This window comes from Thamnophis sirtalis, unplaced genomic scaffold (genome assembly GCF_051295495.1).
Source record: "Thamnophis sirtalis isolate CommonGarterSnake01/CBP01778 unplaced genomic scaffold, rThaSir2_p1.2 scaffold_9, whole genome shotgun sequence".
NCBI lineage: Eukaryota > Metazoa > Chordata > Lepidosauria > Squamata > Natricidae > Thamnophis > Thamnophis sirtalis.
In genome coordinates this window covers 46,823,987-46,968,165 of record NW_028261389.1, presented here as the reverse complement: position 1 = coordinate 46,968,165, position 144,179 = coordinate 46,823,987, and the positions used below count along the sequence as shown (strand labels likewise).

General features: G+C 39.3%; 1 protein-coding gene across 1 annotated transcript; it reads left to right on the top strand.

Moving 5' to 3' along the window:
- The first annotated feature begins 32,500 nt into the window (after positions 1-32,500).
- On the top strand, positions 32,501-99,695 carry IFNG (interferon gamma). The gene is made up of 5 exons (XM_087722552.1): positions 32,501-32,779; positions 33,367-33,492; positions 96,709-96,783; positions 97,239-97,424; positions 99,456-99,695. Exons 1-5 carry the CDS (start codon positions 32,501-32,503, stop codon positions 99,603-99,605), a joined length of 816 nt encoding a protein of 271 aa, XP_087578678.1. The 3' UTR covers positions 99,606-99,695.
- The last annotated feature ends 44,484 nt before the right edge of the window (positions 99,696-144,179 follow it).

The following is a 144,179-nucleotide window of genomic DNA, read 5'->3' as shown; positions in this document are numbered from 1 at the left end:
TAATTAATGGCTAGCTTTTAATCCATCCCTAGAATTGTCATAGTACCCCCAATTTCCTATTAGGTGTATTTACCTTTCAAGTAACTGTACTGTTAGTATCCTCTTTGTTGTATTTTACAAGAGATTATTGATGAAATATTGCAGTCTAAAAATACTCTTTCTCATTTATACATTATTGCTTTTCCATGGAATGGAATGTTCATTGGGGATTAAAAGAGAACAATTCAATAAGAGCAATCAGCATAAAATAAATAAACATTTTAGTTCCTAAATATTTCATTTCTAATTAAAATGACAAATCAATATGCCAATGTTTTTGTGCTGAAACAACTGAAAGTATATATATCAAGACCAGCATTGCAATTTTTGCAGGAAAGCTATCTAGTGTATGAGCTGATACTAAACAGTTTTGCTGCAAATACCAGTCTGTTTGTGTGTGTGTGCATGTGTGTGTGTGAAGTTATAATGTAAATGCTTAACTTCTAGGGGAGGGGAGGAATATAGTAGGAGGAATAGAGATGAGGTGGTGCAGTGGTTAGAGTGCAGTACTGCAGGCTACTTCAGCTAGCTGTAGTTTGGCAGTTCAAAATCTCACCAGCTCAAAGTTGACTCAGCCTTCCATCCTTCCGAGGTGGGTAAAATGAGGATCCAGATTGTTGGGGAAAATGTTAACTCTGTAAACTGCTTAGGGAGGGCTGTAAAAGAACTATGAAGTGATATATAAGGTTAGTGCTATTACTAAATGGTAATATACTATCTTTTTGGAATAATTTGGATTTAGATCCAGCTTTTAATTCCAATATTTTCAAACTTTTAAATTACCTGCTCCTTTCTGGCATGTTCCACAGATATAGTCATGTACTTGATCAGTCTCAAAAGTCTGTTCCCTACAGAGAGAACCACTTTCCCATCAGCTTTGTTGCAGAAACGCTGAAACAAAAACAAAACAGGAATTTGGAAGCATTCACATTCCTGAAAATTAATGTTGGTTTTCCTGAAGTACAACTCAAAACTGAACAGGTTTCATAAAATACCCTTGCCAAGATCTTTTGAAAAGCATCATAATGTTCAGTTCTATACTGTAGGTAAATGTTTTTTTAAAAAAAATGAAGTTACCAAACTGGCAGCCCTGCCTGCTTCTCTCTTTGGTATGGCATTCATTGGCTCCAAAGAGTTGTTTTTATTTTCAGAGTGTGTATTTTTAAAATTCTATTTATGTTCCAACTCAATCTTTACCTGGGCTGGATTTGTTTTTATTGCATGTCCAGTTTCAAACAATAGTTTGATTGCCAGTGAACGTATCAGGTCCTTACTTTTCTTTCATTATTCTCTTCCCATATATCAGCTTGTATAGTAGATGTCCTGATTTCTTAAATAAATTTCCTTTTATATCTAAATCAGGAAATTGGATTAAGTAATCCCTGGGACACTTTCCTAAATTAACAGCAGTTGGGAAACCTACAATTCATGGTATTGGAGTCAGAGGAAATTTAAGAAACAAGAACATTTCCTCTGCAGTTCAAGAGAAAGCACATAAGTGAAGGGATTTTACTTATTTAGAAAATGATTATGCAGCCCATATTCTTAAATAGCTCCAACCAGCTAACAAATAAAAATATCCATAAAAGCAACATTAAAAACATAATTGATGTAATATCACAATCACAATAAAATTAAAAGAGATGAAATAAATATAATTTACCCTTCTCTAGATGGCTAAACCTAAGATGATGGATAGCTTCATCTCCAATGACAATTGATTCGTATGTGCCCTGCTATAGGAAAAGTTGAGTTGATTATTGATGCCAACAAGTAATAGGATCACAAAATTTATACCACTATTGTAGATTTGAATAAGAGTAGATGGTTCTATGAATTGCATATTGAATCTGAATGGTGCATTAAATCTGAGAAAGACTTAATGCACCATTCAGATTCAATACACTCTGGATTGTATTAGGCAGTACTGAAACTATGTCAATATAAGGATAAAATAGTCCTCGTGGCTGTAGTATTATGTATGCTATATGCCTATGAAAGCAAATTTATGACATATGTATCAAATACGACACCAACATTCATCAACAGCCAACATCTATTCTCAAAAGCACATCTCATTCTCATGTGGTGTTTGAAGGCTGCATAGGCTGTATATGAATGGGGTCTGCCTTTGTACGACTTCTGGATCCTTGCAAAACCATTGTGATAATGGAGTATGCTTTTAAATAATTTTTGAATGCTGCAGAGACTGTGAAAGAACATTCTCTGAAGCCACTGCAAGAACAAAGGATTGTGTGACCTGGAGCTGAGTTAGGTAGGCCACAGAGGGCTATTAAGAGAAAGGGAACACTGCCTAAAGGTAAGTGAAATGCAGCAGATCCTGTGGATCACACACAATTGGATTGTGTTATTTTAAATAAATGAATATGAAAAGAATAGTTTCTCTTTTACTGGGGTGGGTGGTGGGTTCTGACATGCCAGTAAAGTCAAATTAGGCATTTTTCAAATTTTTGATACATCAAACCCAAAGGGTTGGCCATCACTAGTATATATTATATACACAATACATTTTGCTGTTGTTGTTTGGACAAACAATATTTCTTGATTGTGAAAATCTGTGCTACAGAGATCACATTGCAGTAGGTTACAACTCCCTCAAGTCCTTCAATAGGATATTGTGGTCAATGCTACTATGGCAACCAGAAGTCTCATCAGAATCATATTCCTCTTTTTTTAGTAAAGCTCATCCATCACTGACCGGGATTTCTGAAGACCAAAACCTGATTCTAAACCCAACATTCAAGATAGTGTATTTCATCTATGAGCTCCTGGAGCTGCAATGCTGCCATCTCTTTACCAAATTGGCTAGATATGGAATATTGGGCAATTCAACCAGGTCCAATGAATGCCTTTTAACAAGGGACTCACCAGAGACTCCTTTAACGTGGCAAGGAAGAGAAACTGTTATCAGTGGCAGGATAGAGTCCTTTGAGGCCCTTATAAGAAAAGCCACTGACTATTATGAATTATTACAGGCAAAAAATCCATGGCTGGTTACAAAAGTCCCAGCATATATGGCTGCATCATAGGGCTTGGCTTGATATTTGTGTTTGTCAATCTATAAAACAATAGCAGAATCTATTTTTTAATTTTCAACCTGAATTTCCAGCAAGTGCCCAACTAAATGTTTTCAACATTCTGAATGCCCCAACACTGGAAGTCTTTAAGAAGATGTTGGATAGCCATTTGTCTGAAATGGTATAGGGTTTTCTGCCCAGGCAGGGGGTTGGATTAGAAGACCTCCAAGGTCCCTTCCAACTCTGCTATTGTATTGTAACTTCTTATATTATTAAAACATACGTTACACTTAATTTCTAAACTGAAATATTGGACATATATAAGTATGCAGGATGTTGAATACTGACAGCTGTTGTAACTCACTTTTAATCTATATTGTTTTAATCTAAACTCAATACCCAGATGTCAAATAATAATTCTATTCCTGAGAGATAAATAACTCTTACAATGAACTACACTGGATAGATCAGCACCAAAGGAGCACCGTTTGAAAACCATTTTTTAAAACAATGGTATCTAGGAGATGGGCAGCATATACATTTAAGTAATAAACTGTGCATCATACCAAATTTAAAATCAAATGAAATGAATATGTGCCTGTGATATTTTTACCTTAAAGTATTGTATCACTAACAATTGAGGATTCCAAACATTTTCAGAGTAGAAGCAATGATGCTTAAATAGATCTGGTAAAGATACAGAAAGATCCTGTACTTACAACAAGCATAATCAGCCATTAACCGAGTTATATATCTTTCTGCTGGTTGGTCCTAGAAGCAAAAAAATTACATTCAATCAAAAATTACTATTCCAGAAATACAGGCTCCTCACCCAATTTCTGCTGAAAGCACCTAATATCCCAGAAACCTTTATAGCAGGAAAATACTGGCAAGGCTTTATGATATCACCAGCCCTTTATCCACTGACCAAGTGGCAGTTGTGGTTTAGCAATTGCAACCAATCAGGGTATAGAAGTGTATTCTATGCAGCCAGACCTTAACAGTGAATTCTAAACCAGATCTCTGCTTTCATTTGCTGATACAAAATGTGGAGAGTTTCAACTAATACAAGAAAACCCTGCTTTTCATAGCTGAATTGTGGAATTTGATGCAATTAGATGTGGTCACCAATTTATTTAATATTTAAATTGGAGACCTAGCCAAATCTCTGGCTTCTAGTATTAGGGGCTACCAATTTAAGCTTACCAGTTATGAAGAAATAGCTAGAAGTGAACTGTCATCCTTATGCTCTATGGCTCAGGTTCTCAAAAGCATTTGATTGCCTAGTGGACTAGATGGGCCTTCTGCTTAATATGCCTTTCTACATTTTTGATAATGTATTAGTATATAAGCCTGATATAAAATATATGTTTCCCAAGTTCCATCTTACTGTACTGAATTGTATCTCTTAAGCTGTGAAAATATCATCCACAAGTGGCTACTAACACAATGAAATCAGGATGCAGAATACTAAGTGATACAATACTAAGTCATATTATGGGGGAGAAAAGCATATGAGATATGGAAATTGCTTTTGTTACTAGTCCAGTGTCCTAGGTATTTATTTTGTTACCTTAACCAAAATGGTATATCAATTTATTTTAATAATTACAAGCAAAAAGACACGGAAAATTTTAGTGAAAACTGTGAATGACTAATATTCCATATTTAATCCAATTTCTCATGCATACTGTCTACTTTAATTTTCTGAACAAAATGAAAGCCTGATCCTATAAAGAAATATATAAATTAATGGACTAAAAGTTATTTGATTCAAGCAATCTGCATGCCAAACACTGAGAATATTTTACTGAGAATAGAACTGAATAAAAAGTTGACATATATATCTTTAGGCACAACATTTATTCTATTTTCCACATTTGTTATTCCAAATGTGGGCCAACACATGAGACCTGATGAACATCACTTTGCCAACATTGTGTGTCAGTAATTGCTGCTTTGAGTTCCTGTAAATCAGTGTCAGCATTGGTTACTTAAAGTCAAGCGTGGGTTTTAATTCTCAGAATTCTGACTGGGTGTATATCTGGGTGGAGAATTCTGGGAGTTGAAATCGACACATCTTCAAGTTTTCAAAGCTGAGAAACATTGTAAGTTTTGCTTATCTCTTCCATCAAAGAATCTAGCTATATTTTGAGACAGATTCTATTTCATTTGAATATGTGCTATTACTGTGGTTGATTTGGATAGGTTGGTGGACACCTTATGATTTAAAAAGGTAACAGTGAAAATTTGCAATTTCTGCAGAAAATATTATTAGAATATATTATTCTAAGAGCCTCAGGAGATTTTTTGTCTATAGAACAAAAGCAAGGTTGAAGCAAATGTTTCTTTACCAGGAAACTGGAGACTGATTTTGGACAGCTCCCATCTAATGCTACCTCCTCCTTCAAGCATGCACTCAAGTACAATATGCAAACTTAAAAGATCAATGTACCATATCTTATTGGTGATGACCAATATAGAATTCTATAATATAAAGCTTAGCTTTTTTAAAAGTAGAGCTATTTCTATCTACAGGTGAGAGATAGAATTTGATATGAGCAAAATATGTAAGAATGTATCGCAATAATAGCTTGAGGAGCCATAAAGAACTACAGTTAATTTGCATAATACATCCATTCTCAGCCTACAATTTACTTGATAACATGCTGGTCTGAAATCAGAACTTTTAGTTTTCCTGTTTGTTTATCTCATGCTCAGGATTTAAGTAATTTCAAATGTATCGTGCTATCTTTGCTGTACTCTGTTACACTTTTTCCTATCATTCTAAAATCTCCATGGCTGCATAAATTTTCAAGTATGAAAAGTTATATGGGAAGTTGTCTTCCTAAAGCCATGCCTTGGGATTTAACTAGATGGTGGAAAGCCAAGGATACTTTATTTGATAGTGCATACAATTATAAAATAAATGATTCACATAAATAGTCTTGGCCATTTGTGTTGAAGAACTCTAAAAACCACTGGGGACAAAAAGATCACAAGAAATCATCATTTTCTTTGAAAGAATTTTTCAAGATAAATAGTCTTTTATCAAACTGAATGAGAACTTGTAAGAAAAAGGCAGCATTTTACGACTAAAGAGAATATAAGTAATAGTTCTCATCTTGACAATTACCATGCTTAAGGACTATATTAAAATTGGGGGAGAATCTAAATCACTTGTTTCCTTTGTTCACAGAACTCATTTGTTTTTTTCTAAAATGTTCTACTCTATGTCATAAGTATTGCTAGGATAGTACACTTCCTAAGAAAATTGAATCAATATTTAACTTAAAAGAAAATTAAACATAACTTTGGTAGTGTTTTTATTCCCTCTGGAAGAAAGCAGTGACATGAGAAAATCAGGCTCCAAATCGCCTGCAGGGATTATTTTTATTCAGCAAGAGAAGACACAGCTGCGAATATGAAAACCTATAGTGAAATGTTCTTTGTCTTTCTCTTTAGTGATGCAGCTGTTTCACCAGTATTAAAAATATCAAAGTCCATTTCAAAGGTTGCTCACATCCAGAATAGCACTTGCAAAGGTCAGCTGAAGGACTGACTGTTTTTTAAATGGAATATGTAACCCATAATTAAACAGCAAATAATACAGTACATTAACTAAACCATGCAGGACTTTGTGAAATAACTTTGAGTTGAGAGATATAAATGTTTGGAGGCCAACAGAAATTTGAAGCCATGGATAACCAGGAAGCATATTTCTGCTCCTGCCATTCCATACTCTCAGAACAATAAAGGGCAATCAACATAATCAATTGTTTCTTGGTTTTCAGTTTCTCTTTTTGACTCCAGATTGACCTCTATTAAAAGGGTTTTAAGAAAGGAAAAGGAAAGCAAAGCTCCGTAAGATTTACCTACTCCTTTTTCTCCTAAGGGTCCTCCAACAGCTGTTCCACCAATTTGTAACAGAGGGAGAAGGAGAGATTAAGTGTCTATATAATATTTCAAAATGCACAGTGGAACCTCAACTTAGAGATTCTTCATTTAGCAGACTTTGGATGCAACTGGCAAAATATTTACATGGGTATGCCCACCAAAGACATGCCCTTTGCACCAAATTAGTGGAGTACTTAAACATTTAAAAACAAATTATTTTATTCATAGCTATTGACATAATTTGTGTAACATTGTCATTATGTAATTATATCATTTGCATCAACATGTCATTTATGCAATGGCATAATGATTATAGGTAGACAATGTAAATTAACACAAATGGTTGCATTGTTTTCATCATAGGGTTTTATATAAATAATGCAAATCACCATGATTTAATGAAAATTCAAGAAGAGCAGATAACTCCCTTTCCCAAATGATCCATTAAATTGACATTTTATTATGCCTGAAGACTCTTACTTTTCTTTTCCTCCTTCAGGTCCTTATCTGTTTATGTTCTGCCTTTTTATTGCTTTGCACACAACACTGGAAGTCATTTCAACTGAAGCAAGGGGTATAAATGTTCCAACTAATTAATTATAGATAAATGAAGTGCTACGTGTCACCATTTCTGAGAGAGTTTGGCCTAGAGAAGTTGGCTTAAGATACTTAGAGAAGGGATGCTCAGAGCCACTTTTCCTGGAACCTCCTTCTTCAAATAGAACTGTGCAGTGCCTTGTTTGATGTTAAACACTTTTTCTGTATTTTAAAAGTGAATTAGGATAGCAAATGTTTTATCCATACCGCTCTGAATGCAAATATCTAGGTAGTAGCGGCTTCCCACTGATAAAGAACAAGATTAGAGTTGACAGATAACAAAGATGTAGCAGCATGTAGGCATAATGAATGTGTACAATTCCTCCAGGCTCCATATCCTTGCCTCATTGGAAGAACTGCTCTGCAATTTATTGCAACAGTTTCTGAATGAAAATTTAGCTATACTTCTGCCTCGATTTTCCATGAACAGTCTTTCTTTTTCAAGTCAATTGTATTATTGTATTGTAAAATGCAAATAATTCATTATAGGATAAAGATAATAGCTGAGTACTATTTATACAATAGAAACTAGAAATCTTTAGCACTTTGATGATTCAGATAAATTAAACTTTTAAAGATGAGGGGAAAAGTTTGCATCTGTGTAAAATACGATTTCCAAAGTATCAGTGAACTAAGATTGCTTAAATTGTATAATTAATACTAAGCAAATTTGAGTTTAGTCCATGACTAATCTTGATGATGCTCATGTATCATTTTATGTCCTTAAGGATTACTTTAGTATTCCATTTCTATATTTGTCAAACATTTGCATGTACATTTGTCTGAGCCATTCTTTCCCCTGCCCAATAGCTTTGCTGTTTCTATATTATGTCTCTCTTTTAAAAAATCAATTAGCATTCAACAGGTTCTGAATTCATAAATGCCTCTTCCATTCAGATATAGGACCCAATTTCTCTTATTGGAAGGTTCCCCAATCTTCAGCACCGTTCTCATATTTCACTAGACTCCCTCAAACTGACTCTGAGGAATATATCAGCAAGAGAGTACTATCACTAACTGACTTCCCTAAAGCATACAACAATTGTACCCTTCTAAATAGAAGATCCTCCTCATGAGGATAAATGTGTCTTCCTTTCAGAGGGACAAAAGTTTTACTCAAAGCTATTGTTGAGTTTGTGAAATCCTTAAAGAGACTTCACAATTCAGTGCTGACCCACACTATATTATTTTCTATTAGTTTTGAGACAGATCATTTTCATATATTAATATTAGTGAGTTTGCCATTGTGACTTGCTTGCCAGTCCTTTCACACCAATAATATTGGAATCTATAATGTCTGATATTGGTTCATCCTACTCTCAACAAGGCGGTTTGGTGTTGATCTCAGACTGCCCAACTCTGGATTTACTCTTTTCAGTCTCCTGTTTACCAAATTTAAATTTAGATTGTCTAACTTTCTCTCATTTGCTTTTGGCTCACTTTGGTCATAGCACTTTTAACAAATCAATGTTTTCTTCTAATTCAGCACTCTTTGAAAATGGTCTCCTACATTACAGAAGGCAGGTGGTTGAACCATCCCTTGCTGATTATATGAAAATGATCTGTCTCAAAACTAATTGACCAAATTAGCAATTTACCATTCCCACAATAAAGAATGTCTGTTCCATAGATCAATAACCAAAGATATATTTGTAACATCTTTGTATATCATAAACACAGAAAAGTTAAAACACAGTTTCTAGTTTCTCTCATCTCTATCATCATTGTTTTTTTCTTTTCAAACACTCAAAACAGTTTGAATCTGTCCCTGAATGATTTTCACTTTTTCTAACTTTAAAATGCTGCAGCTATGCAGAGAATATCATGTGCCAATCAGTGCTTCTTATAAATGACTAATAAGATAATGCAAAACAAAACAACACCAGCTGTCTATTAGTGATCTGCCTCATCATCTATCACATCGCCAAAAATATCGAAACTCCCATATCCCCCACCATAGGCAAAAGAAAAGGGAAAGAAATGAATTGCTACCCATTCTCCCATCCATGTACAATACATATCGTATTCATTTGTATGACCTATTGTTTAAAAAAAAATCTGAAAGAACCTCCTTAACTGAAATAGTATTATTCTTTCTATTTTTATTTAAAGCCCATTGCAAGATATAAAATGGAAGGGATCCTCCATTACTGAAATTTGTTTGCATGGATCAAAGCTGTTTGCTAAGCTACATATTCTTTTAACCTGCCATTCTTTATATTTCTAAAAAATGAAATACCATTTCATCATGTCATCCTTTTCTCACTGAAACCAACATTCATTTCACACTTAAAGAATCTTCATCTACATTTCTACTATGGCCATCATAAATTGAATGCTTTCAGTTTGAACCTATTATAAATAGTAAAGTCATTTTGAACTATAACGAAACAGTGGATTAATGTGACTTAATGCTTTCTAGTCCTGAGATTCCAGATCTATATTGTCATTAAATCAGAATAATGATGTCCATTTTCTTCTTAATTGTCCACAAGGGTAACTATTGATGTTCAGAGATCAGAGGTGATCCTAAGATTATGGAAGCAGTTTAGATGAGTGTGAGATGGTCATTTCAAAGAAAAGTCCTATCATTGAACACTTCAAGGAATTAGGGCAAAACCATAAAACAAATATTATTTTAGGTCCTCAGATAATTTGATTTTAAATAAAAGTTTGTATTCAATTAACAGCCTTGATTATATTGAACAGAAGAAATGAAGAAAAAATGTCTTTGACATAGTATTTTCATAGCTAGAGGAAATATTTACCAAGAGAAGCATGCTATTTCCATGACTTGGTAGATTTATAGTAATTAATACATCATTTACCAGCTAGTTTACTCCAGTTCTAAGACCAATTATCCTTTGGGCAGATGCATATTTGTATAGCATCCTTAAGTGGCTCCTGCTCATACCAGCTCAATTTAAAAATCTTGTCCAGATTGAGGTGCTTTGGCAACAGCTAGTAAAATATTCAATCTAGGCTGCAAGCTACCATGATCTCCCACTGGACAATTCCTCTGCTGAGGGATATGCCTGTCTAACTTTCTATTCCAGAAATGCAAAGGGGTGGAACTCATACTGTGACACTGCCTATTATGCTGATTTTAACACATCATTCCACTCCCCACAGAACAACTCCTTGTCAGTGCAGTAACCTAGGAAAAATTGCTAAGCATTCTGTCTGTTTTCTTCTCTTCACCACTGGACCAATGTCATGCACACACAGTTTGGGGTTGTTAAGGTTTTGTGTTTATGTGGCTACCCATCATTTATAGATTTTATTTTATTTATAGATTTTCGATCTCGCTTTCTGAATTAGTACTTCAGAACATCAGATTACTGAAATAAACAGAATGGAACAGTAATAGCAACACAAATGTAGACATGTATGCCTTTTTCGAATGTAGAAATTGTGCTACATCATCTCAGTATGATTTGGATTTTCTCTCAAAAAGGAGGTCAGAGGAATTGGAAAGATGTGATATTGATAAAAATCTATATGCTTCCTCCAATCTGTCTACCACTGATTTGATATTCTCAGCATGCCTTTCCATTTTTTATAAAGTGTGAGAATGTTTATGCCATCATAAATCATGTTTGTCCCTGAAAAACAGGCTTTTGGAAATATGAGCTTGTGCCAAACAGCTTCACTTCTTAGACAGTCGACATTGATTGTGGCCAATTACACATCCAACTTCGATGAGAGATGGGTAGCTGTGAAAATTTGATTACTAAATAAATAAAATAAATATTCCTGCAGTTCAATCTGTATAGCAAGTCTTAATTTAGCCTTGATACACAAGACAGTCTCTCCTTCCTTAAATTTACCAACCCTCTTCTATTTTTTAAAATAAACTTTATTTTTCCTCCTGCATTGCATTATCAGCACAAGCAATCTTCTCAGGCAAAAGCTGAACAGATTTGACAACAGATGTGTGGAGGATACAGAGAGCTGCTCTTCCAGGGCGGGGGAGGCTGTGCAACCTGATAAACAGCCATAGAGATCCAGTCACCCACAGTGGAGGCAAGATGAAATATCAGCATGGAAATAGGAACAAAGAACAATTTTTAGTTGCTCTTGAGAGAAGCTGTTGTGTGTTGCATGATTATGACAGAGATACATAATCTGAACCTGAAATTTTCTGTCACAGGGTGACTTCAACTGAGAAAGCTGCTGCCTACTTTCCCATCTTTCAAACATGGTATGTTTTGATGTCGGGCAATTGGAAGATTATGGGAGTTTGGCCTTTCAGAATTTCCAATATCTGTATTCAGAAGCATATCTTCCTCAGCAGAGCACAGAATTGAAATTGCTGCTGTATAAATACCAAAAGAAAAAAAAAAGAGGGGGAGGGAGTAGATGCTGGCAGTTTGATGCTTTAATATTTATTTATATCTCCACACGGTAGCTCCACTAGAGATTTTATGCTCTATTTAACAAGATATACCTTTAGGATGTAATTAAAGCACACAGGGAAATACTTCTTGATAAATGAAAATGTGTGTGAGTTTTGAGAAAAATAAATAAATCCCCCCACAGTTTGTGAGCACCTTCCTATTAGCCATTGAGGACAATTTTCTTACACAAGTTTGATAGCTGAGCATTTTATATAATTTACAAAGAGATATATTGAAGCTTGTTAAGAAGGGACTTGTGTTGTCTCACAACATTTCTACTTTATAGGCACACCAAAGAATTGTAACCTGATGTACCTTGGAGTTTAGATAATTTAAAACATAAAATTTCAGTAAAGTATGGGTGTTGCTGATCTGTCATCTGCAAAAATAAATTCAACTGATTATCAAGAATGGTGTGTCACATTTTTAGTTGTCGCTACAATAGTCCACAATAATTGCCACTCCCCACTTCGTACATAATATTGTCTGCACAAATACTTCTTTTGGATTTAATAGAAGCACAGTAAAAAAATAAGAGTGCTGTGGTTCAACTGCTCATGAGAAGCTTATTTTCATAACATTATCTAAATTGAAGAAATAGTCTTTTAAATATATTTTTATTTATTTATTTACTTACTTTTTTGAGTAGGGTAAACTGCCTGATGGAAAAATGTCTCCACTATGATTTTATTATGTCCCAACTGTAAATTTTATTTCATTTTTCCCATCTCCAACAGTTTTTACTTCTACATTTCTTTCTTTTTTGTTTCTTTGCCTGGTCGTTATTATTAATACTTTTCATTTCTTTTGTGTTACTTTTTTTCCTGTTTTATTTTAAAATGTTTTAGTTTTCCTGTAAATATTCAAATTTTATGACACCTTTTTCTTTTTTTCTTTTTTTCTCTTGACTACAGAAATACTGCATCACCTTGCAGGAGTTTATTATAGCTGAGTTTATCCCAGAATGACATCTTCATTAGGTTCCTAGACTAAAAAGGCCTCAGATGTACCTGTGAGGTTTCTTGGGCTGAGATAGACAGATTGGCCCAGACTCTCCAAGGGAGCTTCTGTGCTGTGCTATTTCACAAAAAATGTGGGAACTGCTGGGACACATAAAACTCATCTTTTCAAAACACATAGCACACAATCTTTAGAACCCTCTTGGGTTTAGAAGTATAGGAGAAATTTTAAGATTTTGCTTGACCATCTGATATCTATTCTAACATATCTTAGTAACTTTAGAAGTAGTTTTTATTTGACTGGAGACTGTTAATTGCTGGCTGTAAAGGATCTGAAACATAGCAGCTAACTGAAGTAAAAGTATAGAAATAAAGTATAGAAATAAAAGAGAAGCATCTAAAAATCATTTGAAAATCCTGGCAATGTCACTTGAGCAAAAATCCAAAGGACAAGGCTCCAAACCAGAAAAGACCCCCCACTCCACCACCACCCGTCTTTATAAGGAATAGTACTACTTACTGCAGCATCTTACTGCAGCATCTTTTTATTTAAAAAAAATACTTTATTGCAAGGACATAAGTGGCTAGACATTTTACTTTTTTTAAAGTAATGTGTATGCAGGTGTTTTTACAAAACACAGTATGGCTTGCCTTGTTCCCAAATAAAGTATATAAAGAAAGAAAGAAAAGAGTCGCTCTGGACAGTGTGATGAATGGTATACACAGTACATATTTATTAATAAATAAAATAAAAGATCCAGAAAACTATTAAATCTGGGGCTTAAAATCACCCTGCATTGGCTGAAATCCTCTTTTCTGCATTAAACGATTCAATGTGCAGGAATCATACATTTTGATGCATTGGGCTTCTTGACAGGGATGTAACATGATTGAGTGTTGTGGCCCAGCAGGAGCCGTTGAAGCTGCCACCAGACTCCGACAGCGAAGGAGTCTTTGAATCGGCTCTGGAGGATATGGAGGACCCTGGACAGGGTTCCGACTCCGAGCAGGGTGCAGAGAGGCTGGTTGGCCACCAGGAGGCACCTGAGCCTTGTGGGGAGGAGACAAGGGAGAGTGAGCCGGAGGCCAGTAGTGAGTTGTTCCTGGATGCACGCCATCGAAGAGCTACTGGGCATCAGGAACAATTATGCAATTACAGGAGGTAATTGTACTCAGCTGGTGGTCATTAGACTCCTCTCCAGACTATAAAAAAGCCACTTGTACACATGCCTCTCTTTGCAGAAGTCAACACAGAATCGAACGTCGGAGAACTTTGTATGAGCTTGGCAGGCTGGATTGCTGCCAAGCCTTATCTGTGTTTATTGCTGCCCAAGCTTGTCTGTGCTGGGTTGCTGCCAAGGACCTGTTTGTCTGTTAATTAAATGCTGTAATTTATCTCTGGCTCGGAGTGTGCTTTGGTGTGGAATGAGGGGGGTTAGAACAGTTGAGTATCTAATTACATAGATTGCAGGTTCTCTTACAGACAACTCTACTTAGATGGAATATTAGCACATCTCCTTCTGATTTGAAGTTCACCTGAAATACCTTTTGTAGGTCATCTGGAACAGGAGATAGAAAGCCACCAAGAGTGAATAGTTTTGGGCAGAATCTAATAGAAGTATTTTTTGTGCTTCAGCTATCAGCTATATTATTTAAGGCTTTTATGAAATCATGACAAAAATGAATAGATATGTTATAGGTTCATCCACTTTATTATAAAGGTCATGTTCTCTCTCAATTCAGCTTCAGATGTCTTGGTTAATGAATACCTGCACTGGGTCAGAACTACCATTGTCCTCCTCAGATACTGATCTTCTGAAAGACCTCTTTGTTTTCTCATGTTCTTCCTCAACTCAATTACATTCCAAGAATTCTGTAATTTTTTTTTTAAACCTCTTTTTAAAAAAATCTAAATTTTAAAATATTGTTTTGTTCAAAGTATTTTGGATAACATGTTTAATAGGGAGAGCTCCAGTGAAGGATAGGGATTAAGGCATAAAACTAGGAAACCCAGATTCTAATCTTCCCTTAGGCACAGAAGCTGGCCAGGTGACTTTGGATCAATCATTCTATCTCAATCTTACTAGCAAATTAGAAAAAAAAAAAACCTACTAATCTGCATTGGACCAATTGATGGAGTCCAGTCCATAACCTTCAAGAAGGATGCAAGATTCATCCTGCAGTAAACTGATTTGGTTTAATGCTAATAATTAATAGAAAAGTTACAAGTGTTTTTTAAAGAAAACCCTAATTCTATGAAAGAAATGCACCAGAGCAACATATTTATTTGAAATAAGAAGAGTCACATTCACAGTAAGCGATAAAGACTGGATTGATAATGTAATTCAAACTGCAAGCTAGTGTTGTGGAAAAGTTTGAGTGACTGTAATATTATTCATTTAAAACTACAGTGAAATAGGTTACATATTGGCTATCAAGAGATCATTCAGTTCAACTGAGATTCCAGTATTAAATACTAGCAATTGACTTTTTTTCTTTCTTTCAAGAGCTAATTCAAATGTCTGTATGTTCCTATTCTTAGACAGGTAAAAAGGGTGAGATAGCCAATCCTTTAGTTTTCCTCTTCCATTTTTAATTAGAAATTCAAATAGTCTATCAATAATTTCAAAAATAAAATGAAATATAATTTATTTTGATGAGAAAAAAAATCAACTGATACCCTGATAGGGGAGAAATTATCCACATGTGCCATTTTTCTGAAGAGGAGCTTTATGTTTAGATTGGACCATGAATTTCTGTACATAAATGCTTGATACTTAGTTTTTGCAACTTAAAAGAATTAACAAAAAATTGATCTCTTTTGTTAGGTACTATATGTTTTTTTACCTCTTTCACTAGTAGAATATAATGAATTTTCTTTCTTCCAGAAGCTACTAAAGGTACATGAATCTTTTTAATAAGTCTGCTCTAAGAGATGGGGAAGGGCCTTGCTTCCTGAACATTGCTGTCTACTAACTGCATCACAGTTTTTGGATTAGTACATATTTATTCAACCAACAGATGGCATACCTAGAGGAAAACAGCAAGAGGTACCTCCTTGCCTTGTGGAGGTAAAATACAAAATATTACAATTCATGCACACAATTTCCCTGCTATTAGACCACCACTGTGAGATTTGTTCATTGCTCAAATCAAATTCCAGTAAATGTATATTTGAAACATTGAAACCATGCTAAGGTAACCTTTTATTTATATAGCAGACATGACTGTTGAAAGCAGAATCAGCAATAACAAGGGCCTTAGCCGGGTATAAAAAAGTGAAGATGGTGACATTGTCATGGGACTGAAGCCTTTGTTTATATGTGTCTCATGTTGATTATGCATGCCTCTACTGCATCAATGCTGAACTTTGAATTTGATCCATTTGGATATATTGCCCTAAGGACTAGGTTGGGACCTTGCACATTTTGATAAATTCTGATACGTGAAAGTATCTTTTTTTTTAATAGGGTCATCTGTTGACCCCCCCCCCCAAAAAAATAAAGTTAATGAAGCTGCAGATGCCTGGCTTTGCAGCTGCTACTGTTGTCCTTTCAGTGGCATAGCTCAGATGAAGAAGGGGGAGAGGAGAAGGAGGAGCACCAAGCCCACTTTACTCATTAGAGAGATTGCCCAACACCTGATTGGTTGGTTGTGAACCATATTAGGTATGTGTAAAAAATAGATCAGGAGTCTTGTCCAATCAATAGTAACTCTTTGCTGCCTGAACTATATTTAGCAACACAAAGAACAGCCGTTTAACCATGGGCAGGGCTGGGCAGGAAGCAGAGCCATATAAAAAAATCTCTCAGATACCAGATGATGCAAGATAGAAAGGCAAGGACACATGCAATTTACAGAAAATGTTCTTCAACTGTCCTTCTGCATAAGTTCATTTTTATGTCTATAATTATGCTTAGCATGTTTTGAAAGAAGAATAAAATACATTAATAAATAATTATTATAATAATGGTGTTATTTCTCAAAGCCATTACACACAAGAGCTACATCTGAAATAAGACTAAAATATTTACATCCAGTTTATTTATATAGCATTAATTTGTTCTATTGAATATACAAAAATGAGATATCTCATAATGAAAGAGATGATTCATAAAGAAAATTATAAACAATACATCATCTGCTTCTGTGACTCTGAAATGGCATCAGTCTCTACATTATTAGCAGAAAGGATTTGCAGAAAGACACTGCATGTCTTTTATCCAGAGATAAAATTCTGTACAGAAATTGCCAGAGTGATTTTGAAGTTTGTTTTCACTAATTTTTCTTTCCACTAAAATGTTTGTTTCAACTTCAGTTACAAATAGAACTAGGATTCAACTTTCACCAGCCACAGGCACAAACCATGGAGGCTGCTGTGGAAAAATAGCTTCCTGCGTATAATATATTACATGTGGTGGAAAGACATTTTCCCAAGCATTTTGCCAGAGATTTATTGAAGAAAGTTATTCCCAAAATTTATCTTGTGAAAAAATACTTATGTTTTACATATAATCCATTTTTATACTTAGCAAATAATAATCAAGGTAAAAGTTGGAGAGAACAGCCCAAGTCTCTGAAAAGTTTTTGACCTGTTCATTACTGGAAGTTAGGAGCAGAGCTGAATCGCGCCCAGCCGCCTTGTTTAGGATAACCTGCTCCCTCCTGAAAGGGAGGGACGCGGATGAACCTTTGCAAGGTAGAGCTGAGGAATTTGTCCAGTATTTAACAGATAAAGTCGCTCGGATTCAGACAGACCTGGACTCCAATTGCACGGTACCAGCCGAGGTACCGGGGGAAGGTCTTGAGCGGAGTTTATGGAATGAGTTTCAACTTGTCGCGCCTGAGGAAGTGGACAAGGCCATGGGAGCGGTGAGTGCCTCCAATTGTACACTGGACCCGTGCCCTTCCTGGCTGGTTTCGACCAGCAGGGAGGTGACACGTGGCTGGATCCAGATGATAATTAACACCTCTCTCCGGGAGGGATCCTTCCCGCTCCTCCTAAAGGATGCGGTGGTGAGACCCCTCCTGAAGAAACCGTCTCTGGACCCAGCCATTTTGAGCAACTATCGTCCGGTCTCCAACCTCCCCTTTGTAGGGAAGGTTGTTGAGAAAGTGGTGGCCTCTCAACTCCGACGGTCCTTGTATGAAACTGATTATCTGGATTCCTTTCAGTCCAGTTTCAGGCCTGGCTACAGCATGGAAACTGCTTTGGTCGCACTGATCGATGATCTCTGGCGAGCCAGGGATAGGGGTCAGTCCTCTATCCTAGTGCTCCTTGACCTCTCAGCGGCCTTTGATACCATCGACCATGGTATCCTTCTGCGACGGTTGCGAGAGGTGGGAGTGGGAGGCACCGTTCTTCGGTGGTTCTCCTCCTACCTCTCGGACAGGTCGCAGTCGGTGTTGGTCGGAGGACAGAGGTCGACCCCTAGGCCCCTCAATTATGGGGTGCCTCAGGGCATGGTCCTGTCCCCCCTTCATGTAGATTTAACATCTACATGAAGCCGCTGGGTGAGATCATACGGCGGCACGGGATTAAATACCACCAATACGCGGACGATACAAAATTGTATCTGTCCGCCCCGTGCCAACTCAGTGAAGCGGTAGAAGTGATGTGCCAGTGCCTGGAGGCTGTTAGGGTCTGGATGGGAACGAACAAGCTTGCACTCAATCCCAACAAGACTGAATGGCTATTGATGTTCCCTCCCAAAGATTGGCTAATTATTCCATCTCTCAGTCTGGGGGGTGAAATTATACACCCCTCAGAGAAGTTCGCAATTTGGGAGTCCTCCTGGACCCACAGCTGACTTTAGATCACCATTTGTCGGCTGCGACCAGGGGGGTCTTTGCCCAGGTCTGCCTGGTGCACCAATTGTGACCCAATCTGGACCGGGAGGCACTTCAGATAGTCACTCACACCCTCGTTACCTCAAGACTGGATTACTGTAATGCGCTCTACCTGGGACTGCCCTTGAAAAGTGTTCGAAGACTTCAGCTAGTCCAGAATGCAACTGCACGAGTGATTGTGGGTGCATCTTGGTACACCCACGTTACACCTATCCTCCGTGAGCTGCACTGGCTGCCCATCGGTCTCTGGATTCGCTTCAAGGTGCTAGTTGTTCCTTATAAAGCCCTGCATGGCATCGGACCTGGGTACCTGAGAGACCGCCTCCTGCCAATTACCTCCTAAAGACCGATTCGATCACACAGGCTCGGCCTTCTCCGGGTTCCATCTGCCAGCCAAAGTCGGCTGGCGACCCCCCAGGAGAGAGCCTTCTCTGTTGCTGCTCCGGACCTCTGGAACGAGCTCCCCATGGAGATCCGGACCCTTACTACCTTCCCGGCCTTCCGTAAAGCTACTAAGTCCTGGCTGTTCCGGCAGGCTGGGGGCTGTTGAAGTATCCAGCCCCGCTTCAATTGTGACTGTTGTGTATTTTAATATTGCTTGTATTATCTTATTTATCCCCTCCCCTGTTTTATTGTGAGCTGCCCGGAGTCCTTCGGGAGTGGGCGGCATACAAAACCAATAAACGAAACAAACGAAACGAAACGAGCTGCTATTTTCATAATTGAGCTAATAATTTGTGGGTGCAATTCAAGGTATTAGGTGTATTATCTTTGTATACACAGAGAAAAACAAAGACTGAATGGTATAATGTCTGTGGATTTCATAGATCAGCAATTTCATATATATTCCTCATATATTTTATCCGTATATGAGATCCTGCTCTAGATCGTTACCTGCCTAATGTTTGATGACACTCCTTGCCATCTACTGAAGAAATTGGGTTACACCAAAAGACCTATCTAGACAATACTAAAGATATTCAGATGCCAGGGCCCATAGGGACATATGCAATATAGCACTTTCATTTTTTTTCTTCAGAAGACATTTGCAATACACTTTTTTTCTGTGTCAGAAGCACCAAAGTGCTAATGTGGCAAAAGGATTTGCCAGTGACATTATCATTGTCTGGGGGGATGCCCAATTGGGACTCCTTTCATGAGCCTGTGAAGTTGCCCACCTAAATGGTACCCATTAATCTACTCACGGTTGCCGACTTTTCAACTGTGTGGTTGACAGGAGCTATGGTTTCTCCTTTAAGTGTAAAATATGGAGGAGAACCAAAAGAGCTAGGTCTCTTCCTTGTTCAAGCGTGGAACTACATGCAAATGTATGGTGATGAACTGGGTTATATTGATGGCTTTGGGGAAAAAAGCAGCTGATTGGATGGTGGGATTGCACAACGCTGATTCCCTGCTTTTGAGAGACTTTAATGGGTTTATGGCCGCTTTGAAGAAACGCTTTGATGATCCCCTCACAGAGCGAAGAGCCAGAATTAAGTTTACAACTCTTACCCAGGGGAAATGGCCAGTAGCTGATTATGTACAAGAATTTCAGGAGCTGTCAGCTTTTATGAGGGGGTGGTCTGAAGAAGCATTGCTGGACCATTTCGCTGATGGGTTAAACAAAGAGGTTTACCAGCATTGTGGGAACAGGAGACCTCCCCATAGATTGCAGCCCTAGTATGAAGCAGCCGCTAACGTAGAAATTGACCTGGCCAGGCTGAAGTACCAAGGGGAAGGTGAGGGTGAAGAATCCCCCCCCCTGCCAACCCCCCCCCCCAAGAGTCCCGAAAGGAGGGAAAGGTGGATTTGCAAGTAAGCCCAAACCCTTCATGTGTTTCCGCTGTGGGAAGGAGGGGCATCGTGCCATGAATTGCCGGGTCAAGATGAACCAAAAAACCCCACCCCCTCAGAAAGAGAAGAGGCTGGAAAAACCTCCCAGCAAGAGGAAAGAACCTGCCTTGCAAGGGGAGGAACCTTCCAGCGTTTCAACCCTATGGAAGGAGGAGAGGAAACCCCCAGCTCTTTGGAAGGAAGTGACTCTGATGATGACCGATGGGTAAGTTCCCATTCGGGACCCATGACTATTCCAGTTGAGCTTAGAGTGCCCTCTTCTGGTGCACGAGAGAAAATTCTAGCTCTTTTAGATTCCGGTTGTACATGATGCATTTTGAGCCCGGAAATTGTAGAGAAATTGGGATTGAAGCTAAAAACTCTTAAAATCCCGATCGCGTTTTGCCAATTGGATGGCTCTATTGTGGGAGGGAGCCCTGCTCACTTTGTTACTGAGCCTATTGAGATGTGGAGTGGAACCCACCAAGAGACAATAAGTTTTACCGTAGCTCCAGGAATGGACCGACCCCTTATCTTGGGATTGCCCTGGCTGCGTATGTGGAATCCTCACATAAATTGGAGGAAAGGGTGGTTGCGCATCCGATCTGCTACGCCCCCTGAAAGGGAGGAAGGGGTTCCAGAACTGAATAAGTCAGACCCCAACCTAGCAGCCAGAGGACAGGAAAAAATTGAAGAGGAGGAGAAAATACCAAAGGAATATTGGGACCTGAAAGATGTTTTCAGTGAAAAATCTTCAGATAAGTTGCCCTCACACAGACCCACCGATTGCAGCATTGACATTCTCCCTGGAGTAAAGCTCCCTAAGCCTCAGATTTACTCAATGACCCCTAGGGAAATGGACAAATTGAGAAAATTCATTGCCAAAAATTTGGAAAGGGGTTTCATTGAGCCAGCTAGACCCTGAGTGGCTGCTCCAGTCTTATTCAGAGAAAAGAAAGATGGTTCCTTCTATCTGTGTGTGAATTTAAAAAACCTGAACGGGGTATGTGTCCAAAATCTCTACCCTTTGCCATTAATGAAAGACATGCTGGCCCAGCCGGGTAAAGGACGGATTTTCACAAAGTTGGATCTATGAGAGGCCTACTATCGGGTCAGGATTAAAGAGGGGGATGAGTGGAAGACTGTGTTTAATTGCCCTCTTGGTTGCTTTCCATTTTGAGTTATGCCATTTGGGCTACTGTGTCCGTACATCTGGAACTGCCTAAATACCTCAACCGTGTTTACTGGTATTTCATGTCAATCTCCTGAAGCCTGAACGCACTTCTCTGTTGCGGGGTCCTTTGGCAGCTCCACCTGCCCCGCTCCTGATTGAGGGTGAACAGCATTTTGAGATTAAAGAAATTTTGGACTCTAGGAAACTTAGAAACCGTATTCAATATCTGGTGGCCTAGAAGCATTTCCCTTCCTCTCCTGCTGAATGGGTCGATAAGTCCCATGTGCGGGCTCCTCCACTTCTCTGTAAATTCTACTCTGCCTACCCGGACAAGCCTTGACTTCGATTGATTTCTCTTTTCTTTCCCCGTCCCTTTTTCTTCTATGTTATGTTGTTCGTCTGTTTGTCTGTGTTCTTTCGTTTCTGCAGGACTGATCGTCCTTTTTTCTGGAGGAGGGCCGAATGTCAGCCTCTGTTTTGCTGCTTGCTTTTTGGCTGCCATTGAAACGGGGAGGGAGGGCATGATATTTGAGTGAGGGAAATAATCTGTACTGGAGGACTGTTAATTGGGAGTTGTTCTCACCATTTGTTTGCACATGTGGAAGGAGGGGAGTTTCCTGCCAAGGCCAACTGTCTGGCATACCAACCTGATGTGATTTTTGAATATGTCTCCCACCTGACAGCTGTGGAGATATATGATTGGACTATGGACTGGGGTACGAAGGGGAGGTGAATGAATCATGTATTGATATCTAATGCTTTTGCACTCTTTTGCTCAGATCCAGCTTTGCTTAGCTTCTCATTACTTATAATCAGTAAAAGTACTCTTAATTCTGCAAAAATGGAGTTGAGTGGTTTCTTTCTTGGTTATTAAGTGAAGGAGCCGTGACACAAAGTGAATAATTTTGAACAACTATGAAAAGTTCTGAAAAGTTGTTGACTTTTGAAAAGAGTGATCATATATACTAAACCAGTTGATGGCTAACCTTTTTGGCACTGTGCCAAAAACGCACATGCCCGCACACCATTAATGCAAACTTGCCCCCTGTATGCCCTGCCCCCACACATGCACATGTGACCCTCCTGCACGCACCCTGCCCCCACACATGTGCATGCAGTGCCCCACATGCACCCTACAGGCCACGCATGCATGTGCTACCCTGCACATGCGCCCTGCCCCCACGCATGTGCACACATCTCCCACATACACCCCACGCGTATGTGTGGCTGAGACACAAAACTCAGCTGGCTGGTGGAAGGCACGCATGCATGCACAGCAGAACTGAGCAGGGGTGACAGCTCACGTGCCCACAGAAAGGGCTCTGCATGCCACCTGTGGCACACATGCCATAGATTTGCCATCACGGCACTAAGCTCTCTGGACTCCAAAGAAAATCTCTTAGAATGGACCCCTTAGTGGTGAGAATGCTCAGGCACCATACCCTGCACAGGACCTGCCAATTGGGGGAAAGCAACAAAAGATGAGAGTCACCTCTTCAACAAAATTGAAGGAGTGGGGCAAAGAGTGGGGCAAAAGAAATTCTAAGTCCCCAGAACAACTAACTGCTGCAGAACCCAAAGCAGCTTCTTTCCTTGACTTCTCACTTTGTATCTTCTGTCCTATTATGTTAATGGATCCCAGGCTGACTTCCATGGTGCCATTATATATCCACTTTGTGGAATGGAATAGAATGGAATAGACATCTGTACTTTTCTGACGTTACCATGAGTTTATAATAATAGATGGGAAATCTTCTAGATGTCCTGCAACAAAACTAAACTAAACCAAATGTTGATATGGTTAGTAAACCCTATATTCTTCTGCCTGGCCTTCTGACCTGCAGTATCTACAAGGCTAGAGCAAGAGAATAGGGTTTGACTGAAGTCTGACTGGAGGATGCTTATACTTTCTCTTCTATTTAATCAGAATATCACTGATCTTTCCAGCATGGGGAGGACTTGAAAATACATGATAAATAAGCAGTAACTATTGTAACATAAGCTCACTTCAAAAAGAAAATCACTTGTTTCATACCATTCTGAAGTGTTTCTGGGTCTGTCATGAAGGGAAGATTTTCCTCTACCTTTGGCACTTTGATCACTAAATGTTATGTTGTTTCCTGATTTTCCGTCCAGTACTCTTTGCAGCTTCCTATGGAACTCTTCAATGTCTACCATCATTTCAACAGTGTAGGGCCTTACACTTACATAACACTGATCTTCATTAGATTCTATTAATTTTAATGGATATGAGCCTATTTTTTTTGTTAGTTTTCAGTTGAGCACATATTTAGCAATGCCATGTTTAGTATTATTGGCATCTTTTTTCTTCCTACAGATTCATGCGCTTGAATTAAATGTCACATAATCAACTGATTTAAAGTAACCATTGCATACTACCTAAATTCTTAAATTATTTATTAATTTCCATTTTTGAAAAATTAATTTTTTCTTGTTACAGTCTTCTCAGAAATGTTTAAATACATTTAGGACAAAATGCCATCAATAGACTATTTTTGGCAATTTGTTACTTATGACCGTCAAACATGAGAGAAGAGTAGCCAATTGTTGTTGAACATGTGCATTGCCTCATTCAGCTTATCTTCCCCCACTCCTTTGCAGAAGTCAGTGACAACTGTTGACAAATTTTAGAAAGGACTAAATAATCCTTTCTCCATTTCCAAAAACAGGATTGGCCTTAGCTAATAGCATTTGAGAGCTATATTGATTTAGATGCACAAAGCAATGTCCAGAAATTATTTGGTCCAAGATAGAAGATGCAAGAAGAAACCAGATACCTGAACATTCAGTCCATGCTGCAATTATATACTCTGAAGGACCCATATCCAGGAAAACATGTACAGGATTGCACTATTGGGTTGTAGTCTTAAGCACACTTGCTTGAAAATAAGGCTTCTCAAAATCAGTAGAAAGTATATCTGCCTAGTTATGTGGTGCTGTTAGCATGCTTATCGCATTACATGATAAGACAAAATTGCTTTTCCTTCTAAATAATTACTTGTGAATGCAGGGCTGGCTACATTTATCTTATATTTTCTGAGAAGAATTCATTAAAAATGGGCAGGAGATAGAAACAGCTACAAAAACTGCTGCAAAAAACATGGATACCTTTGAGATGAAAAATTGGTTTTGGTTGGGACTGCTTCCTTGTGCAATTTCAGTCTGTTTTACTAAATAGACTATTTCCTTTTTGCCCTTGTTTTTCCTCCTCCTTTGTTGCTGTTTTTTTTTACAGGAAGGTGGAAAGGGCAAAACAACATATGTATATATTTATGTATATTTATGTGTCTCATTGTGTAAGGAAGAATGGCTGGTATATGCAGATGTAGGAAATTGAGTTTAGAGGTATGATACCTTATTTTGCAAATAACTTAATCAGTTATTATTTTATTTCATTCCAATTTTAGTTTTTTGGTCTGATCTGCCTTTTTGGAGAGTGCTTTTGAAAAGTATTTATGTGCACATTCATACAATATATGTACATATCCATGTGCCAGAGTCAAACACACATTTGCATATATTGGAGGAGGGGTTCCTTTGGGATCTGCAACCCCAGTTTGATATTGCAAAGAGACTTTGTTACGCTCCTGTTATGGGAGGAGTTGTCTTGAAGATAATACTATACTTCTTTTCATCCTCTCTTCTTCTTATTCTTCAAAGAATAAACATTGTAATTCAAGTAACAACCTAAGCACAAACACTTTCCTGCAATGGAGATGAGAAAATTCAATTCATGATTTCCTAGAAGAGCAGACTTGCTGTGAGCCCAGGGCCACATAACTGAACCAACAAGAAGAGGAACAAAAGGAAAAGCTCTAGAAAGAAACAGGGATGAATCTGCACTTTTGCTGTATTTTGCTCTCCTCTTCTTAAAATCATGTAAGATAACTTACATCTTATTTTCTACATATCAAGAAGATTTTCTATAAATTTACCTTAAGACAATATAATATTCATTTTATGGCAACAAAAAGTTCAGTCGCATTAGGGATACTACTGTTTACATGATAACAAGTAATATGTTTTCATATGAATTGTCTTATGCCACCTTGACAGATAACAGATGAATTATCACATGTATTTTTCTGGACTGGAAAATAAAGAGAAAAATCAAAGATCAAAAGACAAATATATTTTATGAATGAAAACATAGTATATGGCAGCGATGGCGAAATTTTTTTGGCTCGTATACCATGGGGGGGAGTGCAGGGGGGTTGTGCGCAGGCATGCCACACCCATAATGCAATGCGCAACCTACCTCCCTAGTGTGCATGCGCACATGAGAGGTGCTCCCCCCATTTTTTGCATGCTTTTTTTGCCCTCCCTAGGCTCCAGAGGCTTCATAGGAACCTGGAGAGGGCGAAAACAGCCTCCCCTGCCCCCCTGGAGGCCCTCCAGAGGCTTCTGGTTTGCTCGTAGGGCATGTTTAAGCCCTCCGGAGGCTTCAGGGAAGCCTCCTGAATGTCCCTGAAGCCTCCGGAGGGCTTAAACCAACCCTATGAGCAAATCGGAAATCCGTTCCTGAACTTCCAGTTTGCCCTTAGGGGCGGTTTTTTTGTGCTCCGGAGGCTTCAGGGATGTTCAGGAGGCTTTCCTGAAGCCTCCGGAGGATTAAAAATGACCCTACGAGCAAACCGGAAGTCACTTCCTGTTTGCTCATAGAGTTGGTTTAAGCCCTCCGGAGGCTTCAGGGGGCTTCAGGCTTTTAAAAAGGCTGAACTCAGCTGGCCAGTGCATGCATGCACGCTGACTAGCTGACAGGGCAACACCTTGCATGCCCTGAAAAATGGCTCCGCGTGCCACCTTATGTTTTTTATCTCTGGCTGATAAAAATACTTGATTTTCTACACCAGAGATGGGGGTGGGGTGGGGATTCAGCATCGTTTGAGCACTGTTTGAATATTGGAAGCATGTTGTTGGTGCTCTCACAAGAATGGCTACCAGAAAACTTTCTGTTCACATGTTGACTTCTGCAAATATGACCAGTCACAAAACGCTCACTTATGAGCAAATTGATGACATTTCTTACTATTACTTCCTCTAACTTTGTGTTTTTGTCATAGCTGGTATATAATTCCTAACAAAGCATGAGATGTCAGTCATATACTCTTCCTTTCTTGAGAATCTATAAAAGGTAAATGTAAAGGTTACCCTCGAACATATGTGCTAGTCATTTCCAACTCTAGGGGATGGTGCTCATCTCTGTTTCAAAGCCGAAGAGCCAGCACTGCCTGAAGACATCTCGATGGTCATGTGGCTGGCATGACTAAATGCTGAAGCACACAAAATGCTGTTACCTTCCCACCAAAGGTGGCCCCTATTTTTCTACTTGCATTTTTACATGCTTTCAAACTGCTAGGTTGGCAGAAGCTGGGATAAATAATGGGAGCTCACTCCATTATACAACGCTAGGGATTTGAACCACTGAACTGCCGACCTTCTGATCGATAAGCTCATCATCTTAACCACTGAACCACCATGTCACTATATCTATACAAATGGGTCAGATGCAGATACAGATAATGCCACAGACAGATGTTTTCCTTTGCTAATTTCCCATTTTTTTAAAAAAATTACATGATAGTGGAAATTTAGGCTGGTGTTTGCAGTACATGAGTGGCCACTATCACCAGGTTTCCTACACTAGGCAGTGTCTAGTTATGTTTAGTTATATATCCCTACGCTTCCAACCAAATCTGCCTGATAAGGCTCTTATGGAGGGCAGCAGCTGGAGCCTGGAAGTCATCGGGTAGGATGGTAGCATAATATCCAAAAGAAATCCATGTATAAAAGTCACTAGACAAATTAAAGGGTGTGAACTGAAAAAGTATTCCTGTCTTTCATCTTAGAGACCCTTTGCTATTCCTGTGAGTTGGTATTAAGGGACCGAAACCAGAGCTTCTCAAGGCTGCCTGCAGCTCTTCTCCTTCCTTGGATATCAAAGCAGTACAGTACCAGAGGGGGAAAAGCTGTGATACAGGAGACTTCTATTTTTAAAGCTTCATCTCTTCCAGGTTCTATAAAAGATTCAAGGACACTTTTAAATTTATTTCAACAACACACACTTACACACTACATTACAGCCCTTAGATTAGCTGTTATATCTATTTAAAAAGTCAGAACCCCCCCCCCCCAAAAAAACCTGAAGTAGAAGAATAAATGTTGATAAAGAACCTGCACGGCTTCTACATCAGAAAATCCTACCTCATCAATCTTTTGATACTCTTTGAGAATGCTACTGGTGAAAGTGATTCGATAACGACGATATATCTGAGCTCCAGAAAGCTTTAGGAAAAGCTTCTAATCTTCATTTCTCCTGACTTGTTTCTTGCAATCAGTTAAAATATTAACAGGCTAGAAAACATCATGCACAAATCATGTTACTTAGCCTCTTAATGAAACATCTGCAGGAAATAAACCAAATTAAGAGAACATCAAGAACTCAGCAGTTCCACCCTGACCTATCTATATGCTTTACATGGAAAGGCTTCTGAGATATGGATAAAGGTGTGGGGCCTCTTCTGAGTGATAATGATCAAAAGAACAGTAAGAAAAGGAAGTAATTGGTTGGCTCTCATCACTAAAGAGAATTAACTGAGACACCTGTCTCACTCTCCAAGATTTTGTATTGCTCATGTTTCAAAATACTTTGGAAGCAGGATGAAGCGATGAATTCAGAATTATTTTATACATTGCAAAGAGACCAAATTGACTGCTTTGATCGAAGAAGAAAATACAATTATTTTTGTTTCAAATTGGAAATGGTTTTTGGAATTTGTGCTTGAGGTAGAAAAAAATAAAACATTGATTTTGGGTTTTCAAAGTGGCCAATGTAGTCTTGTAAAGTTTACAGTCCCCTTGACTATTTGAATAAAAATGCTTCATTCAAATTCCTTTTTGTAATTGTTGTCCAATCAGTTGCTTTAAGATTAAGGTTCAATTATGAAACAGCAACTTTAAATGAAGAGGTTTCATAGCTCAATTCTCCACCATCTTTGGATAAGGAAAAATAAAACCCAAATGCCTCTCTGAAACTCCACAAAATATCTGACAGCCTAGAATTTTGATTAAGGCCTGGCACAGGAAAAGGCAACTTCTAACATTCATTTATTCATTTGTTTGTTCATTACATTTATGTGTTGCCCATCTTGTCCAAATTTTCTGGACTGTCTATTCTTAAACCAAGCAGTCCAGTACATATGAAAATGATGGTAGGTGATTTGCCCTGTAAGTGTAAGTGTGAAAGGCATTTTTTAATTTATATCAGCAGCACAACTACCAGAGGCAAGAGTTTAGTAATTATTCTTCTCATGTTGCATAGAACACATGAAGGCAATAGAACAAGTGGCAATAGCACATTTGAATAGGACAAGTGGCAAGCTATTATAAAGCAGAAGATTTATGGACAACAGCTATTCTACAGACTTCATTTTAAAATAAGTTATCTTTGCTGGGAAGAATAGCAGCAGTGAAAATGAATATTCTACCTAAATTTTTATTTCTTTTTCAAATGTTACCAATACTCAAAAAAGATGTGAGCTTGCTAGAATGGCAGAAGGGCATTAATAAATTTGTATGGGCAGGGAAGAAGCCGAGAGTAAAACTAAAAATAATGCAAGATGTGTGCGAAAGAGGAGGCTGGAAATTACTCAAATTAAAACTATACTATGAAGCAGTAGTTTTATCTGTAATTAGTGACTGGATTAACTTAACAGATGATAGAATACTTAATATTGAAGGGCACGATTTGGTATATGGTTGGCATGCTTATCTGCTATATAACAAAAAGGTGGACAAGAATTTCAAAAGTCATATTTTAAGGAATGCTCTACTGCGGGTCTGGAAAAAATATCAATACAAACTAAATGATAAGATACCCATATGAAATATAGTACAAAAACAGGATGTAACTACTTATAGACAGCTTCTTACCTTAGAAAGAGGTGTACTACAATTAAAACCCTTGGATGTACTAAAAGACGAAAAGGTAATTCAAACATGGTTTCAGTATGGGCAGTTACAGGCCAGATGGAAAATAGAACAAAAAATTGGCTTTATGCAAGTCGAGGATAATTTACTTAAACAAATTAGAGATCAAAGTCCAACGCATATAAAGAGATTATATAATGTATTAACAGAAATGGACTCGGAAACAGAATTAGTTAAAGACTGTATGATAAAATGGGCTCAAAATGTTGAAGAACCAATAATGTTGGATACTTGGGAAAAGATTTAGGCGAGAAATGTAAAATTTACACAAGCCCAAAATCTGAGAGAAAACTTTTATAAGATGTTTTATAGATGGCATTTAGATCCTTAAAAAATGGCTTCTATGTATCCAAATTTACAACCTAAATGCTGGAGATGTGATTGTGTGGACACTACATATTTTCACATATTGTGGACTTGCAAAAAGGTTAAAGCATTTTGGATAAAATATGGTGGATTATGCAAAATGTTCTTTAAAAAAGGATAAAGTTTACCCCTCAGTTATTTTTGTTAGGTATAATTACTGATTGTACAGTTGTAGAGACTAATCTGATTTTGCACTTAATAACAGCAGCTAGATTGTTGGTGGCGCAATACTGGAAGAAGGAAGATTTGCCTACTATTCAAGAATGGACATTGAAAGTAACAAATCTAGCCGAGATGGCCAAAATATCTGCATATCTTAAGGACCATTCAAACGAGAGATATAAACTGGAGTGGAAAAGATGGATTGACTATACTCAAAACAAATATGGGACTAAGAAATTCCAGATAGCTTATGATTAGAGACCAGGAATTATAAATTGTCTAGAGTTAGTCCAGCAAGGAGGAGCTAGAGCTCAATTGAAAGACGTTATTAACTATCTTTTTTGGTTTTCTTTTTAAATTGTACCTTAGATTCTCTTTGTTAAAGATTTATACCCTGTATTGGTTCTGGGAAGTCGGGGGGAGGGGGATGGTTGGGGGGGTTGGGGGGGAGAGGGGGAAACTAAATATTTGTAAAAGTTTGTTTTTTTTAAATGCTTAATTAAAAAAAAATTAGCAGACTTTATGTAGTACAACAGATTAGTACTGTTCTGACCGAGGCTTCACAAAATCATGAAGCAGACTCCTTGTCCCAACAAAACTCTTTTTATTAAGCTAATGTGAATTCCTTTAATTTACATTCAGCAAAGTCCTGGCAAACAGTCTTTCAAGGGTGAATTTACAACCACAGACCCTATCAGGCTTGGAGAGCTGCCAGGCTGATATCTTCACAACGCTGTACAAGAAAATAATTTGCAAGGAGTCTCTGAGAGTCACAAACAAATCTTCATAGTAATTAATCGAACAAATTGTCTCCTGCAAACTCCCCTTTCGCTCCTCTTTATTACCTATGGGAGGGACTATTCACCGTCCACCTGCACCTTTACTCGGCCCTTGTTCCTTAACTGTTCCTTCTCCTGGCAGCTCTGTGCATGCGCACATGGGGAACAAGCTCCATCTGTTCTTCTGCCCCACTGATCTCCGATTCCAAAGGCAGCTGATAACTGTCAGATGGCCCTGGCCCTCTCTGTGTGTCTGACACAGAGCACTCATCAGAGCCTTCCCCAGACTCCAGAACTGGCCCATGTTCCTCCCCAACCTTCTCACTGTCTGAGTCTGCTACCAGCTCCACTGGTGGGTCACAACAAGTGCATTCTTTTTCTTAGTAGACAGCTAAATCAGATACTTAGGCTTTCTATTGGAATGTAATTTCCTAACACACTTTTTTCTGATATTGAAAGATAAGCATCAATCTTTAGAAATTCTTCTGTAAATGACTTTATTGCTTTTATGTCTCTCTGCATGCTTATTCTGTTGCATAAACCTATTCCTATAAGAACCAGACTAGGGAAAGCTGTAGTAATTTATTTTCATTATCTGTCTTAAAGATAGATGACTGAAACTCCTTAGCAAAATTAGTTTCTAACATTGGGGAAGCAATGTTATTTAAAATTTCTTTACAATAGTGCAGTTAATAGGAAAGTATTGTTATTCTTTAAATGTATGTTACATCGATTATATAAAAATATCACCAGATGAAAATTTTACAAATTCATAATGGATCAAGTTTATGAGTTGGATTCTAAGTATTATTTCAATTAAGCTGACATTGAAAATTAAAGTAAATTTGCTTGGAAATAAATATGATAGTTTTAAGTGAAAATGTTTAAAATATGTTTAGTTTAAATTTTATTAATATGTTTGGCAAACTGAAAAAATAGAGGTTGTTGTAGTCTAGTGATTTCACATATTTTAATATATTGTTACTTTGTTAGTATTTCTATTTCAGAGCAGTAAATTGCAGTTCTGCATGAGATCACATTACTGTCCAATTTTACATTTCAATGGACATAGAAACCCATTAAGCAGAACTAAGACTATTGTTATACTTTTGCATTATTTTGAAATGACTTCAAAATAATTAATCTAAAACTCACTCAATAGAAGCTACAAAAATAGCAGTATAAAACCTCCTCACTGAATCCCCCAAATTCAACAACAGATTCAACACAGGGAAGTATATTGTCATATTTTTTGCTGCTGATCTTTGGAAGGCCAGTCTCTTAATTAAATACTGATCCCTTTGTTATATTTATATACCTACCCATAAACATACATCTGAACAAATGCAATAGCTTTGAATTTTTTTTATCAATCCATCCATATGGGCTGAACATAATGATGGTTGGAGAATTAGGTAGAATTGCAACTGCAAAGCCTACTCAGAAACATAGTATAATGCCTTCTCTTGCTGCTACTGAGCTAATTGTCGCTTTTCCTTACCATTCCAAGATGCAAGATAAAAGTAACCAATACATTCAGTCTATCCCAATAAAAATGCATGGTGTTCTGTCTGTTCTGGAAGTAAAACTCTCAGCAACCTTCCTCTTGACCAGTGTTTCATCAAGATGTAAAGGACCACAGGTAACCTTTGCTTTAGTGGCAGTGGAAGGAGAGGTAAGAAAACAATGGCAGTAACCAATCTGGAAACGAAGGGAAGAAAAGGGAAAAAAGTTAAAACTCTTTTTTAAAATGGGATCCAAAGAATTGGGAATATTGTAATCATATGTAATTGACTGAATCAACAAATTTGTTATTACATTATAAAAACCGATTAAATTGTATAGCACTGCATTGGGCAACTGTACAGACCTAGTTATATTGTGTATACAATGAAAATATAAATGATGTCCATGATTTTGATGTGACTTCACATGGACATCCAAATACACACACTAGAAGAAGAAATTATATGTTTTTCTTTATCACGTACAAATTCTCTGGCAAGCCCACATTTATCAATATATGACTAAAACTCTGATTCCTGTAACATTTAATTGGGCAAAATGGTTTCACCACAGGGCAAAGCATTTTGAAGCAAGTTATTCAAGTAGGCTAACTTACAGAATACATCTAAAACCCAGGAGCCAGGACTCCTGTGGAATTGCAATTTGGCAAATTTTATAAAACGTTTTATGACATAAACATTATTATAAATCAGCATGTGATATAATTCAAATTGTCACAAAACTTTTCCTGTGCAGATGTTTTACTGTGTTACACAGTTCAACACGGGCTACTTTCAAGGCAGATACAGAAGGTATCCCAGCTTTTCCTGTGAAGGCAAAATATTAGAAGCTTGGTCATTGTTGAAGGCATTGAGGAGTCAGGTAAGGAAATATCTCGGAAAGGATGACCCAAGAGATCACAGGTTGTCTAGTAATATCTTTAAAATTGCTCTAACAATACCTCTTCCAGGGATGTTGTAATTGACCTAGCAATAATTCTAGAGCAGAGGTATCAAACTCAAGGTCTGGGGGCCGGATCTGGCCCATGGGGTGCTTGGATCTGACCCACAAGGCCACCCTAGAAACAGCAAAGGTCTGGCTTGCGGTGCTTCTGCAAACGAAAATGGAGCTTGGGAGGGCAGCATGCACACACCCCCCGAGCTCCATTTTCAATGGCAGAGGGTTGCAAGAGGTCATCACAGCTGGAAACAGAGCTTGTGAGAGCCATGCACAGCCTGCTAATTTTTGCTGGCAGAGGGTTGCAGGAGGCCATCGCAGCTTAAAATGGATCTCAGGAGACCGTTTTTGCTGGCAGAGCACTTGGGCCACCATAGGCTTCCTCGACATGAGTAACATCAAGGTGGCCATGCCCACCCTGGCCTCACCCACCCCAGCCCCCCAAGGTCAAACACAACCCTGGTGCAAATTCAGTTTGACACCCCTGTTCTAGAATAAATGTAAGCACAATTTGTCAAATGTTTAGTAAGTGCACAGGTATGCCTTTGCCTAGAAAAATGCATTCATGGATGGAGTTCTGCTTTGGACATATCAGTTCACACACATATCAGTTCACACACATTCATATTAACTGATAATATTTATTTATTTATTTATTTATTTATTTATTTATTTATTTATTTATTTATTTATTTATTTATTTATTTATTTGTCTTGTATGCCGCCCACTCCCGAAGGACTCCGGGCGGCTCACAATAGACAAGGGAAAGGGGGATAAATAGACAAAGACAACACTTTAAAAAGAACGCAACATTCACAGTTTCCATGGGGCTGGATGTTTCACAAGGCCCCCGGCATGCTGGAGCAGCCAGGACTTGGTGGCTTTGTGGAAGGCCGGGAGGGTAGTAAGGGTCCGGATCTCCATGGGGAGGTCATTCCAGAGGGCTGGAGCTGCAACAGAGAAGGCTGTCCCCCGGGGAGTCGCCAGCCGACATTGGCTGGCGGATGGAATCCGGAGGAGACCTAACCTGTGAGATCTGATCGGTCTAAGGGAGGTAATCGGCAGGAGGCGGTCTCTCAGGTACCCAGGTCCGATGCCATGTAACGCCAGCACCTTGAAGTGGGTCCGGAGACTAATGGGTAACCAGTGCAGCTCACGGAGGATAGGTGTAACGTGGGTGTACCTGGTGCACCCACAATCGCTCGCGCGGCTGCATTCTGGACTAACTGAAGTCTTCGAACACTCTTCAAGGGCAGCCCCATGTAGAGCGCGTTACAGTAATTTCATATTACCTACAAACTGTGTTAATTGCAGATGTACTGATTAGAGTGGCACATAAATCCTAGTTCTGAATAATAAAGCAGTATTTCCATGTGAAATATAGTTCAAAAGAGCTTACAATCCACCACAAATAATGAAAGGAAGTCACATGATCACAGCTCAGTTCCTGTTCTTGGGGCAAGTCAAGGGGGCGGTGATGATGGAAGTGGCATTGCATCAATATATCACAAGCTCTACCCCTTTTATATGTGTATCATGACATCACACACATGTATGAAAAGGGTAGAATTTGCAGCAGGGCTTCTGCTAAGGGCTTCTTTCATCATTTTGATTAAAGCAATGCAACTTGCAAATATATCTGGTTCATGTGTCTATTTTACAATGACTGCTCTGACAATAGTTGTTTTACTCATTCATTAAACAATTTTTTCTGGCTTCTTCTGTGTTTCAAAGACAAATGATTGCTCCTTTGAGTAATTATAGATGACAAAATCTGATCTGAAATTATTGAATCAGCTAAGGTAAACCATGCACCTGGGTAATCCCAAGATAATATCACCTGTTCACTGGGGAAGGCTTTAAAATAATTTGTCTCATGTGTTTAAAATTTCCCCATTTCTTTTTTTTTTTACAAAACCAAATATAATTATCTCAGTGAATTCAATTCTTGTTACTTTAGTATATTAAACTGAATAGTTCATAAACAGTTTTTAGGATTAAGATTACATCTTCAATAAATAATGTAGTATACATCTCAAAGTAATATATGTACACATCAGCTATATGCTGTATTTTAAAATGAGAATCTTTAACTAGAACTATCTCACCAAAGTCATAAAATGAACCTAAAAAGTCAAGCAATGCAAGAGCCAATGAGTTCAGAAACTTATCAGATCAGTCCAATCTTCCTGGGACAGCCTATCTCCATCCTTGGGTAATCCACAGACATAGCTAGATCAATAATATAAAAAGTAGCAATTGCACCTTATAGTAAGCCCACCCTTTCAAAGAATAGTTGAGGCAAAATGTTGTAATCCACTTTGCTAATTAATTTCTATCTAGTGGCTTTTTACTGGAACCCCTTCACAGCCCAGTGCAGAAGGTCCCAGGAGGTTGGTGTGTTGCTCTATGGGGTGTTGCGTGTTGTAACGTAATTTTTAATGATAACATCATTTAAGAAAACTTCAAAAAATGAAAGCTATAAGTCTACATAGGTATACAGATCCTCCTGTATAATTTCTTAAAGTGAACCATACTACTAGTGTTGGCCATATGCATATTCTGTTTATTTTTATATATCAGCAACTGCCTGCTTTTTCTTATATGTGCTTTTTAAAATGTCATTTTTCTCAGATAGAATGGGATAATTATCAAGAACCATTAACTTTACTTAAAATATATCTAATACGTAAAAAGCAACCATGTTTTAATTTCATACTAGATTAAGGTGACCAGATTTTCAGATTGGTAAAAAGGGACACCTTTGACCGGGGCGGGGGGTGGGGGGGCTTGATTAAAAATTTTATACAGAGCAACAAAAATTTTCATATAACGCAAAAATAGTATTGTAATTTTTTTTATTTCAACATAACTACAATTTACAAATATAAATTGTAACTCTTGCCAAACATCAACATTTTGATCATGTGACCATGAGGATGCTGCAATGGTTGCTAAGTGTGAAAATGGACGCTAAGTGTGAAAACTGGTCATCAGTCACTTTTTTCAATGCCATTGTAACTTTGGTCACTATACTACCTTTCTTGCCACAGTTCTTAAGTGAATAACTGCAGCTGGTATTTTGTATTTTGGATAGAATCTTTTTTTAAATAGTCTAAGACAATTTAAAAAAAGAATCCACACAGAATAAAGCTATTTTAAAAAATCCTATGCACAATAAATAAAATATTATTTTAAAATACATTTAAAAAATAAAAGAAAAAAACCCAGCTCACTTACCAGCAGGCACAAGTCAATCCAGAATGATGTAGATGTTAATACAAAGAACTGATCAAATTAAAATGGTGAAATTAGTCAGGGAAATATTTTTCAAAGAAACTTTGCCACCATTTTTTCTTCCACACGAGCCGACCTCCAACCTCCATGCCCCTCCCCTCCGGAAAATCCAAGAAGTAAGACTCGCAGCCCCTCTAGCCAAGCATTTCCTGGAGCTCTATGGTACTTGATCATTTTTGCTTATAAAATGAGGTAAAAGGGGCGGGGGGGGTCCTTTTTCTTGCTTTAAAGTTTTAATATCTTCAGTGAAAGTACTGAGACAGAGAGAGGGATTAGACAGGGTGTCTTTTGTCTTGTCCTGGTTAGGATTTCTTAAGCAAATCCACTGGGCTTTCAACATGAAGCCAGAAAATCGGGACTTTTTTAAAATGGCCCGGGACACGGGACAAATTGTTATAAAGTGTGACCATCCTGCTGAAATCGGGACATCTGGTCACCTTATACTAGATGCTGCAAGTTTTAGTTGGCAGCCAGAGTGTGGATCGGTCAGACAAGATGTAAGCAGCTGCATCATCAATCAAGACTGATTTGCAAATAATAGTCTTGGCATCACTTTGATGTTAACTTTGAGAAAATACATGGCTTGGGAATTTCTCTGACAGCTGATTCCATAAAAGTTGCCTGAAGTGTCATGCATGGTTCAGGCTGAAGGTATTGCTGCCAACACCAATTTTTAAGCCAGGTATTTGTAATGATCTGACACAGTGCACTGAACTGATCTACTCTGAAAGCATGCAATATGCCTCAATAAAGAGACTGCTGGAAATCCAGATCCCATCCTAAATTCTTGGCTGGGATTCAAAAAGCTACATAATAAAGTGCACTAAAGAGTTGAACCACATAAGGGCAACAACTAAAGCTAAGCCTAAATCTTGTACTTTTTGGAAATCTCTGATATTTAAAGAGACTAATCAACTGTCAGATGCTTTATTAGTTCTTTACTGTCTTCTCTCCCTTCTTTTTCCCAACCATTGTGTCCTCTAGTGATAGAACATCTGTAGAATTATAAAGGTCCTGATTTGAAACTCAGGTATGGAGAAATATAGCCCTCCATCATTATCATAAAGGCCAAAGTTGTTTATCCTTTCAGGGAATGCCTACTAATTCCAGTTAAGTCAATTAAGAAACTAATTCATTTTTTTAAAAATCCTTGCTAGTCAAGAACAAATTCTTGAACCAAAATTTTCAAAATATCCAGGCTCCTGAACTCAAACTCTAATAGCTTGCTTACAAGTGGTAATTGCAGATGGTGGCTCAAAAGTTAACTTAATCAGTACTTACATTTTTAAATAAAAATCACAAAGTAATAAACCACAAAAGTTGTGCTGACTTCTGCTTTATTGACTATGTATTCGCACTATGAACAGAAAATCTAACCTATGTTATCAAAAATAAGATGATTGGCATTTGACATCATTAATGGTCAACATTTATTATATAACTATGTGTTCTGACACCCCCCCCCACCCCCCCGGCATGGCTCGTTAACAAACACAGGCAAATAACTTAAAAGGACTTTTCTTTATCAGTTTTCAGTTCAAACTGGCTTCGAGCCCAGAAATAACATAAACATAAATCTCTGATAAGAAATTCAAAACAAAACTCTTACAAGCAATATGCACTTCTTCCGAAGTCTTCACAGATCAGTTTACATGAAACACCAAAGCACTTGTCCAAGTGTAACAGGCATAAATCACGATTAATAATCAAACAATCTTTTACCAAACACGGAACACACAAAGGAACGTTGACTCCAGCGACTGGGGCGTGGCAGCATCCATCCTTTTATCTCCAAACTTGCCTCAAACCCGCCCCCAGCTGCATAATGAATCTTGATCCCGAAAGAACTCTCAGCAAAACTGCTGAGTCACAACACTATCCCCCACCGCAGGGCCCTTTCCCTGGGGTCCGATGGTTGGGATGACGTGTCCCCAAGATGGCCCGCACTCATTTCCCTTGGTGCCTTTTTCATGAATCCCAAACCTCTGGAGGCATAGCCCCCTTGAATCGGAGCTCTTTTGGTATCCGGTGGCCACCATGTTTCCTTCCGCCCTTCCCGGCGCCGACACCCCATCCAGGGACATCCACCCTCCACAAGCCTGACTCACCACCCCTCCTACCGTTGGAGGTTGATGGCAGCTCTACCGACTGTGGCCGAGCTTTCACTCCCTGTCTAGGGTCCTTCACCCTCTGCAAGGCTGACCCACCAACCCCCTTTCCATCAGAGGTTGACGACAGCTCTACCGACTTCGGCCGAGCCTTAACTCCCTGTCCAGGGTCCTCCACCCTCTGCAGGGCTGACCCACCAACCCCCTTTCCGTCGGAGGTTGACGGCAGCTGTACCGACTTCGGCTGAGCCTTAACTCCCTGTCCAGGGTCCTCCACCCCCTGCACGGCCAACCCACCAACCCCCTTTCCATCGGAGGTTGATGGCAACTCGACCGACTTCGGCCGAGCCTTAACACCCTGTCCAGGGTCCTCCACCTTCTGCAAGACCGACCCACCAGCCACCACGCTATCCGCTACCGCAGAGCCTTTCCCCCGGCTTTGATGTTCGGGGTGCAGCCCAGAAGGGTTGGTGATGGCCCCCCAGAACACGGTTTAAGACCCTGGCACCCCACTGGGAACCCAGAGACAAAGTCCAGTGCTGCGGGAACCGTAGTCGACAAAGACTGGAATCTCGGCGGAGTTCTCTTTGGAGACCTGGCCCAATAACACTGGGCACATGACTTCACGCATCTCCATACGTCATCTTTCAGATGGGGCCACCAAAATTGACGGGAGGCCAGGCGCAACATCCGAACAAACCCCCAATGTCTTGATGCAGACGCACAATGAATCTGCGAGAGCACCCATTGAAGGTCGTACTAACAAGGGTGTGGCCCACCGGGCAGCCGTGCCTGAGAGCAAACTTATCATGAATCCCACCTTTGTCCCGTCAGTGGGAAAGTCCTCTGCTCTCAAGCTAATAAACAGCTGGCATTGTCCCTGAAACGCATTAAACATTGCCAAACTTCCATCATATTTATCTGGCATGGCAATTGGGCTTTCTAGTTGAAAAACCTCTCCCTTTTTGTCTGTTTTTCTTTCTTTGAAAGAATGATTTTGCACAGGCAGCTCTTATTAATATTTCTACTACCTGACAATTATTTGCCTTTCTTCTCCCCCAACCCACAAGGATAAATGACTTGAATGCTATAAATGTATTTACTTCTACACAATTGAAGCAAACAGCTCTTTAGTTAAATGAAGTTGTTGCTAAGTGAAAAATTACACTACTGGGACTGTGCTTTCCTTTTTCCTACTTTCCTGCCTTTTGGGATGCTTACCTTGGTGCTGGGTCTGGGAGAATTACCAAGAAGGAGATTAATGTTTGTATATACTTTGATTAGAGAGGAAGGGATTAGAAGAGAGTAAGCAAGTACACAATTGGAAAAAATATGGTTGCATTTCTTACACTCTTCTAATCCTTTGCTCTCCAATCTGTCCGTGCAGTGACGTGCAGTGAGGTTTATGGCTGGTGAGGCAAGCGGGCAAAATCCGCCCTGCTGCCCCAGCGGGACACCTCTATGTCGGACATAGCGGCAGGGTGGCTTTTGCCTCTAGCGCCGGGGCGGCAGGGCGGCTTTTGCCCGCTTTCAAGAAGGATAATGGGTCAGCACAGGAAAGATTGCCGATAGAGGTTGTTTTACCCCTATTTACCCCTTCTTGTTTAAGCAAGCTCTTTATTCTGCAAAGAGGCGGGGAGGGGAAAGTATTCTGACTGATGGTGTCTAGGAAGAGTTTTCTCTGCTGTCATCCCCACTCCATCCTGTGGAATATTGTTCCCCCGGAAGTAAGGCAGGCACCCACTCCCCTGGCCTTCTGAAAAGGAGTTAAAACATGTCTCTGTGGCCTTGTGTGAGGAATCCACACAGCCATGGGACTGGTTGGTGTCCTGAGAACCCTCCCTTAACCTATTTAACTAATTTTTAATAGGGTTCAATCATTCTTGTCTCTCTTTAAATTTAAAATTGTTTAAATTTAAATTTGTTAACTTCTTATATACAGTTTTTATATTTTAATATTTTATTGTAAACTTCCACGAGTCCCTCTCTGAGGGATATGGGCAGTCAAAAAATGTGAAAAATCAAATAAACAAACATCACAGAAGAGAGAGATTGGAGAGGAAGGAATTATAAGACATGCACGCAAAGGAAAATGCAACCAGTTGTTTGCATAGTGTACTTGCACCTGAAGCACCAGGGCCTTGGTTTTTATGTGTAATCCTCATTGCGTGCCTGCTTATTCACTGGTAATCTCTTCTCCAATTGATTGTTTCTGCATGTGGTGGTGTGGAGAGAAAAAGAACACATCAGACTCTGGACAACATGTACTGACTAATCATGTGACTGAGGGACACTGTAAAAGTTGTAAATACATTTGTTGCATAGTTATTTTTTCAGCCCTGTCATAACTTTGAATGGTCACTGAATGAGGCAGTAAGAAAGTGAGGTCTACCTGTATACCAATGGTGCTCAATTTTGGCAACTTTAAGATGTATGGACCTTCAACTTCCAGGACTCCCCAGCCAGTATGATGGGAGCTGAAGACTACACATTTTCAGGATGACAAGGCTGAGAAACTGCTGTTTAGAAATGGTCTGCTTTGTTTGCAAATATTCCTTTCACACCAAATGGGAGATATATAATCAGTTGTAATAGAATGTGTGGATGACTGGGGGAAAGAGGGGAAGAGATTCTGCCTAAGACACCATCAGGCAAGAGAGACAGGAGCCCCAGTGGCTTAAAAGTCAGAAAAAGAAACTTAGAAAGGACCCACACTAATGGATCAAGCAGTTAATACAAATACAAGAAGTTTGTATTTTCAGACTTGCAAGATTTTGTTAATGTAGCCTTACAACAAAATAAAATTAGTTCATCTAATCGTGTTTCCTGTCCAATTTCCCTGGGAGAGCTGACATTGGTATAAATAAAATGCAGCAATCTGTAAGATTCCATTATTATAGCAATAGCAATAGCAATAGCAGTTAGACTTATATACCGCTTCATAGGGCTTTCAGCCCTCTCTAAGCGGTTTTACAGAGTCAGCTTATTGCCCCCAACAACAATCCAGGTCCTCATTTTACCCACCTCGGAAGGATGGAAGGCTGAGTCAACCCTGAGCCGGTGAGATTTGAACAGCCGAACTGCAGAACTGCAGTCAGCTGAAGTAGCCTGCAGTGCTGCATTTAACCACTGCGCCACCTCGGCTCTCTCAATACAATTTTAATCAAATTTCTAATCATTGAAATGAAATGCCTGCTTTTTAAGTAAGCTAAACATTTGTGATAGTGCATTGCTCAAAATGAAGTTTGCTATTGCTAGCAATGATCACATAAAAAAGCAGCCTTGCCAAAGTTACAAGAGCCAAATGCTGCTATGTGAGGAAGTAGTTAATTTTATCTTTGCCTTCAAGGAAAATGACTCCCAAAATATCACATTTGAACAAGTAATCTTTGGTCACTATATAAAACTTCTGGGCTCTAGGCCAAGATGTCAAGTTACAAGCAATTCATATCTAAAGCTCCCTTAAACCTTCTCAAACTCTTATGGTCCACATCCATAAGAATACAGTCCTGATTTCAGCCCTGATAAGAGAAGGCCAAATAGATTTATTACCCTGTAGAAATACATGTGGTTTGGTGGGCATCATTTTTTTCTTTGTTCCTAATTTTGTAAAGACAAATGGTTAGAGCAGAAATTCCCAACTTAGCAGCCTTTAACCAAAGTTTTAGGTTTATTAATACCTAAACAAATATTAATAAACAAATAAACAAAGACACATTGAACAAAACAAATAAAGCCTAAATAAGTCAGTTGCCTAAACTGGTGCCGGGACCCTTTTGGCTGAAAAATTTAAAACTAAGGCTTGTTGTAAATTACAATTTCCGGTTGCCATTCATCCAAAATGACAGCCATTGGCATGAGGACGGAAGACACAATCATTACCTCGATTTTTGCTTTTCTGTTTGTTTGAAAGGCTTATTATGTTGTACAAGCAAGCCAACACAAATATATAACATAAAGATGCAATTAGATAATTAGGCATTGTGCTACACTTTTGTTTGTGTCGCAGAAGGCTAGTTTAACTGAAATCATTTTCTCAAAAAATTAAAAATCAATTTTTGCAAGTTTGAGATTTTTCTGAAAAAATATACAAATAAGCTCATTTTTAAGTGGCATTGACGGAATAATCACATGCAGCCCTTCTCATTATCAGCTATCCTGCTGGTTTTGAAACACATGAGGTTTAACTAGGCCATGAAGAATGAATTAGTCACTTTAGTGCAGCGATGCAATGGCTCTCATGTGGTCTTGATACAGGTGCCTTCATCGGCTGCTGCTGGAAATAAAAAGCCATGAGAAATAATTTGTCTTAAAAAGAGAAGGATTTTCCACCATCTAGAGAAGGAACTGTACGCTGTTCTCTTTTTGCTCTAGAACTATATGTATTGCCGTGATAGATTAAAGAAATTATTTAAAACACAGTTTTAAAAAAATCAAATATTAGCTGTAGATTCACGATTTAATATTATCTGGACAATAGCTGTTTGGAGTACAAAACTGTAAGTCATCCACATAAGGACAAGTCGGGTATCATTCACAAAACATGTAAACAATTTTTAGAGGATGACTCTACATACAAAGGTATAAATAAAAACAAGTAGCTGGCAGAATGCTGAGAGTTTCTGCAGCTCAGAGTTCTGTAAATAAAACTGCTGAGCTAGAACGTATCACAAAAAGAAAGCGGCAACTGACACAAGTATGAAAACCCTCCACTGCTGGCTGTTCAGGAAGGTAAATCCTGCCCCAGGGTTTTGGAATGTTTCTTCTCCTTTAGATTTTCTCAGTTAAGCAGAATGCAACAGCGTTAGATGTCACTCATATTCTAAATGAAAAGTGAGCTGGATTAGCAAAAAGTCATCTTGTACCATTTAAGCAGCCTGCTGCAATTGTACTTTCTTTTCTATGTTGCCAATCTTTCATTTTCTGATGCTGCTTGCAGCTTTGTTTCTTTTCTGCAAGCCCAGCAACAGATCTTTCTAAACGTTAGAATTCAGTATACCACCATGTGGAACTGATTGTGTATTAAGGATGCATTGTTTTACCATGTTTGCTGTATTTGGAAGATGCAAATACTTATCCCAGTATACAATGGTTATTGTTATTAACCGATATTGGAGGATGAAATATATTTAAAAACACACAGAGAGGAAATATTTAGAAATGCATATTTAGAGAAAATATTCAGAATTGCATTTTAATATAGATATCCCTATGGATTAAACTCTGCATTCAACAGATATTCCTATGGATTAAATTATGCATTCAATGCAGAAACCACATGGGACAAACTCTCAGGCTCAAATACAGAGATGAAACTGTGAGATCCAACCAAGTAAAATCCTTTATTTGCTTATGCCTAATGGACAGACTCTTGCCGAACTAAAGTCATAACCTTCTAACCTACTATATATATCCTGAGAGATTCTAGGGAGTGATACCCTGAACCTCTTCCCATCTCCCACTTCCAGCTCGGGGCTGCACAGTTTCTTAATCCAGGTCTCTTTCTGAGAATGCTCTGAGTTGGTAGAGCTCCTACAGGTGCACATTTCATCACCTCAGCTAATAAATTTGTATTGTGTTTAATATTGTATAATGTATAATGTATTAACAACTGGTCCCTACCTGATTGATTCCAGACAGAAGGCAACTCCCTAAACTTCTTCATGACCTTTTTGCTTGCAGTTCACTGGTTTTTAAAAATCAATCTAGGATATGATAAAAAATGTGGTCACTAATTTTAAAGGAATGCAAACTTCAGACTAGCTGAGCTGATATGTACAAGTGAGGAATAAAAATTGTCAAAAAAAAAAAAGAATCTTAGATTTCCTAGTGCAAATCTCTTCCCTGAATTCAAATGAGAAAGCGAAGGAAGATATTACAAACAGATCCCACAACTTTAAAACCAGTTTAATCAGTAAGAATGATAAAATTGCTACACTGCAGCACATATAGTTCAGTTGTGCAGGAAATGTTCTCACCTTCAAGTGAACTTCACATCACAACTGCAGACTTCATCAATGTTCATGACAAACTGATATCAGAATAATAAAGTGCATGTAATGAATTATCAAATGCCATGATTAAACAGTTTCATCACAATATCTAATGCTAGTAGAGAAGTTGTGACATTGCATGAGGATGTCATCATATATGTGATGTCATTTGCCTCCCATTGTCCTCCTCCCCTCCTTGTATATCTATACCAGCATAAATGAAAAGCTAATATAGATTTGTTGAGAGGGAGAGAAAGCCTAAAAAACATGAGACAGAAAGTACATAGGATGAAAAAAGAGAAGGTAAATATGTGTTATAATGAATAACATTTTGCTACTTCCAGAAGGTAGCATTCAGTGCCAGAAATTTAGATATATCAGTTGTTAAAATATTATTGGAACTCCTACAATCTAAAATCAAATTGCAGAGGATTAAAGGTAATTTTGTCTGTTATAGGAGGATGGTTCAGAAATCTGTTTTTCCTATTATGAAATTCAATTTAGCTTATGTATAGTAGAGTGCAATACCAGTAGTTTTATGATATGTATATGAAATATTAATGTTAATAGCAGACATATTTTGACATACTAGTAAATCAAACATCTATTTATTATTACTATGGTTGGTTGCATAGTCAGCCAGATATTTGGACTGGAGTTGGCGTTATTTACCTACTAAGACTTTCTCAAAGACCTGGGATAGGCAGAACTTGTTTTATCAAGTTCTTTCCAAGAACTCCAAAATGTCATGATGTATCACTGTAATATATATGCTGATCAAAGCAGTGTGGCCTGATGAAAATTTTGTCAATGCACAGATTTTCTAAATGCCATCCAAATATATGACCCAGTGGGCCATGAGTGACTGGGACCACCATGGGCACTTTATGCCATAATCTTCATCTTCAATTTTCAGATCTTGATACTTTATGGTTTCTCCAATTCTTTGTCTTCTACTATCTCCTGGTATTGTCACATGAATCAACCACAGTTAAATCTGGTATATTATGAGTCAAGATTTTATCAGTTGTATTCAGAATCCCACAATATTGGACTTCCGGTGGGCAGGGCCTGACAGAGGATTGTTATCTCTAACAGCTCTGGAATCTTGGCGTCGTTAATCTGTCTAAACAGCAATCTATCAAGCTGTTTAGCAGTTTATTTATCCTCCCTTTGGGCTTAGAAGAGAGAGATGAGCAGCTATGCATCGGAAGTTTTCCAACTAGCTCTTTCAGTATTAACGCTGGGAGAAGAATGGGAAAGCACCGGCGGAAACATGGCAGCTCCATGCCAGGATTTATTCCGCCTTTTGTTGCAGAAAGAAGGTTTTCTCTCATCCTCAGCACAATGATTTATTATGGACCTCAAGCCGAGCTGAACCAATACTTGTGAACTTCTTAATTGTATGTATAAATCTTTAGCTCCATTGTAAAGAATTCCTTCTGCTGATTACTTGCTGAAAGCTCTATAAAAATGGCGCCGAGCTGTGTAGGAGGGCCGTGCATCGGGTAGAGCTTTTGCGAAGCCTAAAAGTGATTTACTATCAAGAAGAGATTTATTATCAAAACAAACAGCAATTGTTGTATAATTGGACTGCCTGGACTTTTTAACTGACTAAAGAAGATTAAGTTTGAGATGGCTTCTAAGCAAAAATTCCCTCCCCTCCTCCCCCCGCATCGAAAAGTGCCGGAATTTCACCAGCGCCTTCTGCTAAAATACAATCATCACTCCCTTCTACATCTGCAGGCGACCCCCTGACAAGGGAAATTCTGCAGAAGGAATTAATCGATGCGTTAAAAAATCATGCTGTTACAATGGAAATAAAATTTAAGGAAGAGATAGCTGCTTCTAACAAACAGATGTCTGAAAAACTTATGACATGTAACCAAATGATTAGAGGGGACTTGGTGACGGCTCTGAATTTAATAGTTGGTTATGTACAGGCCCTTGAAGAAAAGTTAGAAGAACTTAGTGATGCTAATACAAACTTGGCAATGAAATTGGAGGCGGTCCAGCAAAAGGTTAGTGATGCAGACAATGAAATCATAATGCTACAGTATAGGCAAATGGAATTGGCTTTAAGGATAAGGGGCCTCCCTGAAAATAGACAAGAGAACCTGAAACAGACTCTCTCTGAAGCCTTCGACCTGATGGCGGGAAGGTCAGGAGGGAATATTGACTGGCAAATCGAAAAGGTTTATCGTGTTAATTCCTCGCTGGCAAAAGAAAAACAATTACCAAGAGATATAGTGGTCTACTTCGCCACTAGAGATGTGAGAAATACAATATTACAGGAATCCTACAAAAATAAGCTTCAAATCCGGGGTCGGGAGGTGACTGTCTTGAAGGAGATACCCCCTAAAATGCTGAGATCTAGGAAAGACTATGCCTTTCTAGTGGAAGAGCTCAAAAATCACCAGATACAGTTTAGATGGGACGCACCAACCGGCATCGCATTCAGCTATCTTGGAAAAAGACATCGCCTCAATACAGTATGGAAAGCTCAAGATTTCTACACTAACGTACTGAAGGGCGGACAACCCTCTTCCTCTAGATCTAGACAAAGAGAACAAGAAGGATATGATGGAAAGCAAGCCACTCAAGTTTTAACAAGGGGGGATCAACTTGTTCTTTCAGAGGTACAAGAAGCTAAAGAACAAAGACAAGACCACGTGGTTACCAGACAAATGGAACAGGAATTAAGAAAGCAACGTACACAAGCCACCGTTCAGGAGCATTCAGGTGTTATATCAGAAACAGTGGGAGGAGCTAGGCCAAAGGTTAAATATCAAGAGATTCAGATGGCTATTAAAAAGTTTCACCTGTGCTCTATTGCCTCTTAGGCAGATGTGTTAACCATTGAGCTACAGAGCTCGACTCCTTATCAGCCATTTGTGACTTTAAATATATACCTTTCACCCTGGCCTGGCTGATAAGGAGTCGAGCTCTGTAGCTCAATGGTTAACACATCTGCCTAAGAGGCAATAGAGCACAGGTTCGATTCCCAGCAAGGGTATGGCTAGCTGATGAGAGCTAAATAGCTTGAAATAGATCTATTCTAGTCTCCCTTTATTTATTTATCAGCATAAATATAACACACACACACACACACACACACACACACACACACACACATATATATATATATATATATATATATATATATATATATATATATATATATATATATATATATATATATATATATATCCCTCTACCTACCTACCTACCTACCTACCTACCTACCTACCTACCTACTTGCTCGCTCTCCCTACCTACCTACCTACCTACTGTATTTCTCTCCCTCTCCCTCTCTCTCCTTCTATCTACCTACCTATTTTTTTAAAAAAAAATTGCCTCTTCAAAACCTTGGTGCATCTTATACTCCAGTGCGTCTTATACTCTGAAAAATACGGTAATATAATATGATATTAAAAATGAAATTAGGGATATATAGATATAGTCAAGATAGAGTTGTAATAATGTAATACATGTATTATATTACTATGCCTATACCATTATTATGCATATATGTATATATACATACATTTGTGCATCCGAGGGCAAGCAATTGCATACAAACACAGAAAAAGAGGAAGGAGTGTGTCTGTGTGTGTGTTTGTGTGTAACAAAAAAAGGAAAAGTAAGTTAGTTCACTAGCACTATTCACTCTCCCTCTATATATATTTCTGTTCTTATAAAGACTGGATGAACATTGTTGCATGTGTGTTTTAAGTGTGTCTATACACTGCTGCAACTGTTCTTCTTTCTTACCTCTATTTTTTTCCAGCATCTTATCAACTGCTCTGATGATGACTTTCTCAATTTCCCCATCATCCATATATTTTGTTATTCAATTTAAATTCAAAAACTGCTTATGAACTGATCTCTGAAACTGAATCCATCTCTCACCATGTGGGAAAGAAAACTACAAGGTGTCAGAAAAAGAGAAAAAAGAATATGCAACATAGATAAAAGAAGAGATCAGAAAAAAATGTGTGAATCTGTCCACTTCTGGATTTGGCTCACCTATAGATTGTGCCAAATCTTTTCATCACTTGCACACAATGAGGTCATCAAAAATTAATCCAATGGGAAGAGGGTCTTGCCAGGGGGGAAAAAACAATTGCCAAGCCTATTCTAGTGGAGAAATATTAACTTTTGATAAAAGGCTCCTCAGTGCAGGAATGACTCATCTTAGCCGATAAAGTACTACAAACACTAATGGTGTATTATAATTCATATTTTTATATGTTTATTTAATAAACATCCTGATTCTCATCTATTGAAACTGACTAAGGCATCCTTCCTTCTATTTATAGACATGACATTTTCCTGGTGTATAAATTACAATCTTTTGTCTCTTCACAAATGCATCTAGCTGAGCTATGCAGCAATTGACTGGATGAACATTGTTGCATGGAACTGCAACATTTTAAACCACAACCTCCCCGTCTTTAGCTGTAGCTATTTTGAAAATTTTAAAATAAAGTTTTATTTTATACACTTTTTTCAGCCTTACATGACAGGCAGTCATGAATTCAGCTTGTGAAAGTTCTCCTGTTACTATATATCCATGCTGGGAACAGATAGATTTTTGTACTTCTATCGGGTATGCAGATGTTAAAAATAGTGAATCTGTGCCAGAAAAGGACTGTGTTTATTTTTGCACCATATACACTTGTCCAAATTAGGTACAGAAAAAATGAATTGAATTCCAACCTAGCCAGTGACCCAGCAAAGAGGTTGTGATTCCATGGAAGGAACTAGTCTTCAATCTCTTTCCCCTTGGAATTCCCCAAACTACTGCTCTTCATGCTCCCAAAATTTGCCTTGCTCGAGTTTTTTAGGAAGAAAAGGGACTTGCAGGGCAGAGTCTAAATTAGAAAGATGACCTCCAGTCCCTTTCTGACCAAACTGGTATGACTCTGCAAATGTTCCCTTGGATCCCACCTGTATGAGAAAGAAAGCTCTATAACATTGTCTTTTGCCATGGATATTTAGCAAGCATTTTAGGTGATCTTTACTGAAACTGTAATGTGTGAAACCAATGGAAAGTTACATTTTCGTATCTGTGCAATATCTAGTGCACCTCTTAATCTACTTTAAATAGATACAATAGGGCAGGCCTCTGGAGCTGCATGTGGCTCTTTCCTCCCTCTGCTGCGGCTCCATCACCGGTCGGCGCCACAATTTTGAGAGGAGCTTCCGGTGAGGGGTGGAGAGAAACAGTGCACCAGGAGAAGACTCTATGGCAAGGAGAGGGTTTTCCAGTTGTCTCCACAATTGATACTGCTTTCAGTTATGACAGGTAGAGGAAAAAGCTGCGCTAGGAGGAGACTCTATGGTGGGGGAACTGAACTTCCGGTCAGCTCCAGAATTGAACAGGGGGCTTCTGGTTAGGACCTTTGTGGCTCCCTGTGTTTTCTTTTCTGTGGGAAACGGGTCCAAATGGCTCTTTGAGTGTTTAAGTTTGCCGACCCCTGCAATAGGGGATAAACCATTATCAGTGTATGATTTTCTTGCAAACTCTTATAAGTGATCACATAGGGATTCTACTGTATTTGTAAGATTTTTTTAAAAAAAATATTAATTTTACTTATAGGGGAGAAAACATAGTTGTTTTCTTCCTAATTATTTCTGTTATTTTCAAGTTATTTTGTTACTAATAATTTTTGGCTTAAAATTAGTAGCCCATTATCTGAACTTCCACTATCTTGAAATCATCTTTTGTTTTTTTAATCTAAGGTTGCATTTTACTACCATATTTTTCGGAGTATAAGATGCACCTTTTTGCCTCAAAAAAGAGGGTGAAAATCTAGATGTTTCTTATGCACTGAATACAGCATTTTTTGTCTCCTGAAACCCCACCCCCTTCACCAAAATGGCCATCCATAGCCTTTAGGAGGCTTCAAGAGTGCTCCTGGGGGCTGGGAAGGGCAAAAATGAGTGAAAAATGGGCCGGGTTTTGCTCAATTTTTCCCCCTCCCCAGCCCCCAGAAGCACTCTATAATCCTAAAGGCTATGCATGGCCTTTTTTTTGACAAAACATGGGGCCGTTTTCAATGAAAAACAGGCCACATTTCGGAGGTCTGCAGAGTGCCAAAATCTTTTTTTTTTAATTTGCCTCTTCAAAATCTTGGTGCGTCTTATACTCCAGTGCATCCTATACTATGAAAAATATGGTAATTCTCTAATAATATTTATCCCGTTACTACAGGAGCATAATAATGTGAGCTACAATTATTCTATGTTCCCAAGCTTCACACAAAATCATTTTTAGATCTATAGTCTGAATCTCTATATATTTATTTAAAAAATTACTTTCAACCATCCTGTTAAATTGTCCAGTAAAATCATACAAACTACCAATTTCAGGCTGTGGATTCAATGTGCAAATGAAGTTCTTATTAAGGCTTATTTAGTAAACATTATTGATTTTTGAGTATATATGATTCCATTTGCTTTTAGAGTCTAATCTGGTGGAATGCAATTTCACCAGATTGGACACTAATAGAATGAATTTCTAAAAGGAATCCCCAGGCACCGCATAAAAAATTTATTATAAATTAAGTTATTTAACTTTTAATTAACAGCCTAGCTGCTTGTAGTTCTGGGAATTAGACAACTTCTTAAATGCTTTTAATCATTTCTCTAATTTCAACCATTGATCTCTTGTTTTGGATTGGTTAATTGTGATGTGGTCTCAGATTCAAAAATAATATATGTTCTGCTGTTATGGCCACATGTAGTGTACCTGAATGAGATGGTTTTTTTCCCAGAAGAGCCATATTCAAAAAGACTTGCATCATAAATGTTTTAGAGTCACTTCACAAACACAAACGTTTTGCTAAGTTGAAAAAATATGTTTACTCTTCCTCAACTAACTGTTTGGATTACCAGATCCCTACAAAAGATCTTCTTAAAAGTGATTAAGGCACCAGGCTAGAAACCAAGAGCCTGTGAGTCCTAACTTAGACATGAAATCTGCCTGGTGACTCTAGACCAGTGGTTCTTTCCCAACCCTATAATTGTTACAATGAACAAAGAAATATTAGGTATGATTGTCACCTAGTTATTTAGAAACCTGCCGCTCAGGTTTCGAGAAGGAAAAACGGCCAAAAAGAAATGGAGCCGAAGTCTAGGAATTGCGGTGAAGCAAAGACTATGTAAGATCAATATAAGAGGGTTCTGGAGAAGCAGCTACCTGGAGGAGCTGCTCTCGGACGGTGCTGCTTCTCTCAGACGCCGACTCCTGCTCCGGTTGCCGCGGCCTCGGCCCCACTGCCATGGGGAGCCATTGGGCCTGTGCCGGTGCGCCTGTGCTCCGCCTGTGCTCCGCCTGTGCTCCGCCTGTGCTCCGCCTGTGCTCCGCTGTGCTCCGCCTGTGCTCCGCTGCCTCGGAGGGCCGGTGAGTCTATGCTGGTGTGTGTCTTGGGACTGGGTGGCCGGCCTCCTTTGCCACCGCCGCTGCTGTCCCGGGCATGCCCCCCTCTTCTTCTTCCACCGCGGCCTCTCTGCCTCTCTGCCACTACTGCTGCGGGGCTTCTCTGTCCGACACTCCAGCTGCTGCGGCCTCGGCTTTCTCAGACCCTGCGGCCAGCTTCCTCCACTGCCGCCGCTGCCATCCGCTGCTGTCCCGGGCATGCCTCTTCGGACGGCGCTGCCTGTTCCGACCGCCTCGCCCTCGGTGCCGCCATTTCGGGGAGCCGGTTTGCCCTGAGATCGAGTGATCGTCCTCCTCCGCCGCCGGCGCTCCTGGCTCCAGACGTGGCCTCTTCTTCTTCTTCTCCTCTGCTTCGACCTCCCGGACAACGCCGCCACGAGGGACTTTTTTGCTCACCGCTCTGGCTGTTGCAGCGGCCATGGAGATCTTTTGCCGTGCCGCTAGCTTTGCGTTTTGCCCTGTGACACACGGCCCTCACAGAAGGAGAGGACGGCGGACGAGGAGGACGGGGAGGGGAATCTGCCCCCCCCGCAACTGGTGCCAACCCCCCCAGCCACCTCAGACTTTCGGACTTTCTACATTCTTCCAAGCCCTGCAGGAGAGAAGAGCGAGAGCAAGGAACCCCTCCCTCCCAAACTACTGTCGGTCCCAGCCACTTCGAACTTGCGCTAATCGCCCTTGCGGATTTAAGAACTGCATTTTTAGCCTGTTTGCTGAGTGTATGAATGTATGAATGTGAGAGAGAATGTGCCCACTTTTTAACTTAATTAATTATTATATTATTGTATTGTATTTTAATGATTATTGTGGGGTGTGTATGAGGAGAGTGTCTGCTTGGTGTATATGATAGGACTGGGAGTGCGACCTGGAGCCCCCTCCAATGAGTGCAGAAGCAGAAGTGGATGGGGCCCAGATTCGCCTCCCGTCCTGGAGTGAATGTTGTGCGCAGCCTGCCAGGAAGAATGGGGGCCATGGGAGAGGGGGGAGGGTCTACAGGGATGGGGGAGGGTCAGAGCATTTCGGTTACGACCGGGAGGAGCAGATATGACAGGAGCTGTAGGGCTACACATTACCAGGGAAGAAGGACTCGCTACATCACAGCGATTCCTTGTTCCGGCCCCTCAGGCTCAACTCAAGGACCTGGTGGCAAAGGAGATCAGGGCCCTGGTCTCAGGTTGCTGTTGCTAAATGCCAGGTCTGTGGTAAATAAAGCTCCCCTTGTCCGGGACTTAATATTAGATGAGGAGGTAGACCTGGCATGTATAACTGAAACCTAGCTGGGCCAAGAGGGAGGAGTCCCCCTCTCAGAAACGTCCCCAGATGGGTTCCAGGTGCTCCACCAACCACAACACCAGAAAGGGGTGGGGGAGTAGCAGTTATCATCCGAAGGTCATTAGCTCCTCGCAGGATTCCTGCCCCAGAGATTGTTGGGTGTGAGTCTCTCCTCTTGAAGTTGGACCTAAGGGTTCAATTGGGCTTGCTCTTGACGTACCTACCTCCCAGCTGCGTCACAACAGCCCTGCCTGTGCTCCTAGAGGCAGTAGCCGGGTTGGCGGTGGAGTTCCCCAGACTAATGGTACTGGGGGACTTTAATCTGTCATCTCTGGGTGAACACTCTGATGGGCACAGGAGTTCATGGCTTCCATGACAACCATGGACTTGACCCAAGTAGTTCAGGTCCAACTCATAGAGCAGGACACACACTCGACCTTGTATTTCTCTCGGGGCAGTGGAGACGTGATCTTGAATTAAGGGGAATAGAGACCTCGCCCTTGTCATGGTCAGATCACTCCTTGCTGAGGCTTGACTTTAGGATGCTACTCCCTCATTGCAGGGAGGTGGAGCCGATTAAGTGGTTCCGCCCCAGGCACCTGATGGACCCGGAGGGATTTCAGAAGGAGCTTGGAGGGATACCTGACTCCCTTGTCCACAATCCGACAGAGTCCTTGGTTGCTGCCTGGAATATTGCGGTGGCTGAGGCACTGGACCGGATTGCGCCTTTGAGGCCTCTCCATGGCAGTGGATCCAGGAGGGCACCTTGGTTCACCGAGGAACTCCAGGAGATGAAGTGCCAAAAGAGACACCTAGGGCGACGCTGGAGGGCTAGTAACTCCGAATCTGACCGAGCACTATTAAGAGCCTTTATCAGGACTTATTTAGTGGCAATACGGGCGGCAAAATGTATACATTTTTCCGCTCTTATTGCATCCACGGAATCTCGCCCAGCCACCCTGTTTAGGGTGACCCGCTCCGTCCTGAAAGGTGAGGAGGCAGGGGAACCCCTGCAGGGAAGAGCTGAGGAGTTCGTTTCTGTCAGATAAAATCACTCAGATTCAGGCAGACCTGGACTCCACTTGGGCAGTACCAGCTGAGATGCTGAGGGAGAGTCTTAGTCAGATTTGCTGGGATGAGTTCGAGTTTGTCACCCCTGAGGAAGTGGACAAGGCCATGGGAGCGATGAGTGCCTCCACCTGTTTACTGGACCCATGCCCCTCCTGGCTGGTTTTGACCAGCAGAGAGGTAACACGAGGCTGGCTCCAGACAATTACGAACGCATCTTTGCAGGAGGGGTCTTTCCTGCAATCATTAAAGGAAGCAGTGGTGAGAACCCTCCTCAAGAAGCCTTCTCTGGACCCAGCTAGTCTTAAGAACTATCGTCCTGTCTCCAACCTTCCTTTTTTGGAGAAGGTTGTCGAGAAGGTGGTGGCCCTTCAACTCCGACGGACCTTGAACGAAGTGGATTATCTAGACTCCTTTCAGTCTGGTTTCAGGCCTGGGTACAGCACAGAAACCGCTTTGGTCGCACTGACCGATGATCTCTGGCGGGATAGGGATAGAGGACACTCCTCTATCCTGATGCTTCTTGACCTCTCAGCAGCCTTCGATACCATCAACCATGGTATCCTTCTGCGACGGCTGGAGGAGATGGGAGTGAGAGGCACCATTTTACGGTGGTTCTCCTCTTACCTCTCTGACAGGTCGCAGTCGGTGTTGGTCGGGGGGCAAAGGTCGACCCCAGGCCCCTTAAATGTGGTGTGCCACAGGGTTCGGTCTTGTCCCCCCTCCTATTTAATATCTACATGAAGCCGCTGGGCGAGATCATTCAACAGCACGGGGTTAAGTACCATCAATATGCAGACGATACACAACTGTATCTCTCTGCCCCATGCCAGCTCAGTGTAGCGGCGGATGTGATGTGCTGATGCCTGGAAGCTGTCAGGATCTGGATGGGGGTGAACAAACTTGTACTCAATCCCAACAAGACTGAGTGGCTGTGGATGCTGCCCCCAAAGGACAGCCTAGATAGTCCATCCTTAATCCTGGGGGATGAAAACTTACACCCCTCAGAGAGGGCCCGCAATTTGGGGGTCCTCCTGGATTTGCAGATGACACTGGAACACCATCTGTCAGCTGTGACCAGGGGGGCCTTTGCCCAGGTTTGCCTGGTGCATCAATTGTGGCCCTATTTGGATCGGGAGGCACTTCAAACGGTTACTCACGCCCTTGTCACCTCAAGCCTGGATTACTGCAACGCGCTCTAGATGGGGCTACACTTGAAAAGTGTTCGGAGACTACAGCTAGTCCAGAATGCAGCCGCGCGAGCAATATTGGGTTTACCGAGGTACACCCAGGTTACACCTGTCCTTCGCGAGCTGCACTGGCTACCAATTGGTCTCTGGATGCAATTCAAGGTGTTGGTCATTACCTTTAAAGCCCTACATGGCTTAGGGCCAGTGTACCTGTGAGACCGCCTACTGCCACATACCTCCCAGCGGCCGGTGAGATCACACAGATTGGGCTGCCTTCAGATGCCGTCAGCCAGACAATGTCGGCTGGCGGCTCCCCATAGGAGAACCTTCTCTGTGGCTGCTCCGACCGTTTGGAATGTGCTACCCCCAGAAATCCAGACCTTACCCATGCTCATGGCCTTCAGAAAAGCTGTTAAAACCTGGCTATTCCGGCAGGCCTGGGCTGTTGACCTCACTCCTGAGGTCCAGCCCCGATCAGAACAAATGCATGTGTTGCGATTTTAAATCTGTCTTTTTTTATTTCCTTTTTCTCTTCTTTTTGTAAGCCACCTTACAAATAAGCCACCTTAAATAAATAAACAAACAAACAAACAAACAAACAAACAAATAAATAAATAAATAAATAAATAAATAACCAACTTTGAAGAATTGATGCCCTTGAAATATAAAACCCGTACACACAACACTTGGACATAGTACCAAAAGTTCAACCTCAAAAAGTTAATAATAGAAGCATTGATAGACATATTGATATTGTGGATTACTTTGAAACTCATCATCTTGCAATGCAAAAATATTCTAGGGCAGGTTTGTGGACCAGCATTGGTCCACTGCATGCCAGAAATTGGGCTGCATGAACAAGCAAAGCCCCATCCTTGGGATGCAGGCAGTATGTGAAACCACCCCTGCTCTGGTCCATGGAAAATCCTCTCTCCATGGAACCAGTTCCTGGTCCTCAAAAACTGGGGTCCTCTGTTCTAGGGTCTATCATTGAAAATATGAATGTAATATTCCAATATTTATGCAGAAGTCAAATTCATGGAGTTCTGTGGTTTGGAAAAATAAGAAAGAGTCATATTGAAAAGTATCTGATCCAGCCAACTCCAGGATTTAAAATCCAGATTAGGCTACTGTTTGTGGCCCTTCTTACATGGGCACCAGCATGAGCTCTCCACTCAATCGCTCTGCCAGGTGCCATCTCTTTTTGCTTGATCATAGCCTATGTTTTTGTAACAGTGTTTTTATCATATTTGATGTGTGAGATGCTTAGTGATTCACTGAATGACAAGAAGTTTGTAAATATATTAAATAAAACATCAATTAAAAATAATAATAATAAACTCATAAAAGCAAAGATGATTAGTCACCCTATAAAACTCTTAGAGAATAAAAAGTTCATAAAATAAATCTGCATATTTTCTGAACATTGTGCATAAAGGAAGTATTCCATCATACAATCATCCACACTAAAACTGGTGTTTCTCAACATGCCATTTACTACAAATTAAAATATCTGAAAGGGCACCCCCAAAATATGCACCATAAACCTATTTAACTAATATACAAGGTAAAGGTAAAGGTTACCCCTGTCCAGTCCTATTCAACTCTAGGGTGACGACACTCATCTCCAAACAGCCAGTGTTGTCCGAAGATTTCCCTTGATCATGTGGCCAGCATAACTATACATCAAGGCTCATGGAACCCTGTTACCTTCCCAGCAAAGTGGTACCTATTTATCTGCTTGCATTTGCATGCTTTCAAAATTCTAAGTAGGCAGGAGCTGGGGCAAGTACCGGGAGTTCATCCCATTGTGCAGCATTCTGGTCTTGAACTTTGGTTGTCAATTTTCCAGCTGACAAGTTCAGTATCTTTAACTGCTGAGCCATCACCCCCCTCCCCCAAATAATATACCCTATTTTTCAGAGTATAAGATGCTTCGGGCTACAAGATGCACCTTAGTTTTGGGGGAGGAAAATAAGAAGAAAAATCTGGCTTTGCCTACCAGCATCTATGGTGTTCAGCTGACACATGGTAACAAGGTCAGCCAATGAATAGGCATAGCAACTAAGTCAGCCAATGAGGGCTATTTGGACTATGAAACAGTATTTGCCATGTGAGCAGCAAGGAGACAGGAAGGAATCTTGCTTAGCTGAGAAATGAAAATGAAACTGCTTGTATTTACTGCTACCTTGGAAAACCTGCTTTTGATGATGTATTGTATATTATTATTATTTTGAATCCTGCTGAATCAGTTACTGTGCTTTCTGAATGTGATTGCTGCTGCAAACTCTTACTGGCCAGGTCAGCTTCATCACTTATTGCAGCTTGATTCAGCACAGCTGATTGGTGGGTGGATCGGACTGCCGGAATACCCCCAATCAGCTGTTCCAGGCTGCAGGGATTGCCACAGACCACCACTGACTCCATGCCTCATGTTTTTGGCCAGGGGTGGGGCTACATTCATTGTATAAGACGCACCCAAATTTTCACCCACTTTTTTTGGGGGGGGGAAGGTGCATCTTGTACTCAAAAAAATATGGTGTATAAGAAGAACAATTATTTGGAAGAGAACAGTACTTTGGAAAAATTATAATATTTTCAGCAATGAAACAGACTGTTTTAGGTTTTACTATGGTTTATCTCTCTGTTTAAATTCAAATCATTTCAGTTAAATTCTGTGTCAGCTTGACTTATTTTCCATACCATGGAAATCTATATATCAATAATTAACATTTCTTTTAACTAGTGATAGTAACTCTTTACAATTTAAAAAATACTTCATTTGCAATCTCTTTCACTTCAGCTTCATTAGATAAGATTCTCTTTCATTAGACCTTCGTCCTCAACTCTTGGGTCAGATTTTATTTTTAAATAAAATATTTTAAGGCAGAGAGAAAATGTGATATCTACATATTTCTTCTTATTCATTACTTTTTAATTAAAACATTATAATCCCACTTAATAAAGAAGTTGCTTCATTACTGATGGAGAAGGACTTGATAGTAATCTTCAACTCCTTTCTCCCTATCAACTATAATATACAAAGTGGATACTGATTCATTCACCTACTCAATCATGACTACAAAACCAAAATCCAGTCTCCAAATAGTTTATTTGTTAAGGTCTGTAGAGCCTAGGCAATCACCCAAATTATATGTGGGCTATGCTCCCAAGTCCACTGCCAAACACAAGCTATATCTATTTTACAGAAACAAAGAAACTCAAATTACAAACAGATTATTGGTTGCAAGGCAGGTGTCAAGCAATGTCATATTCAGAGGCAGATGAAGTCATGGTAAGATAAGCATGTCTATTATATTTTAGAAAAATATTCACTGAGCAATTTCTTGTCTCTATTGTGCTGTGTGCCAAGCTGTACTATGTGTCCCTGCTTTGTGTCCATTATGGCACTTTAAGCAAACACAAAATTCTCTATCTTACTACACCATTTAATCACATTGGATGCCTGCCTTCTTCTGCCTCTTTTTGTAACTCTGCAACATCCATCACACTCGTGAGCATCTCAAAAGCAATTTCTATTGCCTCTGGAGTTTTGTGAGTTCTCAAAATGATATGAATATCATGGCAGGGAAACATATATTGAATTTATATATCAATTTGACTAGGAAGATTTAATTTTTTCTATTGCTTTCTAATATTTAAATATTGCAGGTAGTTAACATATGACCAGTGGTGGGATTCAGTCAGTTCGCACCACTTTGGGAGAACCGGTTGTTAACTTTGTGAGCAGTGTGGTGAACTGGTTATTGAAAGAAATCATTAGGGCAGAGAACCAGTTGTTAAATTATTTGAATCGCAACACTGCATATTACCATAATGGAGCCAGCCTATTATAGTAATATGTCATAATAGTTGTGGCCTTTTTGCAGTGTTAAGTGAACACCATGTTTGTTAGGCAAACTGATGGCTCTGTATGGGTATGGTTTTGCCAAAAACCAGAAGTTAAGTGCCAGTTGTTGGTGAAACCATTGTAAAATTCAGTCACATTACCATGGGACTTTGCAAATGGGTGTAACTGCAGCTGTGTTGCCAGGTGCCCAGAGTTCAGTCAAATGACCAAAGAGAGAACCCAACCTTCAGAACTTTGAATCCAGATCATGTCTTCTTTTTTGGGATGGCTCTATCTTAAAATGGTCACATAGCGACTGGTCATAAGTCAAAAATTACCTATAATGCCATCAACGTCAATTGTGTAGCTGTCAGGATTCCTACTGATGCTCTAATTAAATCATGAGCCTCAAGCCAAGCTTCAAAAGAAATCAAGTTATTTATTAGGAGCTTCATGTCAGCACAACCAAGTGAAGCAGAGGTAGGTTGCCAATTTCTTTACTACCGGTTAGGGTGTGCTCCCGTGTGCACCCGTGTGTGCGCATGATGCTTCTGCGCATGGGCAGAAGTGTCCAGGTAGGTGGGCGGAGCCTCCCACTGCCACTACCAGTTCCGCCGATCCAGCCAAACAGGCAGCAACCCACCTCTGAAGTGAAGCCAACTCTGACCTCACTTAATTCGCACCCCAGCTCTGACCTTGTTTCTCCCTCTCCCCAAGGTGTGTCATCAGTCACATTCTCCAACAAAGCAATTTCACGGGTTGTACAGGTCCCTCCCTCCCACCACTATGGGTCTGCTTGGATATGACCTTGATGTGGCCGACTGGAATGTGCTGTGTTTTGATTGAAGAGACTCGATTCCCCATCCTCCTGCCTATGGCAACTCGAGAGCAGGAATGCTTCGCGAGTTGACAATAGCTTATATCCACAGCTCATCTAATTCCTTGGTTTTGCTACCTGCTGTTGAACAGCTCTGGATAACCCTGCTCCTTCTTTTCCTAGTTCTCAGTTGATCAGCAAATAATAGGGCAGTCCAGTCTCCAACTTTATTTTTTAAAGCATTTTGCACCCGGGGAAAGCCAGAACAAGGCACAGCAGCCACACACCACCTCCACTGACTTTGAAGTCTTTTTCTCACGCTGCCAAAACCCTTGGCTCTCTTCACCTGTGGTCGCCCCTTCAACCTCCCATCCATGGAGGATACACGGTGATTCAAGGGGCACTTTCCCTCACCTCCCGAATAGCACATAGGCTGAGGAAAGTGAGAGGGGAGAGGGGAGCTGCTCTTTTTTTTCGCTTCTCGGCCTGAAACAAAGCAGCAGTGAGGAAGGAGTTTTTGCTGGATCCGGCATGGCAGCAGGACTCTAGCTATCATTGAGAGCTTTGCTGGCAGCCGCTTCTTGCCATTGCCGCCATGCCAGATTCAGCAAAAGCGGTTCCAGCAACAATGCAACATGCTTAGGGAAGGAAGAGTCGGAACTGACTGCCCAGGTTTGTGCTTCTGCCGACGCTATGAAATAGCCCTCAGCTATTGCATGCCTCCTTTCTCCACCTGCCCGAACTAGCAAAGAAGGCAGGCCACTAAACTGCCCGCTCACCTGCATTCAAACCAGGCCCGCCTCCTCTCTTTTGGCATGGGCTCTCTGGAGGGGGACAGAAGGTCTCTCCCAAGACCTGTTTTCCTTACCTTGCGGCACAATTCCAGGACAGCGGGATATTCTTTTTTCGCCGGTACAGGGGCGTAGCCTCAACCCCTGCTTTCCTGCTGCTTCCAGTCCAGCTCCGCACAATCTCCCCACTACCCCACTGACCTGGGGATACTCCTAGCTGCAGTTGGCATTCTCCTAGCGATCCTTCCTGGCTGCACCCCAGATCATCACATGGCAGCAGCGCACGGGCTTCTGACCGACCTAGGGCCCGCCTGGACTCCCAGAAAGGAAGGAAAGTTAGGGGTGCAAGGGTCTTATAACTTGACAGCTTTAAGACTTGCACACTTCAAATGCCAAAGTTTCTGAGCCAACATTTTAGTTGCTAAGTAAGAGCATTGTTAAGTGAGTTTCACCACATTTTATAAGTTGGCCATGCCCATCCAATCATATGACCACCAAGCCACTCCCACCGGTCACATGACTGCTGAGCCACTCCCACAAAACAGGCCACATCTACAGAATAGGTTCTAAAAAAAATTGAAACCCACCACTGTTGCATATGTATTGTGTGTAAGTGTAAGCATATATGTGCTATATACATACATACTGTACATATCGGTACTTACAAATATATATGAGTCTCAATTCACCATGGGGCAACACATGTGACGTTGAAAGCCCCCCAAAATCATTTTTTCATCTCAGAGTAGAATACATAACAAGGATGTGATACCTTTGTTTCACCACCATGTGGCAGAGTGTACAAACTGGTGAGATTCACAGTATTAAAACTTGGTCTGCAATATTGCCTTCCTTTTCAAGATTGTGCAATCTGTTTCCCATCCTTATGTAAGTCTCCATAATTTTATTCCTACTTAGGCTACTGTTTACTGCCATTCTTTGGAGCTGCTTTTCATTACTGTAGTCTTCAATCCCACCTTTCCTTTTTCCAGTTTTGCTATGATCGGTTGAGTTTTAGTGCTATTACCACTTTAAGAATAATAGAGTAAATAATTTAAATAGTTTACTATATTGTCATTGCACCTCATACAATGAAATTAAATGCCATCTTCAGTGTACATCACATATAAGAAAACTATAAAAATAAAACAAAAACGCACATTTTTCACATACTATACAATTGAATTGAAAACCCGTGATACTGCATTAATATTACATATACAATAAATTTCAATATAGTTACTGCTCTGGGACAGAAGCTGTTTCTCAGACTATTTGTCCTTTTTTAAATTGTCCTGTACCATCTGCCAGATGGTAATAGTTCAAAAAAAGAGTGCTCAGGATGAGATGGATCTTTAGGTAAAGGTTCCCCTCGCACATATGTGCTAGTTGTTCCCAACTCTAGGGGGTGTTTCAAAACAGATGAGTCAGGGCTGTCCAAAGATGTCTCCGTGGTCATGTGGCCGGCATGACTAAATGCTGAAGGTGCACAGAATGCTGTTACCTTCCCACCAAAGGTGGTTCCTATTTTTCTACTTGCATTTTTACATGCTTTCAAACTGCTAGGTTGGTAGAAGCTGGGACAGGAGCTCATTCCGTTAGGCAGCGCTAGGGATTCAAACTGCCGAACTGCCAACCTTTCTGATCAACAAGCTCAGCATCTTAGCCACTGAGCCACTGCGTCCCTTGATGGATCTTTAAGAATGTTTTGAACTTTCTTAAGGCAGCAGGAACTATAAATCTCTTCCAAGGAGGGGAGAGGGCAACCAATGATCCTCTGGACAATGATGTTAACCCTCGGAAGTGCTGGCCTATCTGCCACTGTGCAATAGCGAACCATACACAGGTGCAGAGAAACTGTTTTTTTGGAAGTAATTCATTTTCCAAAGAGCAGTCTTTTACTGGACATGAAAATTCAGAATTCCCAGCAGGTGAGGGGTTTTTTATTTTAGAATCACAATTTTGGATGAATACTTTGAAACATAGACACTTCTCAAGTGGTGCGCAGATGTTGCAAAGTTATCTGGTGAAACATAGCTGACTTTAAAAGGAACCGGAACCACCTCCTTCTTCTGCTTAACAGAAAGAGCTCATCTGCTGCTGCCTCTGCCCTTCCCCCCCCCCCAGAGGCCAGGTGAACTCCCCATTCGCCTGGCCTTTCAAAAATATCTGAAGACCAGGCTCAACCATCTTGCTTAGGACTCTCAAATGAGCATGGAGCTATGGGACTGATAAAGACCCTGAAAACTTTTAATGTCACATTTTAACTACCTTGCCTCTATTTTAAATGTTTATATTTGGTTTTTTATGTTTTTAACATTGGATTTGTACATCACCCAGAGTCCTTCTGGGAGGGTGATGGGTGGTTCCCAATTATGATAGATACATGGGGCAGCCCTTGAAGAGCATTCGGAGACTTCAGCTTGTCCAGAATGCAGCCACGCGAGCGATTGTGGGTGCACCCCAGTACACCCACGTTACACCTATCCTCCGCGAACTGCACTGGCTGCCTATTGGTCTTCGGATACGCTTCAAGGTGCTAGTTGTCACTTATAAAGCCCTTCATGGTATTGGACCTGGGTACTTGAGAGACCGCCTGCTGCCAATTACCTCCAACAGACCTATTAGATCCCACAGATTAGACCTCCTCCGAATCCCATCTACTGGCCAATGCCGTTTGGCTACCACCCGGAGGAGGGCCTTCTCTGTGGCTGCTCTGGCCCTCTGGAACGAGCTCCCCGTGGAGATTCAGACTATCACCACCCTTCAGGCTTTCCGCAAAGCCCTCAAAACCTGGCTGTTCTGACAGGCCTGGGGCTGATGAGTTCCCCGTCCCCGCTCGAATTGTGTGTTTGTTGATTCTTTTTTTAAATTGTTGTAGTTGTTTATCCGTTGTCTTCCTCCTGTTTGTATCCCCTCCCCTTACTTTGGTTGGTGAGCCTCCCTGAGTCCCTCTGGGAATAGGGTGGCATAGAAGTGCAATCAAATCAAATCAAATCAAATAAATAAAAATAACATATATAGTCAAAAGAGAAAAAATGCTTTTGTGATCATATTTCAGTTGGGGAGAATTTGTTCACAACAATTGAAATTGTTAATTTTTCCATGCGTAAATTGAATTCTAAAATGGCAACTAAAGAACTTGATGACTCAGCAATGACTATAGGTTAAATATTTCAGGTATGACTAGATGATTGCTTGTGGTAACTGGTTAAGTAGATGCTGAGGCCTCCAAATTTAAGAGTTCTTTGAGCAACCTTTTGCATTAAAAGATATAGTATTACTTTGGAAATACCCGTTCCTCTCCCCATAGCAACTTTTGCTGTTACCTTAAAGGAAATATATTTAAAACTTTATAAATCTCCAAGAACCTCAAGTATTTTGCCACAGTTTTTATGTAGTGATACAGTCACCCCATTTTTCCAAGACACAAGATGTTCCAGAGCTGAAGTATCTAGTTTGGTTAGAGTTGAAAGCAAGTTTATTTGCATTTTGTAATATTCATTCACATACACTACAGGTCAATGGTAGGTTTCCATTTTTCTTACTACCAGTTTGCTTGTATGTGCAGAAGCATCTGGGTGGTTAGGCAGAAACTCCTGCCGCCACCACTACTGGTTCACCCGATCTGGGAGAACTGGGAGAAACCCACCTCTGATACAGATTCAACCTAGCTAGAGGCTACTGTTCACATGTCAAGTTTGGAAAGCCAACATCACAAATTGTTGTTGCTTTCTACATGTGTTGGACCACAATTTTCACTCCTGATAAGGAGCATCTGTGGCATTATTTGGTGGTATTAGGAGACCATCTGGTTGGGTAAGGCTGATTTTCAAGTGAGGGGGATAAAACATTTGACAGAATCATCCTGGAATATGGGTGAGATTAGCTGAAAGCTGAATGAAGTTGAACAAGTGCATACCAGTGTTCTTACTTTATCCATTATGGCAAACTGTAATATGGATTGAATTGATTTTGGTTTAGTTTATTGGATGAAGCCAACCATTTGTAGTTTATATATCCTCCTTATGAATGACTTCATTCATTTCATTATTTCATTTATACACCACCATTATACTCTGGAAAACACTCAAAAGGTTAAGTAAACATATTCAATTGTAGTTTATTCTCTAGATCATGGTTAAGCAAGCCATGGCTTATAAAATATGTGAACCCAACTCAATAACATTGAAATCAGTCAGCAAATAAAAAAAGAGTAAGAATTAAGGAATAGTTCTTTGGTTTTGGTGAGCAGAAGTATTTAAAATATTAATGATTGTAAGTTGTGGAAAACTAGATATAAGAAGGTTAAGGTTAAGAAGAAAGCCTGGAAATCAAAATATACAGAATATATTGAATAAGGCACAGAGGATCTATGGAAGTGTGACAAAGTAATTTAGGAAACCAAAGGTAGAGAGATGACAAGAGACATACCTGACACTTAACAGAATACAGAATATTTGAATAAGGCACAGAGGATCTATGGAAGTGTGACAAAGTAATTTAGGAAACCAAAGGTAGAGAGATGACAAGAGACATACCTGACACTTAACTACTGGCATAACTATGCTGTTAAATGCTTAGAAAATACATTCTTATTTTTTCTTTCAACTAAGATACCAAATTAGATTTTCTAAAATGACTCATTCCATATCTTGCATTACAGTTCCCATCATTTCTGGTCATGATGTGAGTTACGGTACACAATATATGGAGGATGCCAGATCAGAAAAGCAAAATTAAATGCTAAAAATCCATTATTTAAACATGATCTTATATAAAGGGATAATAGATTCAGTTCAAGGAATTCCAAACAAGGATTTTCCTGTCTCACTGTAGGGACGTGAGCTGTTTTGCCTATCTCTATTGTTGCAGAAGCAGCAGAATCCAGAAAGCTCTAGCCATTGCCTGCTATTCTGATTTTTTGCTGTTCAGAAAAGGCACCATTAGCAGTGCTACTTCAGCTAGGAAATAACAGTGCCGGCTTTACCAAGCATTATTCTGCTCCTCTACTCAGGTTATTTAGAGAAAATATATTGAAAATCCTAGCCTCGTGTGAAGTCCTTGGGACTGGGACAAGACACCAGCCCTTCTTGGTTATAGCCTCCATAATGTGAAACAACTTTCCTCTTGAGTTACGTTGGCCCTTACAGTCCTTTCATTTAGAAAGACCCCAAAGACCATTTTATTACAAAAGGCCTTGCCCTATATCATAGTGGTAGGGTAGCCATTGCTTACTTTATAGATTTTTTTTATCAATTATGTTGGATTTTCTTTCCCTTTCTGTGTTGTGTCTTGTTGTGCACTTCTTAGAGTGTCAATAGAGAAATATACAAATATGTAAATAAATGGAAAGGGCCCATATATCTATTGCAGTATCTCCAACCTGTCAGTCTAGGAGATTTTGAGCCTCTTGGTGTGATGTACATGGGATTCAGCATCATTGAGATTGCTCCACTGGTTCACTATGCAGATATTGATACAATCTATTTAAGTAATATGAAGTTTGCTTCCAAGGTTATATGAATTGCCAATCATAGAAAGAAACAAAAGAATGTAAAGCCATAGTTATGGAAACAGCCTATGACACTGACAGCCAAGTTTCTATTAAAATTGCTAATGAAAAATATAGTCCAATATCAATTCACCATAGCTAAACTGTACAACATTTCAACTCAGTAGGTTTCAGGTGCAAATATTGAAACCGCTCATCTAAAACAGGAGTCCCCAAACCCCAGGCCGTGGCCCACTACCAGGCCTTAAGTCATTCAGAACTAGGCCACAGAGATGTCGTGTGAGCATGCGGGTGCACACATCCCCACTTGTGCAAGCAGTGGGTCAGTGTGAGCAGCAGACCCACAACCTGCCCTTCATGCAAATGGAGCTGTGTGCATTCACATGCTTGCCCACAACCCGTGTTGAACCATCCCCTCTTCTTCCCGTGCTGCCCACACAATCACACACATAATGGTGGTTTAGTGGGTTTATTAATATTCCCCAGCAATTCCCTTCACACAAAAACCAGAACTGTCCCAATTAAGTTCAGCCAAAAGCAGACCAAGGCTAGTCTACAGAGCAATAGCCAACGACTCCATAAGGCACTTGAAAGTTTTCCAAACAAGATAAACCCAGGAAAAATTAAATCCACAACACAAGAGGGTTTATGAAGCAAGAGTTCACAAGTCATGATTCAAGTCAAGTTCACGATGTCAATCCAAAGCAAGGCAGGGATCACAATGACCAGGAAACACACAGCTAGAAAAGGAACACATTGTTTCTAGCATCATCTCCATCCATCTGCTGTGCTAAATAGTCAGCTTCTGGTGTAGCACATCAAGAAGGACAAGGCTGCCTCCTCACAAGTAACCAGGCTAATCTTCCCTGCTCTTGCCTTTTCTCTGCCCTATGTGTGCTTAGAGCAGGTGCAGAAGGCACCTCTTCCTCATCGCTGACCAGTTGCAGCTTGTGTTTTCCCCACCTGATGCCTCAGAGCTTTCTTGCTGCAGCTGTGCAACAGCCAAATCCCTCTCAGTTGACTGCTCAGAGCCTTTGACCAACTCTCTTCCTGACATGCCTGGAACTGGTTCATCTTCCTCTGAATTGACATCTGGAGAGGTATCTGGGGAAGCATCCTAGGGAGTCATCACGCTTCCCAACATGCTTTGCCTCAGTCATGAAAAAAAAAACTTTAAAATGGGGTGAATTCTAAAGACATTACACAAGTTTTGAGAATATCTTTTTCGGAAATTATAGCATTTAAATGAAAACCAACCGCCATTTCTTCAACCTTCTACGCCAGGTTTGCTTCCAATAAGTCTGCTGCTACTGATGCACTATGCATTTCTACCACTAGATGAAATATGTTTCTCTTTTTAGCTTCATACACAGTAAAATATTAGCAGAACTGTGATATGAAGAGATCATCATGCTTGATCTGATTTGCATCTGCAACTGCACCATACTATTTTTATGAGTAGCCCTTTTCCTACAACTAGTTTTGTTTGAATTAAGTAAAAATATTTCTTAACCTTACAGAAGCAGAAAGGAATGGGATGAGAGTGAGTCTCAATGCAGGCATTTCTGAAATAACTGCTTTTTCATGCCAGTGCTTAGTTCTGCTAAAATTAGATAAAAGATCAAGTGAGATTGAACATTATGGTTTCATATGTTTGGATTATCACATCCGATAGTGGGTGCTTTTATTCAAATCTGCTGCAGAATGAAACTTTTCAATCTTTTCATGTTTTACTATGCTATATTTATCATCTTTCATAGGCAGATATATCGTCTCTTATCTCATCTCAATGTAACCATTACAAATGCCATGATGCAATGCAAAATGTAATTAGAAGGGGAAGAAGAAATCAGCAGGTATGCAGTTATATGATTTTCATGCAGAGTAGTATGGATGTAAAATATGTTTTAGTGTTATTACCTAAGGAGAGATTAGTATTACATTTATCATGATTTTAATAGGTTCGTATTTATTTTGGCATATGTTGATAAACTATTGACAAAATTCTAACTTTCATTTTTAGTGAAATATTTCAAATATATATTGAAGAAAATCAATCTGGTTTCAGAAAAAAACAATGTGTAACGAAAGCAAATATGTGTGTCCTAGGATAATGTTGCAGAATCCAATCTGAATGTCTGGTACCAGAGATTTATTCTTCCAAGCTTTTGGACTTGTGCTGTAACCCATCTTCAGGGAACGTCTGTCTTTCCAGAATGTGTACACAGGGCTGTTCTATGCAGAGGATTTATGTGGTGCCTGATTGTGTGCGGCTTTTAATTGTTAATTGGGGTATTGATGGCCAGCTATTTAGTTGTTGATTGTTGTTTTCCTTGTGCTGCAATGCTTTTGACTCCTAAATTTCTGGTAAGCTGATGGTAATTCAGCACTGCGGTTGACTGACCAGGGGCCCATTTTCTAGGCTTCAATCATTTCTCTGGCTATTTTTGACCATGCTTGGCCAACAGTCTTAGTAGCTGCAAAATTGAATGCATTGAATCCTTGTACACAGCAGCACAGTCAGTAATGGTATCCTATTTTCTTCATTACCGGTTCAGTAGTGGGAGTGCACACGTCTGGGCATGCACAGAAGGTCCTTGATGATGTCTGGGTGGGTGGGTTGAGCCTCACATCGCCGCCACTACCAGTTCGCCCGAACCAGTGTGAACCAGCAGCATACCACCTCTGAGCACAGCAAACAATTAATGACTTAATAGCCAGCCACCAACACCCCAATTAACAACTAAAAACCACACACAATCAGGTACTCCATAAACATACACATGGAACAGCCCAGTGCACACATTCTGGAGAGAGAGAGGTTCCCTGAAGATGGGCTCCAGGATGAGTCTGAAAGCTTGGAAGAATAAACCTCTGGTCCTGGTGACCAACACAGATTGGATCGTACAATGTTACCTATATTAATATTATACTTGTGACTTAAAGTTTGTTAGATAAACTACACCACTATGCAGTCTTGTTTACCCAGCCCAGTTATGGTTCAAAATTTATTATCCCCAAAATACTACTGCAGTACTTTGAATTTCAAACATTCATAACACCCAACAGTCTTACAACTGATAGATGACATATACTTATTTTTTTAATGAAAAATTAAACTATCAGGCTCATGAGGTTTTATTGAAATAATTAATCATTCTCTACTGCAATTTCTGATCTAGTTTCTATATAAGGATAGACTCAATTACCATAGGTGCAATATATGCCAGGAAATATATGGCTACTTCATGTGTGTTCTTTTTTTTTAATGCTGAGCTACTCAGGATCTTGTGTTTCATAGATTCTGATATCATTCCTCATTTGTTTAGGCTGATACTTGAAGACATTGTTTTGTAATGATTCTTCTTCCCAAAGGTTTGTTCTAAAACATTGACTGCTGCTCCATGCCATAGCTTTTATTTACTTGTAATATTAGACACACTTCCTTAAGATAAAAGCACAACAAACATTAGAATCACTGAATGCCAATGACAAGCCACAACACTCAGAATATACTGACTTATTCAGTGCTCTAAAATGTAAAACCTGGAGAAAGTTAAGAAAGTTAAGCATTTTGATTGGGGGGGGGGGCTTCCTGAAGTCAGGTACTTGATGGACTCCAGCAGGCAGAATGTTTCATATCAAAAGCATTGGATTCCAGCAGATAAAAACCAACTGGACTTCTTACAGAATTTGACAATTGAGAAGGGGTTCTATTGTCAGTCTTCAAGTGCAAGTAATCTAGTGTGGCTCCCACATTCCTGAAGAATTCATTCTATCTCCCTTACACTGTCTCTCATCTGATGAAATGAAGACATAGTTTGAACTTGGTTTGAAGAATGGCTCCTGGCCCATGTTCATGCTGTGTGTAGAAGCCCATGTTTGTGCTGTGAGTAGGGACACATGAAGATGGGATTAAAAATAGTACAGGACATTGCAAATAAAGAGTGAATGCTTTCATTTATTTACCACTATTTTCATTATTACATTAAGGCTAGATCCTGAGATCTTGGAGCTGAGGTCTCAAAATCTCTAGCAAAAAGTTAGCACCAGTTCTGTAAGACGTTGCAGAATGGCTAAAGCTATAGTAACAGTACCGGAAGCAGCAGCAATAGGAGAAGAGACAGCACACATCATAACGTCATGGTGTAAATTCCTTGGCTTCAGTGGGCAATGTGGGGCTGATCTGTGACTAATTATAATACCATAAGAAATACATACAGTAAAGCCATAATTTAATTTTTCTCTCTCTGTATTTGGGGGCGGGGGGGGGGCTGGTTTCAGGAAACATTTTCCTTCCAGTTTAACCACTCACCATATGGTAGTGCAAATTTATTTATTCATATATTTATTTATTTTATTAAATTTATATACAGCCCATTTTGTTGTCAAGTGATTCTGAGCAACTTAAAACATCATAAAAACAGTAAAATAAAATTTTAAAACATTAAAAATAAGAACATTAAAAACAGCTTTTCAAAACAGTATTCTCTATTACTTATAAGCTCAAAAATGCCCCCTTATAGAATAATGCATAGCTAAATATGTAATATTGTTTACACTTACTTTGAAATAACTCTTATATTTGAGTTTTATTTTATAATCAATAATAGAAATGAAAATCCTATTTATCTCACCCACATGCATTAAAACCAGAACTGGCTAAAATGGCCTTTTGAAATTCTCCACCAAAATTGTGACCAGAGTAATGGAAGGCATACATTTCCTGATTTCTTTAAGTGAAGAAGACATTCATCAACATTATACTAAGGATATAATTCCCCCTTGGACAGTAACAATAAACCCATTGTAAAAGCCCTAGGCAAAAAAATATATATGTATTGGTACATTTGAAGCACAAAAACCCATAGAAGCCACAGAGCAGTGTTTCTCAACCTTGATCACTTTAAGAAGTGTGGAATTCAAATCCCAAGCTGGCTGGGGAGTTTTGGAATTCTTGAAGTCTACACCTTAAAAGTAGTCAAGGCTGAGAAACACTGCCATGGACTACTGGAGAAATGAATGCATGGTGAAAGACAACATAAATACATTACCCATGGATTTATCATACCTTACTGAATGCCTAGATAAATCTACTTGGGGAATCTATAGCTAAATAACTCAAGAACCCCACATATTCCCATGAAATTTCTCCCAGATTCTCTTCTTTGAAATAATGTTTTCCATTAAACTCAATGAAAAGTAGTGCCTAAAATGAGAGAGAATTTCTTGTTTGACGCTGATTAATATGATGAGGAGAAAAAAAGGTTAACCACTCTGGATCCATGATTAAGTCAGTATTACAAAGTGGGAATCAATTTAAATTTACCATCCTAAGGTATATATTCAGGAATCATAGGCTGTTTCCTACCTCAGATCATAGATTCTGTGGGAACCAGCTAGTGTTTTACTGGTTTTTTTTATTTATATATCATTTATATGACCGTCTGAATGCCTAGATAAATTATTTGGTTATCTGGAGAAGTGCAGACAGATAATTGTACATTTTAACCTTCATAGCTTAATCTTCCTCCATTCCTATATTAAAATGTGTTTTAGGTCTTCCTACTCAATCCACTGAACGTGGCTTTAGACTCCTGCCATAAAAATGTGCTGCTATCAGTCTCTGTTCCAAATGTGCAAAGTCTGGATGCAGTTCTTTTTCCTGTTTGCATGTCTTTTCTTTGAAATTACACCCACTCAAAAAATGTACAGGGAAAAAACCTGCCCACAGACTTTTTAGCAAGAAAACTGTCATCTTGTCCTCTGAATGTCTGGCGTGCACAAACATTTATCTGCTTGCACCACTGGCCAAAACAAAAAAGGAAAACTCATTCGTACTGTAAACATTTTCCAATGTTCTAAACTTTTTATCCAACAATAACTTCCAGTTATGTTGGATTGGCATCTAATATTCCCAGCTTCATTCCTCAATCTGGCTTTTATGTATCATTAAGTCATCTTACTATATATGGTTTATTTGGTTTGGTTTGGCTTGGTATGCTGTATGCATCTATCAAAGATTGGTGTTATATGTGAACTAGGGCACAGTAGCTGGTTCAGCAATCTCTATAGGTAGTCCTCACTTATAACAGTTTGTTTAGTGACCATTCTAAGTTATAACAGCACTGAAAAAGTAGCTTATGACCGTTTTTCATACTTGCGACCATTGCAGTATCCCCATGGTCATGTGATCAAAATTCAGATACTTGACAACTGGCTCATAATTATTGATAGTAGGACTGTCCCAGGGTCATGTTATCACCTTCTGCGACCTTCTTTCAAGCAAAGTCAAGCCAGATTCATTTAACAATCATATTACTAACTTAACAACTGGAGTGATTCACAGTTAACAACTGTGGCAAAAAGGATCGTAAAATGAGACAAAACTTACTTAACAACTATCTCGCTTAGCAACAGAAATTTGGAGCTCAGTTGTGCTTTTAAGTTGAGAACTACCCATAGTTTTAAAATGGCTTAATAACATTTGGTTAAGAGAAATGCCGAATCGGGGCTTCATGCAGCAATTGTGTGACTTCCTGAGACAAAGCAGGACCACTCTAAAAATAACCAAAATAGAATCCGAAGGGTCAAAACATGCACTACTTATGATCTACTGCAACAATAATGTTTTGAACTAAGAAGAAATTGAATCTGAATAATGGTAATTATCTAATGGTTAGAAATGAAAGAGATGTTTTCACTATATCTTAAAATATATTATATTTCTAAAAAAAAATTCTTTAATTGGATAAATATAAGTCTTCACTCCACAGTGACCATCTCTTACCTCTTTATCGGAGACTGTTTGGCCTGGAATATAAAGCAGACAACTTCTATTTTGCTAAGTCTTTTTATTAGATCTCTTCGGACTCATTGGACTCACTCTTTGGACAAACTTAATAAGACTTCTAAGGGAATAGTGTTATACAGTTTAACTGCAAAAAAACATGGATTAAAAAATTCCTTCACTTATTTAGAGTTCTTTAGGCTTCTGGCCATTGATAATTTGTTTTTGTTCAAATTCTAGGTAAATAAATAATTTTAATGAGTGTTTGGTCTGCAACGTAAACTTATTCAGCCACAGATTCTATTAGGGGTAACTTTAAATATTCTGCCAGTAGATTCATATTAGATCTGGTCCAGCTAGCATTAGTCTTCTCTCAGTCAAAAATCTGGAAACCAGGAAGAAGACAAAAGAGGTCTGAGAAGGAGACGTTTCCAAATAAAGCTCTGTGTGTTTCTTTTCTTTTTTTTGAAAAACTGAAAATAATATGGGGAAAAACATCTATAAGAAATGGCAGCAAATTTAAGCCATAATTTCTACATCTGCCTTGTTTTATATATCTGAAAAGATCTAGAGGGCTTTGACCTGCACCAAAAAATGTTTTCTCTCATTTAAATATAACAAGTGTTTTTGCTTTCCTCTTATTTAAATGAAATTAAAAATGTTTGTGTTACTTAAATTAATATTTGTTAAATATCCCAAATCACCTAAAAATTAGGACAGCCTCTTTTGGCTCGCAAGTGTTCAAATCACCCTAAACTCTAGAGAAAATATCCACTCTGTTTGGCTTCACATTTTGGCCTTTTCCTATATCAGAAGTGTGATAATTATGAATATGGTAATTAATTGTGTATATTAATTATATATTGCTATTAAGCATAGTAGTTTTGTTTCTTCCATAAAGTTGTGCTTTATGGAAATGATTTGCCATTGCCTCCTTCCTGGGGCTGAAAGAAAGGTCATCCTGCTGGCACTGAGCCTAAAAGGGGACTAAAACTCATGGAATCCCAGTTTCTAGCTTGATGCCTTAACCACTACACCAAATTACCTCTATAAGAATTGTAATTAAGTATGGTAATTAATTCTAGCATAACTTTTTAATAATAAAATAAATTAATTAGAAGCTTGCAAGCCTCCATCCGACTCTATGCAATGCAATTCTATCCGTATCTGCTCATAAATATCAGTCCACCACTTATGGTTTTCCCTGGAACAGTAGGGATTTGGAACAGTATTTCTCCAAGCATTAGATCAGACCTCAAAATGCTAAATTTTCATAAGGCTATAAAGGCAATATGCCATCAGGGCTTGATATATTTACTTATTTCTTGTTACTGTGGGATGTCGAATGGAATTTGATTATTAACCAGTGTTGAGTTTGTAATAATAAATTGTTATGCACCTGTTTGTAATCCAATTACCATATTGGGCATACAATAATTCAGAGTTTGTTATGAGTCCATTATGCTACTTACAAGCCCAGTAAAATAAATAAGTAAAACCCATCTTCCATTTCTTTCAGCCCTAGATATGAATTTAGTCAGTCCAAAACAGTATGCATTTCTAGCACCGCCAGTTCTCAGTCACTCTTTCCATACTTTTCCTCTGCTTCTGAGCATGGTATGGAAAATGGTTGTCAAAAAGGTCATCTGCAAACTATGGGCAAATAAATGCACATTATTTGACAGAAGAGATAATTAGCATACTCCATTGTCTACAAGAGAAAATATTTGTCTATTGTGGTTTACACCTAGATCTGTAAAATATACTTTTAAAGGTTAAAGCCTAATAATAACAGTGCCATGTAATTTCCTGTACATATAACACTACAAAGTAAGGAGATTGTAGCCCGCAATGGCATTCAAGGATGCTCAGACGCTCAAGGGCTGCTCAAAGATCTATGCACTTGGAAGGCAAAGCAGAAATGAGGAAAACCAGATAGTTTCCTCGTAGCTCTGGGGAAGACCTTTAGTAGCTTGGGAAAATTCAGTTGAGGCAGTGGCTTCCTGGTAGGAGAGGTGTAGAAGACAAGACAAGAATCATTTGCTTCTACAGCGAAGAGACAATCAGAGAATTTAGCCAGGAAATCAGTTTTTCCCTTAAAGATTTATGTGACATGGACAGAAAGAGAATGGAAGAGGCAAAATCAGGATGTTCATATCATTCCTTCCTTAAATTCAGCAGTGCCTGGGAGAGCTGTTTGTTAAACCCCCTCTTGCCCAAACTAAGTTTTAGTTTGGCACAATTCTATTAGGTGTAAGTAAATAAAAGATTGGACTCACTGTCTCATCTCTGGGCTTGAGCCGACACTGTGGAATAATTTAGAACCTAAAATAAGATCTGTCATCTGGTTTTTGATATTCAAAAAAGTAGTTACATCTAGCTTTTCTGGAGATCACTGGAAGACTAAGGAGTTGAAACAGCTAATGTACCTAGCATGTGGGACTAGTGCTGGTAATAAATGGGTAGCTTACCTTATATTATGGTTCTCTCTCTCTCTCTCTCTCTCTCTCTCTCTCTCTCTCTCTCTCTCTCTCTCTCTCTCTCTCTCTCTCTCTCTCTCTCTCTCTCTCTCTCTCCCCCGCTCTGTGTGTGTGTCCGTGTGGTGTAGTGTGTTTTGTTCATTTTCCCCCTAATAGGTATCTCTATTACTCTTTGTTTTGATGATGTTACTATAGTTATATTATGTTTCTGACTGAAGCACTATAGTAGCAAAGGAAATAAATAAATATACAGACATCAGTAGTGAAAAAGACCTAAATTTAAGATGTTTGACTTCCAATACAATAAAGAAGAAGAGGTCAACTTATTTTCCAAAGCACCTCGAATGACTTGCCTCCAGAAGTTGTGAGTGCTCCAACAGTGGAGGTTTTTAAGAAAAGATTGGACAACAATTTATCTGAAATGGAATAGGGTTTCCTGCTTGAGCAGGGGGTTGGACTAGAAGTCCTCTAAAGTCCCTTCCAATTCTGTCTATTATAAGTAAAACTGAAGCAATTAAATGTCTCCCTTAGTGTTGATAGGAGAACTGTTGCCTCATGGAGACACAAGGCTCTGTACTGGTCTTGGGAATCCCTCGGACAAGAAAGAACCAATCAGGGTTCAATAATATCCAGTAATATATTAATTAGAAAGTAAAGCTTAGAAAAACAACTTTTTCTTGGTTGGGGTATCAAAATATTTTTGTTTTTCCTTGTGAGGGCTTTACGGGGTATAGCAACTGCACAATGAGGTCGCAGGAAGGAACAGAGAGCTCTGGAAAGAAAATATTAAGGAAAAATAACCTTATTTTGTATTAAATAAAATATTAATGCTTCTAGGGTTTAACATGTCAATGTAATTTTCTTTTTTGAAAGAAAACCAACAAATTGCCTAGCAAAAATCTCTGATTTTCTGTTGAATTTCAGTGCTGTAGCTTTGATTGGCTATGGGTGTTACAGAATAGGTTTGATGGAGACCACCATTAGCTTTCTCTTATTAGTTTCTTTATATTTAACTTACATATATTTGTGCAGAATCTTCCTCTTTTCCCCCTTTTCTAGCATTTCAACAATATATGTAAGGAAAAATACTGTCAAATGGGCGGGGGAAGCAGATGTTATTAGATTGTTTGAAGAAGTTATGGTATCTCCTCTAGACAATGACTACCTTCACATATTTCATTTATAAATGTTTTAAGCGTATGTAGAACAGATTTCTTGGGTTGATGTGTACCAACTTTGACCTGGGAACTTGAAAAAAAATACTTTCACTTCTCTGGGAGTCCAGGATTTGTAAATGACAAACTCAGTAAATGAAAGTGAAAGCTGTAGTTACTGTCCCCAGGTGTCAAAGTTTGATTTCACTTTACACTGCAAGCTATTGGACATACACAGGAAACTCCATTCATGTCATAAAATTACCGTATCATCACAATGTGCCCCAGACCACAGTGTTAGAAACAGAAACGTATACTAATAGGGAAAAAGTGATGGGGGCAATGATTCTCTTTGGTGGCATAAAGGTATTATGTGTTAACTCATCTTCCTAATGTTAAAAACGCAATTTCTCATCCTTGTAAGCAACACAGTGCAATCCTATATAGGTCAACTTGAGATCAAATCCTGTTGAAGGCATTAAGGCTTTCTTTGGGATTATAAAATACGTTTAGAATTGAGACATTAAAAATGTCAACATTTCAAAGTAGGTGTAATATCCATGAAAATAAGAAAAAGTTTGTTCCTTTCTTACACAGCTGACTGGATCAATGGAATGAGGCAGCTCCTTTAGCTAGCAGTTGCTGAGTGGTAGTAGCTTCTTGTAGAAGAGACGGCCGTGTGCCCCTCAAATGGAAGCAGATGTCATCACTTTGCAGAGATATTAGCTTCCTATTGTTTCCAGTGCTAAACTGTCTTGGGATGGCTCTTTGCATGGTCTTATCATGTCATTTATTCATTCCCTGGCCCAAGCACACTCTTTACATCAATAATAACATTGCATATTACTGAAAAACTTTTAACGAATCAAACAAAAATGCTGATAAAGTGACAACATAAAGCTCGTATAGGAAATAGGTGAGTATGTTACACATCTGTTCTGACTCCCCCTCGTCCCACACCAACACACTCCGAGCCAAAGATAAGTTACGGCATTTAATTAACAGACAGACAGGTCCTTGGCAGCAAACTGGCACAGACAAGCTTGGGCAGCAATCAAGCACAGATAAACTGTGGCAGCAATCCAGTCTGCCAAGCTCACAATAATGTTCTCCAACATTAGGTCCTCCATTGACTTCTGCAAAAGGGTGTGTGCACAAGCAGTCTTTTTATAGTCGGGAGAGGAGCCTAATTACCACCAGCTGAGTGCAATTACCTCCTGTAACTGCGCAACTGTTCCTGACGCCTATTAGCTCTCCGGTGCCGGGCATCCAGGAACAACTCACTGCTGGCATCCGGATCACTCTCCCTTGTCTCCTCCCCACTGGTCCAAGGCTCAGGTGCCTCCTGGTGGCCAACCAGCCTCTCTGCGCCCTGCTCTGAGTCGGAACCCTGTCCAGGGTCCTCCACATCCTGCAGAGCCGACTCATAGGGCCCCTTGCTGTCGGAGTCTGGTGGCAGCTCCAACGGCTCCTGCTGGGCTACAACACATATCCTACATTTGTTTTGCATCTTAGTTATTGTCTATGCAAAACATCAACAGATATAATTCCTCATACTTGTTGATTTGTTTATTCATCCATTATAGGGAGAAGGGAGAGGAAAAAGAAAGAATTTGTCTTAATAAAAAACACTTTTGCACGGTGTTTAAAAAATAGAGGAGATTCCTGTGGGTGCTCTATAGTTTTAAACTCTCCTGAAATTCATACCTACTTCCAGAGTATCTTCTGCACATGATGGAAGTATTCTCCTTTTATGCAAGCTGTTACATGGCAGTCTCTATTAAAATAGCAAATGGAGAGGATCATTATCATTCACATACTACATCCTTATTTGATTTGCAACTTGATATACTATGACACAGAGTATAGATGTATAATTAAATATTAATATACCTTTCTCTGTGACTGCATGTGTGTTTAAGGGTTTGTTTGCATAATTGCATTTTCTGGAGATTTCCATATTTCAAAGCATTGAGAACTGATTTTTCAGTCCCTCTTTTGTTGACTAAAGACTTCAGTTTTAGTACTGATGGATGTGGTTACATTTCTTTTCAAAGGCAAAGCTTTCTATGCCACATATATCTTGCTTCCTGTAGCAAGCTTTTTTTTACCCTTTGAGAAACACTCTTAAAATCCTATCCTTTCTTGTGGCTACAAAAAGTGTCATAGAACACTAAGGTATTTCATTGAAAACCATCTTGCTATCTCATCATATGGAAATTACAAATTGCTGACAAATTGTCTGAGAGATTCTTGTGACAAGCTTCAAGAATATCCAATTGAAAGTTGAGCATAAACCACAGAAATTCCATCCCAACTGTTTGAGCTGTGTTCCACAGTATTAATGGAACTTCAAATTAACAAGGATTGTTCCAAATTCAACCTACAGATCATATGCAGTCCTTGAAAAGAAAGAGGAAGCCATGTCTTCCATAGGCAAGTTTGTGCCAATAACTTCGTAGGGTAATACAGATATTGTATTATAATTGCAAGAACACATTTCCTTATAAATTACACCATTCATATTGTTGTGGCAAAAATAAAATGATAATTTACTTCTCAGACATTTTTCTTTGACCCTTCAAACCTGACAAGGGCTAGGAACAGTTCCCTCTTAATAGAATCAGAGTACCAATTATATCAAACCCCAAACTCATAGATGATTTCCCTCAATGGTTTCAGTAGAAGTTAAGCAGGATGGGGGAGAGGACTCTGGGACAAAACACAATGAGATTCCATTGGTGCAATCTATCCATTCCCACAGGAACTATCCCTGAGGAAGGAGGCAAGCTAAAGCAGCCCAGTGCCTCCCACTCCCAATCCTCACTGTCAGTTAAGAAGAATGACATGGTCAACAGTATTGAGAGCTGCTGTGAGATCAAGGAGCACAATGATAAAAGTATCAGCTCTCAACAAAGCACATTGAGAAGCACAATCAGGAGGGGTGGGTCTTGATGTCACAATGACACGACATGCAATCTTGGGGCTCCAGGATTGCTGTTGATATCTCTGTTCCTGGACGGTCTTTTTGGACCAAAACTGTTCTGAAGGAACAGTGATAGAGAAGAGCATGTCTTGCTGATCTCAGGGGCCCCTGATTGATCCAGGAGAAAGCTCTTTTTGCCAGCAACAAGAGAAGCAGCCAAAATGGCTGCAGAAGGTTGGGACAAGCCTCTGAAACAGAAGCAGTACAGGAGTGGTGGCGAAATGGTGAGAAAAAAATTTATTATTGGAGAAGGGAAAACACAAAAGAATTGGAATTTAAAATAAAATTGAAGACAGAAGAAAATAAGCGGCAAATTAACCCTGTTTTAAGACTATCGTGTTATCTTTTCTACCTTAACTTTGTTTGTTTTCTATGGATGAACTTTTTACAAATGCCTCTTACTTTTAAGCTGGACTGGTCTCTTTTTCTCCTTCTTCCTCTATACTTTTTCCATTTTTTGTATTCATGGTTTAAAAGCTTCTTCTCTCGTAAGGCTTGGATGAGCATAATTTTTAAACTTTTTTTTGCCTCTCTCGGAACTTGGTGTTAACAGAGAGAGGCAGAAACAGATGGAAAAGAGGTGTTCCTTTGAAGGAAAGAGAAGCTTTGATTTGAAAAACTTCACTGAATTTGTTTAACCTAAAAAGTCTCAGATGTTTTGGCAGTGTTTATAACCCGGAAAATGGCACAATGTGAAGAAGAAAAGGCATTAACTTTGCAAAGAATTTTCTTAGAAATTCAAAAAGTTTACAGAGAGAATTGAAAAGAGACTTGAAATTATAGATCAAAATACAGAAAGTACGGGGACAGTGATGAAGTTTGAGGAAAGAGCTGAAAAAATAACAGAGACATATGAAAGTCATAAGGAAATTGTTGATACTGACAGCAAATTGAGAGTGGAGGGAAATGACAACTGTGAAATACGGAAAGGAGAAATCGATGACCTGGAACTTTATTTCAGATGTCAGAAAATAGATGAAGAAAGGAGAGAAAATTTGGCAGAAATAATGAGAGTAATCTCGGCAGAGGCACTAATGATAACAAAAGTTAAGCTGATAAAAAGAGCAGATAGAGGGTTTCGAATTCTTATAAGACATGCAATGAACAAGTTCTTAAGAGAAGTCCACATAAGACTTATCAAGAAAACACTTAGAATACAGACTTTACAAATGGCAAAAGATATTGGACTACACTATCTCTGGAAGGATACAGGATGATGAAATGAAATGTCACAATAAATTTTAGTTAAATGTAGTTAAATTTTGAGTGCTATGTACAACATAATAATAGCTATAGCCAAATAAATGATGATACCAAAGCATTTATATATACTAGATTGATAATATGAAATTTTATACAATACTGTAAGTGAGGATTATGGAGATGATGTTGAAAAGCTTTTTTTTTATAAAAGATAAACAATTTTATATAGAATAGAATATAAATATGTAATATCATTGGATGATTTCAGGATGATGTAATAAAATGTCATAATATAAATTTACTTTAAATTTAATATGCCTTATGTTGAAAGGATGTAATAATAGCTAGGCTTAATGGATATTTAATAATTATATCAATTTGTATGCAAGGATATTAGATTGATGACACTAATAATGGGAAAAACATGGAATTGAAAATTATTAGAGAATGTTATTAATGCTAAAATAATAGAATGATATCACAATAAATTTTTGTTAAACATAGCTACATTTTTGCTATGTACAACATAATAATAGCTATAGTCAAATAAATGATTAATAATGATAACAAAGCATTTATATATACTAGATTGATAATATGAAATATTATACAGACTGTAAGGGAGGATCATGGAGATGATGTTGAAAAGCCTTTTTATAAAAGATATACAATTCTATATAGAATAGAATATAAAGATGTAATAACATTGAATGATTTCAGGATTATGTAATAAAAGGTCATAATATAAAGTTACTTCAAATTCAATATGCCTTATGTTGAAAGGATGTAGCAATAGCAATAGCAATAGCAATAGCAGTAGACTTATATACCGCTTCATAGGCCTTTCAGGCCTCTCTAATCGGTTTACAGAGAGTCAGCATATTGCCCCCAACAATCTGGGTCCTCATTTTACCCACCTCGGAAGGATGGAAGGCTGAGTCAACCCTGAGCCGGTGAGATTTGAACCGCTGACCTGCTGATCTAGCAGTAGCCTGCAGTGCTGCATTTAACCACTGCGCCACCTTGGCTCTTGTAATACTAGCTATGCTTAATGGATGTTTAATAATTATAACAATTAGTATACATGTATATTAGATTGATGATACTAATAATGAGGAAAAAACATGGAATTGAAAATTATTAGAGAATGTTATCAATGCTAAAATGATAGAATGACTTAGAATAGGACGAAACATAATAACAATGTACACAAAGATATCTTAATTGTCAACACGTGAATTTTGATAAAATTCAAGTGATGACTATGGAAAACACACAGAAAGACCTTGTAACCAATCAACACACTGTGTGTAGTTGAAGAGGCTTTTACGTTATATGTGTTGTGTGTTTGTGTTTGTCTGAAAATAAAAATGTTATTAACAAAAAGAAAAAAAGAGACGCACAATCAGTGCTGTTTCCATAGTATACTCTTATTGTTATTGTTAGTTGCGAAGTTGTGTCCAGCCCATCGTGACCCCCGTGGACAACATTCCTCCAGGCCCTCCTGTCCTCTACCATCCTCTGGAGTCCATTTAAGCTCACGCCGGCTGCTTCAGTGACTCCATCCAGCCACCTCATTCTTTCTTGTCCTGTTCTTCTTTTGCCCTCCATCTTTCCCAGCATTCAACTCTTCTCCAGTAAGTCCTTCCTTCTCATTAGGTGGCCAAAGTATTTGAGTTTTATATTCAGGATCTGGCCTGCTAAAAAGCAACCAGGGTTGACCTCCTCTAGGACTGACCGGTTTGATCGCCTGTTACAGTCCAAAGGACTCGCAGGAGTCTTCTCCAGCACCATAGTTCAAATGCCTCAATTCTTTGATGCTCAGCCTTTCTTATGGTCCAACTTTCACAGCCATACATTGCAACTGGGAAAACCATAGCCTTGACTATACACACTTTTGTTGGCAAGGTGATGTCTCTGCCTTTTAGTATGCTGTCTAGAGTCACCATAGCTTTTCTCCCCAGGAGTAAGCGTCTTTTAATTTCTTGGCTGCAGCCCCCATCTGTGGTGATCTTGGAGCCCAGAAAAGTAAAATCTGTCACTACCTCCATTTCTTTCCCATCTGTTTGTCAAGAATTGAGAGGGCCGGATGCCATAATCTTAGTTCTCTTAATGTTGAGTTTCAAGCCAACCTTTGCACTCTGCTTCTTCACCCACATCAGGAGGCACTTTCTGCCATTAGAGTGGTATCATCTGCAGATCTGAGGTTGTTGATATTTCTCCTGGCAATCTTAATTCCAACTTTTGATTCATGTAGCCCCGCCTTTCTCATGATGTGCTCTGCATACAAGTTAAATAGGCAGAGCAACAGTATACAGCCTTGCCTGACTCCTTTCCCAATTTTGAACCACTCAGTGGTTCTGTGTCCAGTTCGCACTGTTGCTTCTTGACCCACATATAGGTTTCTCAAGAGAGAAATAAGATGGTACTCCCATCTTTTTAAGAACTTGCCACAATTTGTTGTGATCCAGACAATCAAAGGCTTTAGCATAGTCAATGAAGCAGTAGTAGAACTCCCTAGCTTTCTTCATGATCCAGCGTATGTTGGCAATTTGATCTCTAGTTCCTCTGTCTCTTCGAAATCCTGCCTGTACTTCTGGTAGTTCTCAATCCATCTACTGCTGAAGCCTAGCTTGTAGGATTTTGAGCATAGGATGTGAAATGAGTGCAATGGTGCAATAGTTTGAACATTTTTTGGCATTGCCTTTCTTTGGAATTGGAATATAAACTGACCTTTTCAAATCCTGTGGCCACTGTTGAGTTTTCCAAATTTGCTGGCAAATTGAGGGTAGCACTTTTACTGCATTGTCTTTTAAGATTTTAAATAGCTCAGCTGGAATACTGTTGCTTCCACTAGCTTTTTGTTACTCAGATTTCCTAAGGCCCATTTGACTTCACATTCTAGGATGTCTGGCTCAAGGTCAGTGACCACCCCCATCTTGGTTATCAGGGACGTTAAGATCATTCTTGTATAGTTCTTCTGTGTAATTTTGCCACCTCTTCTTAATCTCTTCTGCCTCTGTTAGGTCCCTGCCACTTTTGTGCTTTATCATGCCCATATTTGCATGAAACATTCCTTTCATATGTCCAATTTTCTTGAAGAGATCTCTGGTCCTCCCTATTCTATTGTTTTCTTCTATTTCTTTGCACTGTTCATTTAAGAAGGCATTCTTATCTCTTCTAGCTATTCTCTGGAATTCTGCATTCAATTGGGCATATCATTCTCTTTCTCCCTTGCCTTTCACTTCCCTTCTTTCTTCAGCTATTTGCAAAGCTTCCTCAAACAGCCATTTTGCTTTCTTGCATTTCTTTTTCTTTGGGATGGTTTTAGTTGCTACCTCTTGTACAATGTTGGGAACAGGGATGGGTTTCAGCCAGAGTTATTGCCAGTTTGCCCATGCGTGCGGCTCATGTATGCGCACTGAATGCGCACTGTGTGCACATGTGCAGTTCCATGGAAATGCACAAAACTCCCCAAAAAGATGCAGCAGCAATGGCGGCAACTGGGGATCCGGTTCAGGGGTGTAGCCAGCCTGGGTTGCTGCTAATTCTGTGACGCAGGCCGGCATACCACAACCGATGTAGGAACCCACATCTGGTTGCGAACCTTCGTCCATAGTTCTTCAGGCACTCTGTCTATCAGATCTAATTCCTTAAATCTATTTGTCACCTCTACTATATATTCATCAAGGATATGATTTAGTTCATACCTGAGTGGCCTAGTGCTTTTCCTTACTTTCTTCAATTTAAGCCTAAATTTTGCAACGAGAAGCTCATGATCTGAGTCACAGTCAGCTCCTGGTCTCTTGTTGTTACTGACTGTATAGAGCTTCCCCATCATTGGCTGCAGAACACATAGTCAACCTGGTTTCTGTGTTGATCGTCTGGTGATGCCCATTTGTAAAGTAATCTCTTGGGTTGTTGAAAAAGAGTGTTTGCTATGATCATCATATTCTCTTGACAAACTTCTATCAGCCTGTGCCCTGCTTCATTTTGTACTCCAAGACTAAACTTGCCTGTTATTCTGGTTATCTTTTGGCTTCCTACTTTAGCATTCCAATCTCCCATGATAATAAAGACATCATATTTTGGTGTTAATTCTATAGGGTGCTGTAAGGCTTCAGAGGAACCTGTCAACATATATACGGAACTTCTATCCAACAACCTTCTCTATAACCTTCCCCACAAAGATTGGAAAGTGGACAATATTTGTCCAGAATGGTGGGATTCAATGCAGACCTTATGAAAAGGAAATGCCTCCTTCAATAATGGGGAATATAAGGGAGGAGGGAGTAAAAGTCAAGTAGTAGGTTATGGTACATTTAGAATACTGCATCTAGTTTTGGTCGCCCTGATGTAAAAAAGATGTTGAGACTCTAGAAAGAGTAAATTTAGGGAAGAAAAACCAAAGGTACTGGTATAGTATAGGTGGTACCTGGCTCAATAGTAGTATCTTGGAGCTCTAGTGGATAATCACTTAAATATGAGCCAGCAGTATACTGCAGCTGCCAAAAAAGCCAACATAGTCCTAGGTTGCATTAACAGAGGGATAGAATCAAGATTATGTGAAGTGTTAATATCACTTTATAATGCATTAGCAATAGCAATAGCAATAGCAATAGCAGTTAGACTTATATACCGCTTCATAGGGCTTTCAGCCCTCTCTAAGCGGTTTACAGAGTCAGCATATCGCCCCCACAGTCTGGGTCCTCATTTTACCCACCTCGGAAGGATGGAAGGCTGAGTCAACCTTGAGCCGGTGAGATTTGAACAGCCGAACTGCAGAACTGCAGTCAGCTGAAGTAGCCTGCAGTGCTGCACTCTAACCACTGCGCCACTTCAGCTTTCTTGGTAAGACTACACATGGAATATTGCATCCAGTTTTAGTCACCATGATGTAAAAAAGATGTTGACACTCTAGAAAGAGTACAAAGAAAATCAGCAAAAATGATTAGGGAACTGGAGGCTAAAACATACAAAGAATAGTTATTGGACATGGGTATGTCTAGTTTAATGAAAAGAAATACTAGGAGTGATATAATAACTGTGTTCCGATATTGCAGGGGTTGCCACAATAAAGAGGTGGTCAACTTATTCTCCAAAGCACCTGAAGGCAAAACAAGAAGAAGTGGATTGAAACAAATCAAGGAGAGAAGCAACCTAGAATTAAGGAAAATTTTCCTGATAATTAGAACAATTAATCAATGAAAGAATTAAGGAAATTTGGTTTGTCAAAAATAGATCATACTAGACAAATCTGATTACATTCTTTGACAAAGTGACAAAATTACTTTGAAATGCTGTGAATATAATGTACTTGGACTTCAGTAAGGCATTTAATAAAATAGACTACAACCTATTACTTGATGAGATAGAAAAATATTGGTTAGCCAACATCATCACCAAATGAAATTGTAACTGGCTGACCAACTACTCTCAACCTGGTTCATTCATCAATGATTTAGATGAGGAGGTAGATGGGGAACTCATTAAATTTGTAGATAACATCAAGCTGACAGGAATAACCAAGGTTCCAAAAGATAGGTTTAAGGTGCAGAAGGACAGACTTGAATATTGGGCTATATCTAACAAAATGAAATTCAATGGTGAAAAAAGTAAGATTCTACATTTAGGGCAGAAAAACCAAACGTACAGGTATAGTATAGGTGGTACATGGCTCAATAGTAGTAATTGTGAGCGGTATCTTGGAGCCCTAGTGGACAATCATTTAAATATGAGCCAAAAGTGTACTGGAGCTGCCAAAAAAGCCAACATATTCCTATGTTGCATTAACAGAGAGATAGGATCAAGTTTATGTGAAATGTTAATATCACTTTATAATGTTTTTGTAAGACTACACATGGAATACTGCATCCACTTTTGGTTACCATGAGGTAAAAAAAATGTTGACTCTTTAGAAAGAGTACAGAAAAGAAGAACAAAGATGATTAGGAAACTGGAGGCTAAAAATATAAAGGGCTGGCACAAAGAAGAGAAGGTAATTTATTCTCCAAAGCCCTTGAAGGCAAGACAAGAAGCAGTGGATTGAAACTAATCAAGGAGAGAAGCAACCTAGAATTAAGGAAATTTTTCCTGATAATTAGAACAATTAATCAATGAAACAACTTGTCTCCAGAAGTTGTGGTTGCTCCAACACTGGAAGTTTTTAAGAAGAGACATTGGACAACCATTTGTCTGAAATGGTATAGGATTTCCTGATTGAGGAGAGGGTTGGACTAGAAGACCTCCAACGTCCCTTCCAAGTATGCTATTCTATTATTCTGGTTAAGAAAAATAAAGATATTCAGGGATATAGTTGTATTTCCATGATTCACTCCTATTTTCTGTGGTAAGGCTGTATTTATCAATGATACAGTCTTGCCCCGAGATATAAGTACAACATAACATCAATTTTGGTGAGAATTCCTCTACCATGACGTCGTTGTCGTCGTCGTCATCATCATCATCATCATCATCATCATCATCATCATCATTATTACTATTATTATTATAATACAATTGTATCACAGCGGCCAGTTGTTTCGCCGGATTTGGCATTGATTACTAGTCGAGCCCCACCCAGTGGCCTAGGACGTCGTAACGGATTTTCGTAATATGCTCGCGGATCCAAGCAGTGCAGCTTTTTGCATTTGACTGATGGTGATTTTGTCAATTTTTAACTGTTTTAAATGTAATTCCAGTGTTTTTGGAATAGCACCCAGTGTGCCAATTACCACTGGAATTACCACTGCTGGTTTGTGCAATAGTCGTTGAATTCCGATTTTTAAATCCTGGTATTTCGCAGTTTTTTCATGTTCCTTCTCGTCCACCCTGCTATCACCTGGTATTGCGATGTCGATGTTTGTAACCTTATTTTTCTCAACCAGTGTGATGTCTGGTGTATTATGCGCCAGTATTTTGTCCATTTGTATATGAAAATTCCATAAGATCTTAACCATCAGATTTTCGGTGACTTTTTCAGGCTTATGTTCCCACCAGTTTGTTGTTGTTTTAATATTATAATTTTTGCACAAATTCCAGTGGATCATTTGTGCTACTGAATTTCCTCTTTTTTTTGGCTCTGAGTTGTAATAACAGGCCATTATGGCACAATTTTTATCTGCACTATATTTTTGTCGTTTTGTTGGCTGGTCCACTTGTAGCCTACTTGTCGACCGATGGCCAGGGACCTCAATATCCACCGCAGCCCTTGTTAACCCCCACGATGACCGATGCGGTATAGGAATTTTATTTGTTTCTTTCACCATGTTGTATGGGTTGGCAGGTTTTTATGGGGCCAGGTTGCCAACCTGACCTCAGCCCTCCTCCTTTCTCATCCGGGCTTGGGACCGGAAACGGTGAAGTTGTTGCTGTTGTTGTTGTTGTTGTTGTTGTTGTTGTTATTGTACAATTGTATCACAACGGCCAGTTGTTTCGCTGGGTTTGGCATTGGTTACTAGTCGGGTCCCACCCAGGGCCCTAGGATGTCATAACGTATTTTCGTAATATGCGTGCAGATCCAAGCAGTGCTGCTTTTTGCATTTGACTGATGGTGATTTTGTCCATTTTTAACTGTTTTAAGTGTAATTCCAGTGTTTTTGGAATAGCACCCAGTGTGCCGATTACCACTGGAATTACCACTGCTGGTTTGTGCCATAATCATTGAATTCCGATTTTTAAATCCTGGTATTTCACATTTTTTTCATGTTCCTTCTCGTCGACCCTGCTATCACCTGGTTTTGCAATGTCTATGTTTGTAACCTTATTTTTCTCAACCAGTGTGATGTCTGGTGTATTATGCGCCAGTATTTTGTCCATTTGTATACAAAAATTCCATAAGATCTTAACCATAAGATTTTCGGTGACTTTTTCAGGCTTATGTTCCCACCAGTTTGTTGTTGTTTTAATACTATAATTTTTGCACAAATTCCAGTGGATCATTTGTGCTACTGAATTGCCTCTTTTTTCTGGCTCTGAGTTGCAATAACAGGCCATTATGGCACAATTTTTATCTGCACTATATTTTTGTCATTTTGTTGGCTGGTCCACTTGTAGCCCACTTGTCGACCGATGCCCAGGGACCTCAACATCCACCACGGCCCTTGTTAACCCGCATGACGACCAATGCGGTAAGGGAATTTTATTCGTTTATTTCACCATGTTGTATGGGTTGGCGGGTTTTTATGGGGCCAGGTTGCCAACCTGACCTCAACCCTCCTCCTTTCTCATCCGGGCTTGGGACCGGCAACGGTGGAGCTGTTGTTGTTGTTGTTGTTGTTGTTGTTGTTGTTGTTGTTGTACAATTGTATCACAGCGGCCAGTTGTTTCGCTGGATTTGGCATTGGTTACTAGTCAGGCCCCACCCAGGGGCCTAGGACATCGTAATGTATTTTCATAATATATGTGCAGATCCAAGCAGTGCCGCTTTTTGCATTTGACTGATGGTGATTTTGTCAATTTTTAACTGTTTTAAATGTAATTCCAGTGCTTTTGGAATAGCACCCAGTGTGCCAATTACCACTGGAATTACCACTGCTGGTTTGTGCCATAGTCGTTGAATTTCAATTTTTAAGTCCTGATATTTTGTGATTTTTTCATGTTCCTTCTCGGCGACCCTGCTATCACCTGGTATTGTGATGTCTATGATTGTGACCTTATTTTTCTCAACCAGTGTGATGTCTGGTGTATTATGCGCCAGTATTTTGTCCGTTTGTATACGGAAATCCCACAAGATCTTGACCATCTGATTTTCGGTGACTTTTTCAGGCTGATGTTCCCACCAGTTTGTTGCTGTTTTAATGTTATAATTTTTGCACAAATTCCAATGGATCTTTTGTGCTACTGAATAGTGCCGCAATTTATAATCAGTCTGCGCGATTTTTTTTACAGCAGCTGAGTATGTGATCAACAGTTTCATCAGTTTCTTTGCAAAGTCTGCATTTGGCATCATCAGAGGATTTTTCGATTTTGGCCTTAATGGCATTTGTGCGGATAGCTTGTTTTTGCGCAGCCAGGATTAGTGACTCTGTTTCTTTCTTTAATGTACCTGTTGTTAACCATAACCAAGTTTGTTCACTGTCCACTTTATCTTTTATTTTTTCCAGAAATTGGCCATGCAGTGCTTTGTTCTGCCAACTCTCCATTCTTGATTTTATCACATCTTTTCTGTATTCTTGTTTTGTCTGTTGGGCCTTCAGTAGATTTTTGTTCTTTACTTCGATTAATAGATCTTCTTGACTTTCTTTTAAATAATCAGCCAGTGCATGTTTTTCTTCTTCAACTGTTTGCTTCACTTGTAATAATCCTCTGGGGCAGGTATAGTCTATCAGTATCACCACGTGGATGTAAACTGTAGTGCATTGTCATTAGTTTCCTGGTTTTTCGGTCCAAAATGTCCAAATCAGCTTGTGTCCAGTTAACTATACCAGCTGTGTATCTTATAACTGGTATTGCTCAGGTATTTATGGTCTTTATAGTATTTCCACCATTCAATTTAGATTTCAAAATTTTCCTAATTCTGTTGGTGTACTCTCGACTGACAATAGTTTTTACTTCTCCATGCTTGATGTTATCCAACTGCAGAATGCCTAAGTATTTGTAGGCTTCATTTTCGTTGCATTTAATTAGTTGGCCATTGGGCATTTCAATTCCCTCACATGCAGTGATTTTGTCCCTTTTTATGGATACAGTGGCACATTTTTCCATGCCAAACTGCATTGAAATATCGGTGCTGAATACTCGGACTGTGTTTGTCAATGATTGGATTTCTATTTCTGATTTTCCATAGAGTTTTAAATCATCCATATATAGCAAATGCGAATTTTTTTCAGCTTCTTTGGCTGTTTGGTAGCCTAATTTCATTTTTTTTAAGATTACTGATAGTGGGATCATTGCGATGATGAAGAGAGGAGGTGAAAGTGAATCACCCTGGAAAATTCCTCGCTTGATATTAACCATTCTGTAGATCTCATTCCCTACTGCCAACTCAGTTCTCCATTGTTTCATCGCCTTTTCAGTAAAGGATGTAATATTTTTGCTAATGCCAGTTGTTTCTAAGCATTTTATGATCCAACTATGTGGCAGTGAGTCAAATGCCTTTTTGTAATCTATCCAGACCATATTCAAGTTCTTACAATTTTCTAATATCATTTTATCAATTAGGAGCTGATCTTTTGTGCCCCTGCTCCTTCTTTTGTTGCCTTTTTGCTCTACTGGCAAGATGTTGTTTGTTTCCAAATAATCCATCATGTTATCTGCAATAATGCCTGTGAGTAATTTGAAGGTTGTTGGCAAGCATGTTATTGGTCTGAAGTTTTCAGGTGTTGTTCCTTTAGTTGCATCTTTCTGAATCAAGTATGTTTTTCCAGTTGTCAACCATTCATCAATTTGGCCCTTTTGTAAAATTTCATTCAGTTGCCTGGCCAAAATTGTATGTAAACTGGTCAGATATTTGAGCCAGAAACCATGTAATTGGTCCTTTCCAGGTGATGTCCAATTTTTTACCTTTTTTACTCGATTTTTGACCATCTCAGTTGTTATTTCTAATACTTGCATTTGTTTGTTGCCAATGCTTTTCTCAAAGTCATGTATCCACTTTGCTTCCTTATTGTAGTCCTTTGCATTTTCCCACAATTCTTTCCAGAATTCAACTGTGGCCTGCTTTTCTGGTTTTTCACTTTTGGTGTCACCATTCACATTAAGACTTTGATAAAAACGCCATTGGTCTGATCGAAATTGCTGATTTTGTTTATATTGGATGATTCATGCCTCATATCTTTCAATTTTTCTAGTTGTTGCTGTTATCTGCTTTTACAATCTCTACAGCTTCATTGATGTTTCTTGTATCCAATCTATATCTTCTGATTAGCCGATCTATGATTTTGTTGTTTTTAAGCCATTGGTCATGCATGTTCTTTAAGTTACTAGCATCTGCCCTTAATTTTTTGACTTTTTGTTCTAATCGGATTTTCCACTTTGGCTTTGATGCTTTTTCTGTTGTGTGACTAGGTACTTTGATTTTAATGCCTAGTTCATTAGTGACTATTACAGCTGTGCTGTACATTAACTGGTTCGTTTTCGCAAAGCCATTAAAACCTGGCTTTTCCGGCAGGCCTTCTGATTGGTATTTGTTGCATTCTTTTTTAACTTTGTGTGTCCTATTGTTTTTAAGTTCTTTTAATTTCTTTTTTATTCTGTAAGCCGCCCAGAGTCCTTCGGGATTGGGCGGCATAGAAACCTAATAAATTCAATTCAATTCAATTCAATTCAATTATTATTATTATTATTATTATTATTATTATTATTATTATTATTATTATTAACATCATCATCATCATCATCATCTTTGGTGAGATTCACAGCCTTTGGGGCTGGTTGGTAGCTCAACAGCTCAAGTCCTAACCAAGGACCTAGGAATTGTTAAGGTAACGTCAGAGGATATAAGCTGTTCCAAGTTGGGTGGTTATTTTTGTACAATCAGAATGTTCAAGTCTCATAAATTTAAAATTTCCAAATAGCGAGGTAGCCCTTTAGGTATTGCTCCAAGGGCTCCAATTAAAATTGGGACAACACAAGATTTCTTTTTCCACAGTCGCTCAACTTCAATTTGCAAATCCCAGTACTTTGTGTTTTTTTCTTGCTGTTTATTTTCAACTCGTGCATCTCCAGGTATTGCAATGTCAATGAACCATACTTTTTTCTTTTCAACTATTGTTATGTCAGGTGTGTTGTGGGCCAAGTGCCTGTCAGTCTGAATTCTGAAGTCCCACAAGATCTTGACTTTCTCATTCTCTAAAACCTTCTCAACCTGATGGTCCCAGTGGTTTTTGTTGTATTCAAATCCAAACTTTTGGCACAATTTCCAGTGAATGATCTTAGCAACATGGTCATGGCATTGTAGGTAGTCAGTTTGTGAAATTTTGCTGCATTTACTGATCGAGTGGTCGACTGTCTCGTTTTTCTCATTACAGAGGTGACATTTGCTGTTGGTGGTAACATGTTGAATTTTTGCCTTCATGCAGTTTGTGGCTGAGGCTTGTTCTTGAGCTGCCAAAATAAAGCCTTCTGTTTCTTTTTTCAGTGCTCCTGATCTTAACCAGTTCCAAGTTAGCTTTTGGTCAAAATATTGCCTTCAATATTTTTCAAGTATTGGCTATGCACAGCTTTGTTTTTTTCAATTTTCAGCTATCTTCTCAATTACTTCTTTCTTATATTCAGCTTTTGACTTAGTTGTCTTTAAAAGGCCTCCTTATTTACTTCCTTAATCATTGGTTCTTCACTTTTCTGAATGTAATCATTCAAGCTGTGTTTTTCTTCTTCCACAGTCTGTTTTACTTGTAGGAATCCTTGACCACCCTCTGCTCTTAGTAGATATAATCGGTCAACATCACTTTTAGGGTGCAAAGCATGATTCATTGTCATAAGCTTCCTTGTTTTTCTGTCCAAATTGTCCAACTCCATCTGGGTCCAATCAATTATTCCTGCAGGGTTTCGAATCACAGTATAGGCCAGGTATTTATGGCTTTTATGATGTTTCCTCCATTCAATTTGGATTTTAATATCTTGCGAATTCGTCGAATGTACTTGGCTGAAGTTAATTCCTTGACTTTATTATGCATTAAGTCAGAGGCCTCTAAAATTCCCAAGTAGTTGTAGCCTTCTTCTGGTTTTACTGCCTTTATCATTTCTTCATTCTCAAGTTCTATTCCATCATCTTCTATGACCTTGCCTGCTTTGGTTGCCATTGTTGCACATTTGTCAATTCCAAACTGCATACCAATGTATTGGCTAAATTCTTTTGTTGTTGTTGTTGTTGTTATTGTTATTAGTAATGCACAATGACACATTATTTCTCTTACCCATCACTGAAAAGCAACATTGCAAAAACTTGCTATGGAATTACATTGGGTCAGTTTCCAGGAGGGTTGTTATAGGACTTAACAGAACCAAATATCAACCATGTCCTTATTTCTTCATTTTATAAAAAAAATATGTTAAAGAGGGTATGAACCTATCAATATCTATAATTATTACATTATTTATGGAAAAGGGGCTTTATCCTTCTGGTATTTTTCTTTTAAAGATAAGGGTTTATATAAGTAAATAACATACCCTGCATGTATCAAACTGACCAATTAATGACATGATGTTGATTTCTTTGTATATCTGAGTGATTAAAATGCATTCTTTGAACATTATTCCTCATATTCCAATTTCCTGTCATGTACCTTCCCCACACAGATGCTAAATCAGGTTACAGTCTAAGGGGTTTTCTTTCAAGAGGTGACCATGGGGCTTGAAAGGGAAATTTTCTTCTGCCTTTTGCTGATGTAGTCATGCTTTCGAAGGATCCTTATAGAGTTGATTGCTGGATAAGTAACATTCAATACAAGAAGAGCCTTGTCATTTAAAGGAAACTCTCATATGGTGAAATCCCACACCAGGCCTACTAATAAAAACCAAAACACCTCTTCTCTAATACCATTTCCTGAGTTGTGTTAAAACACGTAATTCTGCTTGGTTGAAAATGTTCAGTGATCGAGTATATATATCACCACCCAGAGAGGTGAAGATCAGACTTGCAAGTAGACAGTCAAGTTACTGGTAGATACACTACTCTGATTCTAGTTTCCAGATCTGCAGCGAAGTAGTTTTTCTACTTAGGTTAGATATAATGGCTTGGAGGATTTGTCTCTTTTTCATTCTAATGAGTACCTGTTCTGATGCCAATACTGGTTCAATTTTTGAACATATCAAAGATTCTATTCTGAAGCTAGAGAAAGATTTTGTAAGTATGCTTTCAAACTTTCTTTTAAGTGTCTGTTTTCTCCTTTTGGTTGAATACTAGCATAGCTACAGCTATAATTTGGTGCAACTACCAACTTTAATATAATGTGGCTTGATATAGACTTTTAATAACTTGAAAACATTACATTAAACTCTTTGAGTTTTTGGTCAATTATTTAGAACTTGCTTTTACTACTGATTCTGTTGACAAAAGGTTTAGCAATTATAACTACTAATTCACATATACATCACTGTTTATTCATCTGACAAAGTTATAAAATCGTATGTATGATTTTTTTTCTAGGTGTTCAGTTAGAATTTGACTATTTTGGAAAAATGGGTAGAATTGTCTACTTGTTCAATTACATAATCGGAGGTATTTCATTTTGAATGAGCAACCTTTAGAACTTTTTCATTGACTAACACTAGAACATATAAGTTGGCTAATGCCTTCTCATAGTTCTGTGACAAGTTAAACATCCTCATGCAAATGTATTTTTCCCAAAGCTTTCATTCAAAAAGTGTCAAACAATTTTCTTGTTTTTTATTTATAATTATAGAAGATCCTTGAAAATGAAAGTTTAAGTGTTGAGCTTGACAGTTCATTCATGTCATTATCAACAAATTGATATCTTTACCCAAAGCAGGTTTTGGTGTTAAAATTTGGCTGAGGATGTATCACCAATTACATACAGTAATTACACAGTAGTGGTACCTCTGAAGGGATATTTTCATGAAAGTACTTACTGACTCCACAGATGAAAATGCAACCTACTTATCTTAATTTTTTAATGTTAAAAATAATACCATATTTCAGTGCAGAAGAAGTGGTTAAGCTCTATTCTTCATTTAATGTTACAGTACTACTAGCATTTTAAGGCTTTCTCCTTCTTTGTGTTGTCAAAGTAGCTATAGCTGTAAATTTTGTTTAACTAGATTGAATTAATTAGTGCTGCATTTTCTTCTCTGATTCTTGGAAAATAAGTTTTCATGGAAAGAGAACCAATGGAATGTAATTGCTGAGTCTAATGCTTACTATTTACTACTTTTTGCTATTTTTAAATAATAACAATATAGTAATTTAGCATTAGTAATGCTTATGGAATACAAACTAAAACAGCTGCATATGGTGTGATACATTATTTTGCTTATACTGATATGCTGTGCTTGGGAAGTAAACATCATTCCATGATTTCTTCCTGCCTCTAATTTAAAAGGAAGACAACAAAGTTGACAAACATGTGCTTAGTTCTAAAACATTTCTTTCATTTTCTAAGCTGAATTTATTACTGTAGTTTTTAAAAATGTCCTATACATAGTTTGGATTTGAACTAGAGTTTTCACAATTAATTATGTTATATTGCGGATTGAGCTATTTGTATCTTGCATTTCAGAACACCAGTGAGTCTGACATAGCTGATAATGGATCTATTTTCACACGTAGATTTTCGAGTGGACTATGGACAGAGGTAATTTCTTCCATTTGTTTGGTGGAGGGGGGACACATATTTTATCTCTAATCCTGAGATGAAATATCAATTACTCCAAAACACTTGGCAATAGAAGATTTTCCCTACACATAAAAACATGGAATATATTGTCAGCTTTGTTAAATTATACAATGCTCACATTTTTTTATATACAACTTATATGTCAAGGATGGAACTTTATCAACCACACTGACATGATTTTGGAGATACATCAGGACATACTCTAAGAAGTCACTTTGATTTCAGAAACAACTACCGGTAGCCATTGTTTTGACATTGAGTTTTACCAAAGATATCAGTTACAGTGTGAGGATACTTCTGGTAAAATGGGAAAAAAACACCCCAAAAGCTGGACACCTTTTATTTGAATTGTTCAAATCTCTGTAACTGGAGAAATGTCACCAATATATTTCTTTTTTCTGATTTTCTGGCAGGCCAATGAAAAAAAGATTTTACTTGCACAGATGATTTCCATGTACAGCGACATGTTGAAAAATAAAACCAAAACTCAAACTCCAGGGCATCTCAGAGAGTTAATAGAAGCCTTTGAACAATATAAAACACAATTCAGTGAAAGTTTGAAGAAAGCAAATGATATTATTGAGGTGGCAAATCTTCCGGTAAGTTTCAACAATTTCTTTTGCTTTATAATATAGGATAAAATTAAAAGAAAACTAAGAAATCAACATTATGTAGATCAACACTTCTATGTAAAGTTATAATATTAGAATCCTGCAAGTCTGAAGTATGCCTCCTTGCTCCCTCCTTTGTTTGAATTAAGGGGCTTATCTGAGATTGAAGTTATCTGACAAACAATTATTAAATAGCAAAGACAACTTCAGGCCTCAATGCATGCTGTGAAATACAAAGATTTCCTAATGTACATCCATTTCCCAGACTCCGGCAATGCTTGTTAGGCTGATGGGAGGCAAGACAAATGAATGTAGATCATTTCTTATTGGAGAACACCTTTACTGTGGAGGAGTACTGAAATAACCTTGAAGAAGAAATGTGAGAGCAAGTGCACAAGCACCTGCTTAGATCTGACGAAGAGGAAGGGATGAGAAAGAAACTTTAGGATGCAGAGAGAATAGGGACTATCCTTGAGGAACAGAAGGAAGAGCCTCGGTCAAGCAACAGTTTGATAAAAGAAACCTGACCCCAGGGCAGGAATACAATATGAGTAAATGTCTCAGATAAACCCCTTGGCTTAGTTCATACAAAGGAAGGAGTGTGGAGGTACATTTCAGAATTGCAGGATTCTAACAATATAACTTTATAAAAGAAGTAGTGTTGTCTACATAGTGTTGATTTCTTAATGTGGCCCACCATTTCTCCATAAAATGGCAATGGAAAAATTATCCAGGGGTTGTTAGAAAGACAGCCAATGCAAACAACAACAACAACAACAACAACAACAACAACAACAACAACCATGGTGGAAAAGTATAAGAAAATTAGACTGACTCAGATTGGCTCCCCCATGATTTGCTGAAGTATAAAACAGAAGGAATATGTACAGAAAGGAAAGCACAGAACCCTTGCAAGATTCTGCATTGTAAGAATTATCCTGCTTGGGTTCTCTTTGGTATACTGTAAAAGGGGCAGAGAAAACTCAGTCAAGCTTTCAAAATTAATGGAAATCCTTCAAGGCCAGGCCAGGAAGCAGACACCATAAGACTACAGGAACTGCTTTAATATAGCAGGATATAATAACAAAGTCGTGAAAACCTGTCAAAGTTTCTCCCTGCTCCCAAACGGTACCCATGTAAGGTTATTTGGAGTCTCTAATTCACCACCACTTCTCTGTTTAGGACTGACAAACATAATCTCTCTTCCAATTCTTTTTCGACGTTGTCTCTGTATTCCCTTACAGAAACAGAATAGGGGTTCTCCCAGTTATAGGTCATACATCATAGGTCATATTCATATAAGATGAGAGTGTTGTGGATTGCAGTTCAACAGTATAGGTCAGACTCCCAACTTTGGCAGCTTTAAGATGTGTAGACTTCAACTTCCAGAATTCCCTAGCCAGCAATGCCACGATTGAGAAACGTTGATCAAACAATGCATTCCCCACTCCTATTATTATAGCAGGAGGGGATCAAAATAATGTAGTAGTTCCTTGTTCCTTACAGAAAACCACAATTACTGGGTTATTTTGAGGGGCTTTAAGAGACATTGAGTGCATTATCTATGATATTTGGAAAACATTCATGTGAGCAAGATCTATTTTTTTCCAGATTTCCTGTTTTTAAGGAGGCATTTGAGCATATCACTCGTGTTTTTGAAGTGTGTAAAAGTTATACATCATAGTTTTAATATGCTAGTCACCTGAACTTGGTAGAAAATCATGCTATTAATTTTCAGTGATCACATTCACAACAGGCTGAAGAGAATCTTCAAGAATTATAGGGCCTGATATTGCAAATTTCCAATTCTACATTATTGGATTAGGGCATTGGAGTTTGAAAGGTCTTCCTAGCAGGAAAAAAATGTTTATTCCTTTCACTGTTTCTAGCACACATACTATTATTACTTACCACAATTTTTATTTAATAAATATACTGTACATAGCATATACAGTACATTGCTTTATTCTCATAATATTCAGCTATTGTTAATGTATTACTATTTTAAATTTGAAATAGATGAATGATGTGAAAATCCAACGGAAGGCAGTAGCTGAAATGTATCATGTCTTGTCTCAAGTGAACGTTGAAGAAATTAAAAGACTAAGGAGAAGTAGAGGACAAAATCCAAGAAAGCAGAAGAGACATATGCCAAATTTCCGAGGATGATAATCTATCTTATTTTAAGACAACCTTTTAATATATAACATTTATTTATTGGTATTTATCAGTTTAAAATGTTAAATTATTTAAAATTTATAACATTATCTAAGATTAATCTTATTACAGCCATATTTATCTTTTAATTTTTTATCAAAATTAAATCTTTAGATACTTGATGTTTTTTTATGGAATACATATATATTTAATTATTAAACTCAAAATTCTACAGTTTCCCAATGTTCTGATGATTTATTTATTGCATTTATTGGTTGTAAGGTGATAGTTTGCTCTTAATATACAGTTGGAATTTATTTATTTATGGAATACCCTTTATTCCTTATATTATCTATGTGCCCTGGTTGTGGGGTATGGGCACCAGTCTGTTGTCTTGTGATGTCATCTCTTGATTAAAGATCTCAGATTGCATGAATGCATGAGTGTCTTTTAGTTTTGTTTGTAACATGCAAGGAAAAATGTGTGAAGCATATCCTGAATGATACGATCAAACCGTATATTTCATAATAATGTAAGAATAATATATAGCAGAATAACAGAGTTGGAAGGGACCTTGGAGGTCTTCTAGTCCAACCCTCTCCTCAATCAGTAAATCCTATACCATTTCAGACAAATGGTTGTCCAATGTCTCTTCTTAAAAACTTCTAGTGTTGGAGCACCCACAACTTCTGGAGACAAGTTGTTTCATTGATTAATTGTTCTAATTATCAGGAAAATTTTCCTTAATTCTAGGTTGCTTCTCTCCTTGATTAGTTTCAATCCACTGCTTCTTGTCTTGCCTTCAAGGGCTTTGGAGAATAAATTACCTTCTCTTCTTTGTGCCAGCCCTTTATATTTTTAGCCTCCAGTTTCCTAATCATCTTTGTTCTTCTTTTCTGTACTCTTTCTAAAGAGTCAACATTTTTTTTTACCTCATGGTAACCAAAAGTGGATGCAGTATTCCATGTGTAGTCTTACAAAAACATTATAAAGTGATATTAACATTTCACATAAACTTGATCCTATCTCTCTGTTAATGCAACATAGGAATATGTTGGCTTTTTTGGCAGCTCCAGTACACTTTTGGCTCATATTTAAATGATTGTCCACTAGGGCTCCAAGATGCCGCTCACAATTACTACTATTGAGCCATGTACCACCTATACTATACCTGTACGTTTGGTTTTTCTGCCCTAAATGTAGAATCTTACTTTTTTCACCATTGAATTTCATTTTGTTAGATATAGCCCAATATTCAAGTCTGTCCTTCTGCACCTTAAACCTATCTTTTGGAACCTTGGTTATTCCTGTCAGCTTGATGTTATCTACAAATTTAATGAGTTCCCCATCTACCTCCTCATCTAAATCATTGATGAATGAACCAGGTTGAGAGTAGTTGGTCAGCCAGTTACAATTTCATTTGGTGATGATGTTGGCTAACCCATATTTTTCTATCTCATCAAGTAATAGGTTGTAGTCTATTTTATTAAATGCCTTACTGAAGTCCAAGTACATTATATTCACAGCATTTCAAAGTAATTTTGTCACTTTGTCAAAGAATGTAATCAAATTTGTCTAGTATGATCTATTTTTGACAAACCAATGTTGGCCTTTGGTTATGACTTTGTTCGCGTAAAGGTGTTCATAGATTCATTGCTTGATTATTTTTTCCAGACTCTTCCTAGGTATTCATATCAGACTGATAGTTTGATATATTAGTGTCAGGCTGATAGGCTGATTCTTCTGAATTTTTGGCATGCATATTTCCCATTTTGATCAGCATGCTCCTCCTGGTATTCCTGTATTTTTCTCCAATCCCTACCACTCTTTAAAAGCTGTAATTATGTAACCACACTGTTTGAAAATGAGTTTTCCTTGCTTTTGAAAACTGCTATTCCAAAGACATTTTAGGATTTAGTGCTGTGACTGCTTTAATTCCATGGCATTTTGTACTTCCATTTAAAAAAGACTATCTAATTTAAAAATAGTTTCAACTGTAAATGTATTAGCTCTTTTGGTATTATTATTAAATGTGATTTTTAAAATTATCGCATTTAATATGAATAATGCCCATAGAGATAATATTTGTATACTGACAGATTACAGCCTTAAAATCTTACTCTTTGGAATAGGGCAAAAATTATCAATATAAATATGAGCCTAAAAATGTTTTATACAGTATCACTCATGGAATTCCCAAAGATGTGTCTGGAAAATATTTTAAGATATACATTCTAAATATTTTAATAGGATCTCTTCACTTCTGAACCCATGATTTTTTTTAATGTAGTTTTCAGTTAAAATGGAAGCTTTTGTTTTTCAAATCTTGAATGTAACATTATGTATATTTCAGTACCAACATAAACATAGCTTCACTTAGGCCATATTTGCATGTATAGTTTAAGTTATTCCTCATGCCAACTTGATTCTAAATTGATATAAGAAAACCTAGATTAGTTTAGATTAGATAAGATTAGATACATTCAAAATTAAAGCATCAAAATTATTATTAGTTTATTAGTTTATTATTTATAGGCCGCCCTTTTCCCTGAGGGGACTCAGGGCGGCTTACAATTTATAGGGAAGGGGGGGTACAAGACAATAAAACAATAAACATGAGGACAGTGCAAGTAAAAAATAAAACACAACATTCATCATTCGGGTGGGGGCAGGTTACGATCTTTATCCCCAGGCCTGACGGGATAGCCAGATCTTGAGGGCTGTGCGTAAGGTCTGGAGGGTGGTGCGGGTACGAATCTCCACGGGGAGATCGTTCCAGAGGGTCGGAGCTACTACTGAAAAGGCTCTCCTCTGCGTAGTTGCATGTAGTTGTAAAATGCATTAACAAGTAGAGATAATAAGCAGATTTCTTTAAAAAACAGGAAAAAACTCTCATACTGTTTTCTTTCTGTTATCTTTCAGAGCCATTATTATTATGACTATTATAATACCACAATAGCTACCATATTTGCCTTATAAATGGAAAGTTGCCAATTCAAAATTCTTAGAACCGTTTTTAATTACTATTTTTCTTAACCGTAACTTTTTATTTTCTGCATACTTTTTAATTAAAAGCTACAATGGTGAACCATTTCAATCATTATTTCAATCAACTGAGGTCCCGGTAGAAGGGTTTCTCTCTCTCTCTCTCCCTTTCTCCCCTCTCTCTCTCTCTCTCTCTCTCTCACACACACACACACACACACACACACACACACACACGCAGCCAAAAAGCCCATAAATAATATCTGAAACTTGCTATATTCTGGGGAAAAGTCATTTCCGGACATCCATATTCTTTTGAATCCCACATATATTAAATGAAAACTTGAGAGGTGGCCAACACAAACTTATTCTACTTGATGCTGGATGTGAAGGCAGTGTGAAATCTTATGACTTTTGTATAAAAGGCAGAGAAGCATGTTTAAAGAATCAGATACTATACAAAACATACAGGGAAATATACTGAATCTAAATAATTCCTTATAATATGGAATTACAAAATTATGGAACCAGTAGAGGCAAATGCAATGCAGATTCAGAGAGAAGGTGAACATACCTAAAATATAACATAACAACAAAATAGCAAAAGGTAGGTATGATATTGAGAGAGTAGTAACTCGTCTGAATGTCTGGGTTTTTATTTATTGTTTTAAATAAAATATTTCTAAACTTAGTGTAGCTGAAAAATTAAGGAAAAGCAGCTGATAATTTTTCCAAAGAAAACAAGAAGCTAAAATAGATAAAATGCTCAATCTAAGAGCTCTAAATTCTCAACTTTAAAAGAGGAATTCTTCCTTCTTTCCACAGCCTTTGCATGGTGTAGTCCCATTCTCTTCCACTCTGTTCATTATCTATATATGGGGTCCTCAGACTTTTTGAACAAGGAGCCGATCCACAGTCCCTCACACTGTTGGGGGGGGTAGACCGGCTGCGGGGAGGCATGGCGTGGCTAGGTGGTCATGTGACTGGTGGTCATGGCCAATTTAGCAGTCCATTTTGCCTTTGTCCTTGCTGTACTTGCTCAACCCAAGGTATCTATTTACTTATGTCCCCCCCCCCAAAGGGAAGAAAGAGCACAAACTTTCTTGCCACTTACCTAACTTTATTACAACAACAGCTTAAGGCTCCTTAAAATAGGCAATTAAAAAAAGAATAAAACAAACAGGATTTCCTTCAAAATAACTCCTGATCATATGTTTCAGATGACCACACAATAAATCACACTGATAACTGCACCAATTAAGACTGCAACTAAAAACCCCAAGATGGGCATTGAGAGACATTGGAGGCAGGTGGAAGAAGGTGAGAATCAACACACATACACACACACCCAGCCTCTAATGGTGAATTAAAGCAGAATAATGGTCCCTCAGACTGTTGTGGGCTGGACTATAGTTTGAAAAAAAATGAACAAATTTCTATGAACACTGTAGACCACAAAGCCGAAGGGCACTCGGCTGAGATCTTTCTTGCTGCCCCCCCCCAGTCCCCAGCCTTGGTTGGCTGGCTAAGCTGCCTCGGCTCCATGTCAGGTGGGCGTAGCTGACTAGGTTGTCCCTGTGTTCCTCCAGTCCAGTTTATCTGCCTGGTCACCTGCCTTTTGCCTGCACACATCACATCGAAGAGCAGCTGATTCTGCCGACTGGTAAGTGACTGGGGTTTTTTTATGCTTTTAATGTTTTTTAAAAGGATATTTTATTGTTATTTTTTTTTCAGGAAATGTTTTTTTAATTGTTTTTAGAGGATGTTTTTTTATTTATTATTTTCAGGAAATGTTTTTTTTTAAATTGTCTTTAGGGAATGTTGTTTTTTTAATGTATTGTTTCCAGGAAATGTTTTTTAATTGTTTTTAGGGAATGTTTTTTGATTTATTGTTTTCAGGAAATGTTTATTACAAGAAATGTTATTGCTTTTTGGAAATGTTTTATTTGTGATGCAATATGTTGCTTTTAAGTGTGCAGGTTGGTGCAAGGCAGCTTTGTGAGATTTTGTGTTTTTATTTCTGTAGTGAATTCACTACAGAAACATACAAAATCTTGCAAACAATGCACCAACCTGCACACTTAAAAGCAGCCATTTTTTAAATATATATTTTTTATTTTCAAAACAAACATACAAATCCTCCTTTGCATACTGTAGAAAATGTATCAGTTGGTTACAAAAGGCTTTTGTGCATCTCTCCCACCGTCATCAAGTATAATTCATATTAACTCTAGTATCTTAACTCAGATGTTTATACATATTACCATCATCATACCTCCACTTTTACTTGACTATGATTGTTTAAACGTCCTTCATCATAAAATATACCAAAATTTAATACATAACCACATACTGGCATTTCATTTACTTATTTATAAAATCCTCCATTAACACTAAATCATATCCTATTCTAGCTAAACATCCATAATATTTAATAACAAAATTTTCTAATCCTCCTTTCCAAATCCCTGTTCACAATTCACATCCAGTTTTCTTATATTATATCCATATATATACATACATACATACATACATACATATATATATCATTATCCTTTCTTTATTTGACAATATCGTATATCATAACATTTTCCCCCTAATAATCAAAACTTAACTGTTTCTAATTTAGTTCTCTTTTATTATTATTGTTATTATTATTAACTTTTATATATAATCCAAAAAGATTTCTAGCCTTGCCTTCATGGGCATCATTCAATATTCATATCCAATTATTGTTTATCATAACACTACACATTGTATACATTACTATCATTATCAATTTTTATTTTAACTGTACCTATTGTCACTAAATTTAACTAGGTTTCAATATTCATATCCAATTATTGCTTATCATAACACTACACATTGTATACATTACTATCATTATCAATTTTTTATTTAACTGTACCTATTGTCACTAAATTTAACTAGGTTTAGCTAGTTTTAAATTATACTCTTCCATCTATCAACCTGTATCTTTCTAGTAACAAAACAATCTCATTACTTCTGCCATTTGTGGAACCAATCCTCCAAACATCCTCTTAATCAAATCTGTATGGACTCCTTTTAGCAACTTCTTGCTTGTAAGATCTCTCATGTACTCTTGATGCTCTCTTTCAGATATATATATATATCTGAAAGAAATAAAATATTGAAAGAGGAATATATTCTTTATATTCTTTATATTTTTAGCCTGCTGAAGCCTTTTGTCTTAATGAATGTACTTATGAATTTACCTCTTCCTCTCAGCTGGTGTTTTTGTCTGGTGTTTTCTTAAAGGGGGAAACCACTGTTTTCTGTGGTTTTCTGGTTCTGTGAGCTTTCTGGCATTGTCCTTTATACTTCCCACAATGCCTTGATGGTTTTTATTCCAGTGGCTTTGTCTTTCCTGTCCTTAGGGTTAGGGTAAAACTGGTTTCATCTGCAGTCTTTTTTGGGAGAAACTGTTATTCTTTTGGTGTTTTCCTGGCACTATCATAGTTTGGGGGATGGTGTAATGTCCTACAGTTATCTGCACATTAATAATGTACTAATAATATTTGCTTATACATTTTAGTGAGCTTTCCTTACATAATTGGTGTTTTCTTTCATACTTTTAGATTATTAACTTCTGTTTCTGTTAGTTAGCCATTGATAAAACAAATCCCACGTGAAAAGGTATTTGAAGTCTTCTCCTCGATTTTAATTGTCAATTTATTCATTCCTGAACATTCTAATATTTTCTTTATTCATTTTCATATCTTTAACATGTGTAAAATTAAATATGTATTGTAGTCCCTTTGAAATACCCAACAAAATATTTCTGGTTTTAAATCCATATCCATTGCTTCTAACCATGACACCACTAACTCTTAAACAGCTACTTGGACTGACTTAAGTACTGAACCTAATTCATATATTCCTGTTTTTTGAACTGGGGAATAAATTTCAGAAAAAGAAATCTGTATTGCTCTGTGAATCTACCTATGACATTCATTCTTCTTGATCTAACTTCTTAGATGAAAAACTATATCTTTCCTGTTTGTTGGGGGACATCCTTCCTGAAAAGACTGTACATTGTTGAGTGAAAACAGAGGTCCCTTCAGTTACCTGTACTCCTCAGCTTACAACCACAATCAAGTCCAAAGCACAATATTGTTTTATTTCTTTTGCAGTTAGTATTATTTAAAAGGATGAAGAAGAGGCAACAGAGTATGACTGCCAAGCCACTCCCACCCAGTCACATAATCACCAAGCCACTCCCACCTAGTCACGACTGCCAAGCCACTCCCACCTGGTTACCCAACCATCAAGCCATGCCCATAAATATAAGGCACACCCACAGAATAGGTAGTAAAAATTTTGAAACCCACCACTGAGCTCCTTCCCTACTCACCACCGGTCCTGGATCACATGGCTGTGAAAAACATCTGAAAGGCTGTTTTTAAAGCATTTTTAAAGACTTTTAAAGGACTACTTTACAAGCTAGCAGCTGCTTTTCATCGCACCACTCCATGGGCTGAATACTTTGAATTGGCAGGCCATATCTGGCCCTCGGGTTGTAGTTTGAAAATGCCTGAGATACGGCTTCTGATTTATGGTCTGGTTTTCTCCCCAATATTGTTATACATTCTATGGGTACAGTTTGTGACTTTGAAGGGAAATGAGAAGTTGCAGATAATCCAAAATGCAGCAACCAGATTTCCATCAAGTGTCTCATCAAGAATATATGGCATCAGACCTGACTTAGTTACATGGCTCTCTACTGTTTTCCAAGGTTGTTGGTTTTTTTTTTACTTACAATGCCCTCTACTATTTGCTGCCCTCTATTATTTGCCACCCTCCCCTAATATTTCATTAACTGGATCCTCCATTCTTAGATTAATGATCTGCTTGGCTGCCACTAGAAATAAAGTTTGACTAGAAATAATTAAGATTAGGGACTCAGGATCAATTATTTTGCAGCTGATGTGTGATTTTTTCCCCCCAACTGATGTGCTTTTAGAGAGGATTGAAAAATTGAAAACTATCTTTATATTTAATCCTATTGGCCTTATGTCATTTTTTATCAGTTGTTAATTTTATTGTTTGTAGTGTATTTAAATCACCAGATAGCTCTTACCAGAAGTAATATGACACAAATATGTCACTGTTTTTGTGACTTTTAGTCAGTGAGGTATCCTTACAAGGGTGAAATCAACTTACCTTCGCTACTGGTTCACATATGCAGGGGTGTGTGCTTCGCTCGCAAGCACCACCTCCGGACATGCACAGGACCTCAAACTAGGTAACATCACCAGTACTAGAAGCTAGGACTAGCAATGATGATGTTACCTAGTTTGGGTAATGAAATGTCTGCAAGAAAACAAGCAAGGTCAGAGAGTACCAAGGACTCCTCATTTCAACCTTGAGTTACAAATATTCTCCTTTATTGCTTCAGAGCTGTGATGGTGCAGTGGTTAGAATGTAGTATTGCAGGCTAACTCTGCTGACTGCCAGCAGTTCAGTCCTGCACAGCTCAAAATTAACTCAGCCTTCCATCCTTCTGAGGTTGGTAAAATGAGGATCTAGATGGTTGGAGGCAACATGCTGACTCTGTAAATGGCGTAGAGAGGGCTGTAAAAGCACTGTGAAGCAATATATAAGTCTAAATGCTATTGCTATTGTTTTAATCAATGTTGATTCCTGGCAATTGCCTAGACAAGTCCCTGCAGTTTTTCTTGGCAGATTTTGGAAATGATTTGCCTGCTTTTAGAACTCAGAGAGAGGGACTGGCCCAACATCGCCCGGATGGCTTTGTGCTTAAGATAAGACTAGAATTCATGATCTCCCATTTTTTAGCCGAGGGTCTTAACCATTATACCAAACTGGTTCTCTATAATAGAAAATATATTGTAAAAATGAAGGAATAAGGTGGTTACCAAGAGTATCTGAACTTTCTCTTATGCCTTCCTGCACGTGTAGCTTCTGATATTCCAGACTTTCACTAGAGGGAATTTTGTAACATGCTACATTTTCGTAATAGTGCCAGTGTTTGCTATGCTGCAATTGAATGAATACTATCAATAGGCAAATGTATTTCTTTTTTTTCCCTAAGCTATCAATGAAACTAAAAAAAGAATTAAAACACATTTCACACTGTCCCCATTTTGAAATGGGAATATACAGTTCCAGGTATGTCTGTGCAGGAAAGCTCTTCTTTTTAACTTTCCATCATACAAAATTGCAATTCCTAACAATAATGACTAAGCGGGGCAGTTTTTTTTAAAGAAAGAAAGCCAGCATACAAAGTAAGATTTACCACCTATGACTAGGTGAGAAACTCCGTCATTATTCAGTCTAACCACTAGTGACAGTTTAGGTGAAACCAAGCCAGTTAATGAAAAATTTGTTATGAAGAATTTCCAGCCCACCTTAAGCACATATGTGAAACAATCTGCAACTCCTCTGAGGTTTCAAGATGCACTAAACTATACAGACCCTGCAAAATTCTGCATTCTGACAACATGTTAAAATGCCATTTAAGTCCTGAAGGAGATGTCTATCATATTGTTGGTTCATCCACACTTCAAGCAGTTGCATGGAAAACATTGAGCAGTAGATGCATTGTGAACAAATGAAAATACATGCTGTGTCTTGTTGCCACTAGATACAGGTAGTCCTTGATTTACAACAATTTATTTAGTGACTGTTAAAAGTTACAATGAATATGAAATGAATGAAATAAAACTGTTAAAAGAATACAATGTGATTTATGATCATTTTTCACACTTTACGGCCTTTGCAGCATCCCCATGATCATGTGATCAAAATTCAGATGCATGGCAACTAGTTCATATTTATGACCATTGATGTGTCCTAAGGTCATTTGATCAGCTTTTGCAACTTTCTGACAAACAAAGTTAATGGGGAAGCCGGAGTCACTTAACAACTGTGTTACTAACTTATCAACTGCAGTGATTCAGTTGGGTTATAAAATGGGGCAAAGGTCACTTACCAAATGTCTCACTTAACAACAGAAATTTTGGGCTCAAATGTGGTAGTAAGTAGAGGTCTACCTGTATTGCAGGATACACCTTCTATCCTGAGAGGCCAGATGTTCTTCACCCCACATTAAATAGATACAAACATGCTTTAGATCAACTTTTATACTTCACATTTGATTTTTTTAAAGATACAGCCATTTTTTTTTCTTGCAACAACAACAACCAAAACTCCTGTGGCATTCAGAAAGCCCTATTGTCATCTGCACAAATGGTGCCCATTCCAGGCATGGTGTCTTACTTTCAAGGTCAATTAGGCCAGTTTGAAATACGGAAAACAGGTTACTCTTGACATGGCCTCTTCTGCTTTTAATCCATTGCCTCTGGTGGCTGTCTCATGCTGCTTAGTAGTAAGACTTTGAAAAGTATGGGATTTGTTGGCAAGAATTAGCTTTGTTAGTCCCACTTTACTTAGGTAATTTTTAATACTGCTGTTCCTCATTTCTTATCAATTTACAGGGTGGTAATTTGTAGAGCATGCTTAAAATTCACAGTGTGGTTTATTTGTGTATATGAAGTTCTTTACTCAGGCTTCCTGTAACACAGAATGGGCAACCTTGTGGCCTCTGAGCACTGAAGGGCATACATTTTACACATTGACATCGTAACAGAAATCAGGTTGAAATTTGGGTTGGAGAGGATAACGGGGTTTACTCAACGTAGACATGCTTAGTTTATCAAGGTGATACAAATAGCCATTTAATTTAGTTGGAACCTAGGGATTGGGGGGATCATAAAAACAGAGCTCTGAAACCCCTTGCAGTTGGTCCATCATCACTATAGACAGTCTAAAGCTAAGAAACGTCTTCTAGAAACTTCTCTGCAGGCTTCTCTTAGGCTTCCAGTCCTATAGTTGAGGTTACTGCCAGATTACAATGTTCTTTCTCTCACTTTGATTTCTGCAACTAAAATTATCCACTGGAAAGTAAATTTTCTTCTTCAGCAGAAAGTTTTTTTTTCCGCTGATGTACTATGCTTAGATTTAAAAAAAAATAATGTAGATTTTTCCTTGTTAACAGGGAATGTTACAAAAATGACAAAGCAGCAGCAATTTTCCAGTTTGTGGGTCATTACGACAATCCTTTATACCACTTGGAAAAGATTTCAATTCATTCCCTAGAATGCTGAGCAGAAAAAAAAAGATGTTTTATGACTGATTTTGGTATTTCAAGCAACAATGACTTGGTTCTTGCAGTTAGGGATGAAGAGCTATTATACATAGAAGTCTTTCTTTTTTCTTTCTACTTTTTAATTTTTTTTCTTCCTTTCAGAAATCAAGTAGGAAATAACTCAAAGCATTGTGGTTTTTTTTCTCTAAGATGTCACCCTTAGCTTTGAAACTCCAGCCTTTTCAAAACTGAAAGGCAGAAAGAGAGAAAGCTTTGAGTATTCACCCATCTTTTCTTCCATGCACAGCAATGGAAACACTGTGTTTTCACTTCTTCTCCAGCAAGTTCTCTGTTAACTCAGCTAAACAGAACTGCTCAGTCAGAAGTGCTCTTGGCTTCATTTCTGGCTGAGAATATTTCCTGTTGTCTTGTGAGTTGTCACCTATCTTGTCATCTAAAATTAACATTACTGAAAATCAAGAGAGGCATCATTCTATCAATAGGTTATCTAACAGCACCTTATATTTTGAAAACAAATAAAATAATTTAAAAACCTAAATGAATAATATCAGCAGAAACACAAAAAGCTTACCTTGCAGTATGGCTTATTTTTTTAAATAAAACAAACCCTGTGACAAGATAATAAGCATTTTTTGTATGTTGGTATTATTCATTTAGGTATCTATGCCTTCCTTCTCATAACTATTTTTCTGATAGCTCTGTAATTATTTTTCCATTTTTGCTTAGCGCATTTTTCATTGTGGCCATACAGAGAAGATGGCTGTGAATGCTTATGGCTCTATTTCCCCTATTTCTGTATACACCACAGTGCATTAAGAATTTAATTAACTTCTTACTACTACTATTCAAACTTCCATTTTAGTAGATTTAGTTCTATTGAGATACAGGGGAGTCAGCAGAAACTAATAATAATTCCCAGATCCCTATCTAGGACAAAAAACTACTTTAGGAAGGAATAGGCTGGAAAAACTGGCAAGCCCTGATAGATATTACAAATTCCCCTGATCTTCTGACCAGGGGAGCCAGAATAGCAGCATGCCCAATTAGAATCCCAGAACCAAGCTGCAGTGCCTTTCTGGTAGTACATCTCTCTCAGAGTTCCACCACCAGTATCCAACATCTCCTATGGCCAAGAAGAGATTGGGCTGTCAGGGTTCCAAATAGCATCCAATATAAAATCATGACATGGGCAGCAACGTTCACATGAAGCTACTCACATAAAACTCAGGCAAAACTGAAATAATACAACTAATCCTCCTCCCTTGATGGAAGGTCCCTTGTGCCCATGGATATTCTGACCTTTGCCAATTCCTTGCATCGCAGGAATTGATCCACAGGTTGAGATAGCAAAAGTAGGATTTACGGATAAATTTTTATGGGACACAAAATGAAGTGGGTTATGTTTGTTTGGCCTGGAAAGGAAGGATGCACTTAGGTGGCAAGGGAGACAAGCAATTGTTTATGGAGACCATTTTACTTCTCTGATGCCATTCCTGCCCTCTGGAGTATCATTCCCTTGGAGTTTCATCCCGCTCCAACCATGTCATGAACTCCAAAAAGCAGAATTTGTGAACAGACCAGGCTATTTATGATTCTGCTGGTAGATAAAGGGTGCTGGTTTGTGATTTTGGGGGGAGGGCGTTCCTTCCCCCCCCCCCGTCCCCATACATTGCACCTATTTGTTTGGTATTGCATGTTTGTGGGAAGTTTTTTAATTTATTTAGGTTTAACTTTATGTGCCAACTTGAATATTTTTATTTAGTGACCTTCAAAATGATTATTGATGTTAAAAGCATTGTTTTTGTTACTTTTCATACATGGTTGCCAGAGAGATTATATCTAGCCATCACACTCCAGTTCATGAGAACTGGTTGATAAGTTGTGGTATACATTACAGAGAAGTGTAAAACTCATATTTTCCTGTTTGTCCAGGCAGAGAATAAAAGAAAGTCCAGAACACATCTAACAAGATTTTGCACACCCAAGACAAAGTCAGTCTGGCACTTCAGTTACTATTGGTTCCTTTTTTCATAACCTTATGAGCATAATTGAAGTTTTAAAATGCAAAAAACAAATCTTCCAAATATGTAATATATACATGTCCCTACTTAGTTCCATAGGATTCTGGGCACAAAGTTGTATTATAGCAACCCAGTTCTAAGCAGGCACATGACTAGTAACAGACCCCCTCATATCTTGGACATAAATAGTTTCAACTTCTATCCTCAAAACGACCCTATAGGGCACTGCACACCAGAACAACTAAACACAAGGACAGTTTTTTCCTGAATACCATCACTCTGTTAAACAACCAATCCCCACAACACTGTCAAATTATGTACTAAGACTGTATATCTATTCTTCTTCTCTTCCTTCCTAGTACCTATCTCTTTCCACTTATGACTATAACCATGTTGCTTGTATCTTTAAATTTTATATTTTTATTTGTTTCCTAGTATTACTTGATTGCTTATTAGTAATCTGTGACTATCACTGTGTTGTATCTTATTATTCTTGATGAATGTATTCTATTTTATTTTTCTTTATGTACACTGAGAGTATATGCATCAAAGACAAATTCCTTGTGAGTCCAATCACACTTGGCCAATATAGAATTCTATTCTATTCAATGTCTGTAAATTAACAAAGTCTTTAAAATTATTTTAGTAAACTATTACATATTATATAATTTCCAGGGGAAACATTCTCTAGGTCTTACACTTTCGCCATCTATAGTTAAGAGGGATATCAAGCTAGTTCTCCTTATGTCTTAAGTTCTCAGTGTAATACAACCAGGACTGATTTTTCTAACTTTTAAATGCCTTCTAGTTCAAAGAGAAATCTTCATATGAAAGAAATCTTGCCAGTTTTAAGTTCCAGAATCACTGAATATCTCAAGGATACCATAAAACTGGAGAATGGCCAGGTTGGAAGAAACACCTAGTCCACCGTTGCCTAGTGCAGTAATCTACTAATTTAAATTAAATAGTAGGATTAAACATAACATTAGTTAAACGTAACTATTGTATTATTGATGTTGCAACTTGTTATACTTTTTATCTTTGTTAAAATAACACTGCTTTTTAAAGATGTGTGGACATATCCTAATTGTCAACTACTTTGCAATTTCTCCTTTTGAATGATAAATTATTCTTTCAACCTTATACCTAATCTAGATAGTACCTCTGGGTTACTAAGAAGAAAATACAAAGTTTTTTGTAGGAATGTGTATTAACTAACAATAGGCAGCACAATTTGTGGGTGCTTTCATTAAAGTCCTTGAGAAAAAAACCAGAAATTATCCAGTAAATTTTTTGATAGTGGTATTTAATGTTGGTAATTACAAAGACAATAGCCCAGATTCTTACACACACACACACACACACACACACACACACACACACACCGACTCTAGGCCACAGACACATACTTTATTACAATTCACAGAGGGATTCTGCAAAGTGGCTTTCATATTCTAGCAGTGATTAAAAGAACATCTACACCTTTTCTCAGAAACCTCAGTTCAGTGTGAGTTTTCCCAGGTTGGTTTTGCTGCATCAATTCAAATTTTGCCTTTGCTGTATTTACAAGAAAGGTACAACAGCCCATTTTTTGTGCATTCTGGACCTCTATGTATGAGTTGAGCTGTTCCAGTAATACAAATTACTGTTTTGCAAATAGGAACACTTACCTAACTTTGAGAAAAAGTGTTGGCACTGGATGATAATTCAGGCATGTATGCAGTTCTGGATCTACTTGTGAATGACAATTTTATATGGTAGGTGCAAATAGCTGTGATTATTTTGAATCAAAGGGAGTAAAAATTGGGAGTGCGCTCTGCTGACTGCAGTGACAAAACTAGCAAACAGGAGCTAAACACTAGCCAACCTGCTAAAACAAATATAAGACCAGATTACTTAATACACACTCAAACTATTTCTAATGTTATATACAGTGGAGTTTGAAGAACTTATGGTCCATTTTTCAGTATTTCTGCTGGCAAAGCAGTTTCCGCTCCAGGAAGCAATTAACTGCAATATTAATCAAAACAAGACTAGATGGTGTGTTATGTAGAAACAGCTCAAGGTTGATTGCAAAGCTAAGAGCAAGGAGCTCGTACCAACTACAGAACACCCATGCAATTTTAGCAAGAAAACCCTTTCGGAAAGTATCTGCATCATTGAGATTATTACAAATTTGGTTTCTGGGAGGAACAAGGTTGCAGTAATAGCTAAGCTTGTAGCATTTGTTTGCAAAACACACATGCAATATGGGTACCCACAATTGTTTTCTTTTATGGGGAAAACAGCAGCTATTGAGACAAGCATCCAGGAGACAAGAGTTTAAACATCCATTAATCAAACACTACACGCAGACAGTTTGGTGTAGTGGTTAAGGCATCAGGCTACAAATCAGGAGATTATGAGTTCTGAGCCCACTTTAGGCATGAAGCCAGATGGGTCACCATGGACCAGTCATATTTTCTCAGCCCTGGGAAGGAGGAAATGGCATACTACCTCCAAAATCTTGCCTAGAATACTATAGTCACCAGAAGTCAACATAGATTCAAAGGCAAAAAAGGCCAAGCAGCCTCATCACTGCTTTGAAACTGGAAAACATAGACAAATCTGAAGATCCTAAATAAGAATATCCAGGTTATGTTTGACTTGAAGGACATTAAACTTGGAGAATAAAAAGGGAGAGAGAAAAACAATATACATGGTTGCCATCTAGTGATGGAATGGAAAAATGTCAGTGGTCTGTTTTGTAGACTGCATTGCTATCTACTGTATACTATCAGAGAAATATGTTCCATTTCTAAAGTTGGTAAACTGTCTATAATAGCACACTGTCAGAATACTCATGAAGTTTAAGCCAAGAATTCCATGCAGTTGTAAGATTGTCCATCCTGCTTTAGAAGTTAATACGAGAAAAATAAAGAGAATGAAACATTACAAAAGCTATAAATGTTACCCTCTTACCCTCTATAAATGTTATTTTGTATGCCGATGCATATTCAAAAGGGGAAGGCTTCATTCATATTGCCATGGCTGCCATATTTTACCATGCACAGACACTCTGCTGATACCACTGGCTATATATCCGTATCTATCTCTATATCAAATCTCCAGCACTTAGAGAAAGTGTTGTAATACTTCCAATAAAGAGAGCAAGGGTTACAGTAGGCATTGTCAAATAAGGTTCATCTCTAAGTAGATTGAAAAAAATCCAGACAAAGACTGAACATGGGGTCTGCCTCAACAGATCCTCCATTGGATTTACATTATGAAAAACACGGGGCTTGTGATGGTTTTTAAGAGTGAACTCCAAGTAGGAAATCAGCTGGCATCTCAAGAATGAAAATGGAAAACTAAGTGCTGACACAAGTATACAAATATTCCCCCCCAAAATCCTCGGTGTTAATAGAATTACTATGTGATAGCCATAATTAAAATCTTACTATTTATTTATGAAATATTTACAACACATAAAAATAAAAGGTAATCCATCAAACATCGACATCTACCTATCTCAGGTCTTTGAAGGGCACGATAGGTTGATAGAAATGCCAAATCCAGTCTGAATATCAGGCTGACTGTGCAACAAAATATACAGTGTAACAAACCATAATAATATGAAGGAACTAAAGTACTCTTGGACTGAATTCTACAAAGAGATAAGCAATTGGAATTGGAATTGGAATTGGAAAGTTTATTCATAGGCCGCCCTTTTCCCTGGGGGGACTCAGGGCGGCTTACAATTCATGGGGAGGGGAATACAAACAGTGAGACATAAAACAATACATAATTAAAAATAGAACACAACATTCATCATTCGGGTGGGGACGGATTACAATCTAACCCCAGGCCTGACGGGATAGCCAGATCTTAAGGGCTGAGCGGAAGGTCTGGAGAGTGGTGAGGGTATGGATCTCCACGGGGAGATCATTCCAAAGGGTCGGAGCTACTACCGAGAAGGCTCTCCTCCGCGTAGTCGCCAGTCGACACTGACTGGCAGATGGGATTTGGAGGAGGCCTAATCTGTGTGATCTAATTGGTCGCGAGGAGGTGATTGGCAGGAGGCGGTCTCTCAAGTACCCAGATCCACTACCATGAAGGGCTTTATAGGTGGTAAGTAGCACCTTGAAGCGCACCCGGAGACCAACAGGTAGCCAGCGCAGCTCGCGGAGGATAGGTGTTATGTGGGCGAACCGAATTGCCACATAACATCCCAGACTTAACTATTGTTGATAATAAAGACAAAAATGTCTGGATAATGAACTGTTCTGACTCCCCCCGTCCCACACCAAAACACTCCAAGCCAAAGATACTTTACGGAATTTATTCACAGACAGACAGGTCCTTGGCAGCAAACCGGCACAGATAAGCCCTGGCAGCAATCCAGCCTGCCAAGCTCACAATAATGTTCATCCAACATTAGATAATGCATTAACTTCTGCAAGAGGGGCGTGTGCACAAGCAGTCCTTTTATAGTTTAGGGAGGAGCCTAATGACCACCAGCTGAGTGCAATTACCTCCTGTAACTGCGCAACTGTTCCTGACGCCTATTAGCTCTTCGGTGCCGGGCATCCAGGAACAACTCACTGCTGGCGTCCAGATGACTCTCCCTTGGCTCCTCCCCACTGCTCCAATGCATGACGTCCAGATCACACTCCCTTGTCTCCTCCCCACTGGTCCAAGGTTCAGGCGCCTCTTGGTGGCCAACCAGCCTCTCTGCGCCCTGCTCAGAGTCAGAACCCTGTCCAGGGTCCTCCACATCCTCCAGAGCCAACTCATAGGGCCCCTCGCTGTTGAAGTCTGGTGGCAGCTCCAACGGCTTCTGCTGGGCTGCAACAATGAACAATGAAATTACCTGGAGGCTTCAGAATACAGGTAGTCCTCAACTAATGATCATTTATTTGGAGACTATGGGCAACTTTTATCAGCCATTGCCACCTTTTAGATATCCTGAGATGTGCCTAAGAGGTCTAAAAGTTATGACCAGCATTTTGAAATACTGCTCCTACAGCACTGGCATAATATGGCAGGGTCAAGGCTAACCAGAAAGTATGTAAATTCTGCATTTTGAACCAAGTAAAATCTCTAGGTGGTCTGCAAAGGCAACCCCACATAGATCAAATTACAGTCATCCAAAGAATGTAACTGTCCTCAGTGTGTTCTGTGTCACAAATGATCTATCAGCCAAAGCTGAACAGAGACTCTCTATTCCTCTGGCAGGAACCCCAACTTAAACAACCTATAACAGGCTGGTTCCTCCTTTGCAAGCAGATTGTTTTTTAGGAGATGACAAAGAACAGATTTTCTTGAGCTGTAGGAATATGTAAAGACTATATGTCTGCTCAGAATTTGTGAGTGTTCTCACTAACAGGCATCTCCTAAAACAGGGGTCAACAACCCATGGCTCTGCAGCCACATGTGGCTCTTTCATTCCTCTGCCATGGTTCCCTGTCACCAGTTCGCACCACAATTTTGAGAGGAGCTTCCAGTTGGGAGGGGGGAAAGCACAGCACACCAGGAGGAGACTCTATGGCAAGAGGTGGTTTTCTGGTAAGCTCCACAATTGATAGGACTTTCGGTTAGAAGGAAAAAGACACCGCACTAGGAAGAGACTCTATGGTGGGGGAACTGGACTTCCAGTTGGCTCCAGAATTCAACGGAGGGCTTCCGGTTAGGACCTTTGTGGCTCTTTGAGTATTTAAGGTTGCCCACCCCTGTCCTAGAACTATGCAAGAACTGTTCCATAAGTTATATGAAAAACTGCAGATGACTTTCACATATTCTCCTTTTATTGCTTGCTTGTTTATAGTATCTATATTTTCCTGCTGTATTCTATATATGAACATGAAAATAAATTCCCCTGAGCCACCAGTTTTCTTTAACTTTTTATATGATTTATTTTTTAATCACTTGTTTATTTTACACTGTAGTCACTAGTTATTAATTATGATTGACCAATGGTATCATAATATGTAAAACTATATCAACCTCTGATAGTTTTGGATCAGAGGTGTTATGATTTTGAATTATTAAGTGGATATGACTGAAATTTGATTAAAGTTATATGGCCAAAATACTTTTTTTAATGAAGTAGCCCAGAAACTTTTGTTTTTACCTATGTACCTAGAGAACATTTTAGTGTAAATTAAAAGACCTGGTATTGAAATACTAAAGAAATAGAAAACAAAGAACAATATATTGTGATCTGCACATAAAGCCAATAACTGATTGAAAAATAATTAAATATCAACCAGATATAAATTAATTAGAGTAGTGCAATATAACCTTGTGTTACTGAGCATCTTCATAAAACACAAAATGTAATGCATCTCCAGAGAAACATAGAACATTATAGAAATATGTTCTGAGATGAAAGGACTAATCAATTCCACCGTAACTGTGATAGGATTATCTTCACTGTAGATGAATGTCTGATGTGTAACATATTCATATGAATGGTAGGAGTCATTTCTATCAGTTGCCTGCGAAGAAAATAATAAAACAAATTAACAGAGAACTAAAACAGCAACAAAATATCTCTAATTATTATGTACTCAAACTCACATTTTATTTGTGGAAAATGGTCTCCTCTTCCTTTTTGGTTTTAAGCATGAATGGAACCTCACCATTTCAGAAAAGACAGGAGTCCATTGATTGGATGACCACCAGAGGGGGTATTCAGCAGGTTCTGATCAGTTCTGGAGAACCGATAGCAGAAATTTTGAGTACCGTATTTTTCAGGGTATAAGACACACCCTTTTCCTCAAAAAAGAGACTGAAAATCTGGATGCATCTTATACATTGAATACAGCATTTTTTGGCCTCCCGAAGCCCCACCCCTTCACCAAAATGGCTGTGCATACCCTTATGGAGATTTTCAGAGAGCTCCTGGGGGCTGGGGAGGGCAGAAATGAGCAAAAAGTGGCCCGTTTTTTGCCCCCCCCTCCAGCCCCCAGCAGCACTCTATAAGCCTCCATAAGGCTATGCGTGCAAATTTTTTTGACAAAAAATGGGCCCATTTTTGCTTGTTGGGGGGGCACACCCCCAGGAGCACTCTGCAAGCCCCCTCAAAGCTATTCATGCCTTCTTTTTTTTTAAAAAAAAGGGCCATTTTTGGGAGATTTGCGGAGTGCAAAAAAAATTTTTTTTCCTTTAGGAAACCTCTTTAGTTAGAGTGATTGATGAGATTTACATTGATCAAGTGCTGTGCCAGCAGAAACAAAGTCTTAGGTGCTGCAGATTGTCAGTGATTTCTCTCTCCAGCAGATGGATAAATACACCAGGAAACATCTCCCTACCTACCTACTATATTTCTCTCTTTCTCTCTCTTTGTATCCCTTAAGAATAATGCCAGGCTATTGACATATGAAAGATTAAGGTTTTAGGTTCCTCTGATTTCTATAAATAGACTTCATAAAGACTCTGGCAAAATTGGCCCAGAGAATTTAGCTGCTGAATTTAAGCAATAGATATCCTCCTCATTAGTCAAGACATAGTCCTTCCCATTCCTGGAAAGAAAATACAATAACAATAAAGATAAATATTTACATTTTGTTGCATCTTTCATAAGTCAAAAGTCTTCCTTTTTGTCTAATGATAGGGCCAAATGCCAACACCAGATTTCTCTCTGCCTGCCTACAAACCTGTATATAGATCCCTGATCAGGCTTGGACAATCAATGTGTAAAGGCATTGCCCCCTTGTGGCAGCTCTTTAAAAAGGTGTAAGTCAAATTTTTGCCCTCAGAGGGAGAATTTTTAGAAAAACTAATATCACACATATACTTTAAATATGATGTTTCATGGGTACCATAACCACTGCAGTGAATCATTGATCTTCCAGGAAGGTTCATATTGCAGCATGAAGAAACTCCAAAAGGTCTTTTAAGGGCTATTTCTTAATGATGCCATTTTCATTCTCTGTGGAATCAGTTTGAAATTATTTCTAATTATTCTGGTATAAAAATTGTGTTCTTCTCACAGAAAACCTGCTACAGAGACAATCTAAAGTACCTCAGTAATAATCATAGGGATGATACAGTTGGAGGGCAGTGATCTACCCAGGTTCTATTGGGTATCTCAGTCACTGGAAACTAAGACTCCCATTTAGAGTAGAGTAGAGTAGAGTAGAGTAGAGTAGAGTAGAGTAGAGTAGAGTAGAGTAGAGTAGAGTAGAGTAGAGTAGAGTAGAGTAGAGTAGAGTAGAGTAGAGTACAATGCAATGCAATGCAATGCAATGCAATGCAAAGTAATGCATTGCAATACAATACAATACAATATAATACAATACAATAAGGCTTGGTTGCAAACCTGGCTTACACAACCTTTGTAAAGAAAATATCACAGCAGTGATTAAGGTACTTGTGAAACACACAGCTAACAATTCATTTCTTCCTTACATTTTCCCAGTTTCATGGTACATTATTAGATCTCAAACTTAAATCAACTTCTACTCCTTGCTTCTATTATTTGTTAAAAATTCAGAGGGTTTTTTGACTTTTGAGATCAGAATTTCTTTTAAATGTCAAAACTGAAGTCAGGCTGCAACTCTGATTGCTACAAGTTTACAACAGCCTTGTTTCAAGTTAGGAAGAGAGACATTTTCATCATTGCTGGAGCTGAAGAAATGGCAGCCAGAAAGCCTTGTTGTCCACTACAAGGAAGGCACAGGAGCAGAGAGAGAAAGGGAGCTTGTGAAGGAGTTGAAGTGTAAGGTTTTTACAGTAAATCATCTGAATGGTCCTTGGAACTGAGGTTACACGTATAAGCAAAAACTGCAGCAATCTGCAGAAAATATTTGCCTGTCAGCTATTCTTTGCTTGCAGTGTTCCCAGGCATGGTCAAAGGCACAGGATGATGCAAAGTAATGAACCTGCAACATTTTATTCACTCATTTGATAACACTTGATTTATTCAACTATAACAACGTGAACGTTCTCACATATACCAATGATGTAAGGACTAACCAATTATTGTGCCTTGGAGACTTGTTAGCCAATAATGATATAACACGTAAAGTAGGTAGAGCCAAAGAAGCTGAAAACACTATAAGAATGATGTTTCATGATTAATAATTTTGCTGTTGATTCTCATGTCAATTCTGGTTGCTCAATAAACTTCTGTTGGTTCAGCTATCCGTGGATTTGATTATTTCTTCCATCTTCAGCCTTGGGACCCTAAATGCTACATTGAAGTCTCCACTGCTCGGTGCCAAAAACTACCCTGCCTTTTAAAGGAGATAGATAGCGCTGTTGAAGTTGGGGGGGAGGGGGGAAGCACTCAAAATACAGTAAACCATCCAATAAACTAAGTGACCAAAGAATTTGCTTTGGTTAAGTAATGAGAATTTTCTGGCTGAAGAAGGAAAAGGAGCATCAGAAGGGAAATCAGATACAGATAAAAATCCAGCCAACAAATAAATGCATAAATAATATTTTTTCAAAACTGAATTGGAAGGTCATTTTCAGTCAGAAAGCAGTTCACCACAGAATATAACAATATCAAGTAAACTTGGAAAAAATGTGATTTAGGTGTGAAATTTGACAGCATTCCTACTATGGTTATTATTTAATGATTGACATTCTGCCAATTATATATATATAATATTCCAAATAAGAAGTTTGCCTGTATTTTTTACTGTGATACTGTAGCACATATTTGATATTTCAAGCTGATGTCTTTGTTTCAGTCACTGATCTGCACACATGTGTATTACAGAGAGGTTGTTATTACTGTTAGGCAGTGAAAGCCATTTTCGGTCTTGTCAAAACATTCTGTTCAATCAGTGTCATTTCTTCAAGAACAGCAATTTTTGTAATTATAGAGTTTAAGTTCCTCTTCTCTGAGTAAGGTAAAACCTCTGTTAATTTTATGTATGCGCATAACACAGAGCTAACAAGCTAATGTTGTGACAGGCTGTCATATATGCTGGGTGGCTCATTATTTTAACTCCACATTATTTCCACAGTAAATAAACAAAAAGAAATGGATTTCTTTATGTTCATATGAGTGACTAGGTCATGTGTAAATATTATTCAAAATGATAACTCATGCATTGAAAATAATGTATTGAGGTGAATAAATTCAATTCACTTTCTTGGACATTTCCAATAGCAGACAAAGAGAATAGCAAGAGATTGTATTGTCTGAAAAAAAATCTAGCTTCCTATATTGATACGGTCTTAATCCTTTATAATTCAGCAGGGTGTTTACTCCCAGTTTGGCCTCCCAAATTTTCAAAATATGCAAAATAATAAATGAAGAGATTGTGTTATGGTAACATTGAAATATGCCTAGTATTTTTTTTCAAAAATTGTCATCCTTTGCAAACATTCCAGGAGAGCCATGTTAGTCTACAGCTGACAAAAATCAAGAAGAGGCTGATAGCACGCTTTTAGACTGGCAATTTTTATTAAAAGGCATACGCCTTTGCGAATTAACAGCTTACTGCAACATGATCAGATGCAGTAAGTGTCTAAACTGATGTAGCTTTACATTGAGAAAAAGTACTGAGTCCTTCTGAAGCATCCATTGTTCATCCTTATTCTCAATGTGCTCATTAAAATGAGCACTTTCTTTCAAATTACTTTTCCACATTTTTTAATTTACTTGCTTGGAAGGTGCCAATCTGAAAGAATCCAGTGGAAGGAGCTTTGCCTTTTTGGGATTTAATTGAAATATGGAAAATGAAGGAAACTACATTGGAGGGACGGTAATGCAATAACAAGCAGGATATTTAAGCAAACTAGACACTTTGTCGGTAAGCTACACTCCATTGGTAAGAATTTCAGTTTGGAGGCAAATTTCCAAAGCGGCTGGGCCAAAATCAGTGTCAGTTGTGGACCAAACCCTTTGGGGACAGAAGTTCACAGAGAGGTCTTCACTCTAAAAGCAAAACATTCCCCAAAAAAGGTAATGCTAGAGAAATGGTAGAGAAAAGGAATAGTAGAGAAAATTATGAGATGTCTTGGTATGGGAAATTTGAAAACATTGTGGGCACTAGGGAGAAGGGTTGAGTGGGAGGAGTATGTTCCCAGATGTATCTTCTACTGTGGATTGTTTGAGGGCAACATGTGGCATTTGAGACTGAAAAGTTTTTCCATCCACGCTTTATATTAGAATCTGGATTAGGTGTCCAGTTCTTTGCCAGTAAGATATAATCATTTTATAATTAATTTTCTAAGCTAACTTGACAAAAGAATGGGTCAGAAACAGAGCTGATCAACTTAATTTTTATCTCACTTTATTAAACTGAAAAAAATAGTTCAAAAGAAATAACATTAGCTTTCTATCTTATTAACCAAGACAATTTAAAATAATATTAGAGACTGCAGTGCTTCAGGATTATTAAAATTATTTTATTATTATTATTATTATTATTATTATTATTATTAATTATAGTTATAATTATAATTATAATTATAATTATATAATTATATAATTATTAATAAATAATTATTAATTATTAATTATAATTAATAATAAATTATTAATTTATTAATTTAAATTATCAATTTAAATTATTAATTATAAATTATTAAATTATAAATATAATTATAATTTTATAAATATAATAATTATAATTTTATAAATATAATAATTATAATTATAATAAATATAATTATAATAAATGATATTATTAATTGTATAATAATAATAATAATAATAATAATAATAATAATAATAATAATAATAATCAAAAATACGTTACGATGTCCTAGGCCCCTGGGTGGGGTCCGACTAGTAACCAATGCCAAATCATGCGAAACAACTGGCCGCTGTGATACAATTGTATAATAATAATAATAATAATAATAATAATAATAATAATAATAATAATAATAATAATAATAATAATAATAATACAATGTAATAAGGAGAACTGAGTTTTTAAAAATTACTATGAGGTTCTCAAAAAACACAGAAAATCTAGTTTCCACTTCTTTTTCCTCAAGGAATGTTGCTAATAAAACTTTGCAAAGAAATGTTGCTATAATGTTTAAACAAAAATCAAGTACAGTTATCTCAAGTTATTAATGTGAATGGAATTATGGGACAGACAGAATAAATCCATTATGTCCACTATGTCAGCCATTATGCTAAACTTGAGTCTGAGGAAACAACGGCACAGCCTGCTAATTCAGGCAGACTCCCATTTCATTTGGTTGGATCTTTAGGGCCAACTAGCCCAGGAAATACTTCAGAACTGGCCACAGTATTCTAACTGTGATCAAATATAGTATAATGTGGTACTATCACTTCTCATTATCTTGATGCTATCGCTCTGTTTGATGCAGGTAAGACTGCATTGGCTTTTTTGGAAGTCACAGCATGCTGCTGACTCATATTTAAACAGTTTAACAGTTATTTCTGTTGAGACAGGTACCTTTTCAATACCTGTGCATTTGGTTTTTCTTGCCTAAGTCTAAGACCTTTTTTTTTTCACCACTTCTGAACTGTATCTTACTGGATAGTGCCCAATGCTCAAATCTATTAACGTGTAATCTACCATCCTTCTGAATTATGAGGCATGCCTCTTACCTTTCCAGAACGCAATGGACCTAGAAAGGTAAGAGGTGCGTCTCGCTTCTTCCCCCCCTACCTGCCACCCTTGCTAAAGGGATAGCAAGGAAGGGAACCAGGCAGGCTGCCTTTACCATAGAGGTGGGGTGGGTGGTGTTTTTTTGTGTGAGAAGGAACAGGCAGGAGGGGGTAATCGCATTGCTGGCCTGCCACTCTTTTTGCGGCAGGGTCTTTGCACGGGAGGGAAGGGTGGGGGGTGGAAGTGCTTTGCTTCGTCTGCCGCTGTTTTTGCGGTGGGCTTTTTGCATGGTAGGGAAGGACAGTGGGAATGCAATGGAGCTGGAAAGGTTCTTCACTAAAGGGACGGCAGGGAAGGGAACCAGGCAGGCTGTCTTTGCCATTGGAGTGAGGTGGGTGGTGTTGGGCCGTGAGGTGTGACTCTTACCTTTCCAGGTCCGTTGCGTTCCTCGCTATTGTGTCCAGGGAAGCCCCTGGTAAAAAAAAATCTTCTCGCGACTTCAAGAAGTTTGAACTCGTGAGAAGGGTTCTTTTTACCAGCAGCTTCCCTGGACACAATGGCAAGGAACACGATGGAGCTGGAAAGGTAAAAGGCACACCTCACTTCTCGCCTGCCCCAAGAAATAATAAGCCCTCTGCTATAATAAGCCCAAGGCCATATTTCATGGGGCAAAAGAAAATAAGACACTGTCTTATTTTCAGGGAAATGCGGTAGGATACCCTCAGGTATTAGACACCTAAAGTTTACATTTTGTTTAATCAACATTGTAGTCAGAAACTGATATTGTTTCCATAGGTCTCTTAGTCTCCTAAGAATCTGTTTCAAACTATCAATTGTTTCCCCTTATGTTATAATGGTCTGTCTCTTGCCTTATTAAATATTTCATCTCATCGATTTTTTCACAAATCTCACATGTACTTCTCTTGGAAGTTTGTGCCTCCTTGCATAGATTATGTGTATTCTGAAGACTTCATCTATCTCTGACTCCCATCTCCTGCTGGTCAATCTCTAATGCCTTTGCCAACAACTCTTTTATTATGTCTGCAAATCTTCCCCTTTCTCATCTTCTATATTCTGAAATCTTAAATAGTGAGCTGCTTTTTCTGTTTCTAGTAATATCACAGTATTTTCTAGCTCTTTGCTTGCTTGTGTCAATCTATAATTTGTTTCATCAACTTTTTTCTCTTCTTGTTTTGATTTCTCCTCCATTTTCTGAATCCTTTGTTCATTTTTTGTTATCATTTGCTGAAAGTTCTCAAATTTTTCCTCCATATTTTGTATTTTTTCTTTCCTCTCTCTCATATCATTTTTTACTTCCCCTACATCTCATTATGATTTTTTGTCATCCCCTTCTGCATCAACTGAAACATCGCCAGCATTTCCGTTTGGAATGTATTTGATTTCTCCAGTTGTAAAATGCTCTCTACTGATCTCTGATTAGATGGACTTGAGGAGGCCAGTGATGGTGTAGAAGATGCTTTCTTCCATATTTTGATTAGGTTTGAGATACTTGTCATCTTGGCAGCTAAAGTTGCCTTCTTACTCATTTTTCCCCTATTAATAAGCTAACAATAAGTACACTCATCAGCCCTACTAACAGTCAGTGACTAACCAACCAAAGGTTAACCACAAATAACACTCCAACACTTCAATATCCCACAGATATAGAAGAAAAACCAAAGCACTAATCCAATTCCTTCAAATTCAATCAACCTTCAGTATCTCAGTCAGTTAAATTTGTAATCCACAAGCCCCACTGTATGGAGTCTTTAATACTCCAATGTTCCAAGATATCAAGTTGATCCCAATAATCCACAAAGTTAATCCACACCGGCCATTCTTTATACAAAGGCTCAAAAGATTAAAAAATGAGGAAAGGAAAAAATATATTTATCCTTAGGGATGTCCTTTGTACTGTCTTGTCTTATCAATTTATATTTGTAATCCACAAGGCCTGCTATGTCCCCAGTTTTTAATACTCCAGTGTTTCAAGCTAATCCTGATAATCCACAAAGTCAATCCACACAAACCTTCCTTTATATAAAAGCTCAAAATTAAAAAGAGAGGGAAAAATATTTATCCTTAGGGATGTCCTTTACATTGTCATGTCTTCTGTCAATTAGTATTTATAATCTACAAGGCCCTCTGAGTCCCCTGCCTTTAATATTCCAACATTCCAAGATATCAAGTTAAACCCAAAGTTGTCTTCTTCCCAAATTCTCAAAACAAATTTTATCTTTCCACTTTTCCCTTCAGCCATTCAAAAATATTTACAATCCACAAAAATTATAAAGAGGTTCTTCTCTATAGCTGCCACCACTCACTTTCTCCATATTGGGTTCCAGAACAAACTCTATCTTCAGTCTGTCTCTAAACACCAGGTGCAACAATTCTCAAAACAAAGTGTACAAGTTTAGTCTTGTATTTAACTTAGTCGCTTCCAAAATATTTCTTTATATTTTATCTTTGCCAGTAGTTGTCACCCTTACTCTCTTTTTCCCTTTCCACTAAGAGTTTGTAGATCTAGAAAGAAAATGGAAGACTTTCAATTGTTGTAGCCAAAAGAAAGGGAAAAATAACTCAATAAAAGTATATTTTATCCATAACCATACCTTAGATAATGCTTGTCTTGTTAAAATACCCAGTCCAGTCTTTCTTTTCCCTTTTAAAGTTAATTTCGATTTGCTTCTCTCTCTATTCTGGTGGATTTGTAATCAGCTCAAAACTTTCATTCACCGCTTCCCTTTTGAGGGGGGAAAACAGTTTCCTCCCTCCTCTCTAGAGTCCCCCTTTCTTCCTAAAGGTATTTTTAGGGAATTTAACTTAATTCTGTGTAGAAATTAGGTAATCCTTACCCAGATCCGACACACTGCTTCACTTTCCACTTCTCTCTGTGCTTTCTTTGACCCAGCTGTCCCAGTTCTGGTTCAGCCATTAATGGCCATCTTCTTCTCCACCTATCAGGAAGATTTTCTGGACCAAGCAAAGTGGTCCGCTGTCCACATGCAATCAACAAAAAGTCCTTCCTATCTTCATTGCCCTTACAGGGTAACTTTTGTTCCAAAGACCTCCAGGCAGGCAAAAATTGATTGGGTTCCATGGAGCTCCACTTGCCACAACCATCTGGCCGTGACGTCAGCACGGTCTCCTCCTTTCTTCATTTCTAAGTGCTCACAAATCTCCTCTTTGATTATCTTTTCTAGGATTTTCTGAAATATTTATGGCATGTCTGTAGTTTTCTGGATCATTTTTTCCCTTCTTGAAAGTTGGAATGACACCAGCTCTTTCCAATCCTCTGACCCATTGGTGGGATTCAGCTGGTTCACACTGGTTCACCCGAATCGGTAGCTAACTGCCTGTGCAGTTTAGAGAACCAGTTGAAAATAAAATACAAGAGGGGTTTTTTTCCTTCTCTCTCCCTTCAGTTAATAGCTCCAGGCAGACAGCCAAGAAACACTTAACAGGCTACTTAATTGCAGCTGGAATGCAGCTGACATACGCCTTGAGTAAAATCAATAAACAACAGAAACTGACAGTATTAGGGCGGATTAGGAAACCTATCAAGCACCCATCTAGGGATGGGATTAGCCTCTTCCCTCAGGGAGAAGGACAATATTACAAACATTTTCATTATAAAGGGTATTAAGTAACAGTTTTGTGATCAGCTGATACTCTCTGGAGTTCCCCAAGACTTTTCATAGCTGCTGCAGTGTTGGCTACTTCTTCTTTCTTCCTGAGGGGGGGGGGGATATAGGAGGGGACAAAGATGCAGTTTGATCAAAGAGCCCATGAATTTAATGCATGTGTGGTCCATCCAACTGTATTGCCTCTGCTGTGAAGAACTCAATTTAGAACATAGAGAACATAGAATAATAGAGTTGGGAAGTGTTAATGGCTTTTGGCAGCACACCCAGGCTTTCAATTAGCCTGAGTAGTTCCTCTTAATTTCCCTCTCAGCTGGTGCTTTTGCTTTGGGGTTTTGACTTTTTTTTAAGGGCATGGCTGTTTTAAGTTTTCTGTATTGTTTTTTGGTTCCTGGCATTGTCCTTTTGGAGTATACTTCCCTCACTCTTTTTGAAAGCCTCTAGTGATGGAGCACCCACAACTTCTGAAGGCAAGCTATTCCATTGGTTGATTGGTCTCACCCTTAGGAAATTTCTCCTTAATCCTAGGTTGCTTCTCCTTTTGGTTAGTTTCCACCCATTGTTTCTGGATGGGAGGGCCAAGGCATGGGCACGTGTAGCAAGGAGAGGCCAGGTGAGATGAGGCACCCCTTACATGAATGACATTGAGGTGGCCACACCCACCCAATCACATGGTTCCACTCATTTCTTCCTTATTTTATTTTTAAAAGTTCAAATTTTGTTCAGAAGTCCAAGAACTATTTATTCAGTCCTCAGGTTGCCCTTCAAGGAGGGCATCACAGTTCTTTGTATCCCATAGGTAAACAGTGAGTTCCATTTAGATAATCCCAGAGGTTATCAAAAGCCTCTTTACATCCCTTTTACAGGTTCAAACTTCTAGCATAACATTCAGAGGTCCCTTTCATTAAATAGCTTCCTTATTTTCATAACTGAGACTCCAGTAGTCATGAGGTAGTTGGGAATAATCCATTAGATATTTTCACAGTCCTTCATATAAGTATTCACAGACTTGTGATGTTTCCTTTCATCAGCAGATGGCACTCTCAACTTAAATTTCAGTATTGCCATTAGTCAATTGTCATTTTAGTTGTAAATCAATTATAAAAAAGAATAAGTTTTATAAGTAGATTCCAGCATTTTAAAATGCCTTCCCAGTACCATGTCTTCCCAGTTTAAGAGTCCAATTTTCTGTATGTTTCAAAATGTATTTATTTTTCTCTCTTGCATCTTGCCCTTCCGGTCTGGTATTTTCTCAGAATGTTTATAGACTGTTTTTACAAATAGTTCTAAATTATTCCTTGGGGTTAAGTTTAAGGCAAAAAAGAATCCTCTCCCCCAGTTCCAGTCACTGTTCACCTACTTCTCTCCAGCTTTGCGGCAGTCATCTTTATGCTGCCTCTTCTCCTCACTGTGGCTGAGAGGGAAAAAGAGCCACAGATCAGACAGCAGATCTGCGACTCTCCGCGACCTCACAGGACACCCCTCTTTGCTTCACTACCCCTACAACAATGGTGGATTGCAGGCAGTACGCCCCGGTATGGGCGTACCAGAGCCTGCTCAGAGCACTGGGTACCCTTCTGGTACAGTGCTCCGGAGGGCCCACCCTCCCACCCACGCTTCTCACCTGTCTTTAAACTCTTTGGCGCTTCCACGCACATGCACAACATGCACAGCGCCTGTGCGATGCTCTGCCGAGCAGCTGGAGCATCGCGGAGGCTCACGGAAGCGTCGCTGGATGGTAAGATGCATGTGGAGGATGCCGGGCCCCATTGCAACCATACCGTTGATCAATGATGTGCGGTGAGGGTTACCATTGGTGAGGCAAGAGCGCAGCAGCGGCGAGAAGCAACGTCCCCACCGCTGTGTCCGACAGGCGTCTCGCCGCTGCCACACTCTGCTGCCTCGCCCCCCCTGCCTCCTCCGTCCCCGCTGACATTCCAAAAGGACATTCCAAAAGACTCAGGCCACTGAAAGTCAGTGTCTGACTTTCTACAGAGAAAGGTGCGTGGAAATCCACAATTGCAACATGACAAACGTATTTAGGAGAGCGGGATCACTCCAGTTCGCAGGTGAGCAAAGTTGGGGCGGGGAATAGCGAATCGAGGCAAGGGGTAGCAAGGACTCTGGGGAGCTTTTCCACCTTCCCCGACTGAGCTGGGGGGAAAAACCACGCAAAGAAATTGAAGGTGTTTCTCCTCCGCCGCCAGAGTATCGCGCCCCGCTGACCTGGGCGTGCTGACCTCCCTCCCCTTTAGCTCCGTTTCCCCACACCCTCGCCTTGCGCGTCCAGACGAACCAGGCATGCGGGTCTCTGATTTAAGGGCCCGGGAGGGGGGATCAAAGAGAGGAATTCCCAGACTGCGGTCCTCAAGACGCGGACCCATCCTCAAGGATTAGGTGACCAGGGCAAAGGGCTCGACCGTCGCCACTCTGGCCACGACGGTTCAACCCTTCGGGATTCCCCGTAGCCTCCTCGGAATGGAGCGCTAACCTCGAAGCTGACCCTGGGCACCACTGAGGAGCAGCAGAGCTGGGATCATTGCCGCTCAGGTGGCCCCCACTGCCAGCAGCTTGGGTGTCCTGGCTCCGTCTGTACTATATATACTATATACTATAAACTATAACTATAACTACTTCTCGCCGCCATTGCGCTCCACTGCCTTGCCCCCCCTCCGCCTCATCCGATGAACAATCCTGCTGCCCCGGCCTGCAGCCAGCTCAGCACCGAACGGGGAGGAGGAGGAGGAGGAGGAGAAGAAGAGCGGTGAGTCCTTGTGCTGGCTGGCCGGCCAGGCGGGGAGCAGGTCGGGCGGGGGGGCTGGCTGGCTGGGGAGGGGGGATCATGGCTGCTCAGGTGGCCCCCACCACTGCCGACAGCAGCTTGGGTGTCCCGGCTCCATCCAAGCTGCTTCTCGCCGCCGTCACGCTCCACCACGTTGCCTCCTCCTCGTCCTCCCTGCTCGGTGCCTGGCTGGCTGCAGGCTGGGGCAGTGGGAATGTCGGTGCTTGGCAGCTCCCGCAATGCAAAGTGCCCGGTGGGGCACTTTGCATCGTGGGAGCCACCAAGACCCAGGTCTGCAGCAAAGGCGCCAAGCCGCCCAGTAGAAAATGCCGGGCAGAGAAGAAATTGCTGCTGAAGAAACGTCGGCTGGTGGCCCAGAGCAACCTCTCCAGAATCACCCTCGATGGAAACTGCTAGATTGTGCAGTCTCAAGTGCTCTTGCACAGGCATGATTCGCTGCTCCCAGATCAGGAGTCGGGAGAATCAGTGCCTCCTTTGCATACATTTTTTTTTGCTTTTTAACCCTTTCTTAACTTTTAAAAGGCAAAAAATTCCTTATGCAAAGGAGGACCCGAGTTCTCTGGCCTCTTCCTATAGTTAACACTGAGCAGACACCAAGCCACTGTGACTTGGAATCTGGTAGCAACTATCCTGGCTTTAATTATTTTTTAAAAATTCTTTAAAAAATTTTCCTTTCCCTCAGGAGACTGGTAAGGCCCTGCCTCCCCTGCCTCTAGTGACTGCACATCACTGCCATTGATCTGGAACCCACCAGGTGCCTTTGGCTCTTCTCGGAGCACACAAACAGGGAGAATTCAGCACAGGGAATGCAGAGACTCGTTCCTTGTATATGATATCGCCGCAATGTCAACCATTGTCAACCAGTGGACCCTGGTCTCTGGCTGGTGTCGCTTAATGCCAGGTCCATAGTACATAAGGCTCCCCTCATTTACGACCTCATACAAGAGGGTAGAGTGGACCTAGCATGTATTACAAAGATCTGATTGGGCCATGAGGGGAGTGTTCCCCTTAGCAAATTATGCCGACCAGGCTTCGGGTGTTTCACCAGCCGAGAGCCCAGGCCAGGGGCGGGGGGCGGCAGTGGCGGTGGTTATTAGGGAAAGTCTTGGACCTCAGGAGGTCACTGTGCCTCAGATAGGTGGGTGTGAGTCCTTTTTTGTGAAATGGGGCCTTGGAGTTCAGGTGGGCCTTTTTGTTACGTATCTGTCTCCTTGCTATGTTTCATCGGCCCTGCTGGAGTTGCTGGATGTGTTAGCTGGATTGGCGGTTGATTTCCCCAGGCTTATGATCCTGGGGGGTTTCAATCTGCCTTCCATTGGTGAGAAATCCGAGTCAGCTTGGGAGTTCATGGCTTCCATGATGGCTATGAACCTAACTCAGTTAATTCAAGACCCCATCCATAACAGGGGACACACACTCGACCTGATTTTTGTCTCTGGGCAGTGAATGAATGATCTAGATTTAGGGGATATTTCTATCCAACCCTTGTCATGGTCTGATCATTTCTTCATCAGGTTGACTTCCATACTGCTACCCCTCGCCGCAGGGAGGTGGAACCAACTAGATGATTCTGCCCCAGGCATCTGATGGACCCTGAAAGGTTCCTGAAGGAGCTTGGGACTTTTCCTGAATCCCTTGCTCACAGCTCTACTGAAGCCCTAGTGGAAGCCTGGGATAGGGCGGCCACTGGGACCTTGGATCACGTTGTGCCTTTGCGGCCTCTGACCCAGTGCCAAACCTGGGTAGCTCCCTGTTTTACTGAGGAGCTCCGGGAGATGAAATGCTGAAAAATACACCTAGAGAATGGTTGGAGGGCCATCCGGTCTGAATCTGGGAACTGGGAAAGACCCCTTGCAGGGTAAGGCTGAAGAATTTGTTCAGTATCTGCAGGATAAAATCGCTCAGATCCAGACAGGCTTGGACTCTGACTGGGTAGATTTGGGCGAGTCAATGGGGATGAATCTTGTGGAAACTATCTGGGATGAGTTTGACCCTGTGACTCCCAAGGGCATGGACAGGATTATGGGGAGACTCAGTGCTGCCACTTTTGTGCTGGACCCGTGTCCCTCTTGGTTAGTTTCAGCTTCCCAGGAGGTGACACAAGGCTGGCTCAAGGCGATTACGAATGCTTCATTGAGAGAGGGGTTCTTTCCCACCGCCTTGAAGGAGGCGGTGGTGAGGCCCCTCCTTAAGAAGTCTTCCCTCGACCCCCAGTACCTGGATGAAGCTGCCTACCTGGATCTGTTTCAGTCAGGTTTCAGGCCTGTGTACAGCACGGAGACAGCATTGGTTGCATTGGTTAATGATCTCTGGCGGGACTGGGACCGGGGCTGCTCCTCTGTCCTGATCTTATTAGACCTCTCAGCAGCTTTCGATACCATCGACCATGGTATCCTACTGCAACAACCCGGAGGGTTGGGAGTGGGGGGCACCGTTTTACGGTGGTTCTCCTCCTACCTGTCAGATCGGTCACAGTTTGTGTTGACTGGAGGACAGGGATCGACCCCGAGATGTGTCACTTGTGGGGTGCCCAGGGGTCGGTTCTCTCACCCCTCCTGTTCAACATATATATGAAACCGCTGGGCGAGATCATCCATGGTTTTGGGGTATGGTATCATCAATATGTTGATGATACCCAACTTTTCATCTCTACCCCAAACCACCCAAACAATGCCCTCGATGTGATATCCCGATGCCTGGAGGCTATGCGGATCTGGATGGGGACGAACAGGCTCAAGCTCAATCCCTCCAAGACTGAGCGGCTGTGGTTTCTGTCATCCCAATTTGTGCATCTTGTTCCATCTTTGATGATAGGGGGAGAAATTTTAGCCCCCTCAGAGAGGGCCTGCAATCTGGGAGTCCTCCTGGATAGAAGGAGTTTAGAAGAACACCTGATGGCCATGACCAGGGGGGCCTTTTACCAGGTTCTCCTGGTACGTCAGTTGTGCCCCTTCCTGCATTGCGATGCTCTGTGCACAGTCACTCATGCCCTTGTCCTTTCTTGCCTGGACTACTGCAATACTCTCTACATGAGGCTGCTCTTGAAGAGCACCCAGAGGATTCAGCTGGTCCAGAATGCGGCCCTCTTTTAGGCAGCCTGCACTGTTTGCCAGTTGTTTTCCGGGTGCAATTCAAGGTAGTAATTATGATCTTTTAAAGCGCTCCATGACTTAGGCCCAGGGTACCTGCGAGACCACCTACTGCCACCAGTAGCTTCCCACCGTCCAGTGCGATCCCACAGAGTTGGCCTCCGCAGGGTGCTATTGGCCAGACAGTTTCGGCTAGACCCCCAGCAGGAGAGCCTTCTCTGTGGGAGCGCCTTCCCTCTGGAATGAGCTGCCTACGGAGCTTCGTATAATCCCCGACCTCCGGTCCTTCTGACGCACCCTAAAAAGTTGGCTTTTCCAGCAAGTCGGCCTGGCCTGAACAGAATAAAATAAATGATTTATTTAATTGTTAATTTTAATCTAATTTTTAAATTTTTATTGTTAATATTAATTGGGTTTGTTTTTGGATACTTTATTTAATTTCCTCTTTAACTTTGTAATATGTGTTTTTTTTTTAATGTTGTACACTGCCCTGAGTCCTTTGGGAGAATGGCGGCATAGAAATCCAATAAACAAACGAACAAACGAACCAGAAGTCCTGGGGGGGAGGATTTGATTTTTAATGGGGGCAATTTGAAAATGAGCTATTAACTGAATTTTTGAAAGCCCATTAATTGTTTTTATATATTTGTGATGAAACAGCTGTGTTTTATTTACCTATTGTTGTTTTTGTTAAAGTGCATTTCCTAGGGTCTGAAAAGGATATCCCAGCTGGGGGGAGGAGGGAGCAGCTGCCAGCCCAGTGGTGGGATTCAAAATTTTTTACTACCGCTTCTGTGGGAGTGGCTTGGTGGATATGGTGTGGCTTGGTGGACATGGCTTGGTGGGCATGACAGTGGAAGGATACTATAAAATCTCCATTCCCACCCCACTCCAGGGGAAGGAAACTACAAAATCTTCATTCCCACCCATTCCAGGGAAAGTTTACTGCAAAATCCCTATTCCCTGGGACTCGGGAGGCAGAGAATAGATGGGGGCAGGGCCAGTCAGAGGTGGTATTTACCGGTTCTCAAAAATTCCACAACTGGTTCTCCCGAACTGGTCAGAACCTGCTGAATACCACCTCTGTGCCAGCCAATTAGATATGTTCCTGTTAATGGAAAGGCACACTCAGCCTTAGGCAACAACAGCTCTTTATTGTAACAGAACAAGTATGTACAATCCAGCAAAGGTTGAGTCTGACAGCAGCCCTTTTATAGGGAGCTGTCAGACCCTTCGACTAATGAGATTGAATCTCTGTTCCCACCAGAACAGAGGACCTTGATGGAAACCACTATAACAGTTGCTAATATCTAACACCCCTCTCCTCTTAGATGGAATCATCCGACTGATAACGTAGTCACGCAGGTAGGCGGGCTTTTTGGTAGCTCTGCCAGACCTGTGCAGTTCAGTCGGAGGGTGTTATTCGGACAGGTTGGACGGACCTGTTGGCTCTGCAGCTTCAGTTGGTGGAAGCTCCTGGAATCTTTCACAGGCCGCGGCTGGAGCTTCTAGAGCCGGTTCACCTGGAGCTCGCTGCAAGCTTGCAGCACAAGTAGATAAGTATCCCGGTGCCTTCAGTTTGAGTTGGCTGTGGAAGGAGTGACTTTGTGCTCCTTTTGCGTAGGGCTTTGGCTAACTCATGCAGGAGTTACCTCTGGCTGTCTAAGAGTGGAGTTGGAGAGGCAGCCATGTTGGTCAACGTGCCTTCTCCAATTCTGACCATCTTCGAGCTCTACGACATAAAAGCGAGGCCCGGTGATGCCTATCACTGTGGCAGGAATCCACAGAGTTCCCCCGACGTAGTTGTGAGTGTAAACTGAATCCCCTATGCTAAAATTCCAAATTTTGCTTGTGGAGTCTGGGGGCAATGCAGCAAAATAGTTTGGGTGTAGCCGGTCTAAGTGGGACCTTAGTCGGCAACCCATGAGAAGCTCGAAGGGGCTTCTCCCCGTAGTAGCGCTTGGTGTGATGTGTTGAATTAGAAGATAATGATCAACCCGTGTTTGCCAATCTCCCGTGCCCATCCTGGATAGGGCCTCTTTTGCAGATCTCACCATTCTCTCCACCTGACCATTGGAGGCCGGATGGAATGGCATGACCAGGGCATGTCTGATTCCCTGTGCTGCTAAGTAAGTCTCGAATTGCATGGCCGTGAATTGGGGCCCGTTGTCAGAGACCAGAACATCGGGTAGGCCGTGTGTGGAGAAAAGTCTCTGTAGTAACTTGATGACCACTTCTGCCATAGTGGAGGTCATGAGGACTATCTCTAGCCATTTCGAGTAGGCATCCACAACTACTAAGAATGTCTGGCCATGAACTGGGCCAGCAAAATCTATGTGCACTCTAGACCATAGTGCCTGAAGTCTCCCCTACTCCTTAGCGGGCACCTCTGGAGGAGCTGATCTGGACTCCTGGCACAGTGTGCATATAGCCACCCATTCTTCAATCTCCCTGTCCATGTTAGGCCACCACACGTAACTCCTAGCCAAAGACTTCATCCTGATGATTCCAGGATGCCCTACGTGTAAAGCCTCTAATACTGCAACTCGCAGTTTGGGTGGAACAACGACCTGGTCCCCCCACAGCAAATAGCCATTAATAATAGACAATTCATCTCTTTTACAATAATACATTTTGAAATCAGGCCTCACAGGCCCATTGGGCCACCCCCTCTACACCCAGTTCAAAACTTGTTTGATGGTGGAGTCTCTTGTAGAGTGGCGGGCAACATCACTAGATGAGACGGGACCAGTCTCTAAGCAGTCAATAAGAAGGACTGGCATCTCGGGGGTAGAGTCTGCAAGAAGTTCTGGCAGCGGGCAGCAACTCCAGGCATTGGCATGGTCCAAGGTTGAGCCTGGATGATGGATGAGGCAATAGGTGTAGGCCACTAGGAAAATAGTCCAACTGGTCATTCACGGCAATAATGACACAGGAGTAGGTCAGTCCCCAGCCAGCAAGCCCAGTAGCGGTTTGTGGTCCATGATGAGTTTGAAATCATGGCCGTAGAGGTACTCATTGAACCTTTTTACCCCGGCCACTGCAGCCAAAGCCTCACAGCCCAGCTGGCTGTAGTTCCGCTCAGCAGCAGACAAGGTCCTTGAATAATAGGCTATGGGTGCCTTGGTTCCATTGGACATGCGGTGGCTGAGGATGACTCCGACGCCAAATGGGGAAGTGTCGCAAGTTAAAACAAATGGCAGGGTCTGGCTGTACTGAACCAGAAACATGTCTGCTGACAGTAGTCTCTTTACTGCGGCAAATGCGGCAGCTTCGGCTCTGTCCCAGGACCACTTTGCATTCTTTGCCAGGAGACAATACAATAGCAGTAGACTTAGCAGTAGACTTATATACCGCTTCATAGGGCTTTCAGCCCTCTCTAAGCGGTTTACAGAGAGTCAGCATATTGCCCCCAACAATCTGGGTCCTCATTTTACCCACCTCGGAAGGATGGAAGGCTGAGTCAACCCTGAGCCGGTGAGATTTGAACTGCTGAACTGCTGATCTAGCAGTAGCCTGCAGTGCTGCATTTAACCACTGCGCCACCTTGGCTCTACGATGTAAGGGCTCAGAAATGGTGGCTTTCTGGTTTAGAAAGACGCTGTAGAAATTAAGGAGCCCAAGGAACGCTTACAGCGAGGTTTGATTGCGAGGTTTGGGGCGTCCTGAATTGCTTGAATTTTTTTAGTGGTCAGGTGAATCCCAGAGCCGTCGATTAGGTACCCTAAGAATTAAACCCTTGGCACGTTCGTTTGGCATTTTTCTTTTTTGAGACAAAGGCCTTTGTCCCTAATTCTGGTCAAAACAATCCTTAAACGTTTGAAAAGTTGTGCCTCATTTGCAGCCGATACCAAGATGTCATCAAAATAGGGGACGACTCCTGGAATCCCCTGCAAAAGCCATTCCATGATGCTTTGGAACAGTCCAGGAGTGATACTAACTCTAAATTGCAGGCAGTGACATTTGAATGCACCCCTGTGCATCACAATGGTTTGGGCCTCTGCTGTAACGCCATCTAGAGGCAATTGTTGGTATGCCTGTGCCATGTCTAATTTAGTGAATACTTTGCCGGGGCCTAAGGAATGTAATAAATGCTGTACAATGGGTACAGGGTAAACACTTTGTTGTAGCGCTTTATTGATTGTGCATTTGTAATCCATGCAGATGTGGACAGACCCGTCAGATTTGACAGGTGTCACTATAGGGGCCTCCCAGCATGCGTGATCAACTGGCTCTAGGATTCCCTGGCCTATGAGCTTGTCAATTTCCAGATCAATTTTAGGGCGGAGAGCAAAAGGTACTCTCCTGGGTTTTAACTTGATGGGTTCCAAATTAAAAGAGATTGCAGTCCCCACAGACTTACCTAGATCGGTGCCAAAGACGTCCTCGAACTCCTTAAAGAATTCTTTGTCTCTCTTATCTTTTAAGGTGTTGATACTGGTCACTTCTAGGCCCAGGGCTTCGAACCAGTCAAGCCCCAGGAGGCTCTGCAGGTCACCGCTGACTACCATCACTGGGAGCTGGCCACTGAAGTTTTTTAATTGCGCCCAGAAGATGCCCTGGCCCACGATGGGGACTCGCTTCCCCTGGTAATTGGGAAGGCGGATGTCAGGGACGCGAAGATGCTGCTTCTTCAGGCTAGGGATAGCCTGCTTGAGTGTAGACCATGGCATGATGGTCAGTGATGACCCCGTGTCGATCTCCATCTCACATGGAGAGCCCTCGATAAGGATTGTGACCTTCAGCTTTTTTGGCTGCCTGGTGTGGACTTGGCCAATTGAGGTGTGGTAGGTGACTCTGGTGTCGCCCTCTGAGTGCCGTGATGGTGGCTACCATGCCCCTTGGTTGGGCCTCTGCTGTTAGGTCAGCTTCTGGGCTGCCAGGTTGTCATTGGGTGCTCGCTTCTGCAAACCTTGGCGATGTGCCTCTTTCTCCCGCAACGCTGGCATACGGTGTCGCGGAAATGGCAAGACGTTTTGGCATGGTCTCCTCCACAGCTTGCGCAAGGCAAGAAATGCAGTTTGAATACTGTGCATGCAGCAGCTGACATCTTCATTTTCTGAGCTCTCGGCCTCTACAGCCTCGCAATGTACGCATGCGCTCTTTCGCGCGTCTTGTGGAGTGCTTTGGTGCTGCAGGGTTTCTGTAGACTTAACGGCAGATTCAGATGCCCTGGCTTCATCCAAGGCAATTTGTAGAGTGAGATTAGATTTGGCAAGTAATCTCCTCTGTAAATTAATGTCCTGCACACCGCATATAATGCGGTCAAGTATAAGTTCATCTAGGTCTCGGAACTTGCAGTACGCTGTGGCCTTTCTTAGTACCACAACGTACTCATTGATTAATTCGCCTTCCTTCTGATTGTGAATATTAAATTCATGCTGGCAGATGTGTTTAGACGGCTTGGGAGCGTAGTGTGTCCTCAGCGTCTGCTGGAGCACTGACCAAGCGACTGATTGTAGCAGCGTTGGCTCTAATACGTCTTTGGCTGTTTCAAACACTTCCCGTCCACAGTAACCCAGGAACATGTTCTTCTTGCGGCCTTCAGAAAGGCCCATGAGGTCGTTAGCTTCAAGGAAGCAGTCGAACCTCAGAATTTAGGATTCCCAGTGCTCAGTGACTGGGTCGTATGGAGTTGGGGGGCGTGCATGGCCATTTTGTGTTCTGAGGGCGTTTTGAGTTTGCCTCTCAAAAATGTCTGCTCAAAGCTGCACTGAATTTACTTGCTGGATTGCTACACTCTTTTTGGTTTGCCTAGTTGCCTTCCAATCCCACCTTCATCGCCAGTGTTAGATCAGGTAATGGAAAGACACACTCAGCCTTAGGCAACAACAGCTCTTTATTGTAACAGAACAAGTATGTACAATCCAGCGAAGGTTGAGTCTGACAGCAGCCCTTTTATAGGGAACTGTCAGACTCTTCGACCAATAGGATTAAACCTCTGTTTCCACCGGAACAGAGGACCTTGGTGGAAACCATTATGACAGTTGCTAATATCTAACAGTTCCCACTAAGGATCATGGGATTGGCAGAGTCTCTCTTTCCTGTGAGTTTTGCTGCTGGCTGGTTGCAGGGAGAGCTGCTCTGTGAGAAGAGTGGATGGTTGCTGGGGGAAGCCCAGCAGTGAGGATACAGAACCGGGACTCAAGTTTAAGTAATAGTTAGATTCACAGTTATTTTTAGTCTGTGTTTTCCCAGTGTGTTTTACAAGACTTGTCCTCTTAGAACAATCTGGGGCTGGGCCATGCATGCATCTATTGAACTACCAAAGCATTTCCGCACTAAGCTGCAGGTTCAAACCAAGTGGACGAGTAGCGGGGTTATTATTAAAACTTTATTCAATATAAAAGGAGTGATGGCATGGCTTTGTGGTGAGACAGAAATACCCAAATTAAACCCACTTTGCAAGAAAACTGCTGTTACCATTTCCATCTTCATATTTAGCTGAATGTGGGTTTAGTGCTGTGCTGAAGAAAAGAAATTGACTGGATATCACTGAATGAGGAGACATGCGAAAGAAGCTGACTAAATTGGAGCCTAATATAAAATCTCTCTGCAGCAGGCATTAAACACAAGGATTTCACTAACTTAAATAGACTAAAGCTGCAATCCTACAACATTTTCCCAGGAGTAAGCCCCATTGAAGACAATGGTACTTACTTTTGAGCAGATATGCATAAGATTGCATTGTAAATATGATCTTGAGGTGAGCTCAATTTGTATTTTGAATTTGTTAGGTACCTTTATTTTAATATGTATAGTGATTAATACGATCAAAGTATTATAGAAAAAGCTTTCTTTAAAATTATTTTATATTGCATTTCATATATGCATTTCAGTTCTCTATTATATGTTTTGAAATTTTATTTGCTATTTTTTAATATCCCTTCATACTATTATTTTTTAAGTTCCTCAGTACGTCTACTGTTCTTTTATTTTTCTCTTTCATGGATGCCATGTTCTTTGGAACCTTTTTTAAACCAAGTTAATGGCCTTTTAGGCTTCCTCTGGGTGAGTTCACTTTTTGAATAGTAAGAATTATATGTCATAGGGGAGGCATCAGGATTTTAGAGATGGTTAGGTGGGGCATTGCAAAAAAAAAAAGATTAGGAACCACTGCTCTAAACCTATTCATACAACCATCATTCTCATGATATATCAGACACACATTAGTTTTTCTAATAAATAGGGCTGCCGTATCTGCAAAAATCCAATCACTAAATGATAGTGAGAATTACAGAAGGAAAGCTCATTCTCTTGGTTATTCAAATCTGTTTGCAATCTAGATGTAATTATCCTATGAAGCCAACTTTGGATATCCCTCTGCCCTCCTCTGAAGAAAACTAGAGTTTAACAAAATTTGTGGGCAGTTTGTATTTCCACTGACAATAAATGGTATCTCAAACTGCACCCAGGCAAAAGAGATCTTAATTTATTTTCTTCCTTCTTACAAAGGATGAGCCTGTCTCTTCCACTCTAACCACTTACAACAACAGTTAGAAGTACTGAAGGAACCTCATTGTTGCAAAACTGTTGATACTGTTTTCTTACGTCCAAAGGCTTATAAATAGAACAAAGTCAACAAATTGATGTTTTGGAGGTATTTTTTTCCTTTTGCAATACTCTTCACAGTAGCAATTGTGGAGAGTTAACCTTTTTTTTTTTTTAGAAAAAAAATATTTTGAATGTAAGGTGGGAGGAGATTATTACTACATGAACTCATGTGTTAAAGATTAGCATTTTGGCACTCCCACAAATGAGATTTACATTGCTCTCCTTTAATTACATAAATAGTAAAAAAAAATCTGAGTCTCACGATGATCATGGAAACTTACATATTGGACATTTTGTCAGACCTGGAAGTCACCTTTTACTTTTTGGATTTCAGGCCTGGATTTTATGTTAGGCTAGGAATGTTTAGCTGTGCAGAAGTACTTACATGGAAAAGTACTTTATTATTTATTTGTTTTGTTTCAATTTATTTGTTTCAATCCAGTTGAAGAGCTGAAGATCTACATCTACTGCTGAGAACCATTTCTAATCCATATTCTTTGGATTGGGTTATTTGGGGGGGAAAGCAGCAAAATAACTTCAGAATTACTGGGAAACTGCATGACTAAGAATCACAAGCTATGTCCTTCAGATTACACTACAGCTATTTAAAACTTCCCAGGTTGTTAGAATATGCAAAATGTCTCTCCCACTCTCCCTCAATAATACAGGTGGTCCTCAACTTACAACCAGAATTTCCATTGGTAAGCAAGGTGGTGGTTATGTGAGTCGTGCTCAATTTTACAACATTTTTTGCTGCATTTGTGAGGAATGAAAGTATAGTCTTTATTGTCATTGTACAAAATAAATACAATGAAATAAGACTTGGAATTAAGGGTTGCAACATGGAGTGTTCATAAAGGAAAGAACTGGAGAAAACAATGAAATGACTATTGCAAGAAATTCCTTCTTCTCTCCTATCCCTGCCACCCACTGGTGATATTTCCAAAACTAACAAGCCATGTAGAACTCATAAAATGCAGTTGGGATATATTAAACTATTGACTTTTTATTGCTAATTTTCAAACATTAAACAAATATAATATTCAGTTTTATTAAAATGTGTACATGTGTAAACTTATAGTTTCAAATGATACTTATTTTAATAACATAAATAAATAATCAAAATGCATGATTACTGCAAGAAAACAGTCACTAAAATCTTACACAATTACATCATATTATATTCCTTAAAATATAATACTTAAAATATATTTAAACTATATCCTAAAATATTCCTATAAATAAATCATATAAATTACATCCAAATATATCAAATATAACAATAAATTATTAGTTATATCCAGTGGTAATACTCATTAAAATGCTATGGAAAACATAGAGATTCTTTGAATATACATCTTCTAAAATATTCTCAAAAATATTCAGGTACTTAAATATATAAAAATGTATTACTTGCCAGGATGCTATCAAAAATTCCACTTTCATAATTGTTACTTATTCAATTAGAGCTCCAAGGGAGTCATTAGTTGCATTGAACCTCCTCTATAGCTTCTCTAACCAGAAAATCATTAGGTGATCTGGCTGGTATGAGGCCATTTGTGGTCCAACAGATCTGCAGGATACCAGATTGAGAAAGACTTCCTTGTTCTAGAAACAGCTAATAAATCTAATAATAGGGGGTCAAGCATAAAAATACTATTTTCTAAATTCATTTTCTTGCAAGGATGCTTCTAAAAATAAGAATCTCAGAGTAGAAAGGGGCATCCAATTTTTATAAATATCCAGTATGAATAGACACTTCCATGTAATTTGTCTACATCATAATTGGGGGATCTATAACT

Excerpts from the sequence above, each read along its gene's own strand:
- IFNG (XM_087722552.1), top strand. The coding sequence starts at position 32,501 with ATGATGGTTGGAGAATTAGGTAGAATTGCAACTGCAAAGCCTACTCAG. Across the intron at positions 32,780-33,366 it reads TAGTGGCAGTGGAAGGAGAG|ATGTTTTACTGTGTTACACA; the intron begins GTAAGAAAACAA and ends TTTCCTGTGCAG. Across the intron at positions 97,425-99,455 it reads TTGAGGTGGCAAATCTTCCG|ATGAATGATGTGAAAATCCA; the intron begins GTAAGTTTCAAC and ends AATTTGAAATAG.